Source organism: Colossoma macropomum, unplaced genomic scaffold (genome assembly GCF_904425465.1).
Source record: "Colossoma macropomum unplaced genomic scaffold, Colossoma_macropomum, whole genome shotgun sequence".
NCBI lineage: Eukaryota > Metazoa > Chordata > Actinopteri > Characiformes > Serrasalmidae > Colossoma > Colossoma macropomum.
The window spans coordinates 20,185,764-20,320,109 of record NW_023494785.1 but is presented as its reverse complement, the minus strand read 5'-3'; the positions used below and the strand labels follow the sequence as shown (position 1 = coordinate 20,320,109).

The 134,346-nt window shown below is 39.3% G+C and overlaps 10 protein-coding genes and 1 non-coding gene across 11 annotated transcripts; 8 read left to right on the top strand and 3 right to left on the bottom strand.

Annotated features, from left to right (window-relative positions):
- Nucleotides 1-12,758: 12,758 nt before the first annotated feature.
- Nucleotides 12,759-22,626, top strand: si:ch1073-284b18.2 (protein lin-28 homolog A). Its single transcript, XM_036579204.1, has 4 exons — nt 12,759-12,768; nt 13,830-14,005; nt 19,200-19,384; nt 22,261-22,626. The coding sequence occupies exons 1-4, from the start codon at nt 12,759-12,761 to the stop codon at nt 22,478-22,480; spliced, it is 591 nt and encodes a 196-aa protein (XP_036435097.1). The 3' UTR covers nt 22,481-22,626.
- Nucleotides 22,627-26,978: 4,352 nt separating this feature from the next.
- Nucleotides 26,979-31,932, top strand: mecr (mitochondrial trans-2-enoyl-CoA reductase). Its single transcript, XM_036586570.1, has 11 exons — nt 26,979-27,253; nt 27,340-27,437; nt 28,210-28,341; nt 28,427-28,570; nt 28,885-28,987; nt 29,368-29,470; nt 29,636-29,709; nt 29,855-29,915; nt 30,005-30,077; nt 30,207-30,402; nt 30,437-31,932. Exons 1-10 carry the CDS (start codon nt 27,081-27,083, stop codon nt 30,368-30,370), a joined length of 1,125 nt encoding a protein of 374 aa, XP_036442463.1. The 5' UTR covers nt 26,979-27,080; the 3' UTR covers nt 30,371-30,402; nt 30,437-31,932.
- smpdl3b (sphingomyelin phosphodiesterase acid like 3B) lies at nt 30,664-35,168 on the bottom strand. The gene is made up of 8 exons (XM_036586558.1): nt 34,768-35,168; nt 33,753-33,969; nt 33,127-33,224; nt 32,884-33,027; nt 32,558-32,727; nt 32,248-32,428; nt 31,953-32,086; nt 30,664-31,620 (listed from the first exon to the last, which is right to left on the bottom strand). Exons 1-8 carry the CDS (start codon nt 34,835-34,837, stop codon nt 31,258-31,260), a joined length of 1,377 nt encoding a protein of 458 aa, XP_036442451.1. The 5' UTR covers nt 34,838-35,168; the 3' UTR covers nt 30,664-31,257.
- A 1,517-nt stretch (nt 35,169-36,685) lies between these two features.
- Nucleotides 36,686-45,183, top strand: rpa2 (replication protein A2). The gene is made up of 9 exons (XM_036586545.1): nt 36,686-36,837; nt 38,004-38,098; nt 38,262-38,363; nt 38,588-38,701; nt 38,874-38,948; nt 41,545-41,661; nt 41,994-42,134; nt 42,404-42,498; nt 44,770-45,183. The coding sequence occupies exons 1-9, from the start codon at nt 36,825-36,827 to the stop codon at nt 44,855-44,857; spliced, it is 840 nt and encodes a 279-aa protein (XP_036442438.1). The 5' UTR covers nt 36,686-36,824; the 3' UTR covers nt 44,858-45,183.
- themis2 (thymocyte selection associated family member 2) lies at nt 45,088-55,011 on the bottom strand. Its single transcript, XM_036586534.1, has 6 exons — nt 54,762-55,011; nt 50,838-50,978; nt 48,341-48,766; nt 47,039-48,234; nt 45,602-45,716; nt 45,088-45,462 (listed from the first exon to the last, which is right to left on the bottom strand). The coding sequence occupies exons 1-6, from the start codon at nt 54,865-54,867 to the stop codon at nt 45,380-45,382; spliced, it is 2,067 nt and encodes a 688-aa protein (XP_036442427.1). The 5' UTR covers nt 54,868-55,011; the 3' UTR covers nt 45,088-45,379.
- A 5,116-nt stretch (nt 55,012-60,127) lies between these two features.
- ppp1r8b (protein phosphatase 1, regulatory subunit 8b) lies at nt 60,128-65,215 on the top strand. Its single transcript, XM_036586521.1, has 7 exons — nt 60,128-60,257; nt 61,717-61,777; nt 62,328-62,481; nt 63,576-63,790; nt 63,956-64,100; nt 64,210-64,274; nt 64,366-65,215. The coding sequence occupies exons 1-7, from the start codon at nt 60,208-60,210 to the stop codon at nt 64,711-64,713; spliced, it is 1,038 nt and encodes a 345-aa protein (XP_036442414.1). The 5' UTR covers nt 60,128-60,207; the 3' UTR covers nt 64,714-65,215.
- Nucleotides 61,895-62,056, top strand: LOC118825862. The gene has a single exon (XR_005008696.1).
- Nucleotides 65,216-65,638: 423 nt separating the features above from the next.
- LOC118818942 (cytochrome P450 4A25) lies at nt 65,639-75,086 on the bottom strand. Its single transcript, XM_036586511.1, has 13 exons — nt 75,072-75,086; nt 74,729-75,035; nt 73,910-74,054; nt 73,755-73,799; nt 73,326-73,453; nt 73,086-73,210; nt 72,847-73,001; nt 72,386-72,492; nt 71,828-72,018; nt 70,269-70,402; nt 68,079-68,143; nt 67,611-67,693; nt 65,639-66,404 (listed from the first exon to the last, which is right to left on the bottom strand). The coding sequence occupies exons 2-13, from the start codon at nt 74,927-74,929 to the stop codon at nt 66,227-66,229; spliced, it is 1,557 nt and encodes a 518-aa protein (XP_036442404.1). The 5' UTR covers nt 74,930-75,035; nt 75,072-75,086; the 3' UTR covers nt 65,639-66,226.
- A 3,472-nt stretch (nt 75,087-78,558) lies between these two features.
- Nucleotides 78,559-83,704, top strand: LOC118813708. The gene is made up of 8 exons (XM_036579191.1): nt 78,559-78,755; nt 78,938-79,040; nt 80,418-80,720; nt 80,818-81,090; nt 82,132-82,353; nt 82,504-82,638; nt 82,726-82,772; nt 82,898-83,704. The coding sequence occupies exons 2-8, from the start codon at nt 78,950-78,952 to the stop codon at nt 83,006-83,008; spliced, it is 1,182 nt and encodes a 393-aa protein (XP_036435084.1). The 5' UTR covers nt 78,559-78,755; nt 78,938-78,949; the 3' UTR covers nt 83,009-83,704.
- A 5,337-nt stretch (nt 83,705-89,041) lies between these two features.
- On the top strand, nt 89,042-90,763 carry med18 (mediator of RNA polymerase II transcription, subunit 18 homolog (yeast)). The gene is made up of 3 exons (XM_036586498.1): nt 89,042-89,126; nt 89,550-89,661; nt 89,762-90,763. The coding sequence occupies exons 2-3, from the start codon at nt 89,589-89,591 to the stop codon at nt 90,313-90,315; spliced, it is 627 nt and encodes a 208-aa protein (XP_036442391.1). The 5' UTR covers nt 89,042-89,126; nt 89,550-89,588; the 3' UTR covers nt 90,316-90,763.
- A 5,871-nt stretch (nt 90,764-96,634) lies between these two features.
- On the top strand, nt 96,635-130,417 carry foxo6a (forkhead box O6 a). Its single transcript, XM_036586482.1, has 2 exons — nt 96,635-97,717; nt 126,653-130,417. Exons 1-2 carry the CDS (start codon nt 97,316-97,318, stop codon nt 128,213-128,215), a joined length of 1,965 nt encoding a protein of 654 aa, XP_036442375.1. The 5' UTR covers nt 96,635-97,315; the 3' UTR covers nt 128,216-130,417.
- The last annotated feature ends 3,929 nt before the right edge of the window (nt 130,418-134,346 follow it).

The window sequence follows — 134,346 nt, the reverse complement described above, 5'->3', positions numbered from 1 at the left end:
AAGCAAAATTAATGCTAATTTGACCTTTTCAACCCTGCATACACGAGGACAGACTCTCCTGTGATTTGACAGTTCATTGTTCAGCACAAAACAGGCAGCAGCACAGTTAGGTGGCTTGATGCATTACAGTTCAGGTGCACGGCTGTGTTTTTCAATCATCATTCAGTGCACATGTTCCCAAATATTCCCTATTCCCTGTTCAAAGCTTCAAAACAGGTTTTGTTGAATCAAGGAAAAAAATAAAAATGCAAAACAGAGGTACATCAGAGTTAAGATTGGAAAATCAGTCTGGTCGTAAACTCTGCTCTAATTCAGACTTGGTTGAATGGTTAAACTTTTCTGTGAGCTACACACTGCTTATATAACCTAGTAACAATATGTCATTGGCCTATTTAAAAATAGAAGTGCCAAAAAGGCTTTTTTGGAGGGTGGCCACTGAAGAATCAATTTTGGTTCCGTTAGGACACCTTTCCATTGAGGGTTTGTTTTTTTTAAAGAACCATCAAACTAAAATCTTCTTTAAGGAGCCAAGAGTGTTTTTTCCTAAAGCATCGCTCCAAAGAATCTTTTTGCACGTATTCTTAACTCTGTTTTTAAGAGAGTACATTCAAATGGTCCAACATTCCAGTTCTACATCTTTTATTACTGGACTGTTCAAGCAGCTGTCACCACTGCTGTCATTCTCCTTAAGATTATACTATGTTGGAAATTTCGGCTGAAGCTCTTCTCATACTCACTTGAGCAGATGAAGGAGAAGCCTCCAGGGTCTGTCATCTCGATTCAGCATCCTCATCAGGGCCCGCAAAATTTGTTCGCCTGATCAGCGGGAGAAGTGTCAAGGGTCACACTAGGACACGGGAACTGGTCAAGCATGTAACAAGTGTAAAGTGTGACCTTTAACCATAGAGTGCTTGAAAAGAAACTGATGAGGAATAGACCTACATGTCACAGATGAACACTTCCATTAATTACATGCCAGTTTTCTTAGAGGACACAGCAGCTATATGAGAGAATGAAGGTCAGTGGTACAGCTGATCTGAATGCTGAATATATTAACATACAGTGCCTTTCAAATTTATTCAACCCTTTAAAAGTCATCAGTTTCGTCTGGATTACAAATGACACTTACACAGATTGTTCAAGACAATTTAGTTTTGCAAACCTCTAATGTAATTTTTCAATCATTATGTGTCACCTTTAAAACTAAATAAGTAAATAAAAACCAAAAAATACTGCTTGTATAAGTATTCAACCCTATCAGACTAGTACTTGGTAGAACGACCTTCTGCTGCAATAACAGCCTTATGTCCACTGGGATAAGTTTCTATCAGCTTTGGGAGAGATATTTACCAATATTTACCAATTCGTCCTGGCAGATTTGCTCCAGGTTGTTCACATTGGGTAAATGACACTTGTGTACTTGAGTTGTGGCTTTGATTTGGCAATTGTAAAACTTTTGTTTTTTAGCAGACTGAAGCAGATTGTCTTGCAGTATATGTATTTTGTGCCATACATTTGTCCTTCAGTTTTAACAAGATGCCCAGTCACCACTGACAACTGCACCCCCATACTTCACTGTTGGTAAAGCTCACATTTTTCCTCATCTGACCACAAAACCTTCTCTCACATTTTAGCTGTGTCACTCTGATGCTTTCTGACAAACTAGGGACAAGCTTTGATGTGATTTTTCTTCAGTAATGGCTTCTTTCTAGCCAACCTCCCATACAGGCTAGATGTATGCAGAGCTCTTGATATCATTAACTGGCGCATCGTCACTCTGGTCTTAGCCACTGAACTCTGTAGCTCCTTCAGGATGATTTTTGTTCTCTCTGTGGCTTACCTAACAAGTCCCCTTCTTGCTCTGATGCTGAGTTTTGAGGGGCAGCTTATCTAGGAAGTGTCTGTGTGGTTTTATGCAGCTCCCATTTCCACATAATTCATCCAACAGTGCTTACTGAGATATCCAAACACTTGCATATTATTTTGTAGGCTTCTCCTAACCTGTGCGTGTCAACAACTTTATTTCTATTTTCCTTAGAATAATCTGGTCTATGTTTCCACAGTTTTCATTCAGCTTCACTGGTTTGATCAGTGGTACTTGAAATAATGGGGTCATTTATCTTGAAAAGGTAAACTTTTTAAGTAATTTACAGGTAGAGGCTAATTGTGAGCCACCTGTGTCCTCGTCAGGGCAGTATCTTTCATCTGCATAAACTTGGCTTCCACAGCACAAGGGTTGAATACTTATGGAATTTTTCAATGAGTAATGTTTGTCAGAATATTTTCATACATAAAACCAATTTCACTTTAAATGTATTAATTTTAATTAACATGACACAGCACAAGAGAGCGAAGTGCCATTTTTGGTTTGTAAGGTAAATCTAATGACTTTTAAGGGGGTCAAATACTTTTGCAAGGCACTGTAATTACAGCTATAACTAAATTAAATACACAGGTGAGTAGTAACTAGTTACATGTATTCAATTACATGTACTCAAGTAACATTTTGATGGATATGCACTGTGTTTGTCATTAGTCACACCTCTTTAGGGTTTATCAAGAGTGAATCAGAAACAGAAAAACAGAGCCATGCAAACTTCAGCTTCTGTGCTGACTGATGTGGGATAGACCAAGAAGTTCCACCACAGTTCTAGAAGTTACTCAGCATTTCTGATTTTTTGGGGGGAAATATTCTTTTACTTGAGTCATTCTTTTACAGAATTAACAGTACTGAGTCAGTCACCAAGTCAGTTCAAGTCTATGTAGCATTGCCTGAATGATGCATCATTTAATTACTGAGCGACTTCATATCATAACATAAAGCATGGTTCACTTTCTCACTCAAGAATGCTTTTGAATTTGTCTTAAGCTTTGTTATTGCAAATTTAAAGAAAAAAATAATAGGGCTGCACATTAGACTGAGGTGGAAGTTACTGTATCAGAAGTGGTGCTTAGGGTTTAGGTCAAAGCTCTGTTTAACCTTTAGGTTAATGAATACTCTATCCTTGGTGAAAGTCCATTACATATGGAAGGTTTTCACTAATTTTAGTAAAGTGTTGGTCCTTTTACAATACCAGTACAGTCATCTGTCTCCAGTGTAGTCTAAAAAGGTGCAAACAGGTGACAAATTATAGGAAGTCCTGAATAACTGAGTGTAGAAACGTAACACGTGCAGATGCTTCAAACAGGGGTACTGCATGATATAAATAAGTTATCTTCAAGCTAACAGGCTCTGTAGCATGAATAAAAGTGCTGATTGGGCCCAGTTGACCTTGGTTCAAGACAACAAAAAGAAAAAATAAGGACAAAACAGAATAACTGTTACCTAGGTAACTGTGAACATAGGACATGATCAGACTGTGTCAGCAACAACAGTCCATCCACAACTACATAGAGAGGGATATTATAGTAGGGCTGCAGTGCACAAATCCCTCATTATGAAGATAAATGCACATTTGAGAGTTCAGTAGTGCAGAAACCACTAACACTAGTCTATAAAGATGTGAAATAAGTGATTCTCCACAAGTGGGCGAGTGCGTGTGCAGCGAGAATAGTACACACCTGTTTGGGCCCTTACAGTAAGGAGGTGAGGAGGTTCTGTTATGCTAGGGCCATCGTTTAGATCCATCTGTCCCCTTAGAGAGAAAGGGCACTACAAAGTTATTCCTTTATGCTATGATGAAACATTACTATACTGATAGGAGTGGTAATTTCTAGAATGTCAACACTCCCAACCACAGGGGTCAACGAATGATTTGATGAGTGTGAAAACGGTGTAAATCATATGTGATGGCATGTGCAATCACCAGATCTCAACCCACCTGAACACCTGTGGGAGATTCTGGACTGACATGTTAAACAGCACTCTCCACCACCATCATCAAAACACCAACAGAGAGAATGTCTTTTGGAAGAATATTGTTCTTTGCCTTCAGTACAGTTCCAGAGATTTGTAGAACATATGCCAAAGTGGTTTGAAACAAGTTCTGTCGGCTCAAGGTGCCCAACACCTTACTAAGACACTTTATGCTGATTTTTATTTTGTATGTCACCCATCTATATATGACACAGGTGAATGGAGTGTGTGTAATGCTGGTGCCAGCTTGTTTACGTCACACACAAATCTTGTCCTTCAAGCATTCAGGTTCATTTAACAAACACTTGCATTTTCATTTTCACAAATACATTTAACCTTTTTAAGCTTGTAAAAAATATAAATATCTTACATTTTAAGGTTTCAGCATATTTCAGTAGTTTTGATTTAAATACACCCTCTTTGTGGAATAAAAGTACAGCACTATAGAATTAAAAACCCTCTACCATATACTGTTGAATAAATGAAGCTAAAAACAAAAGTAAGAAGGAAAAGCTAAGAAAAACTGTGGTATGTATACTTTTATTGATAAACTTTTTTACACTTTTTTTTTCAATTCCAAACCGTGGTTTGTAAAAAAAAAGGCAGCAATTTTCATGCAGTGCATTAACAAATATGGCCACTAGAGTGCAGTGTTTAGTTTCACTCACACTGATGCTCATGGTAAAGTCACATGTTTGTATTAAAAACATTTTGCTCTAAATGTTTTGAACTGTGCTCCGTTTACTGCTACCAAGAATCATGACAAACATGACAACAACCAATGCTGTGCACACTTTTCCACACTGGCAAAGAATTTTGAAAACTCTCCCTCGCTCCCAAAATTTACACTTGCAGTTTTCTGTGTGTTCACATTCTGGTGAGGCTTCATGTACTGCACTGTAAAAAATATTTTGCCAGTTCAACCTAAAAAAATACTTTATGTGGTAACAAGCAATTTAACTAGTTTTATTCAGCTAAAAAAATACTTTGATCTAAAGAATCATTCATTCACAGTATTTATTTAAACTGAATAAAACTAATGTGATTGCTTGTTACCACATGAAGCATCTTGGGTTGAAATGACGAACCATTTTTTACAGTAAATGCACTGAACACTAAAAGCATCTTTTTCTCTATTTTTTCTGTATTGACTTGTCCTACACTCTCAGAAAAAAGGTAGTAAACTGTCACTGGGGCAGTACCCCTCTTGTCACTGGGGTGGTACCCTCAAAGGTACATCTCAGTACCTTTAGTCAGGGAACATAATTGTACCATAATCCATTGAAATTATATTTTCTAAGTTGTATTGATTCCACACACCCCGTCTCGTCTCCAGGCTTTTTATTTTAGTGTTCTGTTTTAAACCATTAGGTTTAAAGGTACAAATACACTTTTTTTACCTGGAAAAACTTATTTAAGGTCCACATTTGGACCTTAAAACCACTGTAGCACCTTTGAGGATACATGTACCTTGTTTGTACCTTGAACGAAAAATGTACCTGCACAGAACCTTTATTTTTAACAGTGCAAAGTCCACACTTGCGGTTTGTGTTTTGCTGTGTACACTCATATGACACATTTCTGTAATATGAAAAAGTGTGCAAGAACTTGTTCAGATCATGTGCTGATATGTGTCTTGCCTTTGTGGAGCAACTAGTCATGGATGTTCTTACACATCAAAAACAATGTAGAATGTCACCAACGTTGAGCTATTGAACTGTGGGATATATATACAGGGAAAAAGAGGGAAAATACCCCTTTAAGAACAAGGTCCATTATTGATTCAATGATTACTGTGGTTGCATTAACTGCATAATGATATTATATATAGCCATTTAGTGGTGTTATTATGATAATCATTGTTGTTTTTCTGAGTTGTAGTAGTAGTGGGATGGCATCAGTAATAGCAACAACTATTTAGACAAAACAATAGTGTTCAAAACAACTAGAAATGTAAGGCTAATGTTAGACAGCCAGGTCTCAGCTCACATTCAGCACAGATTTCCTGTTGAAAATCTAACTAATTAACATTTTGGGACAGCATTGTAAAGGGGGCTTTGCCCAAAACGTTTAACTTTACCCTTTCACCTCAAAAGAAAAAAAAATGTATGTTTTCTTATCAAAACCAAATATACTGCTCCCTGCACCAATATATGCTTAGCGAGCTACTGTTAACAACCTAATATAAATGCATAGATTGCTATTATCGAATGACACAGACCCCAAACATTTTCAGTGACAATAAATGCCAGGAATTCAGTGGATCCAGATGAATTTTTAATTTTTTAATGAATTAAATAGACAGCAACAGACAGCAATTCAGTAAATGTGTTAAGATTAGATTTGGCCCTACTATTTGATCAGGAGAAAAAAATCTTACCGTGGGAGGGCTTCTTCTTCCCTTATGCTACCCTACTTAGTTCAGTACTGCTTTGATGTGATATTGGCAAAGGTGTGTTAAGTGCACATTTAGTTTTGTCCTGCGCACTGTGCTTTTGCACGATTCAGAATGGGGCACACTTAGACACTTACTGGAAGGCACATTGACATACACATGGTCTTTGGGACAGTCAAGGTGTGGATTTTGGTTACAGGCCCCAGTTACCTTCCCTCAAAGACATGACACATATCTGCTCACTCAAGGTCTGAATGAGTGGTTGTGCACTTTTGCTAAATTCACAAATGGGTCACATTAGCTTTTACTTCAGTAAAATCTCAAACCACAAATGTGGATTTCAGTGCAGGCCATCCATTTCACTGATCACCATCTTAATTGGAAAATGATTCTAAACATGTTGTAGCTCACTGAAAACCAAAAACATGTTACTAAACTGTTGTTCAGTGTTTGTGTCACTCTCTTTGTGTGTGTGTGTGTGTGTGTATGTGTGTGATCGTTGGAGCTTATTGACTGGGTTCTGCCTCGTTGCATCACCTTGGAAACAATGACTTGATCAATTGGCATGCAGATTTAATATTGATTGTTTGGCTGAGTTTGGAGGGGGAAGGGCAACGTCTGCTTTCCTGCTTTACCTGTAGTTCAACATACACTGCACCTTCTAAATCTCTCCTGACTGAATTTGGAAACAGTGAAGGTAGTCAATGTCATCTTTTGTGTACAGTAATTTTATTCTGCGCTTGGTTTTACTCTTTTGTCTTTGAAAACACAAAAACACTTTTACTTTTTGCCATCTTTTTGTTCTTGTATCATGCAAAACATCTGTGTCCACTAAAGAAGAGAAAAGTGCATTTTCATGTGCAATGTCCTTCAAGTATCATCACTGTGAACAGACAGTCTTTGAGACATTATTTAATGATTTTATTATATTTTTAGACATATTATGAATCTTGGTTAAAGCTGTTTCAATAAAAAAAATACAGTTTGGACACTTTAAACATGTGTTTTGATAAATCCTTGACTCTGAGAAATACACTCTAATATGATGTTTATAGAGGCCTAACCATTCAGTAAATGGCTTTAGCAAATGTCATCTAAACTCTTACCACTATCATGAGATACGTACAGTATAATCATATTTAGACAATGTCTTTTAATTTAAATAGATGTATTAAACACCACTTAGAAAAACACCTTTAATACAAAAACTTGTTTGTGGTAGTTACTGACATTTCTTAATTTAGTGCTTTACACACACTCCAACACTTCATATCATATGATATTTGTGAACACATAGAGAGGGATATGAGAGTAATCCAACATGTGAAATATCACCAGGTATCAAGTCTATCACACTGTACAAAATGATTCAGTGTTTTAACTTGAAAAAGGAACATGGTTGCCTTAAAATATGGAGTTCATTGAATTTCTAACAGTAAGTTAACAGAATGTAAAACACAGATTATTGTTCTGTTAATTTACTGTTAGAAGTTCAATGAACTCCAAATTTTAAGGCAACCATGTTCCTTTTTTAAGTTAAAACACTGAATTATTTGAACTTGAATTAACTTTATTAACTGAATTTTAAGGAATCCTGGTTACTTACTAGTTTAAGTTAAAAGACACTGAATTATTTTTTATAGAGCACCCTCACTGAAGTACATATATATAAAAAAACAACAAAAACAGATCTCCCAAGGTACAAATAATGTAAATGTACCCTCAAGGTATAACATGGCCCCTAAGGTCCAATTGTGTATCTTAAAAACGTACACTACATTCACTTTCCAAAGGGTAAGGGGATATTTATACATTTTTATAACTTTAAATTTTTGAGTGGAAAATTAAATATAAAAAGCCTGGACTGAGGTGTTTAGAGCTAATGCAACATTAAAAGTTTAACTGCAGTGGAATGTGGTATCTACACTTGAGTGTTAGATCCCAGCATGTGTACACTGAAAGGTACATTTTTACTTTTCTAAGAGTGTGCCACCCATGAATAAAAGGAACTTAGCACAGCAATTTATATGTTTTATTGTTATGACAAATGTATACAGTTTGTAGTCAGTCAGAGCTTAGTTGGCTCTCTCTGGTGCACTGAAAATATTAATATATTAATATTAACACTGAACAAAAATGGTACTTTGGATTGACATGATTAAAATGTGTCAGGTGGTTACACATAAATAACATGTAGTACTGCAAGCATAAAGAAAGTAATTGTACTGATGTGACATATGTTCTTTGTGTACAACCTCTCAAAATCATGAACCTGTTTTATCAATGTACACGACTATGGAAAAAAAATCTTAATATCTGCTTTGAAATCTGAACAAATCAAAGTGAATAGTATCTCCATTAATTTATTAAAATATATAAATATATACACTTAGTTAGTACATATATATAAAGCATTAACAAAATGTTGTGCTCTTTATCAAGTGCACATCAACATCATACTATTTGAGGTAAAATATTAGTACGTAATTAGTCCATATAGATCAATGTTGATCTAAATAAACAAACAAACAACAAAGAACTACAGATTAGTTACGTTTGTTTCAAAATACATGCTCCTTTAAACATTTTAAACTTTTCTGTCAAAAAAACTGCCATCACGGGTAAAAATGAACAAAAAAATGTCTAAAAAATAGTTGTTTATTTTACCGAACTTATGTGAAAAAATACGAAGCTTCGATTGAAGTACGACTTCATAAAGAACAAAAGCTGTTCATTTTTCACCACAGAACCTCATGGACTGTGATGAGATTTTGATCCAAAACTGTGTGTAAACGATCCGATTCACACGTCCACATCTCCCTCCATCTCTAATTCAGGGCTTCATTGACAAGAACCCTGCATCTTTTTTCGTGTCTTTCTCTCTAAACGCCCTGAAAACGGAACAAACCCCTCCGGATTCCAGGGTGTAAATGTGCTTCCGTCCTTCACTTTTAACGCTGTGCTCAATCACACACTCTCTACAGGAGATCAGGTGGTCGGGTTGGTCTCATGTATATCTGTCCTGCAGCCCTAACTTTGGTAACCTGAGGTCAGGACCACTGTCCCTGTAGTGGGCTAACAGTCACTGTTTGCCTCCCGCAGTGTTGGAGAGGAGCTGGTCTGAGGACAGAAGGTGGTCTCCTCTTTTCCAGTCACGCGAGGAAAAGTAAACTGACGAGCCCGTGATCAAGTTTTCGTTTTTAATTTACAAATTAACTTTAATCGACCCTAATAAATAAAGTGTATTGAGCGAAATGAAATCGGGTTGAAGGAGACGGTCAGTTACACGCTGGTCATAAAGCTGACTCAGCAGGAGATAAGCTCGCTGACTGACAGCGCTATTGTTCTCTTCACTCCGCATTTGCTTTAGCAGATGGCCTTTCAGACATCAGCCTCACGTGTGATGGTATGAGAAATGGAGCGTGTTTTTAATCCAGCAGAGGCAACTGAAGCAAACAAACAAAACAAACAACAAAAAAGGACAACGGGTCTTCTTGTTGAGCTTGTTTTGTCTGTTTATTTCATGTATTTGTTAATTATTTATTTATTTTTCTGTTTTCTTCGTCTACAGATAAATTTATGGCATTGAAAAGTAACACTATATCTTCTGTTATTCATACTGTAGCGTCAGTGGAAAAGAAGATGCGGGAAACTTTGCGCGCCACAATATTATAATATTATAAATAACAATGTGATGCACTAATTATTGTCAAGATTTCACAATATTTATCACTGATTGTTCACTGTAAACATGTGAAATTAACTCATCTTCGGTTATTGTCTTTACAAACACAGCGATAACTGTGAGGCCGCTGTTGAGCAGTACCGCACAGCACTATGGGATATGACTATTAATTTGAATAGAAGCACTTTGTGTTTCAATTACAAATAAAAAGTGTTTCTATTCTGGTGATTCAGATACATTTTATACTGTTTTTTTCCTTTTTTTAAATACTGGAATGCTGGAATTTTTGATGACAAAAAATTTATTGTTTATTAATGTTGCCGGACATCAGTATAAGCAAAAATATGTCTATGAAATGTGTATTTGCATTTTAAAAGATATTTTGAAACAGAAATCCCAGTGTACAACATGCAAATTAAATTCATCATATGAAACTCATTATGAACATATTTCTAAATCTTTCAAAATTAAAAGTCATTTTTTAAATATGTAAATTTGCAGTAAATTACTAGATACTGAGCTACATTACGTTTATCGTTGTTATGTAAAAATACAGGAGATTACTGTATTTTATTTACAGATTATTACTGTTTATGCTGATTTTTTTTAGCTCATGCATTCGTTCTATTTCCCAAATAGCCCCAATAAATTATACACAATGATCTGTGCATAGAGAATTCCGTGTTACAGCAGCGACTGCGCCAGACTGAAATGTTTCAACGCGCTTCTGAGTATGAGAACTCTGTAGGAGCTCTTCTGGCGGTGGACAGAAGTGTTTGTTTGTTTACAGGTACCAGACCCTCTCAGCAAAGGGCGGGGTCACGTCCCAGCAGAAGAATCCCTCCACAAAAACCTCCCAGCGTCCCTCCACGCTTTCATAGCATTCTCTACGAGCGAGAGACTAAACTTCTCATTTGTGGGCTACAGCAGACCTATGGAGGACTGAACTGAGAGATCCACGTTTCTCCACCTTTTATACAACAAACTGTCCGCTCAACTTTAATGTACCTCTTCTTGTTCATCCCTCCATATTTTACATTCCAGGAAAGCTCACAGAGTACTTGTGTGTTTTTGTCAGAAAGAAGCCCAAAGACAGAGCTACAATAACAGTACAGGACCTGTAGGACTCTTATAGGAGTCTTTACTGTTAGAGTTTACCACGAGCTACTAAACAAGTATTATAGATTGCTATAATACGTAAAACAGCACTACGGGAATAATGAATGAACGTATTACCTAGCACTACAGATCGTACTACTGCAGTAAATTTTCTAAGGTTAAAATTAGGTCTATGAAGGAAAGACTTTGCCTTTGCACATCTACATACTTCTTTAGGGAACACAAATGTACCGCATTTATTACAGCTACATTTTTAAAGTTGCCTTGACTCAGTGCTTTTTATTTTATTATTCTATTTAAACAGTTAAGTTGTGAAAAGGTATAAAATGCCCCATACACTCTCAAAAAAACGGTCCACAATTAAACCTTAAAACCACTGCTGTACCTTTGAAGATATATTTACATTGTTTGTACCTTGATGAACAAAAAATGTACCTGCACAGAACCTTTATTTCTAGCAATGTACCCCTGGGACAGTGAATGTATGATGCGTCTTTAAAACTCGTTTAAGGTTCACAGTTGGACTATGCTAGACCTTTGATGGGACATTTACATTGATTGTGCTGTAGGACAATAAAATTGTGTAGACCATCATTTATGATCAAATACAGAGGATACAAATACAGCACACACACAGTCTTGTTGCTGTAATGTTGGCGGCTCTCAGCAGCTCTGCGCAATGCGACAGCAGCAGAATTACATGACTGATCACCTCCAGGCCATTGATCGGTTTCTGTAACACTCAGTCAATAATTTAACCCCCCAGATTCAGTCAAAACATCGCAGCATACATATGCACATATTCATAGTATTTAGAGACAAACAGGCTTAATGAGACTAACGGTTGAGACAGAGCAGATTTTCACTCAACAAGAGCTTATTCATTCGCACAATTCAGATTTCTCAAAATAACCTTATTTACATCCGCATTCAATTCAAGGATTATGACTGGTGAGGAATATATTGCAATGGGCGGCGCAATAAAACAGTCAATAAAAGAAAACGTGAATCATTTTAAACCGGTTTGTTCAGTACAGTGTGAAGGGAAGTGGCATGTGATGGTGATGTTTAGTATAGATTACAGAATAAGCTAATCTAAACAGAGAGCAGGAGCATTTTTTGAGCTCTTAAAAATATCTCTACACATACAAAATGACCGTAAACATTTCACCTACAAAAGACCACTTTAAGCGTTTTCTCTTCTTTTTATGATATATATTGTTGGTAGTGAGCTTTACACATACAACAAACATCAATGCTGATTAATAACACCTTTATTAGAGAAATATAAATGTAACTTTATTGCAGCTTGTCCGAATATTTTGATAAAGCTACGTGATAAACTAACGTCACTACATTTTCAGCTGCAATAAAAATGTTTTCGGGATGGTGGGAGGGGGTCCCACATGTGGTGGGTGGCTGAGAAAGAGGGAGAGAGAGCGCGGGGTGTCATTCCCCTGCGGAATGTGCTGTTTACCGGGAGCGCAGAGGAAGGGGCCAATCACGTGGACTTGACCCGAAACACACACACGTGGGGGGTCGGAGATGCAGAGCGGCAGCTCACAGTGACCACAGACCCTCAGAGGAATCACCTGGAGAGCACAGCCACACGAGCTTTACGAGGCAGCCCCCAAACCGTGCTGCAGTGTGAGGACCCCTGAGAGAAAAGCAGCTACACCTCCAGCTTAGAGCGGAGAAGAGCTATGGCAGAGGGTAAGTGTTCTTAAGGAGGTGTGTGTTAAGATGGGGGGGGGTCACAGAGGTAGCCTTTCTCAAGGTGTTAGTCCGCGGGGGGAGGATGGCTGGGGGGGTTGTGGCAGGTTTTAGGGTTCCTTCTCCAAATCTTTCCCTCTGACCCTCCCACTTTTTTACTGCTGAGGTCGAATAGCGTCGAGCCTCCCTTTGTTTTCTTCAGGATCGGGTCTGAGAGTGAATGTGTAGAAGGGCCACGTTTGGTCAAGAGAGAGGATACGCGCAAAATCACAGGCTTTTATTTCGCTGAAGATGGGCTCCATTTCACACCAGGACTTTCAAGGTGAAGTAGCAAAAAAGATCATAATGTGTGCCATGCGTCGACATTTGATTAGCTGCATTGATTAGTTCAAAGGGGGGAAACGTGTGAAGGTGAAAAAAATAGCAGGGGCCAAAAAGCCCTAGTTCAGGTTTGGAGAGCGAGTTTCCTCTCAAGAGCAACAACGTGCGATTTAACGACCCGAAACATTTGCGGGATTATAATACTTGAATGTGAAGTTGCCTCAATGCAAGCGATGTTTAACGTCCAAAATCTGACCTCTGACTGTGTGGAGCTGTTTTTTTTCCTTTTTGGGTTAAAACGCACATTTCCTCGTTTGGAAACGTCACACTCGGAACTACTGGGAAACGTTGCAATGTACATCGAAATTACACTTAGATTTGATTAAAATCTTTTTTTGATTGTTCAATCAGTAAAATTTGCGCTTAAATTGCCCAAACAGGACAGATAACCCCTCTCTTAGTCATGTGTTGGGTGCAGGCCTCCGTGCACTTTTACAAACAAGTCATGTTTCCTTTACCTTTTTCAGTCATAAACAATTTGTTCTATATAGATTTGTTGGACAGATAATTTCTTACACTTTTACAGAGGAACATATATCATTTGTTGGGCTAATTGTTGTACTGGTTTTTGATAATTGTTTTCTCAATGGGCTCGTGATGAACTGTAATAACCTGGGATAGACTCGGTGTTCTTACTTTGCCATGGACAGTCTTGTTAAAGGCTCCCGCCTGTTTTGCAGGAGGCTGCGCGAAAACAGAGGAGGAGGAGGGACAGAGCACCGAGGAAGACTCACAGTCCTACCATGGCGTTGGTGTATGCAAGTGGTTTAATGTGCGGATGGGGTTTGGGTTCCTCTCCATGAACACCCGGGAGGGCGAGCCTCTGGACCCTCCCGTCGATGTGTTTGTCCATCAGGTGTGTTTCCACCCAAAACTCTTCTCAACCACACACTTCAGCTCCATACTCTGCATTTTCTCCCATATTTTCATTTTTAGGCTTTTAGGTGTGTATTTCCCCTCAAAGACGTGCCTGCATATCCTGTGTTGTTTTTATCTGATGATTTTGTCTGTCTAAAAAAATAATGTAAAAAATGTTTTCATCTAAAAAAAGTTAATAACTGAGCTGACTTACTTTTCAGTTTATTGAACATTAAATAACACATTAACAGAATGGAAATGTTTTTACAGTGTAAAATATGACCTTAAAACAAAAAGCTGAGGAAGAGGTCAAACTGCCCAAACTAGATAGTGTGATAGCACTGATAGTTGGAATGATTAGGAAAGAGACAAGATAAAATGAGGCCAGCAAAACCAGCTTGTCCTTGAATGACCCACCCATGGTAATGCAGTAGGGTGGTTACCTTTTCTTTCCCATGTGAGTGTGAGACTCCACTGACTTCACCTCTGAGAAAATACAATGGTTTGGTTTCACATTTAGTGTACCTTTTCATCCTGGCCTCCTCAGTCCAGGTTCCTGCTATAAAGTAATTGAGGACTATCTGTGGTCTTTGCAAGGCCCATCCCCCTGCCCCTGGTGCTACAATATGCTAATTGCTAATAGACAGCAAGGAGACAGTGGTTTTATTTCTATCAATCCCTCTAAGATCCCCTGCTGTGAAGCCATTTTTCCTCAGGGAGCCAACATGACTGCTAGAGGCATTGATTTACTAAACATCTGAAGTATTTGTAATTTTAAAAGCATTTGCTTTTCTATAGTCTATATGATTGGTATATGTGTTTTTAAGGTTGTAACAAGATAATAAGTAATACTCTCGCATTAGAAAAAGTCTTATGGAGTTTCCAAAAAACATTAGCAGTTATTTCAGATGCAGAAACGACACACCATTTGATTAGTATTTGTGTTTATTATATTAAGTGTTTTTGTATTTTTAAGGTTAGTGATACTGGTAAAATAAGTACCTAAACATGTAGTTGAGAAGAATATTGGTTAAAAAAATTCTGAAAAGTACATTTGGCTAACACTTTCAAAAGAAAGCTTCGTAACTTTCTAAATTTATTATTGTGAGAATGCAAAAACAATTGTGTTGTGCATCCAGTAAAAGATTAGAGTATTGGAAAACATCTAAAGCACTTAGTTTCACTCAAAGTATTATTTGTACACCAAACACTACAAATCCCAGAAAAAACATCTTAAGTACCATAAATATGTACTCAGTTACTCTCTACCACTGACTGGGGGTCACTTGCTTTTGGTGGCAAGTCCAATGCTCTTGGTCATCACCAGCAAAAGGGTGGTCTGCATGCTGGACCTGCGGGAGCCGTAGTAGCAGGCCTCAGCCCTAAATTAGGAGCCGCATGTCAGAGAACATTAACTGCTGGGGTCCGCTGGCCTTTGTGCAGGCGGACAAAGGAAGACGCATCCCAATAAAGCGCTCCCCTCGGCCGTGACCAACCCCCGCTTTATCTGAGGAGCCATCCCTCCCATTGTCCTCTAAGCTTCTCATCTTCTGATGTCTTCCTCTACTTCCCCTCCTGTTTCTCAAAGTGTCTGTTTGTGCAGACCACACGACCCATGTAGACCGAAACGCATTATTACACTCTGTACAAAAGTGCTTTGAATTCTCCACATTTCCTCAAAACCTTTTCAAGTTGAAGTGCCCTGTCACTTTCAAGGTTCCTTATAGCTTTTCTTTTGCACCTTTCCTTTAACAAAGTCAAAAGAAAAAGACAAAAGTTAATAGTGTGATCCTATATGCCATTAAAGAAGTTTTAAGAGATTTGATGGACAGGCCTTTGCTGATCATTCAAAGAGCATAACTTATAAAACAAGTGAATTTGAAGGCTCGAGACTGATCTGAGCATGGTGCTAAATCTAAGACGTGGACTTCATCATTAGATAGTTATTTAAGTTCTTACAGACTAAATTTTGTCTCAAAAAGAAGACGTAACAATGTAGTTAGTTAATGGTAAAGGTGCACTGTTAAAAATGAATGTTCTGGTTCTTGTCTTGGATGAAAGTTCTAAGTTCTCTTACAGTTCTGAAACCTTTAATTGGTTTAGAACCTTCACATTATGTGAACATTCTTCAGACTTTCAAAAGATTCTTCAGAATCTTACATTTTATTTACAAAAGCAAGTCCTTAAAGAACCATCCACTGAAAGGTTCTCAAAGGATTCAAAAGTGGTTTTTCACTCTTTTTTGCACCTTTATTGTTGAGAGTGTAGTGTCTTTGTGGTGTCATACAGTCCATGAAAGAACTTTTAAGAGCTCAACAAAGGGGACTGATTTGGGACTTTTCACAAAGTTTGATGGTTGTGAGAATTGCTGACCTATTTAGATGTAATCACTTTTTTCTGTTGGCCATGAGAAGAGGATAATGTATTGATATCTTTGCTAATTCACATTATGAGTGTTTCTAAATAAGCCCCAAAGACTTCCAATGTGGCAGTGATTTTTAATTACTGAGTGTTTTTTGAGATGTTTTAAAGGAATCAATATCCTACAGTTTTCTTTTATTTTATTCTCAGAGGTCCACTTCTGATATTTATGTGGTTTAAGCAGCAGAATCAAAGTTCATTTTACATGACCATTTTCCAACCACTCAAAGTTCATTATATTGAAACAGGCTGTTTTTGTTACTGTGTCTTTAAGACTTGTATATGAAATTGATCTCTGTTCTGAATGGCTGCTCTGTATTGTACTTCATTTGGATTGGGTAGGAAACAGTATATTTTGAAAAAAAAAAAAACTTTTAACATACTACATTAAACTCATTCAAAAAAACAAGAAAATTTATCTTTCTGTTATATAAGTCTTTAATGTAAATGGACACTGAGGCTTTAAGCTAGAGAACTGTAACTCCTAATAGTGTGGGTTCCCTGGACTTTAAAAAAGCTATGGCTTTGGACTTGAGGCTCTAGTAAAAACCTTTACTTGGTATAGAACCTTTACATCTTATAGAGGTTCTTCTCTTAATCTAAGTAACCATTTAGTGAAATGTTCTGTAGGTAACCTAACGGTTCTTCTGTCATTTAAAGGCTGTATGAAAACACAGTAATAATGGGAATGTGTTGGAGAGAGTGTGAGGGCTAGGATTTGGGACTGCTTTGGAAATATGCATATTCCTTAATGATTTCATACAGGTGCTTTTAATGAAAGGGTTCACCTACTGAAAAAAACTGCTGCAATGTTTTACCTGAAGAGCTCAGAAAAGTATATGTCCTCATTTTGTGACTTGTGGCAAGGGCGGGAAGTGAGGGTTTGGTGGTGGTGGTGGTGGTGGTGGAGGGGGTTGTAGGATCACATGTGTTAGGGGAAATGGGTTAACGGTCACTGTGACTGACACACAATGGTTGCTCTTGAAAAGGGGACACTGCATCTGCCTAAATATTGTTGCAAAAAACCAACTGCGCTACCCTATCTTGCTTGAGGCAGCTTATTATTCACCAAAGCCAATGCAGCCTTTTTGTTGACCATGCTGTCCTTGATGGCTCTCTTGACAAAGATATAAATCATATAGACCTGTCTGTGTTCATGTCAAATACAGGAGGCAATTGATGCTGGGTTGGTGTGAGTACCTTTGGCTCTAGATTTAGCTGGAATCTAATGTCTTTTACAGGGTCTTCTGCCTCAATAAGACACTTTAACATGGAATACACATCCTTGTCTAAACACTTAGAGCCAGTTTCAGCACAGATAAGCTGATTCTTTGACTCTTGGTCAGTGTTGTAACCATGCCAGTCATGCTTCAATCTGCTGTGGAGACTGGACACATTACAAATGAGCACTTAAGACTTGGAAAGATAGAGACTTGAATGATTATGGCCTTCAGTTTGTTTACAGAAGATGATGTCTACAGCTATGGGAGGAATTTCTTTCTTCAGTTGAAGTGCTGACTTGACCCATGGCACACAACAGCTATAAAACATCTCATTGTCCTGAGCTCCTATTGAGTGTAACATTGATGTTGACACTCTCGTAACTTTGACTGAGTGATGTATTCAGTAAGCATAAAGGAGATAATGATTTTTAGTAGTAATATGTGGAACATTTTAGTCCCAAATGCTGTATATCCATTTGTAACTGTTTGGAATATGACAAGTTTTGGAGAAGAATAGCAACTGGCATGTAATGGAAAACACTTTTTTATTTTTCCAATAAATGTGGTATTAGTCATAGCATGTATATTTTATATATATAAGCCCACTCCTCACAATATTTATATATAAACATATAAACATTATTTTAGATGATGGAAAAAATCATCAAAAATATATATTATTTAGACTATAAATATTTAGACTATTTAGACCTCATATTTTTATTACTTACAAATTCTTCTGCATTCAGGATCAAATGTAATACTTTATTCTGTTGCTCTAGTTTGTTAAATGAAGTTTGTTAAACACAAAACTGACACTAAACTATTGCCATAGGAAGAAATATATCTTTTAATGCCCAGCTGATTCCTGCACATATGTGAAATAAAAGCTGTATGTGAACTCATTGGGTATGGGGCATGTCTTCTAGCTCACCTCAACGTCTCAGCATGCTTTCATGCTGAACAACCATTTAAGGAATGTCCCTGGACCCCCACCCCAAGCAAGGCGTCTAGTGTGTTGGTCAGTGTGTCAGTGAGTTAGGAATTAAGGGATCGGTGTGTGGTTTTGGGGGAGGGTATGTGCACATGAGACAGAGAGACAGAGAGAGAGAGAGAGAGAGAGTGTGTGTTTGCAACTGCTGTGTGTAATGCATACCTCAGACTGCATGAAAATAGGACATTGGGTTTAAACATGCCCTCCACCATCTTCTATCTTTCTAACTGTGCTCCCTCAGGGTTCTTTGGAGCAATATCCTGACTTTAGATCTTTGGATTTCAGAACTCACATTACAGCAAAAATCAGCACTGCTTCTTCTTTCAGCCTGAGAGCTGATGCACACATGATCCTACATGTGTGCAAGTGAATAAAAGCGAACTATTAAATGCTCATAAATCCTTTATAAAGGTGATAGCAAGAACAACACAAGTACAACACAACCCCAATTTTGCTTGGTTTCTGCTCTTTGAGTCTGAGTGAAACATTTGTACTAAAATAAGACTAAATATCATTCTGCAAAATCATGAATAATTTTGTTCTTTTGCTCTCAGAGTAAGCTGCACATGGAGGGTTTTCGGAGTCTGAAGGAAGGTGAAGCTGTAGAGTTCACCTTCAAGAAGTCCTCCAAGGGTCTGGAATCTGTGCGAGTGACGGGGCCTGGAGGAGTCCACTGTGTGGGCAGCGAGAAGAGACCCAAAGGCAAGAGCACCCAGAAAAGGCGCTCTAAAGGAGACAGGTGAGCAGACTTAACATAATCCATGTTAGAAGATGTTATAGAATTCTGATTCTGATTGACTAGAGGGCTCTGTTCTAATTACCAAACTAAAAAGTAGCTTAAATGTTTTCTCAAACTGGTTTCCATATTATGTGCTAAGCCTTTGTGTAAACAGAGGAACTCATGAAGAATTGTATCACGGCCCTCTTGATATGATAGTGTGTCTATGGACAGGTTTTTATTGCACTATAGGTAGGGAGCCTAGCCTCTTTCCTTAATCTTACGTCAAATACGGTTTGGTCAACTCTGTGCCCCCACTCATCCCATCCCCACCTCTGGTCATGGTTAGGGTCGCACGGACTGGCTTGACGTGACCTGGATCAATAACTGTTTAAAATTGCTGGCCACTAGTGCATTTATACTCAATGGATATGCCCAAATGTCCATCCCCCATCTCTGTGGCTGGCTTTTAGAGATTAGGGCATAGGAACTGCTTTGTATCTGAGAGCAGCCTCTGTTTATAATTGCACTGTTGTGGGGTTGTGATCATAGTGCTAATTTTATAAATTCTGTATAGGTAAAGAATTGACTCTTGAGTTACAGCTATAGGAGACTCCTAACCAAGAAGATAAGACACAGAAAGGAAGAAAGAAAGAAAGAAAGAAAGAAAGAAAGAAAGAAAGAAAGAAAAAGATAAAAGAAAGAATCCAGTCATAGCAGTATAGTACATAACATCGCCATCTGCAAAATGGTAACTTTACAAGAGAAGGAAAAAAACATAGCCAAGTAATTTTGGACTATTTGTTTATTTGTCACACATTGCAAAGAACAGTTGTCATTTTCAAATTATGTAAAAAAATTAAAACGGTAAAAATGGAGATACAAGGTTTTGTTCCCACTGCAACAGTATATTAGTTTTGGTTAACAATGTGAACCATTCATTCTTTTCTAAATGAGTGTGCTGTCTTATCATGTTTAGATGACATGATGGCTACTGGTGTGGACATCTCTTAGTTATCAATACTGATAGATGTTAGAAGTGTATCAGGTGGCCTGCTGGTCAGTCAGTTTTGGTTAAAGTGAAGGACAAAGTGTTGACAGAGTTCGAATAGGAATACGTTACAGCCTCAAAGAGTCTCAAGAGGCCTGTGTTCGATACAACTGCCCTGATCATGCTGGCTCTTAAAGAGGTCCCGCAGCTGCCTAACATGATTATTCATTCTTCTCAATTGCAAATTCTGCATTTTACCTAGCTGTTTTGTTCAAGCTGAATTGTTTGACCACAAGTAACTTCGTTTGTGATAATTCTGGACAATGTTTTAAGTTAGAGAGGTGAAAGATGTTCTCATCAGTGAGAAATAGGTCCAGTGAGTATACATAATAAGAAGTAAATGCTAGGACATGCTAAGAAATAAAGTATCAGAATAATGCGAAACCAAGGAGAGTTCTTTTGGTCTTCCCTGTCTTCTTTCTCTCTGTTTTCTCCTCCTGCTCTCTGTATCTGTCCGTGCCATGAGCTGCTATCCAAGCTCTAGGAAGCAGTAAGAGAGAGAGAGAGAAAAAAATACAACGACTCATTTAATTGATAACAGATGTAGGTGCCCGAGAGGGGTCAAGGGTCATTGTTGCCATGGAAACTGCATACGTTTAGGTTTTGGGGAGGGGTTTCGGGGGTTAAAGTAGCAAGAGGTCATAGTTCGTAGGTCGACACTGCAGCTTTTTGTGACAAAGGGCTCCACAGCCTTTCTCCACGCGCTCTCTGTGATTGATCCACGCCCCAAGCTGCTGTGATGGTGGACGCATGTGGACACTGCCCCAGTTCAGGCCCTATAAACCACCAGCAGCATCATCAGAGCCCCCAGTGTCCCCACACGACCTCATCTGCATGGACATCAATGCAGCAGTGACAGCGTCTGCCCACCACTCATCTGTCATTCAAATCTAATCTAACATTTCAATGGCCACACTCTCCCTGCTTTTAGCTTGGCTACAAATTGAAACATTTTGTTAGGTAGGATTTACCAGCTGTAATTTACTTGGAATTATTTGAGGCTTTAAGGTTAGACAGCTGGAAAATCTACAGGTATCATTATCATGATAAATTATATCACAATATGTTTTTCTGAGCATACCATCAACATTGGCAGTACTTCTAGATGACTGATCAAAGGCAGGATTCATTAAAAAGAGAGCATAATTAGTTCTGTTTAATTTCATTTAGTGCAGTGCAGGATGTAAAATGTTGAATAAAAATTATTTGTAAGTTTTGGATGGTATTTTTTTAATTGTGGTGCTACTGGTTCTTTTTTGTCTTTTCCAACTTTAAAAATGTCAGATAAAATAAACATCGTGACATATCATGTATTGCAAAAATTTGTTAAAGTATCGTGATAATACATTTTTTCATATCGCCCGTTTTGCATTAATCACTGGATAAGTCCAAGTGACAATAATATCTAAAGCTAAAATTAGGGTTCATTCCTCTATACAATAAATGTCACATCAGATTTATTTATTATTGATACTGCACAGCTTTGTGTCTTGGCTACAGGCTTGTAGGTAACATATTGCCCTCTTGTGGAGTTAAACTGATAATGCAAGATGTCATCACTTTATCTCAGGGGTGTCCAATCTTATCTGCAAAGGACTGATATGGTTTAAAGTTTTCATTCCAACAAAGCTGGATCACACATTATCGGTTGTTGAAGACCAAGACCAATTTCTTGAACAGCGGGAATCAGGTGTGCACATGTTTGGTTGGAATGAAAACCTGCATCCTCTGCAGATAAGATTGCACACGCCTGATTTATCTGCATGGGACAGTAGAAGGATATTAGCCTCTTCCAGTGTGCTGCTGTAGCTTCATTTAGGATTCATTTGTAATCTCTGTATCTCAGGTGTTACAACTGCGGAGGCTTGGACCACCATGCAAAAGAGTGCAAGCTGCCTCCTCAGCCGAAAAAGTGCCATTTCTGCCAGAGCGTTGCGCACATGGTTGCCAACTGCCCAATCAAAGCACAGCAGTCTTCATCCGGCTCTCAGGGAAAGCCTTCACCTCTGAAGGGGGAGGAAGAGGAGCAGAGCCATTTCCCCGCACCCAGCGAAACCACCGACTGAGACAGCAGTGCACACAAAGGAGGGCGGGATGTAGCTCGCAAGCCAATCATACCATTATACTGGGAAGACAAATATATGTTGCTATCAATGCTGCTCTTGGAACTACCTCAGGTATATAGGAGAGAAACAGAAGAAGAATGTATCACTTTTTGTCTTTAATGGTGTAACACTCAGGAATAGTTCTGCTTTGTACTCAGGAATTTTGACAATGTATTTATTGTAGGCTTTTCTCTATAAGAAATGACTGATTATTCACTACTCAACTATATCTACTATTTTTACGTAATTTTCTATATGTGTCATTTATAACAAGAAGCAAATTCCTGGTTGTTACATCTCAATGTCCGACAATAGGAGAGGCTGTGTAGACACTCCTCTGTAAAGAATGTTCCTCTATGTTTTTCAGGGAGTTTTAGGGTGAGGGGGGTTTTTAGAGTAAAATTGGGGTGGGGTTTTTGCAATCGACTGACCTGATCACCTGGGGCCAAATGAATGTTAAGCCATGGATCTGCTCTGCCAGCCAATGGTTCTTTTGTCATTTATCCCTGTTAATTTATAGATTACGTTTCCTCTGTTCAGTGGACAATAGATGTGCGATTACTTTTTAAAAAAAAAAGACAATTTTAAGGATTAATCAGATCGAGTGTTCTTTTTAGAATACAGTTTGCATTCAAAATGTGTGACTTGATGTTAACCACTATGTAACCACAGCTGTGCATCTGTGTTCTTGTGTGCTATAGCCTAATTGCCTTTTCTTTTGACAGTTTATTTGTCATTCACATCATTATTAGAGGAATCGCTTATTCAGTTGATGAAGTCCATTTCTAAGTCCTTGACTAGACACTGCCTCCATTCCCCAGTTGCCAGGCTTCTTTAAGAAGAGGAGGTGCATGTAGACCTAGCAAACTTGACAGCCTTTTACTCCAGTTTAACAGGAGAAGCTGGCAGACCTTCTTACACATTTTATACATACTGTATATGTAGACCTAATATGAAACCCTTTTCAAAATCACTAGTATTTATTTATAGTCATTCCAGGAGCTTCTTTTCAAAGACCCTTCCCTTTGCATTCTTTCATTAATATACCTCATCTCTCCACATTTGTCTTAAGATTCTCAGGAAAAAACAGAGCTTGCCATTTCTGTTGATGATCCTCATCGACATGCTAAACTGCAACAGCAGTGGCACAGGGCAATGTGTCTGTATTATTAACATGAAAGCTTTTTTAAAATGACTAGTATTTATTTGTAGCCATTACTACAAGGCCTTTCCTTTTGCATTCTATTAATTATATACCTCATCTCTTTGCATTTTATTTATGATTTGATAATCAATTGCTATTTGTTTTATGATTTAGAATTATATTATAGGTTTTGATGGTTTTGCTATGCACACTTTTTTGGGCAAATGAGCATTAGGAAATGTATCTATGCCAAATCAGTGCAATGTTAACTCTGCACCAATCATGCTGCAGATTAATTTTGCCTTCTTATGGTCTTCCTACATCTCATTTTACTGTTTCTGTTTGATGTTTTTCAGGACAGCATGTTCATGTTCTGTTATTACTGATTAATCTGTATAGAAGTGAACTACAGCGAGGTTTACTGTCAATGAAGCATGAATCTGAAAAATCTCAGGGAAAGCTTCAGATTATCATGTTGGTTAGATACTTTCAGGGAGAAATATAGTGATATATACTGAGAAAATAGAACATGTTCAATACCACATTAGTATTATTATAACAGAATAAACAAGCATAAACGTTTTTTGGTTTTGTGATTTTTGTGAATTCCATATTTGTACTTTTTTGTTTTAGCCTTGGGACATTTGCAAAGAATATATATATATATATATATATATCTATCTATATATATATATATATATATCTATATATGCTAACTAAATAATCATGGTCATATTTACAAACAAAATACAGAACAATTTTTATTTTACACACAAGTTATTTTTTAATGCAGAGATGTAATTATTTGAAATGAGAACACCAATTTAAAGGCATGAAACAGCCTGAGAAAATATATGTATTTGACCATAAGTTTAAACAAACATATTGAGCAGATGTTTTTTGATATTTACATTCACCAAGCACTTTATAAGGAACACTTCCTTGTTTCTACACTCATTGTCCATTTTATCAGCACCACTTATCATATAGGTGCACTTTGTAGTTCTACAACTACAGATTGTAGTCCATCTGTTTCTCTACATACTAAGTTTGCCCCCTTTCACCCTAGTCAGGACCACCACAAGACCAACAGAGTAGGTATTATTAGGGTGGTGGGTCATTCTCAGCACTGCAGTGACACTGATGTGGTGGAGGTGTGTTAGTGTGTGTTGTGGTGATATGGAAGTGGATCAGACACAGCAGTGCTGCTGGAGTTTTTAAACACTGTGTCCACTCACTGTCCACTCTATTAGACCTTGTTGCTCCACCTTGTAGATGTAAAGTCAGAGACAGTAGCTCATATGCTGCTGCACAGTTTGTGTTGGTCATCCTCAAATCCTTCTTCAGTGGTCACAGGATGCTGTTGGGTAGATATTTTTGGTTGATGGACTATACTCAGACCAGCAGTGACTCTGAGGTGTTTAAAAACTCCAGCAGCTCTGCTGTGTCTGATCCACTCGTACCAGCACAACACACACTATCTGTGCTGAGAATGATCCATCACCCTAAAAACACCTGCTCTGTGGTGGTCCTGTGGGGGTCCTGACCGTTGAAGAACAGGGTAAAAGGGGTCTAACAAAGTATGCAGAGAAACAGATGCACTACAGTCTGTAATTGTAGAACTACAAAGTGCACCTACATGGTAAGTGGAGCTGATAAAATGGACAGTGAGTGGAGAAACAAGGAGGTGCTCCAAATAAAGTGCTCAGTGAGTGTATATCTACTACTATCTCAGTAAAACCCAAAAGGAATAGCCCAATGAATATAATATAATATAATAATATAATATAATATAACATAATAAATGTATAAAAATACTATGCCTATGTTGTGTTAGTGCTTGGTCAGGACATATATTATGACATATATGTAATTTTAATCATAAGCATTTTATTTCTATTTGTGTTATGGTCATTTTTTCTGTCTATCTTCCTATTCTCTATTCCTATAGCTGTAAGCATTTTTTTATTTCAAATACCTAGTTTTATATTCTTCTGAAATATTTCTATTTTACACTTCAAATTTATCTTAAAATTCTCAGGTTAAAAAACACAGTGCTCATCCACCGTGACATATATCCAGCATGTAAAGCAGCGTCACACCCCAAATGTGTTTGTGTTCCTAGTTGTTGCAGTTGTAGTGACGAAACTTGCTCAGCATGGCCCTACATGAGCACACTGAGTCCTCTATTGTACTGATATTACTGAAGTGAAATTAAGTGAAACCCCTATTGTGTTTTAATCTCTAATTTAGAAGTCACTATGAAGCATGCATTGCAGGAAGGGTGAGTCTAGAGCTTTGCTTAATAAATTGTTTTCAAAGCCTTAATGCTGTCTGTTTTTGCATGTTGTTGAAAAAAAATTGAAAAAGACTCTTCCACAAAGAGTCAACATAATTAACACACTGGATTATTGAAATTAAAATGCAAGAAAAAAGTTAAAGGAACAGTCTGGCAAAAAAATCAAATGTACACAATTTTTCACTTATCCCTGGGTGTAGTCTTTCAGCTAAGATATGCTTGGTGTCCTAATTTTGCATCTTTAGTTTAGCACTTGAGCAATGATGCTAAAATAATCAACACTAGAAGTCAATATTCACCCAAATGATTTCCACAAATACATCCTCAAAACTTCTCTCAACCAGCTCAAGCCACATCCAGATCTTTTAAGGTCACACAGACTGTCAGTTTGGTTTAGGACACAGTATGATTTAGCCGACTGTGAACTATAAAAATGATTAAAACATCAATGCAGCAATCAGTCATTTTATACGATACAAAATGTATGAAAATGAAAATGTATGAAATAAATTGTTTAATGTACTTCAGTGTTTGTAATACAATTCTAAATGAAACAATGTATATATAATATATCTCACCTACATAAAAATGACAAAATACCTGCCCATATATTGTTTCTCCATTGTTACTAAATGAAGTAATTAGCCTAGTTACTATTAACAGTCATTTAAAAGGCCTAAAAACTAAATTGTGTTGCATTTTGTGATCATGTGTAAAACTGATAAAGCTGTTGAAATCCATAGCTGACTGTTTCACATTATTAAATGATAAAGTTAGTGTGGATTCCACCCAAAGGATAAATCCTCTTCCTAAAAACGACAGTTACTCGCTAAAGAGATCCCATCTTTGATATAGCATTTTATACACTTTAGCAAGTCTTATATTTTGGGTGTTTGTACTAACCGGACTAGGTGCTGAACACTACCTGAGGAAAAAATCCGCACGTCTATTCGTAAAAATCCGACTCAATACGCTGCATTTACCAGAGACTTTACGGTAATTTGAGACCGAATATGGCCGCTTCCTACACAGTGCTGTGTGGATAGTTGTGGTTTCTGATGAACTAAGTACAGAGTGAAGACATCACAAATGATATAAATACTGCACACTGCTTTAAGATGGGCGTTCTCCGTGTGACACAGATTGTGTCCAGGGCCCTGGTGGCCCAATCATTGAGGAGTAGACTGGCTCCGAGTTTCTCTTTTTCTCGCAGTTTCTCCGCGGAGCCGTTGGCCGGAGAGAGCACTGCGCTCCTATACACAACACACGGAGAGCCCTCAGAAGTCCTTAAGTAAGCACGGCGTAGTTCTCCTTCATAAACACTCTCCCAGCTCCAGACGCCTGACATCATTGCTGATATCTTTTGTGGTTAAACAGGTTGGGGACTCTGCAGCTCCCTTCTCTGGGAGACAAAAGCGTCCTTGTGAAAATGCTTGCAGCTCCCATCAACCCCTCGGATATAAACATGATCCAAGGCAAGCAGACTCGTCTTTTTCTTCCTGACTTCTTTTTGTACTCGTTTGGAGGTTCTTTAAAGTTTAAATGTGGGTTTTTTACACTCCCACGTCTCATTTACAAACAGATTTCCAAGAGCCACTCATGAAAAGGTTCTTCTCTGCTGAAAAAAAACAGCACAGACCAGCAAGTATTTCATCCTGTCCTGTGCTGGTGTTTGCTAGTTTATGCTGGTCTAGTGCTGGTCTGATTCTGGTTTAGCTGGTCACCCCAACCAACTACCCAAGCATGATCATGCTGGGTGACCAGCATACAAGCATCAAAACACAACATATGCTGATTTTGGTGGTGACCAGCCATGCTGGTCTATGCTGTCTAGCAGGGTTTAGAGAACTGAAAGTGGTTCTTGTATGTCATTGTTCCAAAGAACCCTTTTTTTAGCAGTTTATTTTTCAGAGTATGAGTTAACTCAGAGACTCCTGTATGTTTGCTTAGAGACAATGTTTAGTTTCTCTTGTAGTGATGATTCCTTTGTCATACATGCAACAAACCACAATCACCAAACAAATCAGAACTTAGTGGTAACTTGGACCACACTACAGACAAAGGTTAGCCTTATCATGTCAAAAGTATCCTATAAAAGAAGCACACTAAGCCATGAAGAGCAGCTGCATGTGACAGGATGCTGAGTGATTTCGATACCATCTCTGAGCTTCTATTTAAAGTGACTTTGTGTCACCGACAGCTATAATGTAAATAATTGCTATTTACAGTGTTTGCCCACTTGAATAGGCACCTACGCAATACTGCCTGATCTTCCAGCAGTGGGTGGCAATGAAGGAGTGGGCCAGGTTATAGAAGTGGGCAGCAAGGTGAAAACGGTCAAAGTGGGCGACTGGGTGATTCCAAGGGATGCTGGTCTAGGTGAGTTACTGTACCTTACTGTAGCTACACAGAGTTTATGCTCAACACACTGATTTTGTAAACATGATCCAAATGTTTTGTGCAGGCACATGGCGGGCATTGGCAGTTTTGAGTGCAGATGATTTGGTGACGCTGCCCAGTGACATCCCTCTCCTTTCAGCAGCCACTCTGGGAGTCAACCCTTGCACTGCACTCAGAATGCTCTCTGACTTTGAGGATCTAAAGCCAGGTTATTTCAGCTTTTGTATAGGTGGAAGGTTCAGTACACTGTTGGCTCCATACTAAAAACAGGGTTGCCACCTCAGGCCTGTAAATTAATGACCCAATTGACTTTTCATTAGAAATAAAAACATAACATATAACAATTCTCAGATTCCAGGACATTTTGTGTCCTGGAATGGAATTTGGAATAGACAACCAAAATCCAGGATGGTCCAAGACAATCATGCATGGATGGGAACCCTGACTAAAACAGAGTACTATCACTATAAACATTGACCGTGAGTATGTTTCACATACAGCTGTGATCACGTGTGATTTCAGGAGACACAGTAATTCAAAATGCAGCTAACAGTGGAGTCGGACAGGCTGTGATCCAGATAGCTGCAGCAAAGGGTGTTCATACTATCAACATAGTTAGAGACAGGTAAAACTCCTTAATTTTTGTCATAATCTGCTTTGTAAAACCTGCACTAACTAATGGCAGATGAACAAAATTAAATCACATCTTGTTCAAATGGATGCATTTTGTCTTAGGCTTGTGAAAAGGCTGAATCTGAAATACGTCCTGTGTTTTTGTTGATTTGGCATTTGTCTGTGAGGGTACTACTGTTATGTCTTGAGTCTCTATTCCTTGCACCCATAAATTGATTATCAGGTTACACTAACTTTTCATTTTTTCAATCTTTTTCTTGCATATCCTGCCTGTGTTACTGCACTTGAGTAAATTTTTATTTAGTTTTGTATTAAAAAATTTAAGTATGTAAATAAAGTGTAAATGAATATGAGTTTACTGTGCTCTTCTAGGCCAGACCTATCACAGCTGACTGACAGACTAAAAGCGATGGGGGCCACTCATGTGATTAAGGAGGAGACTCTCAGAAGGCCAGAAATGAAGGAACTCTTTAAGGTTGGTTTCCTAAAAGAAGCACCAGAATATTTTAATGTTCTTTAGTACTGATGTTTACAGTTTGAACAACACTACAGTATGTCAGGTGTTGAAATAAATGAATTACAAGTGTAAAAACTGGGTTAAAGATGCAGCATAATGATGCTTAGTGTTTATCTTGTGCAGTTTTGTCCTCGACCTAAGCTGGCCCTAAATGGAGTGGGAGGAAAGAGTGCCACAGAGTTGCTGCGCCATTTACAGTAAGTTAATTACTGTCAAAGCTGCAAAATGGCTTGTGTACATATGGACTGATGTTTATTATTGCACTGATAAGTGTTTTTTCAATTAAACCTTGAGAAGAGAACAGTTTTGCTGATATACTTTCAATGTTTTACTCCTCTGCAGAAGCGGAGGCACTATGGTGACCTATGGCGGAATGGCCAAGCAGCCAGTCACAGTGCCCGTGGTGAGCGTCAAGTAGCTAAATTGCATTTTGGACATGTTTGTGTACAATATGGTTGTTTTTTTTGTGGTTTACCTCTTTTTTTCCCTCAGAGTGCTCTAATCTTCAAGGATGTGAAAGTACGAGGCTTTTGGGTCACTCAGTGGAAAAGGGACCACAGGCATAGTAAGCATAAAAACTCACATGAAAGGCTGAGGGAGTACATTCTCTTTATCTGGGAAACAAAGATATATGATGTGACTTCATGTGGCAGCAGGTTTTTGGCTTTAACTGGTGTCTCTTCTGTTTTTTTAGATGATGAGGCCTTGTGTAGCATGCTGAATGAGCTTTGCACCCTAATCCGTGCTGGAAAATTGTCACCCCCACCCTGCACTGAAGTCAGCATAGAGGACTTCCACAAAGCTCTGGACAATACCATGAAGCCATACATTTCTACCAAACAGGTTTTGGTCATGTGATTCCAATTAAAATTATATGTATAATAACAATAATATAATATATTATATAATATATATAATATATATATATATATATTTTATGGCTCCTGTGATATTTGTCACAGCACAGTCACTTCAGACTTCAGGTACTACAAACACGTGTGCCGTAGCTTCATTTCTGACATCAAAGTCCAGTAAGTGTTATCAGTTTGAGTAAGAAGCCTAAAGAAGCCTACTTGTTCTTTGAACCTTCAGAAACTTTATTTAACATCAACATGCAACACCAGGTTTATGAACTGCTCAGAGACAGGATAAAAGGTTGAATCAGTTTTTATGATGGCTGTCCATAGATAAATTGTTATGTTAGTTCATAAAAACCCATAAAATATTATCATTAATTTTTTATCAATAGGTTCTGCCTGTCTGTTTTATCACAGCACTAAAGAAGAGGCAGTCATGATAATGGGTTTAAAAAATGTTTGGTCATAAAACTTACAATAATAAACACCATTATTGTGTTTGAAATATTTTTTAACACCATGAAACGGACATATTCTTATACCAGTGTCATGGTGTAACATGTTATTAACTTGTTTTATCGTATGTTTATATATATATTAGTGCATATTGTATAAACACTATGGTACATGGCTCTTAGGCTTAGGCACCACACAGCAAACCATGTAAATCAGAAGCTGTTTACCACATATCAATTTTGAGACCGAACTTGTCTAATTAAAACCATAATGAGCTCTCACTTTCTGGTATCCTTGCCTTCATCTCTTGATTTAAAGTAAAATAATAACTCACATTGAAGAAAAAATGAAGAGGGATACAATGAGAGCAATTTTGCAGAGGTACTTGAGTGAAGTGCAGCCTTTGTGGATGTAACAGTGGAAGCACTTATATTAGTAGCTGGCCCACATGCTGAAAGTTGCTGCTAGAGCCACAGTCAGCAGTGCGGGGGCAGCAGAGGATGCCCCCTCCTTTACCACACAGTGTTGATACTCCTCAACGTCCACCTCTCGTATAGCACACACGTGATCAATACGGCAGTCTGCATCACACACTGTCAGGTCATAATTCACTGAGTTGAACTCGTAGTACTTCTGCAGGTAACAGTTTTCTCCTGCTATCCGTTCCAAAACACGATGCATGGAGGCTGGAGAGGCATCTGGCACTCTGAACGCTTCAGTCATACGATACTCCTTCTCCCAACGTGCACGTGCAATGTTTGCATGCGTCAGGTTCAAGTAATAAGTCACCATGTCCTAGATGATAATGATACAGAGATTTGCTTTGTCATTTTCAATAGAACATGGGATTAATGTCTGAAGAAAAAGGTCCAACAGTTTGCATATCATTGCTGTCCAAAAAAAAAAGAAACCTCTCCAAAATGTTAACTTTATTTAGAAAAAAGCTAGCAACGTTCTTAATTTTTAATTCAAGTTAATGTAAAGAAATTTACATGTAAGGAGAAGTTGTGTTGGACCATTTCTATTGGTCTATCCATCATAAAATTTTCACATAATGTAAACAGAACAGCTGCTGTATTCAAAAGAATAAAAATCAGAATGCTTCAAGGTGTTTCAGCCTGTCATACCTTAACCAAAAGTGTTTTGTCATCATACTCAAAAACTCGAATGCCAGGGTTATTTGCCCCATCCTCTACTCCAGGCAGTGTTGTTTTCCAAGGTGTAACTCCTGGAGTCAGGAACATGGCACTAATTGGAACTCCTGTGAATATACTTTGCTTTAGTTTTTTGTGGTAAAAACAAAAATCCAAGCATTTTAAAAGTAGGTTTGATTTCCATTCAAATTCCCAGTGTGCTAAAACAGTTTGCATTATTGTTAACCATGATAGCCACTAAATTTGTTGGCTATTAATGGTGACACACCTGATGTATCGTAGAACATTCGAAAGCTGTCAGTGTGGTGATGACCAAAGAACTGTCCGATTATGATAGCATGGTACTTCTGTATAAGCTCCAAGTAGTTTTTATTGAACTCAGACCGAAACCACGGCTTGTGACGCTTCTTCTCAAAGAAGCCAGGGGGGACGTGGCCCACAATGTATACCTATTTAAGAGAGACATCCAGTTATATAGCAGTCAATAGCAGAAGCATGCTCCTTATACCGTAGAAACCAAAATAAAGGTACACATCAAAACAGTGTGGGGAGAATTAGAAATTAAACATAAATATGACCTTTTCCTTGTTTTTGGTTGCTTCAGAGAGCACTTGATCTGCCCATTTAAACTGGTCTGCTGGATCTTTGATGTTTTCTGTGACACTGTTCTGGTCATAATACAGATTAGTGTTGAGAACCAGAACTCTGAGGCCAGTTTGATTTAGCAGTTTCTCTGTGTAATATCCACCTGAAATGAAAGATGAAATGAACACAAATACTGATGAGAAAGTAATATCTTGACTAAAGATCAGATCTATGGCCAAATATGCTTATGAGTTGCAAAAACATGGGAGAATTGTCTGAATTTGTTGCTGCTCAGTGTGGTGGCCAGCTTCTCTTTTACCTCTTTTAAAGGTATCTCTTGATGAAGGATCCAGCCAGTCTTCCCATAGCTTTTGTATTTGTTCATAGATGTTGTTTTGCTGAGGTGGCAGCTGGCTCTTTGGATGGTAGTCATGATTGCCCAGAGCTGAGTAGACCTTGGTGGCTGAAAACAACAAAAGCAAGCCTTTAAAAATATGAAGGTCCATAGTACCAGATTATCCTTTTTCCTATGCATTTAATTCTTATTTTTGGCAGCACATACTAGGAAACAGCACTTTTATGATGTGGGTGAGATTTCCAATTATTCTCAGGACCGCTTCTTCTCCCAGATCCTCATTGGGCACATGAGGTGTATCATCTCTGTGGAACATGATTTAAATATTTTGCATAAAACTTCAAATAAAACATTTAATCTGTTTTTAAATTATCAACATAGATTAAAATAACAAATGGTTTTAGAATTGTACAGTATATCCCGTATGTATGGAACAGTGTTTCTCAACCCAGTCCTTGGGACCTACCAGACAGTTCTACATTTTTGCTCTAACCTAGTGTGTTGAGATCTGGGACAGAGCATAAATGTGTCAAGTCAACATTTATTTATATAGTGCTATTTATAACAGGTGTTGTCACAAAGCAGCTTTACAGAAAAATCTGGGTCCAAGCCCCCATGAGCAAGCCACTGGCGACAGTGGCAAGGAAAAACTCCCTAAGATCAAGAGGAAGAAACCTTGAGAGGAACCAAGACTCAAAAGGGGAACCCATCCTCCTCTGGTCGACACCGGATAGCAAAATAAAACAAGAGCAATAAATGTGGAACTGTCAGGCCAAGACCTGGTATAGAATTATACATTTAAGATAATACTTGGAAAGAAAGACAATGAATACCCTGTCCAAATGATGAAGTCTGGATTGGGCAGGATATCCCTCATGGCATGCATTGATGAATTAATGAGGTCCCACGGTGAATCACAGAGATAGTCTCCAAATTTACCCGCATCTGGGGTTGGACGGTTTCCACTCGAGCTACAAACTGATGCTGAGTTTCCATCTCCCAGACTGTAGGTTGGATCCCAGTGGAGGTCTGTGATGTGCCAGAAGCTACCTGATATGAACAAACATAAAAAATGGATCAATCTAGAAACAGTTTGTATTGATGCCTTTTGTCCATCATGTATATGTTGGCTTATCCCTACTGCCCATGTTCATATGTTTCTCAAAACATGAATGTATTATAATATCAGAATCAAATCATTACCGGCAGATAATTGTTTAAAAAATAATCTTTGGCATCGGACAGATGTTCAGATTTGACCAATATTTCAAACTAATATTTATTGTACAGAAGAGCAGAATGTTTAGGCTACACAGGACTACTACTCTAAAATGCATTTGTAACCATACAAAAATGAATGTTATAGTTTTCCCTAATGATAATCCAGGTAGATTATAGTCCATATTTCTACTTTTCATTTAAGTGCTTATGTATCGGAGTCAGCATCGGCAAATGTGTGCATGCAAAATATCTGATATCGGCATCTGCACACAATTCCCATATCGCTGCATCCTCAACACAGGGGACCTACAAAATGTGTCCAGCTGGGATTTCTTCACTGCTTAAAATGTCCATGATTTTGCTTTGCGCTCATGTTCACATTGTTTCCTACAGTCTGCCCCATGCCGCCCTCCTGCCCCCAGTGTCCTCTTTCTTGAAAAACAAAATCTTAATTTTATCTTTAAATATTTTATTTAGATATTAATTTTACAAGGTTATCCTTAATATTAAGTTCCAGGTATACTTCCTACTGTTATTAGTCCTCATTCTTAAACTTATAAACAGTATACTTATAGACAAGTCTTCACAATTTTTACAGTGTTTCGGACAAATAGTTTACAGACTCACCTGTCAATACTTTGCCTTGCCCACACACAGTTAAAACGCTGAGAAAAAGAACTTTCCAGATGAAGTCCATATTGAGACACCAAGCTGTAGTCAAGATAGTCAGTCTAGGTCTCTGGATTAATTGTTATCCAACTGGAAAGGCATGCAGTTGTCAGCTGATGGTAAGCTGAATGATAAGATAGGCCAGCTGGAGCGAGCGGAATGACTGAGATAAATATCTCACCACTGCCAGAGGACATATCAGAATGATTTCTAGTCAGTGAACACTGTTGATAAAGAAGAGTTTAAAGATTAAGAAACTCAAGAGCTTCATGTCAGTCTCCCAACCCAAAACTATTCACAGAATAACTTTTTTGTATCACTGGTCAAAAGCTGCAGTAGCCCCATTCATCTAACAGCCTGAAGGAAAATAAGATGAGGACTTTGGCCATGCTCTGGAGGTCTGAAGCGATTAGCTGCTATGTGTTATCTATGGTTATTTTTGGCTGTTTTGCCTGCCCAGAGCTAAACACATGATGTTTGAAGCTTTGGATACATACATTGAATAAATTAATTACAATGGCTCTATATATTAATAAATGAATTAATAAATCAATGAAAATGCTCAGTTGGCTATCCCACTGACTGTTTAATGCAGTTTCCGCTTTATCTATTGATTTTTAGGGGTATTTCATATTGGTTAGGTTATGTGTTAATGAACAGTAAGTCTACATCACACAAAGTCCATAGCCACACCATAGCCTTAACAAAACATCCAGTAGGTTGTTACCCACTGTCTTAAAAGTACAACCATGTTGTAATTTGTTACACATTGCACATTACACGTGTTTACACATTGTTCATACCTTCCTGCCTTGTTCTACAGTGCTGTGTCTTGATATATGCTGGTACAGCATTTGTAGCCATTGTTGAAGTCATAGTTTTAGGATTTATTCCATAGTCAAAAGTCATCTTTACTGTCGCATAACTTTGCATTAAAATGAAAATGAATTTGTTTTTGAACCACCTTGGGATCCATAATCTACATCAAATTAAGCATTCTTGTGTATTAGTTTTAGGGCAGTGATGTCTATTGAACTTTGCATTTAGTTTGTGACCAGTTCATTTTCAGAAAACAATAATAAGAAGAAGATGAATAAAATCTCATTCTACTGTAACATTTGTTTAGTGCCTGTAGAGGGAGATGTGGCCACGTGACAGTAACCGCCAAACCCCACACACTTAAATGAATAGTGCGTTAAATAACGTGTGAAAAGAGTTGGAAGGGTTTAGTTACTTTCAGTGAATACACTGCTTTGCTCATCCACCAGTTAAACTGTGGGCTGAACTTAAGGCTGCTGTAGCTGAACTGATTGCCACCGTGGATACACCACAGGTCAATAGGCAATGATCAAGAGTAGAATTGAGTAAAGCTTTTTTACCCTTATTTTAAAATCGTGGGTGCAGTCGAGGCCACTGAGGCTATTACACAGATTGTAACAGAGCACTCATGGTCCAGTGTCTGTTTGACAGGAAGATGATGACTTCCTTCCTGTATGCATTCTTGCTGTGAAGACAGTCTAAAATTGCGTCCAAAACCACACAAGACCACACACGCTACATACTATACTGAAGGTAAATGCCAGCAGTGATAGTGATCCCTGTCATGGTAGTGAACTGTTTTGCGTGTGCGGTTTTGGACGCGATATGGCATAACCAGAATCCAAAATTCATATTATGTTTTTCATTCTCAGTCCTTCAGTTCACAGAATATTTAAAATATTTCTTTAAACACTGGGTTTAGATTAAGGATTGAGAAACAGCGGTATGTTAACTAGATAAAAGAATTCTTTGTTTCTATTGTTGTCAGAAGTTGTAACACATTTGTGTCAATAAAGTTTTTTTAAGGCTGGATTTCGCGGGAATATTTTGTGACGCATGCGCGCGAGAAGTGAGTTTGTGCGCGCGGAGTCCAACTAAACAACAATATCAGAGCTGCGAGCGGTCTGTGTGTTAGTGCTGCTGCTTTCTGACCCAAATAATCTCCAACAAATCTCACTTTCCCACAGAGTCCGAACATGTGGAACCAAGGTAGGCAGCTCTGCTGACTCGGCGTTCAGTGTTAACGTCCTTTTCACAGCACTGAGTCTGTTAGCTAATCGGTTAGCAGCCGCCAATGCTGGTTGAACAGCTACAATGAGGTGTGAGTTAACGTACTGGGGTGTTACTCAGCTGTTTTAAACCGTTGAAACCTTGCGGAGTGCTAAAACCAGGTTTAACCTCGCTAGCTCTGCTTTTCCTGGTCTTTTACTGGCTAGCTAGCTAACTACAATGTTAGCGGTTATGCAGACCGGTGATGTTTTAATTATATTATGAGTTCAGTTCACTACAGAGGACTAACTTACATACACGTTTTCCGTTTGGAGCTCTTCCATTCATTCAGACCAAAAAGGCAGAAATATAGCTACAGCAGCGGGTTTGCTACGCCGTAGCTGCTTGGCCAGCCGTGCTGAGGTTGCCGTATCCTCGCTGTGAGTAGGTCACTCTATCAGAGAGACAGACCCGGTTGTGCCTGCACTTTGCTAGAAAGTTTGCCAGTTAAATTTAAGGACCTGCCAGGCTGCCCCCCCCCCTTCAGGGAAATAACAGATTTTTATAGGTAACCCAAGGAAACTGTCTCTTTTAAGAAGTCAGATGATGTGCTCACAGATCTTCTATGTGCGTTTTATTAAATAGCTTAATTTGAGGTTTGTGTGTTAATAATGTGTTTAGAGACTCAATAATAGCATTTAGATGAAATGTCTTTGTATATAATCTTGGACGAACAAGGCTAGATTTAACAGTAATGTAATTAATCTACTGCAAAAGCACTGGAAGTTCTAATCTCTATACGTTTACTGTACTTTAAATTGTGTAAGTAAACTCATCTGTGCAATTTTCTTCAGAGTTGGCAAGGTAACTATTAAGTAAATATCCATGGTTTGGCATTCAGGCACTCAGAAATTGTTTTTTAATTCAGATGCACAATTTAGTTGGACTGCCCCATAATCATATTTGGTGATGTGACAGGATGCAAGATATACTGTTTGAAGGGTACAGCCTTGATGCAGGATACTGAGACTTGCAGAGGCACTCCACTGTCAGTGTGTTGCTGACAGTGAACTGTATGGCTGCCTGATCCTAGTTTAGCTGGGTGTAAAATGTTATTGTTATTTTTTATTTATTTGTTCCCCCCCCCCACTCTCTCCTCCTCGTAGGATCATATGGAGAGGCCAGCATGGGTGGTGGTTACACACAGTCGCCAGGGGGATTTGGCTCACCTGCTGCCTCTCAAGGAGGAGACAAAAAAGGGGTCAGTCTTAACTTTTTTTTGTATTGTCTGAAGACTAGACCCAACACTGTAATTTACTGACACATTGTGATTGTTTAAGATGAGTGTCATGTGTAAGTTGTCAGTTTTAATAGACATACCTTTCATCATTTTATTTGTTTGTTTGTTGCTGTTTTTGTTGTAGAGGACACGCGCACAGCAGATAGTTCCCTGCACAGTGGCACAGCTCATGTCTGCATCCCAGGCAGAGGATGTATTCAGAGTAGGCGATGTTGAGGTTGCTCAGGTGCGTTTTTCAAGAAACGGTCTGATTCTCATATGCTTAGATTGTCTTTGTAACAGTGAATTGTCTTGCAAATAGTTACTTTTCATCAACAGTAAATATTTTTTGAATGTTAAGTTTTCTAAGGGCACGTTTATAACTGGAGAGATATTTTCTTTTCGTTAATATTGGCAGTTTTGTGTTTTTCTAAAGGGGAAGGATTTTTATAACGATTGCTCTTTCTGTAGGTCACTATTGTTGGAATCATCAGAAGCACAGATAAATCCATGACTAACATCCAGTACAAAGTGGATGACATGACAGGGGCCCCCATGGATGTGAAGCAGTGGGTTGACACAGAGGTAGGGAAAAAGAGGTGTTTAGATGACAAAGCATTTTTTTTCTTGAAAGTGTCTTTAAATGAAATGGTCTTTTGGCAAATGTCAGTTTTTGAACTTTAGATGACATAAAATCAATTATAAATAAATTTTAACTATGTGTTTACATTTGCTGGTGAAACTCCCTCATTCTTAGGATCCCAGTGTGGACAGTTCAGTCATCCCTCCTAACACATACGTCAAGGTCTCTGGCAACCTACGATCTTTTCAGGTCAGGATCTCTACATTTATGTCTGATCTGTCACTTATATTAGTCCTTACATTTCCTTACACTTATATTAGTCCTTCTACATTTCCTGATTAGGACATCTAAATGTAGAAACAATGCCACAGTGAAATGCAAATGAAAAAATGTCATGCAGTGGAGGAAGTTCATCATACACTTGCTGATGTTGTTCTGCATGTTGTAGTGTTTTCCCTGCTCTGACGCACCCAGTTTACCTTAGGAAAAACTTGTTAATTAGTTAGGTGCAGGAGAAATGTGTAAGGCAGTGATACTTTAAGACCAAGTTTGTGCACTGCTGACCTACAACCTCTGGCAAACATTATGGAATCATCACACTTGGAGGGTGTTCACCCAACTTTTTTTCTTCACAGCCAATAAACAGATCACAGATATGACATAAATCTACTTTTGTTTAACAGCTGGGTTCATGAAACATACCTCAAACAAGTAAAGTTAAACTTTTTTTAATTAATGGCATGTCTTTTAAGATCAGGCAGAGGAAAATATTATGGTATCTCCCAGTGTTGAGGAAAAAAATATGTATGGGATTATTAACAAAAAAAAAGCATATTTAGTACTTTGCTGCACCTCTGCGGGCTTCTATAAGGCATGGGCTCCATTAATAAGAAGTAATAATCTACATCAAGCTGGTTCCAACTTTCCTGAATAGCAGCTGAAAGATCAGCTTTGCAAGGATGGAGCCTTCTCATTCACCATTTTCCGCCGGACTGTTGGCCTTTTCATTGAGTTCATACATCTTTCCTGAAGAAAAGCTTTAACTGTTTTTGCTCTCTGGCAAGAAAAATGACCACCACCAAGCCTATTTTATGTAGATGGAATAAATAGTGTCCAAAATTTCAGTGTCACCTGTGCATTGACTGTTGAGGTAATGATTGCCACCTCCCCTGGTCCTTTACCTGACACCCATACCCATATCGTAATTGAGTGGGGAAATGTGTTCTGTTTAGGTTTTTTATAAAGCAGGTTCTTTTTGGTTTTTCTTTATGTAAACCCCATTTCATTCAGCCTATTTCTTACAGTTCTTACAGAAATCAAGGCATATTGCTTTTAGTTTGCTATCCTGATGCTTTGACGTCTTGCTTGGTCTACCTGTACGTTTTTCTTTTATAATCTTCCCATTTTGTTTAAACATGCACCAAATTTTAGACACAGCCAACTGGGAACAACCAACATCTTTTTCCACACTCTGTATTAGATTTTCTTTTAGTTGGAGCCATGTTTTCTTTCGATTAGCCAAATTCACCAGCTCGTTAAAAGCACTCCCTTTAAACTGCAGAGTGATTTGCATTTTTAGACTTGTGCCGGTAATTTTTTTAGAAATGCAAATTAGGTGAGTCCATTTTTTTCCTCAACATTGATTCCATCATTTTTTCCTCTACTTGATCTCAGAAAAATATATGCCATTAATTCAAATAATTTTATTTAATTTGTTTGAGGTTTGTTTCACAAAGCCAGAATGTTAAGCTATTAAACACAAAACATTGTGAATAATTCCATAATTTGTTCATTTGCTTTGAAGTAAAGAAAAGCTGGATGAATATCCTCTAAATGTGGTGATTCCATAATTTTTCCAGGGGTTGTCAGAGATGTTTACTTTTTTTTTTTGTTTGTTTGTTTATTTATTTTTATTTTTATTTTTACCCGATTTTCTCCCCAATTTAGTCGTCTCCAATTCCACCCGCTAGTTAGGACTCCCCCAATCACACGATGCTATCAACGCTAGGAGGGTAAAGGCTAACACAGGCTTCCTCCGAGACCTGTGAAGCCAACCACCGCTTCTTTTCGAACTGCCGCTCACGCAACGTCACTGGACGGCCGAACGCGCTCGGAGGAAAGCGCCAACAGCCAGATCTGTTACGTCAGCTAACAGACGCCTGCGCTGACTAGCATCGCGCTGAGTGATGGGGGGAGAAGGAAGGGCCATCCCACCCACCCAGAGAGAGCGAGGCCAATTGTGCTCTCTCGGACTCCCGGCTACGGATAGCTGTAGCATCACCAGGGATCGAACTTGCGATCTCCTGATGATAGGGCCAACGCTTAGACGGTTGCGCCACTCGGGAGCCCTACTTTTTTATTTTTGAATCATAGCTACCAAATTAATGTAGCTAACAAATAATGGAAGCTCAAAGCGACTAGGTTAACATTGTGCAAGCTGCATGCCTAAATTGTGCCTCAGACTGTGTTGAGTTGTTAAGTAATCCCATTTTACAAAATACATTGTGTTATTGGAACTACTTATTTGTATTTTACTGTACTTTTGTATTTTTTACGTAGATAATGGCATACCGATTCAGTGTCATAAACATAAGCAAGTGTGTGTGAGATTTTAGTAGTGTCCTGTATAAAATTAAATAAGCAAACTTGAGACACTAAACGTGTCTTGGTCGATTGCCATCCATTTGAAGTGGCTGTTAGTGTACAACAATACACGCTTTTCAATCAAGCAGATTAATTCAGCTCACTTTGTGTCTCTTTAATACACTGCAGTTTTCAGGGATGCAGTTTTGTGGTTTAACCAAAAGCCAGTGTACTGAAACCTGAAATTGAATTTGTCTCATAGAATAACAGGTCCTTGGTGGCATTCAGTGTTCGGCCTTTAGAAGACATGAATGAGATCACTTCGCATATGCTGGAGGTGGTGCAGGCTCATATGCTTCTCAGCAAACCACAGGCCATGGTGAGAAATACTCCGCACCCTCACAAACCCGTAAAGCTTCCTGTGCGTGTATAGAGCAGAGCAGAGCTGAGCTGACCAGTAGGCTGTTGTATTCATTTGCCATGTCTGTTCTTATTGTTGACTATAGTGACAATGGCATTATTGTGTACAGTGAACATACTGCACTTTACATCACTGTGAAACATGCTGCATGAAAGGGACAGAATGAGTGGATCAGTTAACAGTTGGCCAAATGTCCTGTCTTAACATAAACTCACAGAGCCACAGCACACCAGGTGGACCGAACAATGTTGTTTTAGAATTACATCTGTTTTTTTTTTTCCTTTTCCCAGGCAGGGGGAGGAGGAATGAACAGTAGCATCATGCCCATGTCCCGCCCTGGCATGGGTGGCATGGGTAGTATGGGCATGACTGGTGGCTATTCTGGTGCTAATGCTATGGCCAATAACGGACTGAGCCCTAATCAAAACCAGGTGAAAACTTGTTTGATTTGTAATATGAATGCTTAAGCATCAAAGCACATTATTAGCAGAATAGAAAAATCACTTGTTTTCCTGACACACACAGCTTAAGTGAGTGATTCTTTAGAAGGAGGTTATTGGTGACAGGATAATGTTGATATTCAGTGTATTTCCCATTGTTAAGGAAAAAATAACTGTCTGGCATCATACTGTGCAGAAAAGATGGTGAAAAGAATGGCTAAAATTACAGCTAGTGCATGATTGTGCTCTCTGCTGTGCAGGTTTTATCTCTGATAAAGAGCTGCCCAGAGCCTCAGGGCATCAGCATACAGGAGCTGAAGCAGAGACTAAGTGGCATGAGCGTGACTGTTATCAGGTACCTGTGTTTTCTTTGGAGACCTTCTATACGCCCACCAACATATACACACTGTCAGGATCATCTAAGGAAAAATGTTTGGCATTATAGTCCCATGTTGAATTGATACAAGCACTTGTGTCATTTTTTTTTTTTCTATTGCTGCAATCTCTGTAGTTCAGCTATCAGAGTGGTGCTACTGGAGTTCCTCTTAAAATACTTCCTCTTTTTGGTTTTTATAAGAAAGCAAGATTTTCAAAACTTGCTTCAGGGTGTTTGCCTATGTGACATTTTCACGGTACAATAACTAGGTGAAAGAATATCACTGTTTCACTGGTATCATGGTGTTAAGCAATGTATTTATTGTACTTTGGAGGAGCAGATTTTTTAGCCGATTCTGAGCTACTGTGGTAAAATGCAAACTTAGTTGTTTTTTTGTTTTGTTTTTTTTTGTTGGTTCTGGGATGGTTGCAGATAAGGGTCTCATCTTGAAGTTCTGTTGTCATAGTTTTGAGAGTGATTCAGCCAAAAAAAAAAGGTCTGTAACTGGTGACCTGGGGCAGTGTCCACTGCATATGTAGTTAGCCAAGCAGCAAACTTCATTATATTATGGGCCACTTTCACAGACATGGGTTAAGCCTAGTGTTGGAAAGTGAGGTGAGGCATTTTGTCTCTGTTGTGTGTGATAGTCTCCATGTAAAGAAATGTGAAGAAGGCTGTATTGTTTCAGCAGGAGTCAAGAACAAGGGGGGCACAGCTTAATTTTCCAATATATTTTAAAGTATATTTACCAGCAATCAACAAAACATGTTTATCATCTAGGTGAACCAGTTTCCATCCATTTTTTTAGTGATATTCTCTTAGAACTCATCTTGGGGACTGACAGATATGATACTATGCTAATCACAGTCTATTTTTATAATTTAGACCTAGCTGGAGAACTAATTATTTCTTCGTGATTTTTTTCATAACATGGCAGTAGATGCAGCATGTCATAATTATGGAATGGATTATCAAACAAATCCTTGGAGGACATGGATTTATCTGTGGATCAGAGAACTCCTAGTGAGCCTTAAACTTCTCTGACCACTCTGACTGGCTTATACAATTGTGTGGTATAATACCTCTCACAGCACTGCTATCATTATAAAAGTCTTGTATAATGGTATTGCTTAAATAAGCTAACTTAATTTACTTGAACAATTAGTGAATGTTGTATTATTATTATTATTATTATTATTATTATTAATTATTATTATTATAGTGATATGACGCTGAAGTCAAGGTAGCTTGGTGAATAAATAACTTTATAAAATGACAAGTCTTTAAAAAAGCGATCGACACACCAAAATCCTGTCCTGCATCCCTATCCTATATCCTGACACTACTATCATAGACACTTGTGTGACAAATCCTATATATATATATATATATATATATATAATGTATGGTTTTCTTTGAGGAGCTTTGTTTCTGTGATTACAACACTGAAATGGTCTGGTGATAGTGATAGCACTTTAAAGGAATGGTTTTTGCAAAAAAATCTAATTTACCCAATTTTCCCACTTACACCAGATTTTGTGAATCAGCCAAGGCATGTTTGGTGTCCAAATTTTACTTTTTTACTTTAGAACTGGAGCTACAATAAAACTAGAACTCAGTAGTCACCTAAAATAGCCCAAATTGTTTCTGTAAAAATACATCCCCAAAACTTCTTTCTGCTGGCTTAAACTGCATCCAGCTCTTTGTTAAGGTCACACAGACCCATTCGTATGGTTTAGAACACGGTATGACTGTCTGTGAACTATAAAAATGAACAAAACAGACAACACCAGAGCTGATATTCACAAAGCAGAGCTGATCTTGGAATAGATTTCTCTGTATTTGTGATGTCACAACCACTGATTCTAGACCTGCACTCCAGCTCTTGTGGTGGTTTGCGAATACAGACCCTGTTGTTAATTTTTATAGCTCACAGTAAGTCAAACTGTGGCCTGAACCACATCGACAAATCTGCACAACCTTAATAAAGACCTGAACATGAGAGATGTTTTGGTGATGTATTTTTTTTTTTTCCAGATACATTTGGACTGTTTGGGTCACTATTGAGTTGTAGTGGTAGCAAAGTTAGCCTCACTGCTCCAGCACAGTGCTCTGTGCATGTCTTAGCGAATCGATCACATCTAGGGTAAGTGGAAAATTGTGTAAATCTGATTTTTGGCCAAACCATTCCTTTAAAGCACTGAGTTTTTTTTCCTTGAGTGGGATTTTCATTTTCCATTTTATATACAGACAGGTTGTGGACTTTCTCAGCAACGAAGGACACATTTTCTCAACTATCGACGAGGACCACTTCAGATCAACGGATCAAGAGGCTTAATGGCTATCTAGCACCTTTTGTTGCGAAAGAAGTGTTATGGCATACCATCTCTGTTGGCTCACTAGTTATACAAACAGATGTCCTTCACACGTTGTATTTACTGCAAATGCTCATAAAATGGTGAAGTCAGGAAGTGGTGAGTTCACTTTTAGCAGAACTACATTTGGTGTGAATGTAGGCATGTTAACTGTTCATAAAGTTTGTTTAAAAAGGAGTAAGCATTTACAAAGTTGTTGATAAACAATTTTAATATAAAAGTACACAATATCTGTTCTTTAAACATTTTCTGTTTAAAATAAATGGTTTTGTAATAGTCTTTGTTTTCATCTCTGGAGTTTGCTGTCTCTTAATTTTGCTACATGCTAATAAAATTAAAAACAGAACCCCTTATGTTCCCTGTTAGATTAAATATTTTCCAGAATAACACACATTCGCTCTCATGCAGCTCAATATGCAAACCTGTCGATTTAAAAAAAAAAACAAACAAAAAAAAACATATTGCTACCTCTTCCCAGATCTCATTTAGTAAAACATGATACTGTCATGGACCTGTATCACATCATCCACAGTTTCGTAGTCATGATCGCTGCCTGAGGATGTCCTTTCTGTTCGGGGAAAAGAGGTACAGAAATGTTGATTCAAAAGCAGAATATCTCTTCAAATGAGCTTTTAATATGGTAGCATTGAGGCTTTTTTATGGATAATGGCAATAAAGGATTAAAACTTTATCAGTTGAGAACCGACCTGTGTGGTGCTGCTTTTTCTGCTGTTTCCTTGGGGTCTGCACATATGTATTGGGTGTAGTCAAATTCTCTGAGACAGACTTTCTAGGTATCACTGGAGGAGGTTCTTCTGCAGACTGATTTGCACAAAGAAATGAAAACCATGCAGTTTGCAAGTTGGAGACTTATCAAGCTATTTCATTTGGAGTAAAGGGGATTTTTGGTCTTTAGAAAGTAACAATAATAACTTCAAAGGCCACAACATACTGTTCACCATAAATGTTATTTTGAAAGCATTAAAATTTGAATTTTGAAGCGGAGAAGTAATAACAGCCAGCACCCTGGTTTGAGTCAGAGGCTTGATTTCAATTACAAACCTCAACTGCATTAAAACTGGCCTGCTTCTGTGATGAATATCACCACATGAGCTCAGGAACACTGACAAATTGTTGTCAGTAAACTGTGTTGCTGCATCCACAAATGCAAATTAAGAATATATTATGTACAACAGAAGCCATTTGTCAACAAAATCTACAAAGATTGCTGACCTCTCTGGGCTTAAGCTCCTTTAAATGTACAACGGTACAGTGGAATAGATTGTAGGGTGACGAGTCAGCCTTGCAGAATGCTTATAGAAATAATGGACATTGTGTTCTCAAGGCCAAAGAAGAAAAGGACCATCAAGATTGCTACCACTCTAAAGTTGAAAAGCCAAGGTATGTCATGGGATGGGGGTGTATTAGAGTCCATTGCACGGGTAACTTGCACATTTGTCAAGGCACCAATAACACAAAGATGTATACACATTTATGCTGTTATCTAAACCCTTAGGCCTCATTCACCAACCATTCTTAAGAAGATTTTTTCTTAAAACCCACAGTTTTCACAGAGATTCTGACATTCACTAATGTTTTCTTATTTGGGATTTGTTCTTGGGTAAGAACAGAAGTCACACACAACAGCACAAAGGTGCAAACAATTCTGAAGTTTAAGAATGTCATGAGTCTGACGTGGACTTTTTCTTTGGCCATTTCTCAAGAACATATTTAGGAAAAAACCTAGAAAGATAGTGGTGAATGAGGCCCATTGTTCCCAACCCTGACTGTTTTAAAACTAGATCAATTGGTGTGTTCAGCCCCCAAATAATTATTCAGTGCTAAAAGGAAAGCTGAAAAAACACAGTGGTAAACATGGTCCTGCCCTGAACTTTTTTTGGGAAGTGTGACAGGCATCAAATTTGGAATGAGCATATATTTATATTAAAAAAAAAGATCATGAAGTAAAACATTTATACATCTTTACATTTACATTTGTTTTTTTTTTTTGTTTGTTTGCTTGCTTTATTGTTTTCAGTTCAATTTCGTTCAAACAGCTTTTTGTTTTTATTAGCATTTCACATACATTAAGGTTTACAAATGCAAATTTAAGACTTCAAGATGAAGTTTAAGAAAATGCTTACTTCAAGTGGTGGTGGAGGTGGTGGACTGCGCTTGCTTAGGGCGGGCTTTGTGTGGTCCAGAGACAGATTGTCCAGTTTTTCAGGGAGAGTGCTACTTTTTTTGTTTGCACGAGCTTTAGGCTTACCACGCGTTTTCTGGGGTTCTGAGGATGATGGCTTGCGCTTTGGAGGACGTGGAGGTGGAGCCATATCTGTCTGTGTAAGCCTGTGATATTCATGATAGAAATGGTCTGTTACCTCAGTGACAGTCTCTAGGTGAAGCTCAGGGGTCTGGCCTTCAGCCCAGGGCAAGGGGTCTGAGGTGAAGCACAGAGACATTTGCAACCAACGGGTTGGCAAAGCAAAGCACTGCTCCGGACTGTCAGGCAGGCTTGCAAGCACTGTGGTCTCCTCTAGAGCCTCTTCCAGTACCACTGCCGTTAACCCTACCAATGGGTCTTTTTCCAGAACTTTATCACGACTTACTACTTTGACTTCAAGAGGCAAGGAAAAGTTCTTTGCTATACCTGTTAAGCAATACTTCTTCTTGTCTGAAAGCTTCTCTACAAAGTGGGCCTCAGTAAACAAAGGCAGGCAGATCTCTTCACTTTCTTCCTGATTCTCATCTTCTTCATCATCATCTTCATCCTCCTCTATGATCCTTTTGCAGATCAAGCTTTCCAGCTTCTGTGCAGGTCCCAAGTCACCTCCTGATACCTCCACTGTCTGTAACTTCAAAACCTCCAGTAGTTCACCAACACTAAGAGCAGGCACCCCTTCCTCTTCCACTGCCTCACAGTGTCTTGTCACACTTACTTTCAAGCCAGGACAGCGAGAGAATGCTACATACAACTCGTACACTGAGCTAAACTCCCTTGGTCTTCTCCGCATTTGGCCACCATAGCCATGTGAAATCAGGAAGTATTGTTGGGCTTTCCTCCCCCTTGGGGTGCATGCTAACACCATTGCTGTATTGTCCCACTTGTGCAACACAAGGTGTTTGCCTTTTTGCAGCTCTTTGAACCAACTGCAGCAAAAGAACCGATTGGCCTCGGGGCCTTCCAGAATCTCTGCCATGGTAGGAAAGGCCGTTTTTGGCTGAGTGACTACCTCAGCCATCGATAGTGGAGTTACAAATGTTAAATCTTTACTTTGTTCAGTCACGTCAATAACATCCACTTCCAAGCTGGAGGGGAACTTCACTATGTTCTTTCTCACTGTGAAAAAAGCAAAAATGTCCATGCATTAAATGGTGAAGCTTATTGCACACAAAGAGTAATGATTAAAAGAAGCTATTAGGTGAGACAGACTGGTAATACGCACTGTGCATGATGCCTTGGATTTGATAGATCGGAGCAAAAAGCAATGGACCACCACATTTCTTTGATTTTATTTTGCGGAAGCGTCTCCTGCACAGCCTGTCTGACATCATAATCTCTTGCAGAGAGTAGCCACGATCATTCTCACACTCATAGAACTCTCCGTGGTAGGAAAAGGGAATAAGCATATCTGCAGAGGCTCCCTGCTGCCCCATTAGCTGACAACGGGCACATCTCTCCCCATCTTCAGTGACCTCCACAGACAACAACGTTATCTCTTTTCCAGCTGGCACCGTGAAGTTGTCTATGATCAGCTCATTTCTACTGATGAAGGTGAAGGAGCCGCAGGCATCCACACCGACAGGTTGCAGGCCTACTACTTCTTCTATTGTACTGTAGGGTAGGTCTTCAGGAACCAGTTTGAAGAGACCTATTCACACCCATGATAGTATTAACAGTGGAAATTCAAAATAAGGCATTTCAATACCTCTTTTGCTGTTCACATTTTGTCAGCCACCCTCTACCACATCCATCAATGGGCTGCCACCGAACCACCATTGACATAACAATATTTGTGTTGTGCAATGTTCTTAGCACAGCAGTTATACCAACATGGTAGTGGCATGTTAGTGGGTGATGCACTGGTGTGAGCTTGGCTTTTAAACATGCTTTATTAGACACATCTATCCTTGCAGGTATACAGTTAGCTTATCTTTTTCAGTGCACAGTTTATGTTAGTCATCCTCTAGCCATTCTCTGGTAGTCTGTCTGCAGAACTACTGTAGGGTGGACATTTTTGGTTGGCAGACTATTTCAGTAACAATGAGATGTGTAAACATACCAGCAACACTGTTGTGCCTGACATCCTTGTGCTAGCACAATACACACTAACATACGACTACAATGTTCGTGCCATTGCTGTGCTGAAAATGATCCATCACCCAAATAATATTTGGTCAGCAGTGACCCTGTGGTCATTTCTCCATTGATGGACAAGGTAGAGGGTAGTTCATAAACTGTGCATAGCAACAGGTGGACTGCAGTCCATAATTATAATAATTGTACTGTCAATAGAGGCATCTTCAGAGCAGATGTACATGATAAATTGGTCAGTGCATGTAGGTACAAGGTAGTTGTCCTAATAAACTAGCAACTCATATTTCATTTTTATTGCGTGTACTACTGGAAATTAATCAAAGAAGCAAGGTGTTCTAACACAGAATGATAAACGAATTAGATAACTTTTTTTGTGACGGGCAAAAAGTATGAAATGCTACAAAATATATTGGTCCTCTGCTATATTCAGATATTTTAAACAAAATTTAATACAAGACAGCCTGAGTACACACAAAGTCTTTAAATGACCATTTCATTTGTTGAAGGAAAAAAAGTTATCCACCACCAACTACAAAGTAATTGCCACATGGTAATTAAAAGTAATTACCCCCTCAATCAACCAACTGACCAAATTTACTTGATAACTGAGGTTAATTAAACTAGACACACACAGGCTTGATTATTGCCAGCCCTGTTGAATCTAAACAACACCTCAACACTGTACCGCAATTAGTCTGAAAAGGGTTACAAAATAATTTCTAAAGCTCTGAGATTCCAGCGAACTACACTGAGAGCCATGACTTACAAATGGACAATAACATTGCTGAATCTTCCTTGAAGTGTCTGGCCCACCAAAATTCCAAAAAAGGAGCACAGCGATGACTCATCCAGGAAGTCATAAAAAAAAACCCAGATGAACATTTGAGGAACTTTTGAATGGCTTAAAAGAAACAAAATTCAGGTTTTGGAGTTGCCTAGTTGAAGTCCTTGACTTGAACCCCATAGAAGTGCTGTCGCAGGACCTTAAATGGGCAGCTCTTGCTCGAAAGCCCTCCAATAGGCCCAAATTAAAGCAATTCTATAATGAGTGGGCCAAAGTTCCTCAAAAGTGATGTGAAAGGTCTCCAGTTATAGAAGCATTTGGTTGCAGTTCTTGCTGCCAAAGGTGATACAAGAAGTTATTATATATTTTTTTTTTTTTGGAGGGGGGGTAGATTTCACATGGGTGTTTTTCTTCAATAAATGAAATTATCATTGAAATTATCTGAACATTGTTTTTTGTGTTTCCTCAAGTTCGCCTTGTCTGAGGATCTGAAACCATTTAGTGTGACAAATATGCAAAAATATAGTTGATTGGAGGGGGGGGGTACTTTTTAACAGCCCTGTAAATCAGTATCCCCAGTATCCCTAATTATTTTACAATTTTTAATAATTTAAACATTTATGGCCTTTTTAACTTTGGAAATTACCGTTCTGCATCACTACATGTGAAAGCCAAGATATGACTCATCACAGACAAACTGAGAACTTACTGTCAGTGCTCTCATGCTCTACATGCTTTCATTATAGCTTTTTTCAGTATTTTCAAAGGTCTTTGCAATTACCATTAAATGTGAGTTAAAATGTGTTTAATCTTTGTGTTTATTTGCTACGTCAGTACACACCTGAATGTTCTAGAGGCAGTTCGAATGTGGTGTTGGTGCTAATGTCTTCACAACAGATGGACAGGAGTTCCAAACCAGTGACCTTCACCAAGTCTCCAGTAGACAGGCACACCTCGCTCCCGGACAGCTCATACACTGAGCCTGATAACAATAATGGTGTCAATGCATTATTTCACACAGCAGAGATGTAGTAAAACTTTGACTAGAAAACATAATATGGTAACTGTGTGACGTCTCCAGTGACCACTGTTTGAAAAAGACTGAATTCGTAATAAATTACCCTCACAGTGGGTGATTCTATTGTGAATCTGTAGTAGCACTTGTGAAGTCAACTGAAGCCGATGCCTCTGATACTTTCTATTGTAGTGTCATTACTGTGTTCACAAACTTAGGTTAATTAAAGATTAAATAATTTCTGAAATTTGCTTTAATGTTTACATGCCATGTTCCTAGGGAAAAACAGACTTTAATCCATTTTGTTAATTTCAAATATTATGTTTCATTCACACCGTCTTTCTGTGTGCAGTAATCAAGAAAATGCCTCAAAGACTAGCTGGTATAATGTTGTGATTGTGAACACCTGTTCTTTTTGCAGTGACAGGGCCAGTAATCTTAAGTTATTACCCACTTAGCTGAACAAAATAGAAAGGCCAAACAATAGAGCACTGTGCAAAAGTCCACTCTTCATTTATTTAATTTTCAGTAAAAATGACCATTAAATACAAGTTATTCATTTTCAGGAGATTTCTGAGGAAAATAGAAGTAGGATAACACACTTGCATGAGGGAGGTGAAAATCAAAGGAAAATAAGTGAAAAAAAGTAAAAGTTTCCAAATCTAGAGTTTTTAAAAGAAAAAGAGTAAATGAGATTCCTAACGACCATGTATTAAAACTGTTAACATCAGGAAAACAATAATTAAAGCTTTTTAATTTTTCTTTGAGAGATAGGAGAAAATTAAGCTCCACTCTCGCTTTAAATCTAAAAATATCCAGTTGTTTCTGCATGAAAGGATGTGTAGGTGTCAGGAAGCTGTTTTCTGAGAACAGAAAACAAAAGGTAATGGACTGGTCACCTCAAACTCCTGACCTCAACATCACTGAATGAGTTTAGGATTATTTGGATCATCAGAAGCAGAAAATGCAGCCAACTTCTAAGACTGAACTTTGGAGCTATAAAAATATCCCTGCAGATTTCTTTGAACAACTGAAAGTGAGGCTCTTATAAAGAACAGAAACTGTAATAAAGGTAAAGTGTGTACCCACTAAATACCGAAAAAACAATAATAAAACATGTATTTTATACATACATATTTAGTCATTTAGTCATTGAGGCTTCTGTGTATTTTTTTGTGAACTATGCTTTTGGCTTTTGTCCCTGACCCTGAGAAATAATTAATTTCAAAATGTCTTTCTGCCTTTAACACAGCACTGTATATTGGCAATTGTGGTCTTTAAAAACCAGCCAGTTAAAGTTTAGCCAATAGTAAATTTAACCAAATGAAAGGGCCCTGTCATGCACAACCAGCTCTCTGGATTCCTAATAAAATACATCACAGGGTGATGGTGGTCCTGGAGGCCCACTGCCCTGTACTTTATTGTTTTCCCTGCTCCTAAACAGCTGATCCAAATATTCAGCTCCTCAACAGCCCATTATCGAGTTAAAGTGGGTGTGTTAGGCCCTCTTCACACATAGCCTATTGCTTCTGCGTGGCCTGAGCGTAGCAGCAGCGTGACTGCTACAGCTCTCAGGCGCTGACTGTTCCTACGTACGGCAGTGCTGCGGAGCGGTGCCGCAAGAAAGCTACACCAACATCCCTTTTTACAGATACATAAATGGTCTAATTTGTCACTCTGCTCTATAAGAACATAATTTGTAAAAGATTGGGTACGTTTGTTTATCCTAACAAGCATTCTGACTTGTGACTGGGCCCAGGACATTTGTGTGCAGCACAGAATGTATAACCAGCATTTCCTGTGATAAAGTTCGTGAATGAAACTAAATGAAGGAATTTGCTTTTTTTTAAAAGTTTGTATTTAGGTTTCTGCAGGGCCTTGTGTGTGTGTGTGGGCTCGTGTGAAAGCAGAGCTGAGAAACACTGGTGTAGTGAATATTGAGGAAAAAATAAGAGGACAAAATAAGACTTTTGAACACTGAACTGAAATAGTACATTTCAGCCTTTCATACAAAATAGCCTGGACCTCTTCCAGCACACTCACCATCCTACAGAGCTGATTTATCACCCTAATCCCAACCTAACCTATGGAAAGAAATTTGTGCCAAATTGAAAAGTAATCACTAAAGTGGAAAAATGTGAAATGACATTGCTTACACACACATGACATTACTTTTCTGAAATGCTGATTTTTTGTCAGAATTTAATATAATCTGCCTTGAAATATGTTGAAAGAATGACTATATTGTTTTCCACCATGCAGCACTTAAAACAACTTTAAATCAACTGAATGGATCTTGTACTTTTCATTTTGGCACATTTTCCTCATGTCACTGTTTAAATGCAATCTTGTGTGCATTGCATTTCACTGTTTTGGGTGCATTTCAATGAGGCAAACACATTTGAAGTACGAAAAGAGGTCAAGCAACAAGAAAACATTGTACTCAAGGTATTGTTTTTGCACTTATTCCGCATGTCACGTGTGGAACAGTAATGTGTGCATTGTGTTTCACTGTTTTCACTGTTAGGAGGAAAACCAGTTTAAAGTACTGTACGGTGAAAAGCAGCGCAAGTGTGCCTTCTTTACATGTTAAACTGGACTGTATTGGAATCAGTATGGAAATTTGGACTGTATTGGAATCAATATGGAAATTTATGTGTGCATTGAATTTCACATTGTTACACTGGATGATAGCTGTTCTATTTGGCACGAATTCCTCTCTATACTAACTTACTTCCAGATACGGGCTGAAACTAGTCACTGGTTTTTCACTCTGTTACATTTACATTTACATTTGTACTTCCCTGAGTATTTTTTGCTGATAAGGATGTTTATGAGGAAATCAATGTACTTTTTACTCGGTTCCATTTTAATCATAAACGTAATAAAATTTTATAAACTAATTTCTGTTTTATTTTTTAATTTTCATTCTGTTTTCTTGGTGACAGAATCTACAGCCCTTCTGAGGTTGGTCACACCTCTGGTTTTGGAGCGTTAGCGTTTTATTTCAGATCAAAAAGAGAAGAAAAGCTTAAGATCTGATATTCAATACTTAAACAGTTCTGGACCTGCAATGTTTGAACTTCTGTTTTTAAGTTGGTTTGTGGAAAGATATTCCTGCTCTGACTCGAGTCTTTATTTTACCAGAGTAACACTATCTGTGCGTCAGAGTGAGTTCAGTCTCGTCTGCACGCCTGCAAAGTGTTGATGAGCATCTGAATGCTGGATCCAGGAATGTACTTCCCTGAGTATTTTTTGCTGATAAGGATGTTTATGAGGAAATCAATGTACTTTTTACTCGGTTCCATTTTAATCATAAATGTAATAAAAGTTTATAAACTAATTTCTGTTTTATATTTTAATTTTCAATCTGTTTTCTTGGTGACAGAATCTACAGCCCTTCTGAGGTTGGTCACACCTCTGGTTTTGGAGCTTTAGCATTTTATTTCAGATCAAAAAGAGAAGAAAAGCTTTAGATCTGATATTCAATATTTAAACAGTTCTGGACCTGAAATGTTTGAACTTCTGTTTTTAAGTTGGTTTGTGGAAAGATATTCCTGCTCTGACTTGAGTCTTTATTTTACCAGAGTAACACTATCTGTGCGTCAGAGTGAGTTCAGTCTCGTCTGCACGCCTGCAAAGTGTTGATGAGCATCTGAATGCTGGATCCAGGAATGTCAGAAACACTGAGCCGAACTGTACTAGGCAGTGAAAGTCAGGGTGACAGTCTTGTCGCTGATGGTCGCCTACCTTGAAAGTAAACTCCGGAGCAGACCTGCAGGATCCGAGGTAAGGATGACCGGTCCAGATTGCTGATGTATTCCCGCAGGTCCAGCACCACTCCGGGTTCACCCATCCCTCAGCAAGTGTACAAACGCACGTTTATGTCGCAGAAATCGCTTGAAAGTCCAAGCCGCCTCGCCTGTTTCCGCTTCTGGATAAGAAAAAAGCTCCGCGTGAGAACTTCCTACTCAGGCAAGTTCATTTAACGCTGCTTGCACAACAGTCAGCCTGCAGACCAGCGGCAGCTTATTTCAGCCAGCGCGCAGCTCCAGACTAACCCATCAAACCCGCTGCTTTCATCACGTGATCCAGGGGAAACTTCAATATGCGGCGTATTGCTGAAGCAGAGGTGAGCAGCTGAAAGTTGTTCACTGTATAAAGAGCTCTACATTAAACTGGCCCATAGGTGGCCACAAACCATGTAAATGAAATACATTTAATAAATGAATAAAGTCGCAGGATGGTTGTCCACATATATATATATATATATATATATATATATATATATATATATATATATATATATATATATATGTGTGTGTGTGTATATATATATATATATATATATATATATATATATATATATATCTCAATTGCTAAAGAGCTGTTGGATATCAGTTATTATACATCTGTCAATTACAGTTTAAAACTCTAAGTAACCCCAAAATAGGCCCCCCTTACTTCTGCAAATCTGCAAACTTGCTCCCAGCTAAAGTTTTTAAAAGGCATACTGGTCCATAATTTTGTGCTTGCAACAAAAAAAGTCCTTTTGTCTTCAATTTCATCTGAGACCATGGAGAAGTTAAAAGCAACTTGTAAGAGAATCTTAAAGCTCTAGAGGGGAAGAGGAGGTCAGATCGCAACTGACTGTCAAACACTTGGGCAGAATCATGAAGAACAGCAACATTTTTGCATGAGTTTTTATATTATATGATAGTGTCTAAATTAAGACATGGGAAATTTTTTGTCGTCAGATAAGACCAAGATAGAACTTGTGGTCAGTTGATATGAAAATGTACAACCCCTACAGTAAAGTATGATGGAAGCAGGGTCACACATTTCAGGAACCAGGAACCAGCACTGGAATGGCTCAAAAACACAACAGTGAATGTCCTACTGTGGCCCAGTCAAAATTTTGACCTTAATTCCACTGAGAATTTGTGGCAGTTTTGGAAAATTGCAGTCTAAAAGCATTATCCAATCAACGTGAACAACCTGCTGTAAATTTGCCATGGCAAATTGGGAAAAATCACCCCTGAACAATGTACAACGTTTGTACGCACTAAAAGACTATAAGTTACAAATTAATAAATGTGGGGCTTTTTTAAAACAACATTTGCAACATTGATTGCAGAAATATGCATATCAGTATTTGTGTATCATATCATCCATCATGTCCCACTCAAACTCCTTCTGGCATCCAGTATTTTTCACACATTCAGCATATCTTTAATAGGAAGTCTCTTGGATCTTTTTGTTTTAATCCTGAACATTTGTTGTGTACTTGGATAACTTTTTCCATACACTAGTACAAAGTGCATGATAGTTCACAGTGGTGGACAGTAACAAAGTAAATGTAATTTGTTACTGTACTTAAGTATTTTTTTGTGTGTTTACTTTACTGAAGTATTTCCATTTTGGATGACTTTTTTCTTTCACTCCACAACATTTCAAAGTCAAATATCTTACTTTTTACTCCACTGTATTATGCGAAATCTGTCATTCCTTTTGGCTTATGTGTGTATCAAAACATAACATGTCAAAATGGAAGAAGCATGGAGCAAGAACACCAATCAGGGTACAGCGTGCACTTTGTTTTGAGCATGTTTTGACCTGTTGGACATACCGACCCAGGGCTAGCATACAGTTCAACGTCAGTCAAATTTTGGGAGTGCCTATGCCAACATAAATGATGGAACAAACCTAACTTTGTGTAAATAGACCATAATATAGAAATATGTACACATATGCAGTTGTGACTGGCATCTGAATTCATACAAACACTTTCATTTTATAGTAAATTTGTTTTTGCTAGTTTATGTTTATGAACAGAGACCTACAGATGCAGTATAGTAAAGGAAAACACCTTTGTGAACCTGTGTTTAAAGCAAGTTTTTATTAAACTTAAACTTGTAACTAAGTTGCAAATAAATCTTAAACTAAAACTTTGCTTGTTCGCAAAAAGTTATTTCAGAGCCACTTGGTTCTACCTAATGGAAATTGTTTTCCTTCAGTGTTTTGTGCTTATGATAATTTTAATAGACATCAGTGACAGACTAATAAATGACATTCTATTAAAAGTTTGGTTTACCAAGAGTGTCACTAGAGTATTTTTACCTAAAATAAGTTACTGAAGCAAGATTCTTGTTACAAAAATGGTAATAGGACATTAAAGTCATAATTAATCTTTTAGTACTTTTACTGTCGATACTTAAGTACATTTGAAGGTAAATACTTTTGTACTTTTACTCAAGTGGAGGTCTAAAGGGAGGACTTCTACTTTTACTGGAGTAATATTTTACCTTGGGTATCTCTAATTTAACTCAAGTACATGATTTGTGTACTTCGTCCACCATTGATAGTTCATAGGATACAGCCTGGAGCACTGGAGGGAAGCCTAGTCCACTTCCAGCATGCTCATCATCCTGCACAGCTGATTTATAACCCTAATCCCAACTTAACCAACAACCAGTGGTGGGTAGAGACCAGTTATTCACCCTGTTACATTTAGTCAGGTAAAAGGTTGGATTTGCACTTTCCTGAGTATTTTCAAACTTTCACTCATAATGATATTTATGAGGAAATAGTTGTGCTTTTTACTCAGTTTCATTTCAATCATAAACATTTAGTTACTAATTTCTGTTCTAGATTTATTTTACTCTGTTCTCTTGGTGACAGCATCTACAGCCCTTTTGAGGTTGGTCACACTTATGGTTTTGGAATTTTGGCATTTTATTTTAGACCTAAATGATCCCAAAAAAAGAAGAAATGCTTAAGTTCTATTACTCAGTACTTAAATAGTTTTGCGTCCGCAATTTTCCAAAAGTCTGTTTAAGTTGGTTTGTGGTAAGATATTTTTACTTTTCAGTCATTCAGTCATTATTTTTTGGTAGGAATATTTGTATTTCAGGAAGTGCTTATTGCTTATTGAAGAGAGAAGAAATAGCTCTTGAGTCTAAGGTTTATGGTATTAATATGCAAGCATGTTTTATTTCTCCCTATAAAATAAGTATACATATTAATTTGTTTAAATTCTGACATTTTTCTTTGTGAACTGAAAAAAACTGAAGGGACAACTGAGAAACGTATTTTGGGAATATTGCTAAACTCCATACAGTTTTCTTTGTTGTGATGTCAGTGTTCAATAGCACACAAACATTTCAGATTTAATTCACCTTTGGGCCAAAAGATTTTCAACATATGCTTTTAATTTGGCAAAAAAAGCTGTCAGATAATTTAGGCCAAAGTCATTTAGGCAAATTAACTCCTCATACAAAGGAATACACTTTGATGCACATGAAGATGAGTGTTTCTAAATACACTCTCAAAACTGATGTGTTAAATCCAACACATGCTGTCCTTAACTAGATCGCTCTGCCCATTTAAAGGGGAATTCCACCAATTTTAAAAAAATGTATGTATCCTTAAATCTTTTAGATGTAATAAAGTCATTCAGAGTGGTTTGAAGTGAAATGATTCATTGTAGAGAACATTACCAACTCAGATTCCTTTACAGTGGTGGTGATAGGAACCAGGAGCTGCAATGTCTGCAACACATACATGTCTTCTGAGTTTTTATGTGTAATGTTGATGACGGTAAAAATATGTTTAATAATGATAAAAAAGTAAATAAAATAGGTTTTCTTTGGAGACATTCTGTCTTACAACACCCTGCATGTACCTCTCCAGCATGAATGGATATAAAAATATATGTTTTAGGCCGAAATCTTCTTAAAACTACTGCAAAACAATGTTTCAAATATCAGGTGGTTTGCCACTGTGAATAATTCTGACTTGGTAGGTTTCTCTAGGACAGAGCATTAAACAACAAACCACTCTGAATGACCCTTTTTATATCTGTATGATGTCATTATGCATTGATTTGGAAAAAAAGAAGAAACGGTGGAATTCCTCTTTAAGCAAATTTGTTTTAACAGAATATCAGAAAATCGGTTTACAAAACATCAAAGTGATCTTTCTTACCGATTTGAAAGTAGCAGTGAAAATGAAACATAACATTTGTAAAAGAAAACAAAGTGCATGAAAACTGCCTCAGCTTTTGAAAGGCACTGTGTTCACACATCAGACCATCCGGCCTCGCCTCGGGGGATGGCGGCTTCCCCATTTGAGTCTTGGTTCCTCTCAGCGCTTCTTCCTCATGCTTTTCCCTAAACTGCGTCTCACCCTGGTCAAGCACATTTCCTGTCAATTATACATGCAACTGCTGCAAACCCTTAATGTACACTATGCACTATTTGATTGTTTAAAAATATGCTAATACTTGTGTAAACACAGTAAACACATTTCCTAATGTGCTTCTTCACATTTGTCACTGCTTCACCACATGTGAAACAGAGCAGAAACTTAATACAGTTTTATGGTGAGAAAAAAGTGACTATGGACTCTGAGTGCACATATAGACACAACAATCAGCCATAACATCCTTGTTTCTACACTCATTGTCCATTTTATCAGCTCCCCTTACCATATAGGTGCACTTCGTAGTTCTACTATTACAGACAATTACTTTGTTAGCCCCCTTTTACCCTATTCTTCAGTGGTCAGGACTATCTCAGAGCAGGTATTATTAGGGTGGTGGATCATTCTCAGCACCGCAGTGACACTGATGGTGTATTAGTGTGTGTTGTGCTGGTACGAGTGGATCAGACCCAGCAGTGCTGCTGGAGTTTTTAAACACTGTGTCCACTCACTGTCCACTCTATTAGACACTCCTACCTTGTCAGTCCACCTTGTAGATGTAAACACGCCACCACCACATCACATGTTTGTTATTATTATTATTTAATACACATTTTGTACAGCTTCATTCACACAACTATTCAGAACAGTTACAACATAATTCACTACAATGGGTAAGTAAGTAAATTAATGAAATAAATTAATTAAATAAATAAATAAAACTAGAATTTCAATAATAATAATAATAATAATAATGCAAATATTTAGCATTAATACTCCACATGACTGAAGAATGTACTGGTGTTACCTTTCAACACAGACAGTTATTTATTTACTTACTGCTCCATTGCTGTGCTGCTGTACTCAGCCAGTGCTGCAGGTGGCGCTGTATGATGGCTGTGTTAGTGAGTGAGCGGCAGTAGAAGAGCAGAGGCCGAGTTTCTCGGTGTTGTGTAGTTTAATGAATGGAGAATGTAGTTAACGTTACGGCACGATGGCAAAACCTGCACCTGCAAATGCTCCAAAATTTGACTGTCCCTCTTGGTAAGAACTTTACGGTTCTGTGTCTCTGGATTTGCGTTCGGTAACTCGACCATGTAGCGAACTGTTGGGTAGTTTTGTGTGGAGCTTCATTAGCATATTTGTCGAAAAGGCTGCTTTAGCATGTAAGCTCATTAGCTGGTTAGCTAGGTTGCTCATCCAGTCAGTAGATCGATCTTAGTGTAGTTACTTATTCGGAGGTAGGGCTGTGTTTTAGAAGGCGTAACGTTACTTTTATTTCCCACATTGCAAACGCAACGTTTCCCGATCAGAGTGATTTTACCGCTGTAGGTTAGATAGGAGGCTGACTGCTCGGTCTGTTTGCTAAGTTAGCTAACTGGGATCATTTTGTTCTGCCTAACGTGTGAACCTACAAAGAAACAAATCTGCAGCCGATATACGAGGATGAAGCTGCTTTCCTATTCGCAGCTAATATGAACTGTAACGGATCATTGGATGTATGAATAAACTCAACATTTCACCGGTAGTTTAATGTAACGTGTCACAGCAAAGGCTGCGTTTGGACGGTCACTTCTCTTCTGCAGGATCACTGGCGTTCAGTTTAAGGAGAAATCCAACCATTTGTGCATAATTAAATGTTTTATGTAAAGGTTTAGATGTAAACAAAGTTTGCATCTAAAGTAAAATGATGTAAGAGAAAACGTTGACCTAAAATGTATTTTTTTATTCCATTCATGGCGCAAATGTACATGCTGGTACATGCACGGAATAGTGCCCAATGAAAGCTTTTCTCAGCTTTACTAGTATTTAACCGTTATCAGCATTACATATAAAAACTCAGAAGACACGTGTAGGATCTCAGGTAGTTTTGAATAATAAATAAAATGGCTATATTTGAGTTGTAGACATTGCAACTGCTGGTTCCTGTTACAACCATGAAAAGAAATCAGATTCTGTAAGTTTCAAACTACTCTGAATGACTTTCTTTACATCCCAACTACTGAGATACAGAAATGTGGAAATATTGGTGGAATTTTCCTTCATCAATGATACATGACTCTGTATGTTAAAGCATTTATCATACACTCTGTTTCTGAATGATTCAATCTAACTGTAGTGTTTAACCACATTTTAGTACCTTTTGAATGCTAGAATAACATCTTTATCAAAAAAGGTAAAATATGGTCACATTCCCTAACTATACTTTATTAGGATTGAAACTAAAGTCTAAAAGATGACAGTTTTCCAGAAACAGCTGGATGTGGTCAAGTAGCCAGAGCATCCTAAATTCAGCAGTAAATCCCCTAATGACTTTTGGGAGACTAAATAGAGGAGTGAAAAATCACACTGGTCATGTGATTTCTATATAAATAATAATCAGTGTTCATCAGTGATTGTGTGTGATCCCCTTTGGTTAAGGCATGTAAGCTACACCATGAATATTGTGTTTCTTTACAGTTTTGTATGTAGGAGTTCACAGTTTATTATTTGTTGTTTTTAGGGCAGGGAAGCCTCCACCAGGACTACATTTGGATGTGGTGAAAGGAGACAAGCTGGTTGAGGTGGGTGATATTATTGTACTTGTCACAAGAATAAATTAATCTGCACGTCTTTCATGGAAGACTTTATTGTATGGCTTCTGTATATTGTTGCAGTTTCTCAAAGGCAATAACAGAGAAATGCACTAGATACTAACCTGACTGTCTGCTGCCCAGTCCTTTTTTGTACTGGTGCACATCCATGGCTGTTGGGTCCAGAATGGTGCTATAGAGACAGGCCCTGAGATTTAAGCTCTGAGTGCAAAGTCATTCTCTCAGGAGTTATGACTCAGGGATACATCACATGTGCGAGTGCAAGTGTGCTTTCTTTAATTTTGACAAGTTTATTTTGTCTCTAGTCAACAATGTCTCAGAAGCCATTGAATAGTTCAAGTCTGTAAGAAACAAATACCTTTTTTGTGTAGTTTTAATACATCATCCTTATGTTACTAAATATACTGAACTTACTGTATTACATGTTTATTATCATATTTCATATATTATAACATTCAACTCTAATCACAATCCAAATGCACATAAACCTACTGCCTAGTGACGTGCTGTCTCTGTGCAGAAACTGATTATTGATGAAAAGAAGTATTACCTGTTTGGGAGGAACCCAGACCTCTGTGATTTCACCATTGATCATCAGTCATGTTCTCGAGTCCACGCTGCCCTTGTCTACCATAAACACTTAAAGAGGCTTTTCCTCATCGACCTCAACAGTAGTAAGTCATTCAAGGTTAAAGAAGTAAGAAGGACAGTGTCATGAAAACATATTTGCCCTCTCCAAATTTCTGCCACTTTTGCATATTTGCCACACTTATTTTTTTTTATTTTTTATTTTTTCACACTTGAAACAAAATAATATAAGACAAAGACAACCTGAGTACATGCAAAGTACAGTTTTTAAATGATCATTTATTGAAGGAAAAAGTTATCCAATACCAACCAGTCCTGTGTGAAATAATTCCTGCCCCCTTAGTCACTCAGTCCACCATTTAGCCAAATTTAATTGATAATTGGGGTCAGTTAAGCTAGACATACCCAGGTTTGATTAATTGCCGGCCCTATTGAATCTTAACATCCCTTAAATAGAACCTTTCCAGCAATGTGAAGGAAGCTAACAGGTGTTAACAAGCAGCCACGCTCAAAATGAATTCCAGATAAAATGAGAAAGAAAGTATTAGTCTAAAAAGAGTTACAGAGTCATTTTTAATGATCTAGCACTCCAGCGAACTACAGTAAGAGCTATTTTCTCCAAATGGAGAAAACTTTGGAACAGTGCTGAATCATCCCCGAAGTGGCTGGCGTACCAAAATGCCTCCAAAAGCACAGCAACGACTTATCCTGGAAGTCACAAAAGAATCCAGATGAGCATCTGAGGAACTGGAGGCCTTGCTCGCCTCAGATATGGCTCCAAAGTGTCTGCGTTAAAGCAGTTCTGCAAGGAACAGTTGGCCAAAAGCAATGTGAAAGACTGATCTCCAGTTATAGGAGGCATTTGATTGCTCTTGTTGCTACTAAAGGTTGCGCAACCACTGGGGCCAGTTTCTTTTGCACATGGGTGATGTAGGTGTCGCTAAACTTTTTTCCTTTAATAAATTAAATGACTTGTTTGTGTTTGTGGTTTGTGTTTTCTCATGATCTTGTCTTATATTACATTTTACTTGAAGAACGAAATAGGATGTCAAATACGCAAAAGTAGTGAAAATCAGGAGTAAATACTTTTTCATGCGACTGTACATTAAAACATGGCATGTCCTACTATAGCAGTGTAATAGGAGCTAGTGCTATGAGTCTTTGTGTACACTCCTGACAGCACATGGCACCTTCCTTGGACACATTCGCCTGGAGCCCCACAAGCCTCAGCAGGTTCCTATTGACTCCACTATGTCTTTTGGTGCCTCCACACGTGTCTACACCATACGTGAGAAACCTCAGAGCCAGGCTAATGTGGGAACAGGGGACAAAGGTGGAGACGATGAGGAACTGAAGGGACTGCTGGGTCTTCCTGAAGAGGAGACTGAGCTGGAGGTATGTGAATCCTGAAATCTTTTGTTTTTCCACCTTTTATTTTAACATTTTTTTGTTTTGTCCTTGTTCAAATGGTTTGCATCAATGTGATCATTAACAGCATTTCAGCTTAAGAAAACTCTTTTTGTGTTTTCTTGTCTTCTGTACTTTTCTGGAACATTGAAGAACCTGACCGAGTTCAACACTGCACACAACAAACGCATCTCTGTTCTGACCATAGAGGAGGGCAATCTGGATATTCAGAGACCCAAAAGGAGAAGGAAAAGTTCTAGAGTGAGCTTTAGTGAAGAAGAGGAGATTATCAACCCAGGTTAGCTTAACTGCCCCATGCCACTATTAACACATTATTTCTCTTATTTCTGTACTCACAAAATGTTTCATTTTGTTTGTTACACTATATTCTTGTTTGACCCTTACAGAGGATGTTGACCCCTCTGTTGGACGCTTCAGGAACATGGTACAGACTGCTGTGGTTCCTATGAAGGTAGCTTTTTGTTACATCTTATATTGCATGTTGTGGTTTATGTGCTAATTATTAGAAACCCACTGTGAGCCTTTTTCATTTTCACTGACAGAAAAAGAAAGTAGAGAGTAGTAACGTTTTGGGAATAGAGGACTCTGCCATGCGACATTCGCACAGTTTCGCCTTGAGAGGAGGGCTGTATGGGGATCTTCCACCCACTAGCCATGAGGCTCATCCCACAGGTGCACCTGGTGGAACCACACTCCTTGGAGGACTCCCACTACCAAACCCTGCCCCAGAAGTGAACTTGGCCCCAGAGCCTCCTCTGCCCCCTGTTACCCTGAATCCCACACCTGTAACAGGCCCCTATGTTCCAGAGGGCCTGAGCGAGCCCCGCAAGAAGAAGTATGCCAAAGAGGCATGGCCTGGCAAAAAGCCCACACCATCTTTACTTCTCTAGCTGTGGAACTAATGAACATTATGGATGTGTTGTGATTTTTACATATTTTTCTTCTGCATCAGTGAGTTACAAGACATTCCAGGAATCTAGGAACTGAGAGAGCTAAAATTGGGTTTAAGTTTGGTGCCACCACGCAAAAGAACCTGTTCAGAATAACGACAATTGCTAGTGATTTTATGCAAGCGCATCACAAATGTGTATTTCAGGAAAAAAGGCAGTTATGTTGGCGAGTATAAGAAAGCAGAAATTATTGTTTGTTGCTTGTAATGCTTGACCTCAGTCACTAGATGGCAGTAGATCCATATGATTGAGTCCATTATACTTCTTAGATTCTTCACAGTACATTTCCCTCCCCCAAAAGTGTTTTAAAAAAAAAAAAAAAACACTTTTATAAGAACTTTGTCAGAAATGTTCCTTTTTGTATCCAGATGTTTTCTTTTGATCTGTCTTTTGCTTTTGTATTATGAAATACACTGACAATAAACCTCAAAAGTAAGTTTTATTTTTGGTGCCCCTTTTTGTCTCATGTTATTTATTTTATGTGGTTTACCACAGCAAATGTTTACAGCCACATATAAACATAACAGCAGCATGTTTCCTTTTTTGCGACTGACATATGTCCTCTATCTTCTGTTAAACAACTTTGACCTCTGAACGACTGAACAATTAACCTGCGTGTTATGCTAAACAAGAGGCTCGCTGTAGGACAGAGGTGTTTGGGACGAGACCTCATATTCTATTAATGATTGACTCAGGCATTCATGTGGTTTATGCTCCATACTAAATGCACGGATTTGTGTAGAGTTTGTGCATTATACCATAAGAATGGTTTAACAAGGTTTTAAAGTTCTGCAAATGAGTAAACAAGAAAAAAAATATATGAAATGGTAAACATCAAGTGCTCTGTGGAAAAAAGTACTGCAAGTACAGAGAGGAAACATTTTATTATGAAACTGCTGGGTCAGTTCATTTACACCATAATCCAACATAGGCAAGTACTTATGCAATGCATACTGCCAACAACCAGACTTCATATCCTTACAAATCATGATTAAGAAAAGGATCAAATTATGAGCCAATTATTGTTATTTACTATTTAAAAAAACACTTCTGCTTTTGTGTATGTCTTATGTACTCATGTACTCTAACATATGAGTACATAGAGGAAAAAAGTTATTAATGTTCATTGCATTCAAAAAATCCAGTGATGGATGTATAACACATTTCTTCACAGTTTAAAAATTAACTCTTCTCAAATCTGTTATCAAAGTTCATTCAATATTTAACAGCTTAAACAGCTTAAAGCCCCAGTCCTGAACATCAGTGACAATGCTACTTGTCGCTAACGTATTGCAACACCAGACGCAAGCAGACGCATGGTAATGAATAGTAAAGAAAGCCCATGCTACAAACACCACTATGTGTCAGGCTTCTTCTTAGTAAATTTAGAGGTAATCCTTGTTTTAATGATTTCTGATTGAGATTTTAAGATAATAATCAGGATTTTATCTTTCTAAGGCTCATTTTCAATAAATCTGATCTTAATGTTTACTCCATTGATAGATCTAAGCACTAATCGAGGGATCATCTTTGGGGTATGATCTGGGTCCTTGATGAGAATGTACTTCTTCAGTGTCAGGGCCACCACCACTTTCATCTCGTTCATAGCAAAGTTCTGTCCGATGCAGTTCCTACATTAAATGCAAAAGGTAATATGAATTAGGAATGTAAATTCAGGAAGTATGTAAACAGTATGTAATTAACTGCAATGAAGGCTTTCTTGCAATTATGTACTTATCATCAGTAAACTAAGCCAAATATTCGATGGTTGTGTCACTGAAACATATAGTACAGCACACCCTTAATTTATTAATTCTTAGTCAAAATGACTATTACGTACATTTTTCAGGAGATATTAAAGATAATACACTTGTACATGGAACTGGAAAGTCAAAGAAAAAATTGAAAAAACAACTTTCCAAATCTGGAGATCAAAAATTATTAAAAGATAAAGAGTAAATGGGGCTCCTAACAACCATGCAAGACCTGGTAGACCACCAAAACTGTCACTATCAGATAAACAGCGCTTAAAGCTTCCATCTTCGAGAGAGAAAATCAAGCTCCACTCTTGCTTCAGATCTGAAAAATCCACAGGTGTTTCTGTCCATCCTTCCAGCTCAACAACAACTCAATACTACGTTTGAGACAATGTGAAGCCTTTACTGAGAAAAAAAATAGATAAAACAGAGGAACATTTGCTGCTGTTGTTCTCAGAACAATGAACTAACCACCCCAGAGTCCAGACCTCAACATGCAACCAACTTCTGAGACTAAACTTTGCAAGTGTGAAAAGGTGTAACTGCAAAAACTGAAACCAAGCCTCCTGAAAATAGTGGAAGCTGTGATAAAAGCAAAGGATGGACAAACTAAATCCTGAAAAAACCGAAATTACATTTAGTTTTTGGGGTTTCTGTGTAATTTTTTAAGTATGGGTTTTCTGTTTTTTGTACTTTTGTACTTAATCACCATTTGACTGGAAATTAAATAAATGAAGCACAAGTTTCTGACTCCTTCACAGTACTAGAATTATTTATATGACTTTTACCACAGAGCACAATACTGACTATCATATAGCAAACAGCTAGAGAGACACTCTCTTTAGGGTAATTCCAGTTCAGACAGTTGTGCAATCATCAGGTGTGTTATATGTTGCTACATAGAGAGCTGCAGCCTTCTTGTACAGTGCTAAACACAGGCGCAAGATGAGGGTATAGGCACAAAGGCTTCAAAGTCCATTCAGACAAACAAGAAATGTTTTTTTTCTGGGTGTGGTTTAGGTCAAACTGCCTGCCTCTTTACCAGTGGCTGCTTTACATGGTCTTCATGTAGCTACAAACCTTGATCCAGCAGAGAAGGGAACAAAAGCATGAGGTGATCTCTGAGCTGTGTTCTCTGGCAGAAATCTTAATGGGTCGAACACCTAGGGAAATAACATAACACTATTTGGTACTAAGTGGTAAACAATTAACCCTCTACACTCTAAAGTGTTTCAGTAACAACATGGAAAACAACACAAACTGTCTTATTTAATAATAATAATAACTATATTACTTAAGAATAACTGAGTTTTTCTTAAGTTATAGAAGAGAGGAATGGAAACACTGACCTGCCCGCAGGTCCTGGTCATTTCAAAGGTTAAACACTAAAACAGTTTAGCTATGAGGGTTATCCATGGCAAGCCCTAAACCAATGGTAAGTGTTTAAGCAAAATTTCATTTCTAGAAGCAAAAACATCAGGCAGTAATGGTCATGAGTCTCAGCGTTCTAATAAAACAGCTAGAGTTATGTTCATAATATGTTCACACATGTGGATTCTCCCAGACGGTGGCGTTCCGGTGGATTCCATACACACTGGTCCCAACAATACAACCTATGAAAAAAAACAGAGCAGACCAGCTTTATAGCTTAGCTTGTACCTTGTTGAGGAAGATATTCTTAACTAGTTTCTGCTGTATTCTGAAACGTATTTTCAAAAAGTTACAGAAAAACAAACAGGCTGGTTAATGTTTCAACAGATTTCCTCTGAGACAAAGGTCATATTAAAATAAACAGTAGACAGTGATGCCCTATTGCTTAGATAAAGTCTAAATAAAAGAGTCGTATTATAGGTCAGCTGGATTAAAAGACCAAGGAGTAACAGATAACACATAATAATATCTTAAAGTATTAGTTATTTCATATATATCATATGCAAAAGTTTGAGCACCACTGGTCAAATGACGTTTTGTTGACTTTCTAAATGAAAATAAGTTAAATAGAAACTATACACTAAAATTTGTATGTTTTGTTCCCAGTACAGGATGTTATATATTATACACTACACAGAGAAAAGCATGTTGACACCCATTCAAACTGGCCATTTCAGCTATTTCAACCACAACCACTGCGAACATATGCATGAAACCAAGCATACAGCCATGCACATCTCCACGGACAAATGCTGGCATCAGAACAGGTTTTATCCAAGAGCTCAGTGACTTTTAACATGGCTCTTTCAGAGGATGCCACCTTTCCAAATAGTCAGTTTGTTTAATTGAACGCTACCTGCTTGAATGCATAGTGCAGATTTTGGTGGAGGAGGAATAATGGTTTGGGCTGTTTTTCAGGGTTTGGGCTGGGTCTCTAAGTTCCACTGAAAGGGAATTGTTAATGCTACAGCATAAAATGACTTTCTAGAGAACTTTGTGACAATGTTCATAAAGAAACGGTTTACCGAGTTTAGTCTGGGAGAATGTCTATTATTAATGTTAATAATAATGATGGAGTGGCGACAGGCCGATAGAAACCCTGATGTTTCCAAAAAACTTAGGATGCTGTGCAAAATGTAAATAAAAACAAAATGCTATGATGTGCAGATCATTTAAACCCTATATTTAATTAAAAATAGTACAAAGACAACATATCAAATGTTGAAACTGAGAAATGTTATTGTTTTTTTGAAAAAATATATGCCCATTTTGAATTTGATGCCAACAACACGTTCCAAAAAAGTTGGGACGGGGGCATGTTTACTACTGTGTTGCATCACCTCTTCTTTTAACAACACTCTGTAAGTGTTTGGGAACTGAGGAGACCAACTGCTGTAGTTTTGAAAGTTAAATGTTTTCCCATTCTTCTTTGACATACAATTTCAGCTGCTCAACAGTCCGGGGTCTCCTTTTTCGTATTTTTCATTTCAAAATGTGGCAAATGTTATCAGAGGGTGACAGGTCTGGACTGCAGGCAGGTCAGTTTAGCACCCGGACTCTTTTAATACAGAGCAATGCTATTGTAATACATGCAGAATGTGGTTTGACATTGTCTTGCTGAAATAAGCAAGGCCGTCCCTGAAAAAGATGTCATCTGGATGGCAGCATATGTTGCCAAAACTACAGAATCATGTCTGTTTTTATTGCAATGCTGCCTGAGTCCCCAAAGATCATGGCCAGCAAATACTGTTGTTTGGCCTTGTCCCTTGCATACAAAGATTTCTCCAGACTCTCTGAATCTTTTAATGATATTATGTACCGTAGATGATGAAAAGCAAACGTTCTTTGCTATTTTATGTTGGTAAACATTATTATCAAATTGTTGCACTATTTGATCGTGCAGTCTGTCACAGAGTGGTGAACCCCTCCTCATCTTTACTACTGAAAGACTCAGTCTCTCTGAGATGCTTTTTTATACCCAATGTTTGCCAATTAACCACCAGGTGTTTTAGCATTACACAACTTTACGAGCCTTTTGTTGCCCCCGTCTCAACTTTTTTAGGATGTGTTGTTGGCATCAAATTTAAAATGGGCAAATATTTTTGTAAAAAACAATAAAATTTATCAGTTTCAACATTTGACATGTTGCCTTTGTACTATTTTCAATTAAATATAGGGTTTAAATGATTTGTACATCATAGCATTTTGTTTTTACTTACATTTTGCACAGCGTCCCAACTTTTTTGGAAATGGGGTTGTAATTGTTAAGTTATTAAAAACCACTTTAATTGAGAAGAGAAGCCTTACCCCCAGGCACTGTTCTTCCATCAAAAAACGTCATGGGTTTGGTCACTTTCCGTGACATTCCTGGTACAGGTGGATAGAGACGCAGGGATTCCTTAATGCACATCGTGGTGTATGGTATTTTATTGATGTCCTCCCTGAAATACAGACGGAAGGTTAGAGACTCAAAGAGGCATATAGATAGGAATACAGGCAAAAGGGCTGTCACCTCTTACAGCTTATTTCTCACAGTTTCTCTTTGCTGCAGGGTCATGAACAGGAATGTAATTTTACATTTTTTTGAACAAACAAACAAAAAAGTTTCACAGAATGCTGGCATGCTGCCAAATGTCATCACAGCCAACATGGGGCTCAGCTACATATGGGCTGAACCACCAGCAGTATTGACCTGTACGTCCCCCATAAATTAAAGCCTGCAGACCCATAAATTAGCTGCTACAAGTGCTAAGCAAGTTCATATAGCAGCTACACTCAAAATCTAGAAAAACAATGACAACATTTATTCCCAAATAAAGCATGCAGTCAGTTGTATTGAGAAGTCAAAACTTGGGAAACGATAAGTGCTTTGTAAAGTGTGTATGTGTGGATGTGTTGGACGTGTTTGACAGTAAAATACTTAAAGGGGAATTCTGCATAATTAAATCGTTATGATGTAAATAAAGTTATTTAGCGTCTGATGTCAAATCGTGTAGTGTGCGGGAACTTACCAAGTCACAATTCTGTTCTATTAATTCTCTGATAATGAGTTAAAAAAAATGTTTTAGGCCAAAACCTGATCTCAAAGCATGTATAAACATTTCATGTGGGGATGCACAATGACAGCGGTATTGGCAGAAATTTGCTTAAAAATATCAGCATTGGACAGATGTTGAAATTTGACTGATATTTCAAACTGATATTAGATGACATATTTATTGTACTCTAGAAGAGCAGTATGTTCGGGTGATGATGGACTACTGTGCTAAAATGTCTATATTTTATTTTACTGCATTTGTAACTGAATAGAAATGTAACTACATCTGTAATGCTTACTGATGTAGATGTAGTCCCCATTTCTACGTTTTATAAGTATTTCTGTATCAGCAATGATATGTTCATGAAAAATATCAAATATCAGCATCTGCCCATAATTCCCATATTGGTGCATCCCTAATTTCAGGTATCATATTTCTATAAGGTAGCGTTTAGAGGCATTAAACACTTTAGGCATCTGGTTCCTATGACCAGCAATGTGAACAGATTCTGAATCGGATTAGATTTCTCTAGATATCCCATCAAACTAATCTGAATGAATGAAACATCTTAATCACTGAACTATGCAGACATTTTGAAAAATCGGTGGAATTCCCCTTTAAGAGTGGAAAGCAGGTTTAGACTGACAGGTAAGTAATAGGTTCCCAGTGCATTCACTGAAGACTTCCCATGTATCTTTGGAGGACTGTGTTAGGAGCTACTGTTCTATGTAAACTGCATGATGTATAATTACAAGCCTTTTTACTTCTAATTCCATATAGTCTGTAATGTGTAATTAATAATACAGCAATATTATAGAAGCTATGTACCAGTCTATACTGTCCTTTCCCTTTAGCACTTGCTGGATCTCGTTTCTACACTTTTTCTGGTGCTCAGGGTTGTTGGCCAAAGCATACAGGATCCACGCAAGGCCGCTAGCTGTAGTGTCGTGTCCCTCAAACATAAAAGTGTCCACCTCTGCTCGAATGTCTTCATCCGATAAGCCTTGCTGCTGCTCATCCTGCAAATCAGAACATAAGGCTCTACATAAGGCAGGTGTGTCTGATTCTTCATTGTATTTATATAGTTTAACAGGATCAATGACAGGAAATGTATAACTTTGTTCTTTCATAATTCAGGTTGACGATTTTAGGTGATCCAAAGGCAAGGTAAGGATTAGGTTGGATTTTTCTCCCAATGATAAATTATTAAAAACTTTTTGAACCTCTATACTACCTGTAGTTGCATAAAAATGAGACAGAAAAAAGAAAAAAAAGACAGCAGAAACCTCAAAGGTTGAGCTTCAAATGGATATTAATATGGTAAATTGCCTTTTCTATAGATGACAGTGACTTTTTAACATTATTAATAACAAAGAAGGAACATACTCGAGCACAAAGAAGAATATCCAGAAAGTCTAAATTTCTCTTCTTCTGAGAAAATTGCTGCTCCTTTTCATTAGTTAATGCTTCTTTCCTCTTTCTTATGACTTCCTCTACAAAAGAAAAAAGATCAGATTCTTATGTTAGGTCGATGGTAAACTGGTATTAAGATGGTACTTGTCCATAGAATATAAACCTTTAGTGTTTCTCTCTACCTATGTTAGTTTCAGGCAAACACTGGCAAACTTATAAAAGAGTGGCGAAAACATTATAAGACATGTCATAAATAATATCTTTTTACTTGATTAATTTACTGATAAATGAATCACGTTCGGTTTCTCACTTCTCGCCAGTGTAAGATCAAGCTGATTTCATTGCCATTTTGTTCAACTTCTCCAAAGGTACCATCCATTTTGGAGGGCACCGTATGTGTGAAACTGTCTGAGATCGAATGCATTCAGTCATACCTGTATGGTTGTGTGCAATTGTGCATGCCCTCCTATATCTGTAGCCATGTGGACTGAGATGAAAGATGATATCACTGTGATAAGGAAGCATTCGGAACCGGATGTTTATCAGGTCACACAGCTCATACACTGCCTGTATATATTTGTTGGATCCACTGAAAGTACAATGGAAAAATTATTGTTTTTAAAAGTAAAGTATGATGTAAAATTGACGGGCTTTTGTTTTTCTTTTAACCCACCTCTCTGTTTGACAGTTGCTGTGGCAGCTAAAGGCACATTTCAATATGCTATCCAGTGTCATAAGACTAACATGCTGAAAAAGTTCAAAGGACTCCTCTGTTTTTGCATAGGCTTCCCACTTGTCCTAAGAGAGAGAGGTAGATTTTTATAATCTCACAGATACACATAATTCAAGCATATAGATGATTAACTGGTTACAAATTAACTGACTGCTATAAAAGTATGAAATATTAACTCACCAACATAACCTTGGCAGAATCTGCCATTAGTTTCACATAAGGCTTCAAGATATCATAATGGAAGCCAGGTGTGAGGAGTCTTCTGTGGCGAAACCATCTCTGTCCTGCAGACACAAGCAAACCTTCTCCTGCAAAGACAATGCAGCAAACATATGGATTAACTAAAGATAACAGATTTTTATACCTGATCATTTACAACAGTTTACTGCCAGTCTTGGAGAGTTGGTGTCCAGCACAGTTTGGTGCTCAGCCTGGCATTTTACAGGTAAGTTGAACCAGGAATGTTTGAGCAGGAAAATCACCGAACTGTGCTGGACATTAGCTCTCCAGGACTAGGAGAGAATACTCATGATTTACAAGAAAACAACTTGAGATGTCATCTTTGTGAGGATATATCTTCAGTCTCTTTCACTTATTATTTCAGGTTACCTATCCACGGTGTGAGAAATCTATATCCAAAGTCATCCTTCGGTTCTGTGAAATAATAAAGCAAAACACAGGATCTGCATAAACAATAAATTCATCAAATAGCAAAAAATCTAAATTAAAGCAACCATCTGACAGACAGTCAAACAGATTTGCACCTGTTGATGCCAGAATGGTCTTCACATAAGCTGGATGGTGGATATTTAAAATTGTAAGGGTAGGGCCAAACCACAAGGGGAAGGCATAGGGATACTTTTCTCCCCACGTGGTTATCCTCTCCAAATCAGTTCCATCCTGCAGAAACTGTAACACAAAACAATATGGCACAAATGTTTTTGATATCGTGGTGTGTGAACCAGTGGCTCCATACAACCCTAGTGCATTCTTAAGGCTGCACCATGCTATTTCAACAATGCCAAAGTCATGTGTCCAATCTATCACTCTACAATATGCTTCTATTGCAGCCTACCCATTTAAATGCTAGCTAAACTTAATAAACCCAGATAGATTTAGGGTCAGATATGCAATCGCTTTGTCGTGCTCTCTGCACATGTTTTCTGCACTAACATGCAAGAGAACAGTGCTCTAAGTTGCTTCTGACATTGACATAACTATGCTTAATAATAAAGGTACTAGAAGGGTTTTTGGAGCGATGCAAATGCTGGTTCCTTACAGAACCTGCCAATAAGCTTTTCTGCAGTTCTTTTCTAAGTTCTGTGACCAGTTAAAGGTTTCCCCAAAGAACCGTGTATCCAAGCCAACAACCATTTAGGAACCTTCATCATTTAAGGGTGTAGAGCACAATTTGGACTTTTGTATCCCTATATTCACCTTGTCTAATATTATTACAGTTTATCTGAACTTTGATTGTTGACATAATTTAACAGCTGTCTAGATATAAACTCTGCACGCTCTGCAGGTCCATGCGCTTCTATTTTACGAGTAGCGAAAATCAGGCCAAGTGCTCTGAAACTTACGTCGTTGACGTTTCCAAACAGCCAGTGTGCGGGTGGTCCTGGAAACTGCTCGAATTCACGCATCAACCTCTTTCTTTTTAGAGCCACTCTTGTCAGTGTGATCGCAATGTAGATTATACATACGAACCCAAAAACGTGATAGAAGCGAAATGGCTCGAGGTATCTTTTCGTTACATCCTCCAAATAATCGAAAACCTCCATGACTCGCTGTTTCAGCGTCGAGTGGTTGCCAAGAACTGTGAATGGGAGGGAATAGGAGAGGGACAAAACAGAGAACGAGAGAGAGAGAGAGAGAGAGAGAGAGAGAGAGAGAGAGAGAGAGAGAGAGAGAGAGAGAGAGAGAAGGACTGTGAATGGGAGAGAACAGGAGAGAGAAGAAGAACTGAATGGGAGGGAACAGGAGGGACACGAGAGAGAGAGAGGAGAGAGAGAGAGAGAGAGAGGAGAAGAACTGTGAAAGGGAGGGAATGGGAGGGAGACAAAACGGAGAGAGAGAGAGAAACTGAGAAAGAGCAAACCTCTGCTGAAGCTTAATGACTAAGCAAATATCTGTATGTTCCTAAATAGTACATGAAATTGTATGTGGGAAAGTTTAAGGGGACAAAAGGTGAGCTGGCACTGGAGCTTTTTAGCCCACTCAAGTAACAGCAGATGGATCTGAGAGAGCTTACAATGTGCACAGTTATCTAAAGAGTGTGCTAAAAAGCTGGCTTCTCAGTTTTCTTTGAGAATGCTTCTGTTTTGTATGCACCAGCTCACCTTTTGTGCCTTCAGAAGGACTAATGCCTCAGTTGCTTCTGAAAAGAAACTAAGGTTGTGACAAAGAAAAGGTTTGATCCTCATGGAATTATCTGGATTTTTGTATGTGTTGCACATAAAAGGCCCATATGATGGCATGACCAGACTGTTTTGAATTCATTGTTTTTGTCATGTCACGAAAGCCAACACATTTACATTCAGTATATCCACCTCTTCAGTCTGTAGTCCTGTAGCCCCACCCACTAATTTTGAGGTTATAAGGAGTGTCGCTTTTTCAAATGAAGCACACTACAGGACAGAGTCGGAATAATAAAGAAAAAGTCTGAACACATACCTAGAATAAGGAGAGGTTGAAGGAGAGGTCATGTAAAAAAGAATTATGACTATTTTTTGGTACATAAACCTACACAAATGTTAGCAGTTGACCTCAGAAACAAAAATACAAAGCAAGATAAGTCTAGGATATGGGCCCTTTAAAATGTTATCCATCATAACAATCAATAAAAACAGTCTTGTGTAACAAATGGTATGCAAACAATTTTGCAGTGACATATCTTTAAGGACCAAAAGGATAAATAATGATGATAAACTGAAAATCATGTAAAAAATATATGAATGTTTATTATAATTATTATAATTATAATTATATGAATTATATGAATATGGACAGCATGAGCAGCATTTTTGGTTTGGAGGAGTTTTTCTAACTATCACCTGCCTTTTTGCTACTCTGTGATCATGTACACAGTATGCTCATATTTCTCATTTTGATATTTTATTTTGAAAATCTTTTAAAGGCCTGCTCTAGGTCACTTTGAATAATCAAATGAAAGTACACTGAACACAGAATCAGCAGAAATTGCACTGGACCAAATCATTGCCATTTTATTTTCTGTTCATTTTCTGTTCATTCAGTTCATTTTATTTTCAGGTTCTTTGAAGTGTTCAGAAGGCTCCATTAAGACGTGAAAACTGTAGTCTCATTTCACGTCCCATCTGAGAAAATCCCACAGCCTTTGTCAATGTCACGTGTGAGATGACTCACAGTAGGTAAAACTTGAGAACTGTTATTTGGTTTTCAGCTGCTTAAATGCAAAGGCACTCATGCTTTCATTTCACTCTAAATGGGTCAAGAGATGAAAAAAAACATCATAGCATAGTTAACCCTTTATATTGCCAGGAACTGTCAGCAGCATATTGGTTCGTAGGATGTAATTAGCCTGCCAGTTTTACTGTTTATGATGTACAGCAGGCTCAAATAATTTTTGTTACCACCCTCCTATCTCTCCGTTTCACCCTCAGTGGAAACTGATGTGGCTTTTGATAGAAAAAAAAGGTTTAAGTGGGCTGTATGTAGTCACTGCTCCTAGAGCATTCATTCTTCAGCTCTTACAACCAAACAAGAAGTTCATAAAGAAAACATGGACCTTGAGGGTACACGGGAATATCAAATGTAAGCCTTTTTTGTGATTCACACTGAGTAATATGTGGGTCTACTGATAGATCTTTGTCTCAAAGGTAAGCCGATGTTAATAGTGACTGCAGACGCCTACACTGTTTCTATGCATTCAGCGAATTTGAGAATAGTCATTTGTGAAGGGCATGTGGATGATGTATTAGTTTACTGTACTGTACTGAACACTGTAAGTTTTACTATTGTTACATTTTGTATTCTTCTTCTTCTTCTTATTATTATTATACTATTATTATTATTCTAAATAAAAGTGTGACTAAATGTGTGCCCTTGTTGACACTTAAATTTGCCACTGCCTCTTGTCAAAACTGTACACTCATTCACAAGCCACTTTGGATAAAAGCATGTGCCAAATGAATAAATGTAAAAGTACTGTACATATAATAAGTGGCCTAACTACTGGAAGGGCCAAAGCATTATTTTCAGTACACTTTGGCCTTCAGAAGCATAGAACATATGCAAAGGAATGATTTTATATTTATTGCTCAATCATATTGGCTTAAGTGTTAAAAGTTTAGAGGAATTCAGCACAACAATAAAACACCTCAGTAATGTGTCTGAATGCTGAGTGATATAATCCCCCCTTACTGAAATATTTTACAGATCTCATGCTCTAAAATAATAACACCTTATTTCTAATACCATGAGTTTGTGTTCCATACTCTCTGCACTGCAATGAGGGCAGCATCAGTTCTGACAAAAGATTCAACAAATTGAAATAATAAATCTATGAATAAAAAAAAACTATCTGCATGTTAATCTGTAGATATTTATTTAAGAAGATGTAAAAATAATAATAACAATAATAGTAACAATATTTACATAATATTAATAATAATATTTTACAGAGCACCTTTCATGAAGTTCCTATACAAACAAGTGATGAAATTCTATTATGATAATCACAAAGTAAAATAATAAAATAAAATGAAAATCTGAAGTGTTAATTAAAGTAAACAGAGAGGATAGCATCAAAAAGATATAGCACTCCAACTGGTGTTGCACAGTTTAGAAGCATAAAAATGTGATGTGATCTATTCCAGACCCATATAAGACATTTCACTAAATATAAAATGACATAAATTACTTTCAATGCCGTTTAGTTAAGTGTTTAAATGTTGTAGTTTGTAGCTTTTTATTCGTATTTGTTTCTCTTTCATGTTTTACGTCTACACTGTAAAATAAAACAATTTTTTAATTTTAAAGATCTTTCAAATTTTATTTTGACTTTGGCTGCTCAGTCAAAAATATATTTAACTTTACTAGCCTGCTTTTCATATCATTTAATGTAGTTGCTTAAAGAGCTGCAAAATATAATAATAATAGTTTTCTCACTTAAAAAATGAAAGTAGGTAGTGATAGAAAAGTAGATAAGTGATTTTGCGTGTTTCCAAAAGTGTTCAGGTGTCCTGGCCTCAACAGCTCATATATTGACGATCTCACTAGCCAATTTCAGCAGCAGCCCTAAGCAAATATTCAGTGTATTTTGACAGTGTTATTGATGCTTTATGGAGACTCAAAAGCTGAAGTCCTTATAAGGGGACATTTATAACTGTCTTTGCATCACTTTTTTTGTATAACTTGTAGGTGGTTAGTAAGTCACACCAAACGTGAGCTGTAACCGTGCACGCGAGCCGCGTCTCACTCTGTGGTTGTTATGCCTGGTGCTACACCAACAAACATTAGTCACACATGGGCGTTTGAAGTAGAAGTCTGCATTGTCTACACTGAACTGACCTTTGAGTAACGCACCTCAAAAAGTGTTCAGAGCTGCACTTACATTCACTGCAAAAAGTAAGACCAACTGTCTTTTTACGTCGGCATAAATGTGATTTAATTAACCATGTTTAGCCTGTTAGAAAGTAGTCTGTTTATTTTGTATTCTAAACCCTAAACTAACACATTCTAATAGTTCTAATTCAGATTATTTTTGTTTGCCTGCTTTGTCTATTTCTTTGCTTTGTCTTTGATGTCAGGTGTGTTTGTATATGAAGCAGACTGCTTTCAACATGAGGAGAGTCCTCTGCATTATCTTACTCCTGCCTACTATTAAAACATATTCACTTAACTCCGTACATGGTAAGTACAATTCATTTATTTATTGTGATTTATGGGTAGATAGATAGAAGGGAAAAAATTAGAACAGATTAATAGCCATTGTTGCAACATTTGTATATTTGAATTAAATCATTTTGTACAATAGCCTTTTTTGGCCAGCAAAAGTGAAATGTTTTGAGCTAACGTGAAGGTGACGGAGCTATAATCTTTTAATAAACAAAGACAATGATTCCTGTTGATAGGGATCTTAAGTAGATCAGGTAATATAGATTATATAGAATTTGCTAAGCTCACTGCAGTAAGCATTTATAAAGTTTGCTTTTAAAAACCAAAGACCCTCTTTAAATGACTTCTGTTTTATTGATGTTATTGCTGTTATAAACAGACTGATAACTTAGTAATGCGCATTAACATAAAACAAAACTAAAGATAATGAATACGATATTACCTTTTACTTTTAGATATTTCTTACATCATTACATCGTACACTATTTCATTCTACTAACAAAACTATGGGTTAACAACTTTAAAATATTTGCCTATGTCAGCTTATCCACTTATAACAAAGCAAAAAATGTAAAACTAGGCAGTTCTAATTACAAGAATAGATCACAGATATAGATAACCGAGATGTACATATGATTGGAAGGTCTGCAATAATTGCTTTTGAATGTAGAAGTTTGTGTTAAGGCAGACTGACTAATATGCACGTACCCATTAACTGATGCTGTATATTTTGATGATAGACGTACTGTGACTTTTAAAGGCTAAAACAATCAAATACTTCAATCAATACTACATTCGTATTGAATTTGGCAAGCTGAAAATTGCCCTTTCTGTGAAATTATTAATAATATTATAAAATAACCACCAGTAACACTTTATTTGGACAGTCCACTTTAGAGGCTTTGTAGATACTTAATTTAGTTTCAAGTTACAGTCAACTAAATATCTACTAAATTAACCATAACTTTCTTTAACTCTAAATCTGGCTCTGATCCTAAGCCAACCTTTACCTCAACCTAAAACCTAAACCCAATCCTCACCTGGTCCCAGCCCTAACCCTGGCTCTAATCCTAACCCTAACCCCACCACTGTTTAGATTCAACTGAGTTTCAACAGATAGTTTGTTAATAGTTTGAACATCTGTAGATAATCTATAGGGGACTATAGCAGACTATCCAAATAAAGTGAGACCTAACCAACTCAATTTCTTTAAAATGTAAAAGATACTGTTTTTTAAATTGTTGAAATGTTTTATCTCTTTCTTCTTTTTTTCTTTTTATTTTAAAGTGAAGCATACATTTTTAGACAGAAAAATACTTTTTGTCCTACCATTTTCTTCAAGAAAATGTATTTTTTTCTTATTCTCTGCTCTGTTTCTGAATTGTCGCATAGCCTCTGTCCAGTTTGTGCCAGCAGGAAGCACAGTTAACATACCATGTGACGGTTATGGTGATCACACCACTGCTAGGTGGTTGTATAGAGGAAAAAACAAGAACTTTCAGATTATTGTTCATGAAAGTAAAGGCCTGATTTTAAAGAACAAGACAATGTTGTCCAGGAAAAAGATTCTGAAGAATTTTGATTTAGAAATCAGTCCTTTCACTGAACTGGATGAAGGGATATATGCTTGTCAAGTCTGCACACACACAAATGGATGTACTGATGGTGAACAGATCTCCTTATTACTTCAGTATGGTGAGTAAAAATCTGTTCCTCGTTTTTCTAAGTTCTAAACGGACAAATGAAAAATGAATGCTTCAAAAAACACTGATAACTCTCTTTCTATTTGCAGAAACACCTTCTACATCATCAAGGACACATTTTATCATTGAAGGTGGCAGACTGAGTTATAGTTGTCTGCATAATCTCACTCTGAAGGTTGGCTGGACATTTCAGGCACATGGAGAAAACGCTGTCACTCATTTAAACAGTGAATCGACAGATAAAACTTTACTGATCATTCCAGATGTTCAGCCATCTCATGCGGGCAAGTACAGCTGTTGGAGAGAAACATTGACTGGAAAATGGCATACAGTTTATTCGGTGACTCTGTGTGTACTTACAGGTGAGTACAATCAGCATCAGTTTTACTAAGAACTCTTAAATAAGAAGTCTTAAATATCACATTAAGTAGCCTACATTAATAATGGATATAAATGCAAGTAGTGTAAGTATGAATTGCTTTATGAAAGATGTCCATGATTCTTTTTTACAACAGACAGAAATATGTCAGTGTTGTTGTATAGACAATTTAACAGTTAATAAACTTTAATAAACTAAATAATTAATGTCTTTTCTGAAATATTCAAAGTTACTTATGTATAGCCTACGGCCAAGATACAATAAGGCTGTTTTTCATATTATTCATAAACAACAGTAATAGTGCACCTTCTCTCAATCAAATTAGTACATTCCAATAATCTTTGGACAAAATATTAAATACTTTATACCATTTGTAGTTGATTCGTATCACTATATACTCACTATAAGCTTTAATTAGTTGACTTTACTTAAGTAGTTAGGTTAACTTAAATCAAACACACAACCCCAGTGCAGTGTATTGGTATCAGCTGAAACAACTTCTTCATTATTTTAAATGGACTATTTAATACAGTAACAAACAAAGAGCTTAGATAAGACAAAAGTCACCCATTTCTAGGGACTCAAATGGCTTCATGCATCAGAAGCTGCTCATGGGCTGCTATTTAGCACCTAATAGCATTTGTGGCTCCAGGCTTATAACTTATAAACCTGAACACAAAACACCACCATGGTGAAAATAACAAAAGCATGTAAAATGCATGAAGAAGAAGAAGAAGAAGAAGAAGAAGAAGAAGAATGTTGCATGATGATAAGATGTGTGTATGGCAAATACAAGATGATGTAATCAAGTGACTCTGTGGCCCAAATGTATATGAAGATCCAGTTCTGTAATAATCTATCCATACAGCTGAATATCAGTCTATATGGAATTGTAAAATATGTTTTTATAGCTGTGACACAGATTCTATAGGTTCTTTATAAAGCCAACTGTAACAGTATAAACAAACATTTATCAGACTCAATACAATACATGTGCAATTCATAATTTTAACCACACTCACAGTTACAGCAGTGGAGTCGACTGATTCTCCTCAAAACTGCACCCTGTACTGTGATGTGGATGTCGGTGCAGAGGGAAATCCAGTCACTGTGGTGTCAGATAAATGGAATATCTCAATTACTGGGATCATAAAGAAGCCGAAGAGTTCTGTGATCTGCAGGCTGCACAGTAGCAGCGTAGAGACAGACAGATTGCATCTTGCTGATGAAGCCACAACTCAATCAGGTGAATATTGTTGAAGCTATTAAAAGCTTTATAGACATTTGCACAACTAAATGTAATCAAAATACCTGATGCTGATAGAACCCTAAATATTCCTAACTGTTTGAATGAATCTGGTCTAGACATGTAAAATTGTGTTGTACTGCATTTCAGATGCCACTGCATACATTACTGTGGGCAGCAACCCTTCACAAGCAGTTACATTAATAAGCACATGCACTGCAGCTCCTCTCATCATTGTAGCTCTTGCCATAATTTTGTGTGTTTTGAGACGGCAAGTGAATACAGGTGCGAAAAAAAAATGCATTTGAAACATGAATTAGTTTGTTTTTGTTTGTGTTTATCTTTAATTTTGCATGACTGAATCTTTTTCAGGCAGAAACTCTACCAGAGGTGGTCAAACCATGACCAGGAGCTCAGGGGTAAGTGTGTTATAAAAATGGGTTTTTGTATGCAAAAGTACAACATAAAAGTATGACAAGTATAATCATTTCATAATTTCTTAGCTGTAATCAAAACATCATTTTTTTTTGTTCCATCTCTCCAGGATGAAGATGAGACTCAGGTGGTTTATTCTATGCTGGAAGTTGGCAGATATCAACAGCAGAGTGTCATCACATCTGTTAATGAGTGTGTGTACAGCCAAATTAAAGTGTAATAAGAACAGCGGGTCATCTGGCCTGACGTGAGCAAACACATCCCTGATGCAATATCAGTACTACCAGTAATGTAAGCAGTGGAGGACGCCTTCAGCAGACTACACTGAACAACGCTCACAGGAGAACTATACGGATAAACCAAGCGAACAGCCAACTCTGTTGCGATATGAGAACGAGAGGACTACAGTCATGGGATGCTGAAACATGCAGACACTGCTGCTCTCACTGGATGTTGGTGATGAAAATTGGAAATGATGCACATGATTTTCAAGCTCATGTGTGGCCTGTGATCACACAATGAAAATAATGTTGTTGAATCATTGAAAGTGATAAATACACACTGATGAAAATGATTTTGTTCACACATATAGTTATAATAAAATGCAATTTTTATTTAAATAGTAATCTTTCCTTAGAGACAAATTTGAGCAAATAAGACAAATGTGATGAATCACAGTTCATTAATCACAGTTAATTATTTTAATTGTTTGACAGTCCTACTTTTTTGGGGTCATATTTAAGTTTGATCTAAGCAACTTAAGATTCACTTCATTGTTTCTTTTTGCTTTTAGTAATGTTTGAAGATGGTTTCACTCAGTTGTACTTTTTGAAACTGAGCGCAGTAACAGACTGCATGAATTTCAGCTACTGAACATGCATGCATTTTTCTAGTATTCAGCTAGTGTGAAGTTCAAGGCCAGTTATAAGCCAATTTAGCATATCATAGACTGCCCTGGCTTCAAACCTGCTGCTTCTACTGTGACAAATCATAATAGCTTTAATCATGATTTGCTTGTTAATTTGTTTTTGCAAAAGCAAAGAAAAAATGGTGATATTTTAACCCGTCTTCTTGTTTTATGTGTCTTGTGTACAATACCCACACCGTGAGCACGGCCTTTTTATTTTTCATTTGAATCATTTTCCACATTTAAGGATAATAGTGACATTAAAACTACTAAAATAACACTTAGAATTATGTAGTGATGAATAAATAAATACATTTTATAGTGTGGATTCTTATATATTTTTTATGTATTATACAAACCTCCCTTAAATAAGCCTCCTTTTGCCTAAAGGAGCAGTCAATTTGTTCTATAGGCTAATACTCTGGCTCTGAATTAACTCTGTCCTCCAAATTTTAGTGTTTTCCTGCTCAAACATCCTCATGTCAGCTTAGAGCTTGATAATTAGGTGTTTAATATAGGAAAACACAAAAATACAGCATGTAGGACAGTGACCATCAGGACCACAGTGTTTGCCTATAGAACATAAACAATGAATAATACATACGTTCTTCTAGCTAGCATTAGTGGTGAATAGCTTGACTAGTCCTTTTTCAAAGACATTATTTAGTTGTAGAATGTCTGCAGTGTGCAGTGTACCCATTTATGTGAAATGTGATGAGAATGTAAAGTACGTAATGGTTAGAACAGATACTGAAACACTGTGCCTATCAAATACATAAGTCTTTGTTCTACCACTGAGCTGCTTGGAGACTCAAGTCTTATGTACAATATCCACCTAGAAATCACTGCCTTTGGAGTTTCACTAATTAAGCAGTCTTTCACAGAAAGGGAACGTGCACCCAATTACTAGTTTGGCTGACTAGTTATCCTTTGTTTGTATTGCATTTGTTGATAGATGTTAAAAGCATTCTGCCCTGTGGTCAAAATCAGGTCACTCACCAAAGAGGCCGATAAAGGCTGACACCACTTACACAATGGCAGCTATAGAGTAGGTGAAGCTGAAAATGTGCACTTTTTTAGCTTCACCTACTCTATAGCTGCCATTGTGTAAGTGGTGCGAGCCTATGCAGGATTATAGGTGTACATATTACATATATATCCATAAATAAATGTTGAGAGTAATATCACCCTTATGTAATTAATCACAACGCCTTCAGTCATGACACTGCACACGATGGGTTATTTTACAGTGAGGAGGGGACTGATATTATTCACACGTTCCACACTTTGCACTTAGCAGCGCACTTCAAAGAGGCTCTATGCACAAGGCTTTATGCATGAGAACATTGTGTTGATAATTTCACTTCTACTGGCAACAGTGACGTTGAAAATGGAAGCAAAAACCTCTTACTCATTTTACTCTTACGTATATAACTACTTTATGTGATTTGGGTGTTTTCCCCTTTGGACCATGTATTGTTTTTTGACATGTTTATGATCCATTTGTTAGCCAAGGTGTGATTGTAAGCATTTGAGATGATGTAGCCACTTTCCCCCCCTGTCGTTTTTGACCCTCGCTCTGTATAACCACGCATTAGTCACATGAGGTGGCATGGAAAAGAAAGTTCAGCCAAGCATCATAACACAAATTACATTGGAAAGTTTCCAAAATTCAGTAAAACTAACAATGTTCTTTTGATGATGCTAATTGGACTTTTGGCATGAAATATTGTGTGTGTTTATTATTCAAACCTAAAATTATATCAGTGTTAATATCCAGTTAGTTGGTCAGTTTTATGGGTTAATATCTAGTGGATTATAGGTAAGCCATTGGTTGATTTGATAGTAGTAATTTGTATAATTCTTTGACATAAATTTCTTCCAGTACAAGACAATCCTCTATATTATTTTGATGTGTGATAACATTTAGAACCACCTGAACTCATGGTAGCCCTAGTATTGTTGTTACTGTCTTTAAAGTCTTTATGAATTAAGATTTGTCATGATTTCAGCCAGAATTTTTAAGGTCCTTTGGGCAATTTATTTAACTTATCCTATAATCAGCCTTTTTATCAGTGTGCATTTTTAAAATAATAAACATTGCTGTGTTTATTGACAAGGACTACACATTGACTATTTTGACAAGGGCTACTTTGCACTAGGCAAATGTTGCCACATAAGGCCCCCATAAGCCAAGGGGCCCATGAAAATATTGTAGCCCTCTGCTACTGGCTGGCACCTGTGCCTGAGACTTTGGAGGCATGGCTATGCAGATGACCACAAGCAAAGGCTTATGGTATCCAGTCCTCCTAAAAAAGGACTATTTAAGTTGGTTATGTTGTTGTCTGTTAGTTTAACTTCACTTTAATGTTGTGTATACATGTTATTAGTGTTATTTAGTAATGGGGACTGTGGGTTGTGTGTGTGAGGGGTGAAGTACGTGGCCAGAGGTGACCTCCCCCGTGAGTTCGGTATTCTGTTTGTGCGCCTTTCTGTTGTGTTCAATAAGGAGTACTTCTTGTAGTAGATCATGGCTACTCCTCTGTCTTTTCTGCTGATGTTACAATAAAAGTTATATATACTATGCAACTGTTTAATAATCAATCATGAAATATTGTAGCATGTTCAAGAAATGTTTTGTATGTTGGTTTTAAGTTAGTTCCTCAGCATTTATAGACCACTGTGGTCATGTGACATTCTGTAATTCGCGTTCTCCCAAATATCACTGGATCCTCTGAATTATGAAGTCATTAAATAAGTCTTAATAACAATATTGCTACATGTGAGCTAAAGCTACTGTGCATCAATCTGATGTCACTAAGCTACACAAAACTAAGGCAGTCTGTCCTCAGAAAATGTTACCAGCATTAAATTAATAACTGGGATATTCTGATAGCCTAAATAAGCATATTAGTGAGTCAGCAGTAATATTAAACTCAGTCTGTATTAAACTAGCCTGAGTGCAGGAGAGTTTGTAGAGCTATGTACAGAACAGAAAGATCTATTGTGTTTCAGTGAGTACCAGATGAAGAACAGAAGGATCCAGTGAAATTCAGGAAAAAAATGTTCATAGGACAAAATGTATCAGCTTTGGAACATTTCTGATTATCACAGGATGTGCAAGAGGCAATTTTCAAAAACTCCATTCATTCTTCTCATAGAGAATTGTGTTGGACCTGGAGTTCCTTATATCGGCATAAGAGCATGGCATCAACTACAAAATGATGACATGACTACAGTGGTCTATTCAATGGGTTATTTTGCTGTTAGAACTGTTATTGTGAAGGGCAGGGGGTTGTGTGCATGAGCATGAGCTGAAAGAGAGGAGAAGACATGAGCTTGGTACCAAATGAGATGTTAGAAAAAAGAAAACTCTGCTTATGTACGGCGTAGCTGTGGCCAACAACAGCTGGATAATAAAGCACCATGACGTGTGCCAAAACTGTATATCTTTTAATGGTGGTGAATGCTGCAATATATATTTCTGCTACTGGCTTGTTCGACTGTGGATGCACAGAGACGTGGCTCTTGCATAGCGATGATGCACAAAGCACCGCTGGAGCGCAGGATTCACTGTAAGAGAGACTTTAAACTATACATAAATTGTTGTTGTGGATGTTACTAGTGCAGCTATGTTGTTTTGGTCTGTGCTCGGTTTGGGTAGTTGGTGTGGTCTGTGTATCTGCCATGAATGTGGGGTGCATGGGTAAAAGTGACCTGCTTGCTATCTTGATCATTTCAGGTAGTGCTGAGGAGCAATTTGCTTTTTGATTAATTTTGTGTGTTTCCTGTGCCATTTTATTTGCTGGCACCACAATATATGTTCAGAAAAAAGCTGTTATTTTTGATTGTAGTGATTCTTTTCAGTAAGTTCAATGTATCCTAGCCCCTTGGTTATAATGGACTATTGCATGTTGTTGATGCAATTGCGTAAAGACAGACTGGTATGTGGTACTTCATGTGTCTTAAGTGTCAGGATTATATTTGGATAAGGCCAAGCCACATAAAAATGCAAGTGTAGACGCACCCAAGACGCATTTAAAACATTCATTTGACTACCAAGTGTAAACATGTGTGGCTATCAGAACCTGAATCCAGTTACTAGTCATGAAGTGACCCGATGTAAACAGGGTCTATGATGGAGAAGAGCTTCTTTGGTGTGATTCTTTTGGGTATTAAGAGCAAAAGGTTTGTTGCTGCACTCGAAGCGCTAACTTAGTTTTTTCAGTCAGAGCAGAGCGCTGCACAGGCTCAGCAGACTGTACATAATGCTGGTCTTAATGTTAGTAAAGACAGCTGCAGTGCTGGGATAATTACAAGTTACTAATTACTTGTCTTAAAACAGAATGGGATTATGTTATTACTTGCTGAAAAAAGAAAAAGTGATTTCATTATACATTAGTTTACATCTGTGTTACTCTGTGCCAAAATTATGTCACTCTATTGGCAGATCATTTTACTTGTTTTAAGCATATTTAAACAAGCAATATGGTCCCTCAATGCAGTGAGATAATTTCACTTAATAAAATTACTTGAGTAAAAATGTCTAGAAATAAGCTAATCTTTTATAATGTTCTTGCATCAATCTCAACATTATGTATCTGCAAGATTCAAGATGATTTCAAGTACTAAGATATATTTTTTTTTGTAGTGTAGACAGCAACTAATTTAAAATGTGCATGCAGGGGGTCCCATTCCCGTCTTTTACCAAGAGCCCCAGAATCACTAAGCCCGCCCTGCTTGTTGACAAGACTGTTCCTCAAAAACCGAGATTGTCGTTGCTGCAGAACCAAAAGTCCAGGGGGTACGGCTGGATCTGATCCAACTCCTCCTAAGGCGTGTTTTAATTGGTCTGAACTAAATCAGACAACACCCCGCCCCGCTATACTTGCCCGTCAGAAAAAAGCTGCTGTGTGTTCAGGGCAAGTTGGTAGAGAATGAACACTTAGCGCCATCTGTATGTTAGAACTTCTCAATCATCATTCATCTCTCATGAGTTCTGAATGTGCGGCCAGAGCACAATCCTATCTAAAAGCACACATTCATCCACATTTTAACGTAATTAATTAAAGAGAAAGAGATTTCAAAAGAGAGGGAGAGTCTCAGAAGAGTCTGTGTTAGTTTGCTAATTTAATGATAATTTATTAATTCGAATGCCAACCTATGTCTCCTCTTTCTGGCTACATCTGCACTCCACTTGCCAGCTTCACCATGAAAAAACTTGGTGTGGTTTTACTAAGGTTTCAGTAAAACGTCTATTCAATGAAATCGGAGCAGCTGGAATAAAACACAGCAACAGAACATTGTTCGAGTTGAATTTCAAAGGGCCTGGCAACCCGGACGCCGACTGAGCATGCGTAGTAGCCGCGGCTGCTGAATGAAAAAGCTAGCAGCTTAGCCGACTGAGGAGCGGAAAAGCCGTGTAGAGTCGGTGAGTTAGCGAAGTAACTGCAAGTTTATGGACTTCTACACACTCATCCCTCTCTTTGTTATATACTCAGCGTGGCGTTTTGTAGTGTTGCCATGTAACAGTTAGTCGCTCACTTGTTTTATATATTTACTTGTTGGAAACTAAGTGAGAGTCTCGGTGCGGCCTTGTCATCCATAAACACGGTGTTGAAGTTTTCAGCCTCTGTGGTGCAGACTGGTCCATACAGACACAAAACAACGACTGTTTTAAATCTCTGGAACACAAAGATGAGCATTTTAGTTTTGTAGAATAATATTAACCAGCTTACTATAGTCGTCATTATCAGGCTAGCTGAGTTAAACTACAGACACCCTGTGGTAGCTAAGGCCTACTTTAGAGCAACGTTATTCTCTCGTTTACTGTTGTGTTTCACTTTTCACACAGTTTTTGTAAGTTACAGTATTGTTTTTCCACTGGAGAGCAATGGAAGCTCCACCAGTCACCGTCATGCCCGTTACGGGGGGCACGATAAACATGATGGAGTATTTGCTGCAAGGTAAATTATTTATCTGTTAATCTGCATGGAAATATATAAGAGAACCTAATTACTGTGTTATGTGTTTAGAAACAGTAATACTCTGCACTTCTTGCTACAGGCAGTGTACTGGACCAGTCCTTGGACAGTCTCCTCCATCGTCTAAGAGGTCTGTGTGACAACATGGAACCGGAGAGCTTTGCTGACCATGAACTAGTCTACCTTCTCAAAGGTCAGCAGGGAAACCCGTTCATCTTCCGAGCCAGGCGTTCTCTTGCTCACCCCACCGCGCCCTGGCACCTGCGTTACCTTGGCCAGCCGGAGGTGGGAGACAAGAGTCGCCATGCACTGGTACGGAACTGTGTGGATGTTGCTGCGTCTCACAGCCTGCCAGACTTCCTCAACGAAATGGGCTTTCGAATGGACCATGAGTTTGTGGCCAAAGGGCATATTTTCCGCAAAGGTGCGCTCAAAGTGGTTGTGAGTAAACTGTCCCGGGTGCTTGTGCCTGGCAACACAGACAACACTGAACCGCTGTCTCTATCCTACTTAGTGGAACTTAGTGTGTTAGCGCCAGCAGGACAGGACACAGTGTCTGAGGACATGCGCAGCTTTGCAGAGCAGCTCAAGCCCCTTGTACACCTGGAGAAGATTGACCCCAAAAGGCTCATGTAGGTGCTATGAGCCATCCTGACTGAATCTACCTAAACCAGATTTAATCAGTGCTAGACAGTATACAGACCTGTTGCAGTTTGCATATGGATAAATCCCAAATTGCCAAACCTAATGATGTCTTCATATCTTTGATAGCGAGTCGTAGTAATAGATCCACCTCCTCAACCTGGACGCTCGGAATCATTGGGAATAAAGAAATGAGATCACTGGAAAATGTCATGCTGTAATAGTGGAGTGGATTATATTGCACTTAATATTTCTTTTGTAATGTAATAATTTACACATCTTTGCCAAACTGGAACACACGTTTGATAACAGTTCACTTTCTGTACATGAACAGTAAACTGGGGCTGATATAATCTTGCCATTTTGTCTTGGCAGTTGTTACAAGAGGATGTAAGAGTATTTGGAAACATGCTTATTTTCTAAATAAATGGTTCTTACCTCAGTTACCTATGCATCAATTCAGTAGGTGATTCTGTGAAATGTAATTATGCTTTCTGTTTAGTTATAATTGTCTGGAGGCATTTAGATTGCCACAGTTTTGTTTATAAGCATTATGCCACTTCTGTATTACAGGTTTGTTGCACTAGGTGGCTCTCTTACTCTGTTTCAAGGTTTGTCTGCTCCAGTACAGGGTGGCATTCTTTTGCAGACCTCATATGAGAGATGCAGTTGCTATGGCAATAATTAGGTGCGAGATCTCCACCCCCTCACCCCCACCACCACTAGCTCTAATTAGCTTTCTCAATTGCTTAATGATACATGGACCTGTGAAAGCTCTCCTTTCTTCCCTGTCAGAAAAGTGCAGATATTTTTTTTCCCCTATCCGCTCTCATCTCCACTATTAACTCATGAGAGATGACACCAGAGATGGCAGCTAGAGATGAGGCCATTACTCTTCCAGTGCTCCAACTGCGATCTCACTATTTAAAATGTATGAGAGAATTTACCATTAATTTTTGTTTTAGGACATACACAGTCATTTGAATGGAGATAGAAATTACTGGAGTGTTCATGTTTGCCTCAGATGAAGTAGTTGGATGTTGGTATTGCCTCCCCATCATGAGAATGAAAATACTGTGTTTGTGAAGCTTTTCTACATAAAGCATGTTTAAATGCTATAAGAGCCATGTATTCTACAGTTTTTTGATAATTTTAAGGGGGCTTTCTGCTGGTTTTCTAGTGTTTTGCTGCTTGGTACTCTCCTATAAAATTGTCATATGAATGACCATAAGATGACAGTTTTATTTCCTTTTAGGGCAAATGAAAGTTACAAGTTTTGATCTGCCTTGTTGATGCACAGTTATAGCTAATTTCTAAATTAAATGTGTTGGTCATTAGAACTGACCAAAAAAAGGCAAAGATATAAATACTCTGTCTTGGATTATTCAGATATTTTTTTTTCCCTAATTTTAAAGGTGCAGGGGTTTTAAAGTGTTCTTCCTTCTATTCTTTTTCATTCTTCCCTTCATCATTCCTTCCTTCCATCCTTTTTTTTTTCATTTATTCCTTTTTACGGTGGAAACATGCTCAATCACAACGTTCCTTGGACATAAGAGCTATATATCTACAAACATACCATCTTTCTCTTTAAAACCTAGTTCCAGATGTAATACCTGTTGCCTTTAACTGAAAGATAATACTGCATTCTTTCTTCCTTTAATAGTGAATTTTATGTCAGTGGGCTAGTCCATTTTTCCCTCTATGCCTCTGTGACCTTATCACTTTAATTTGAAGTGTACTGCACATGGAACACGTATTAAGTTGTCCTGACTGCCGCTATGACAAGGCTCAGGCTTAGTTGGACGGATGCCTCTGGAGAGCATGTTTCCTAATGCCGTATATTTGTCCTTTATTCTAATGTCAGATTGAAAATTAATCTTATAGCTGGACTCTCAAAAGTAATCCTTGACTCTCTTGCACCACTAGACAGAAAATAGTGTCACTCTGTATTCCTCTCTCTCTTGGGGCTTTATCCTTGTGCTAGTGTTTCATTTGTGAACAGGATTAGAGGTATGTGACAGATCACATTAGTTAAAACTCTTTCAGTGTCTTCTGTGTGTGAAAGAGAGCTGTTACCTGCACGCTTAGCTGTTTTTAAACTCATAGCCCTGTCTTAATTGAGGCCCTCGAGCCTACCTCTGACAGCCTTGCATCTCTGAACATTCTGTGCATTTTCGGGAGAAATCAGTGCCAAGATCTTTGGCATGATAAGATGACTGTTGCCAGAGGCAGGATGTATTAAAGACAGGCCAATCTGGGCCAATGCCACAAAAAGGTTAAATCGGGTCTCACCTACTCTCTGGAACATTCCTGATATCTGACACAGTGCCTTTGTCATTGACCTTTACCACTCAGGATGGACCTTATTAAGACTTAAGATGATGTTGATCTTTCTGGGGTTGTTGGTCCCATCGCTAGAGTGAAAGTATACAATTATTTGCCTTTTGGTTAGGTACCTCTACCTTGTAATTACACTTATTAGACATTTTATCAGGTACATATACCATATATGTGCCTTGAATATGATTGACATAGCAGATAGCAGACAAGCTACAGTCAATAACTGCATACTTACAAATATATATGTGGATGCACCTGATAGAGTGGTAGGGGAACCTCATGAACTGACAGCTCTGTATAGAGAAGCTTTATATAACATTGTATATGCTGTAGGTAGGTCTAATTAAAAGTTGATGCAGTTTATTGGTTTTGTGTGAGAAGTCTTAATAATCAGGCTTCAATGAAATTCCACAGTCCATTTTTGTCTCTCTGAGCACAAACTAGAATTGCCCTCCTCTCGCTGGTGAGTTAGTGGCTGTAGTGGTCCGTTGAGTTTGACACACTGTTCTGGGATCAGCACCCATAGCCAACCCTCCTGCCTCTGGAATGTCTGGTATGGAGTGTGTGAAGCACCCTGCCTAGTGCTGCTCAGATGCTCACACACACTTGCCACAACCTCCGCTGAGGTTGCGCCATGCCCACCTTCTCACCCCTAGTCCTCTTGGCTTTGGCAGAGAGTCTTTCAGTTTGTATGTCTTTTTTTTTTTTGTATTTTGTTTCTAAAGAGCATTCCAACTCAGAACTCCATTTCGGATTGTTGGACTCTTCTCCCTGGTTCTAATGAGCCTTTGATTTCCTTGTGTTAATAGCTGTTCTGCATGTCCCTTAACCATTTCTGATCAGCAGCACTGAAGCCCTTTGGTTTGCGTTTTTGGAGATGCCCGAAGATGTCCCGTGTAGACTGTGGTGTGCAGAATCTTGGTACCTAAATACCAGGAGACTGTTTGTGAAATACCAGGTTTGTTGCACATGACTCATCAGAACACCTCATATGTGCACTATGTTTAGCTTCTGCAATAACACAATTGTAATTCTACAATAAATGGCACCACACATGTTGAAGTTCAAGTGGGTGTATTGTGTAACATCTGAGTGTGCCCAACTAGTGGGTGTGCTGGGTGGAGACAGGGGAAAGAATTCATGCTTGTATATGGACGTGTTTTGTGGATTTGGATTGTGGTAACTTATGTCACTCCTGGAATGTCTAAGTGCATTGTGCCTTTCGTCAGCCTTATCCTCAAAAGACATCCCATGAAGGAATCTTTCATTGTATCTCAGTGAAAGGCATAATTTAAAATAGAATCATGTCTGAAAAAAGATTGAATATTAAGGTTTGTAAATAAAAGGCTAGTTTTCTCCCAGCACAAAATGTTTTTGCAGTGGAGACACAGGTGAAATGTAGGGGAGACACTAAATGCACCCACTGGGCATTCATGCCCACAGTGCTCTGTGCAAACGGTCAGAGCTGTGTTGAGCTGAGGTGCCAAATGGAACGGTCATCAGTGGGGCGCTCAGACAGTTTTAGCGAACTGCAGTCAGTGAACGTGAGCTAGCACATTGTGAAGGGGTTGGGGTGACTTCATTTTGCAATGTTGAAGTTTACATTTTATGGAATTCCTTTGTTTTCTGAAAGATTAATAAAGATTAATAAACATAAGTAAATTGGTAATAAAGTGGTTCAAAAGGCTTTCAGAACTTTTTTATTTTTGTGCAAACCTGGCTAATTGCTTGTTTGTAATTTAACATTAGCCAGGTAGCCAACATGGGTGAGCTACTATTAGCAATGGTTTGCTTACAACTTTACAATGAGAAAATGTACTGAAGGAAACAGGAATGACTCAAGCTCTTCACTGGTGTCACTTGTCTTGACTATGACTGAATGCTGCAGTTTTTTTTCTGTCCTAATGATAATATTATATTGACACTAAATGTCAGTGTGTTCAGCTGTACTTCATCAGGAGCATTAATGGCATTCTGTTCATTGTACCATAGCATTTGGTATCCTGTCAAATACCTGTATTTCCAGATCAATCTAAATAATAATTTTAATTAACTTTGGCATATGATTGCAAAATTGCCTGACAGACTGAAATTGCTACTTCTCTAGAGGGCATCATCAGTGGTCAGTTTCTAAACACAGAGCCACTCTTGGCTGGATATTTGTGTGTGATGAACCACTCTCAACCTAGCAGTGAAGCCCACAACTTTTCTTTGTGATTGCTGTATTAAGAATGGTCTACCACCCAAATAATGTCTCAACAGTGTCCTTTGGTCAGAAACTGGCCAATGATGAATGGGCTAGAGAATGGCTAACATTGCAGCAAGTTAAATAAAATCAAATAAAATTCTTGAAGCATTTAAAGGGGCATTCCAGCCTAAAACTAGAGTTTACCTCAGCAGGAAGCAAGTAAGCATATTTACAACAGATTTTTTTATTATTTTAGCTGGGGTGTCCTTGAAGTAAAATGTATAACCAGTAGTTTTGTTCATTTGCTTGGGTTAGTCAAATACCCCTACTTTTTGTTGTATATGAAGGATAAAAAAGCTGTTCGGCCTGTCAGTTGTCAAGAGAACTTTCACCATTGAGAAGTTAGTAGCGTGCGTGAACAGCGAGTTGCCTAGCAGTCATCGACAACAGTGAAATTACAGTCTCTGTACCTGAACACTCAGAGCACGCTGGGCTTGTCGAGCGCACTCTGAACACGCAAGAATGGAGAGTGAAATGGTGTGTCACGGTTTGTTTGCCCCTTGAAAGGAAACCTGTTTCAGTGTGTACAGCTGTACAGCTCTGACAGCGTTGTCTCGGTTCATCCAGAGGAGGCGCCATGGCGCAAAACGCATGCGGATTCCCCGCTGTAAAGCGCTGTGAGACCCTCCACAGGAACCATGCTTTCAGCACACGGTGTATCAGCAGTTACTGATGTTTAATAAGGTCCTTTGTTTCATTAGGGACGGGTCGCTGAATTGCGTCATCCTGAACATCTCAAAACTTAGAGTGGAATAATTCATCATATTTTAGGACACTGTGGAGAGCTGAGCTCTTGCAGAAAGGCGAAGAAGACTGATACGCTGTATCCAACATTTCTTCTGAAATAAACGGTATTAGTGAGGAGTTTGTTCCCTCTTTGTTGCAGAACTTCTCTTCTGGGAAGGCTTTACACAACACTGAGGCATTGTTGTGAGGATTCGGTTGCATTCAGCCACAAGAAGGTTAGTAAGGTTAGGTACTGATTGTTGGATGGTCAGTTCTGGATCACAAACGCCACTCCAACTCAACCCAAATGTATTGTAGCTCCATCACTCCAGAGAACGCAGCCTCACTGCTTCACAGCTCAGTGCTGGTGGCTTTATACCCTTTTGGTTACTGGCCATGATGTCCTCATGTGCAGCTGCTCCAAAGTGTCTCACTCTATTGGCAATGCTTTTCTATGGAGACAGGCTATCTGTGCGCATGTGTAATGGCTGCACATTTCAGTAGCTGAATTGACTAATTAGAAGGGGTGTCTGGATACTTTTGGAGACAGTGTATACTAAAGGGCATCAGAAAGGTACTGTTACCCAGAACTTGATGGTTCTAAAGCTTTGGGCGCTTCGCTCAGTCTCGAGACTGGAATAGCTTACTCTGAAGTCCTCGCACAGGAGACACAAGTGCTCTTCTAGTGCACAGTCATGAGGATCATGACCGAAATCACTGTTAAACGCCTGGTTTCCATCCAGTGCTCATTTCTCACACCCAGGCGAGCAGCACCGGTGGAAAGAGCTCCGTTATTGAGAGCGAAAGCGGCTGGGTCGAGGTTCTCCATCGCAGAAGAGCCTCAGCATGCCCTCATTGAGCTCGAGCTGAAGTGAATCCCTTTCTCGTCTCGGACCAATCACGTGCGAGCTGCGTTTCTCCAGCCCGCGTCATCACGTTACAACCGGCGAGAGGGCCGAGCGTAGCGGAGCATGAAAAAGGAGCTCAGCGAGAGAGAGAGAGGAGCCGGGCATGCTGCAGGTGGAGATGGATCAAATACACTATAGACTGTGAGAAAGGTGTGAAGGACGCGTTTGGGGCGGATTTCTATTGACTCCAGCTGCTGAAGCTGTCACCATAAATCAGCAGGCTGGTAATGACCGAGTGACTGTGTGCTCTGCTCTCCAGACTTCAAGCTTCTTTTTCTTCTAAAGAGGGATTTCGCGCCGTTTTCATGGACGTATAACACGCTTCAGTGAGGAGTTTTTTTCACCACTTTTGCCGTTTTCCATTGCAAAGATGGGAGTTTTCCGAGCGCAGGCAGTGCACGGCATGCTGGGTGGTTGAGATATCATCTGTTGCTGCAGCCGGCTTCATCAAAAGCGCGATCAGTCAAAAGCCCGCTTCATTTGGACCCAGCATGCTTGGGAGATGTCTTTAACGGTTCCTAAAGCGCGTTTGATCTGAGCAGAAATGGATTGTCCAACATTGTCATTGGAGGCAGCGATCGTTTTTCCACGTTGGATTGTGAAGACCCTCAGCTCTGCGTGTTCAGCATGATCTGCTGCACTCCTCCTGCTTAAAAGCACACATTGCTCGGTCAGGTAAGGCTTTTTTTTTCTTCTGAGAGCACCTCCACCATCACCTCCCGGAATCACGCCGACTTCTCGCCCAGCACGCCCCTTTCTTCTTGAAGCGCAGATGATGATGATGGAGGACGACGAGCTGGAGGCGCATCAGGTTGACGCTGACCCGGACCTGGAGCCCCAGAGCCGGCCTCGCTCCTGCACATGGCCGCTGCCCCGTCCAGATGCCTTCCCCGAAGGAGCGGAGCTGCTGGTCAAGGCGGAGCCGGACAGCGCGTCTTCGTGCCGCGAAGCGCTGCCCTGTGCGCCCGGACTGGACGTGGCCGGACAGCTGCGCAAAGCCAAGTCGTCCCGGCGCAACGCGTGGGGTAACCTGTCGTACGCGGACCTGATCACACGCGCCATCGAGAGCACGCCCGAAAAAAGACTCACCCTGTCTCAGATCTACGACTGGATGGTCCGCTACGTCCCTTATTTCAAGGATAAAGGAGACAGCAACAGCTCGGCCGGCTGGAAGGTAGCGCGCACGTGCACACATGCTTCACTTTAGTCTTTGGAAGACTTGGATTATTAGCGCATTAACTGGTTTTCCAATGCAATCCGCATCTATTCTTATGCTGAAGGCTTGGGTTTGGATTTGTCCTGCATGGCCATCATATATGATGGTGCTGCATTTGATAGCCATCATTGCAGCCCATTAGAGTCCACTGACAGGATCATATCTTATATTGACGCCTCACGCATGATAATACGCTGAGGGAAGTTTAGAAATGGGATGTGTCCACATTATTTGCCAAAACTAAAAAAGTGAAATGGGTTTTATAAAGACAGTGTACACAAATGATTCAGGGAGAGTTTAAACAGTAGATTGTCAGTGTGTTTGAGACTGGCTAGAGTAAGCTTAAACTAAGCACGAATGAGTAGTTTTCAGGCTGTTTAGAGGTGCTGCAGTGGACCAGTCTTTTCTACAGATCTAATTCCACAACTAAAACTCAGCTGACTGATTGTTCAAATCCCTTGTAGATCAGCCCCCTGTTTGCAGACATCACTATAGATTACTGCTCATTTTCTTAATTGTAAAGCAAATGTTCTCCACCTGTTGAAGTACATCAAACTGCCATCCCTATAGTCCACTTCCTTAGGGTTTTTATAAGTGCTTTGCCTGTTCTTGGTTACTTTTTATAAAATTGTACTTGATATGATGTTGCAGTGTTTCTTTCACTTATTACGAATTATCACATAAACTGAAGTTCCTGATCTCATCTTTACATTAAGAACTCACTCACTAGAACACCTGAGTATTCCACATGTCTGGTCCACACTCTTGTGCTTTATCCTTAGGGTGGGCCAGGATCACACACATATGGACTTGCTCTGTCTTGCAGCTCAGTCATGCTGATGAGGTTCTGTCTGTTCAGCATTTAGGATTTCTGAAAATGAGCGTTTGGTGGAAAGCTTGAAGGGTTCTGCTGTCAGGGCACTGTTTTGGGTTGTTACGTGTAGACATATTTAGCTATTCCGTTACTGAGTAAGAGACGGTGATACAAGGCCAGACTTACACACTGTCTCTTTTTACTCAATGTCAGTATTGTTGGTTAGACTGTTCTGAAAATGTCCACTGATGGGAGACAAATGCACATTGAAGACCCCACCATGACCACAGCACTGCGGCTCACCACTTTGTGGGCTGTGGAAAGAAGGGCAGAGCATAAAAACAAGCCCATAAGTGCTCAATAGAGCCTCAGTTTCCCCAGGCCTAGTCACTTGGACCTGGTGTAAGGCCGCCTCATTTAAGCAAGCGCTGCTGAGGTGTGTCTACAGGTGTCTGAGCTCCATTATCCCTTCACTGTGACAAGATACTGTGCTGCTCAACCACAGGATGGCTCCCATATCTTTAGCACAAGTGTCCCAGTTCAGGCTTACGTAAGGGCAAATTAAGGGGTTTGACACGAGCACTCCTAGTCTAGTAGTGCAGCAGTTATTTTCAGAGCCTGTCCAGACACAGCCTTAACCCAGGTAATGAAGGTGATTAGGCATGCTTTTAAAAGCACGCTCATGCTCGGTTATAGCTCTGACCCTGTTTCCGGCAGACACAATATAAACACACACCCTGTCGTCTCAAAAACATACGCTGGGCTCAGTCATATAGGCTGCAGACTGCAGAAGCCATGCAAACTGACCTTAAAGAGGATATGTTATAAGAATGTCCAGGCATTTGAATGTTGTACTTTAGTGTGGTTTCAGTTGGGTAAGGTCTCAGGACATGTCAGTGGTCTTGACTGACACACTCCCTGTAGCAAGGCTTGCTGGATGAATAGCTTGTTGGTGACTCATCAGTGATTATCCATCTTGCTTAATAACCAGCAAATTAGTCCTTGGACTCCCTCTATTGCCAGTCAGATTTGGTTAGCACTGGAGATGGTTGTGTGAGAGGCCGCAAGGCTTTATTGTTTACTTACATTACTATAAATGCAACAAATAAATGATAAAATCAAGTGCAATTTCAGTTTGGTTTTGAGAGGGTCATAAGTTCAAAGAGGAATGCTAAAAAAGGCAGCCTGTAAATAGCAGCACAGTAATCTCTTCTGAGAGCAGGTAGTCTATTAAGCTTCTGGATTATTCTATTAGATGGAGTGGGCTCTCCCGCAGTCTTAGACAGCAGCAGTAAGTAGTAAGTAGCTATTAATACCTATTTGTTTCTAAGAACTGTGAAAACCCAGAGAGTTGGCCAGAGTGTTAACAAATAAATAAATAACACACACACACACACACACACACACACACACACACACACACACACAAGTAACAGCAGCTTCCTGGGTTTGTTTTTGTTGACAAAATTGTTATAACAACAAAAATTATAGTATATGTAAATAGTATATGAAAAACGCAAAATTAAATGTAAAATTAATAACATTTTGGGAAGTACACCCACTTTAAGAGATTTTAGACATATATCCTTTTGCATCATATATATTCTAATGTTTCAGTGTAACTGCATTATCAGGAAATGCTTTCATCAGTAATAGTAATATTCACATATGGATCCACTATGCTAAGTTTAGGATAGCTAGTTCTTCTTTTTATGCTGTTGTCTCTCAGGTTGAGCTAGTTTACTAAAACACACCATCATGTCATTATGAACATTCAGTAACATTAGCAAACTTTTGAATACATTTTGTTTTTAATTAAAGAAGCTAATTTTCATTAAAGGAGCTAAAATAAATGCTTTGCCTTTTAATTTTGTAAAGTAGCTAGCTATTGGAAACTACTGTACTATTACAAGCTAATGTCAAGAAAACAACAACCTAGGTAACATTTGTGTTTATTACACAGATCACTAGCTCACTATGTGTTCTATAATAATATAATATAATAATGTAAATGGTTCCTGTAGATTCAAATTATCTAAGCTAGCTACAATTTTACACTTCCAGATGAATATTCCTTTATTTACTGTTATTTATGTTTATCTTGTAGCTTAAATTGTTCTTTGTTTCACTTTCTCTTCTCTGCTCCTGATAGATTTTTTTGTTTTGTTTTTTTTCCCCCAGTATTGTGCTGTCGCTGCACCTAAATCATGTCATTAGCTGGCACTGAAGCCTTTTTGATCTGAATTAGTTGTGTTAGCACAAGAAAACACTAAACTGAGTGGACAACTGGACTGCAGTTGGGAAAGGCTAATCTTTTTTGATAACTGTTTTGCAGGCTGCCCCCTGGTGGCAACATGGCCCTGTGCAGATGCTTAAGGAGGAGATTGTTAGGAATGTGCTAATCTGTAGATGTGTGTGTAGGAGGACACTGATCAGTGTGACAGTACTGAAATCCGGTCCCAAAAAGATCGTTCTCTTTCTTAATCATACTAATAAGCACTGACACTTATAAAAATGCTGCTCAAGTTTGGTATTTTGAACAAAAATATATTGCAAATTTAAATTTGTTTTTGGTTGTCTGGCATATTGAAAACAAAGCTGTGATGTCCATGGATAAGCGTAAAATTGTAGTAAAGCCACAGTCCCCCTGTCATTTTAATGTGCTATCTGATCTGCTCCTTATGACACACAGAGCAGTGAGAGAGCATCTGAACAGGCCTGCACTTTTCAAAACAATGTGATAACAGTGCAAATTATGATAATGGACAACTCAAACCTTTTTAAATGAAACATAACAGATCTGTCAAGGAAACTGCAGTTTTTGATCGAAATGGCTCTCCATTACTAACTGTCACTGTCTCTTCATCATCACCATCCACGAAGAAAAACAGTAATTACTTTTTCCAGGTAGGATATACCAGTGCCAGTTAACTAGCGTTCCCATGATTCCAGGAAACTCTGGGTTTTATAACTTTCTAGTGCTTCAGAAGCTCTTCAGTTTGTTCTGGTTAGAACAAAGGCATTATCTTGCCATCCGTAGTCATAGTGTTTCTCAAAATCCATTTTTTTTTTCAGAAATATGAGATTTTTTGGGATGTTTAGTAATTAGTAGTAATTTTTTTATGTGTGACAATTTTTTTTTGCCTCTTTGAAATTTACAAGAAATTGACCTATCCATGCTTTGCTCACAAATAAGTACTTCCATAGCCATGGTTGCAAGGTTGGAAAAGCTTTACAGATTGTTGGCTAAAATCAAATTCAACCTAACGAGAAATTGTCCCACACAGCTTTGACAGTTTTTTTTGTGAAAATATGTACATTTTATTCATTTTAAATGATTTCATTTTGTATGTGTCACTTTTAAAGATCACATCGTTAAAACAGACTGGGTGCAGTATTTTTGTCATTTAATCAAGGTTATATCTGATTAATAGAAGTTTGTCATCAGCTGTTTTAACATGGCAAGCTAGCTAACAGTCTACACCACAAGCTAGTGTAGACATTATGCCAACAACATTTCCCAGCTGTATTATTTTTATGTACTGACATTTTTGACAGTGTTCTGTAAGCTTTTCCAGCTTTGCAGCGGTAAATATAAAATAATGTATTTCTACATAGAGCATGGAGAGGTCTGCTAAATTTCTTTTAGTGTTGTTTTATTGTCACCAGAAAATGAAGTCCTGGTCCTTTTTTCTTCACATTTAATCCAGTTAATTAAAAGGCTAAAGTAGATGTACATGAGAAATGCTCTATATTAGGTTGTTAAAATTACATCATTCATTCATTTATTTATTTATTTTAGGATGGAAGATGAGCATCAAATCAGATGATGACTTTGCTGTAGTGGGCAATATTCTCATTCCTTTTTCACATATCTGAAATTATTTCCTTATGACTATTGTGGCTCTATGTGGATCTTAAAGAGTGAAGGGTGTGTGTATGTTTGTGTGTGTGGGAGGGAGAGCGAGTGAGAGATGGAGTGCGTGAGTGTGTGACCGCTGGTGCTCTGATGCCAGGGGATTGCGAGGCAGGTCAGAGCGGGTGCCAGGCAGTCAGTCAGACGCTCTAATCTGAAGTGACGAGAGCGTTATTTATAACGTGTCTTTAGGTAAGAGTACAGGCCAGCAGGGCAAAGGGTCAGCCGCCTGCCACTGCATGCAGGCCATCGAAATGAGAGTGAGAAAGGCAGAGAGGGAAAGAGAGAAAGTCAAAGAGAGGGAAGTGCTAAAAGGGAACACAGGCATGGAACAAGAGAGACATAAATACAATGTGGTCCCGAAAGCCTTAAATCTTATGGAACACAGTTTAAAAAATGCTAAATCTTCCCAATCCGACATATAGCTATGTCATTGATGTTTAGGTAGATGTTTTTTTTCTGTTTCTGTATGCCACATCCTGACGTTCTTGAATTCAAGGTGTAGCACTTACAAAAACTCTTATAAAGAGTCCTTGTGAATGGGCTCATTTGGCACTTTGAAGTGGTTACACGGTGTGTGTGTGAGTGAATCTGTGAGCACTAGAAAGAGCTCTTTTAAGGACAGGAGATAGGAAGTCACCCGAGGCCTTGTGTGATTCATATTTTATCGTTACTAGCGAGGGCTTGTGAGCTCGGAAAGTGAGGCAACGCAGAGAGAAACACAAATACCTTTTCTGCTAAGTGTAAGTACATACATTGTGTCACCCGCTGGGTCTCAAGTCAGCACCAGTTTCTTCCCTCATGCCTTTTGCCTGGACTGCTTGTGCCTTTCACTAGACCATATATCCAGCGTGATCTTTGCTGCTTTAGATTTCACATCTTCCATATAATCTAGCTCAGCTGGGGCTTTGGGGAGGGCTCTGGAGGTTAAGCACCTTGCTCAAGGAGCAACAGCATTGGACTTGTCCGAGCCACTGGTCACACACCACATGGCTTCACGTTTCCTCCTCTCTAGCTTTCAAAGCCACACATGCTCCACAGATTACACAGGATGTTGCTTAGCCATGATTATTGCAGTACTGCTCCAGCCAGAGGTGGAATCTGCTCAAATCAAATTCGGACAGAAATCCTTGTTCTTTACGGTGATAGATTTGCCTGATATTTGAGTTGCTCGTGTATATTTGATCTGACTGATTTGACTAGATCTGTGGTTCTTGAAAAGGTCCTCTGGACATTATCATTCACATTTTTGCCCTTTTTTATCTGTTGTCTTTTGTGTTAGGTTGGAGCAAAATGTGGACCATTTGGAGGGCACTCAGGACTGTTTTCAGAGTTTGTTCTTGCCTACTTGAAAGAGTTTATCTCTGTCTGAAGTTGATTTCACAGTCTCGATGTGTCAATTATAACTTTTACTCTTAAATGTTTGTCTGCCTGGTGGAGATTGATTGAGCACGGATTTGAGGGAACAAATCTTTCTGCAAAATTTGTGAAGAAAAATGATTTGCAAAGCACAAATTCCTTTAGAATGCAGGAGAGGGCAGTTTTTGTCTTCTGCTGCTAGCTTGGTGCCTCATGCCACTGCATGGATCAGTTGCGAGGGTGGAATGTTCTACTGCTTCCTCCTTCATTCTTGCATAGATCCCATAGCACATCTTTTCCTGCCAGCACCGTCTCAGGTTCTGTGAACCCCCCCCCAAAAAAAGACATGCCTACACTGGAGTCTTAGCCTGTGCCACTGATCATGTCCCTTTAGAACAGTCTGTTCTAGATCTATGTCATCTTTTGCTCTTGTTTTCTCATAGACCAGACTGTTCTGCTTTTTTTTTTTCTTCTGTCGTTCTGAAGCTTGACTCACATATTGGCTCCAGGCGGGGGTGTGTCATGGTGTTTTGGTGTGTGTCCTCAGCTTTGGTGCTCTTTTTCTGGCTCTTTGGATGGGACTTGGTGTGCCAGGAGTTTATGAGCACATAGTGGGAGGAGTAGTAGATGTCCATGCCAAGGCTACAGAGCATCCATGCTAACAGCAAGAGGGAGAAGCTGAAATGGAGCAGAAATGCAAAGTGATCTAAACCAGCGTTGGGAGAGGGTGCTGATGGTGGAATGGGTATTGTTGTCTTTGCAGCATATGAAGTGTTGTAATGTGTGAGGAGGAGCACTCCATTGTGTGTAAATTCCAAGAGACCAACAAATAGAAGAATGTGGTGGAGCAAGCCAACCAGATGGTTCTAAGCAAGCCCTTGAGGTGCGCTGGACCCGCAGAGCCATAAGTGTAGGCCTCGGGTGCAGCTTGCCTCTCAGCGCTTAACGCTATTTTTCCGAAGCTGTGCCTGTGTCCTCTGCTCACACACAGACGGGTTTTTGTTTACACGGATCACTCGAGCGGGATGCGCAGTCACAGAGGGGACAGGGAGGAAATTCCGTGGCGGTTTAGAGCGGTTTGGAGAGATCTGCCTAAAGTTATCCAGACCATCAATCAAAGCACCATGATTCCAAATGCCTGAATGAGCCTGATTTCGTAAGAGGTGGCCGTGTCCTTGGAATAGATCTCTCTTAACCTTCTGACCATCAGTAAACCGGGCCCTCTAAAAAGCCTCTACAGGCAGGCATCATAATGGTGCTCAGGAAATGTATTCAACTGGACCAGCACCAAGGACAGACTGTTCTGTCTCTGAAGGTCCTCAAAATTATGCTCCACTCAATAAAGGCTTTATATACTCCTCAGACTGCTGGGTGCTACTTTTAAACTTTGTGAGTCACCGCATTTTTATGAAATATGTGTGCATGAATCTACACAACATAGAGAGAGTGCTTTTTCTAAGGAGCCATGAAAAATTGCATGTGAAAGACAAATAAGAGGGCTGCAAAGCCAGCAGCCTACATGAAGGATGTGTGGGTACTTTTTACTGGGTTTGTCTTTCCATTGTAGTATATTTTTTTAAACACAAGGTCACACTGCATGTATTACCTTCTGATTGTATGTGGAGTTGACAGTTATGTGTAAGAGTCTCTGTGGATCACTGAAATGGGTTTGGTTAGAGCTCATTCTTAGCTCTTTCCTTTTGTTCGCACATGCTTTTGTCTTCAAAATGGCCAAAAACTGGTCTCTGATTTGTTTATGCCCTTCTATTCGGTGGGTCCTGAAGGTTTCTTTTTGTGTGCTTGTGTACACGTTTGTGCACTTGTATTCTGCGGAGGGTTTTGTGTTTTGAATGTGTGTGTATATTTGTGAGTCCATTGGTTGTGCTAGTGTGCATGCCTGTGTGTTTGTGAGACAGAGGCACGGCACGGTGTGTGTGTGTATGTGTGTGTGTGTGTGTGTGTGTGTGTGTGTGTTGATGGGCTCAGTGGGAGACTGGGTCCTGGGGGAATAACTCTCGTTAATAATTCAGACGAGGCTCATTATCAAGGCAGTGCAGATTTCTCCCTGATTTCACCTTAATTGCAGGCAGCCTGCTCCACTCAGGCAGTCTGTAGTCACGCTGTGCTCCCTCGCTCTCCCCCCTCCCACTTTTTCTCTTTCTGTCTATCTCTCTCTCCCACTTTCTCTCTCTCTCATCCATATATATACACATACATATGCAGTGCAATCCATAAGTAATTGGACAGCTTGACAGTCTTTGTGGCTTTGGCCTGTACGTGTACATTGGGTGAACCATTTTATGCATAGACCCTGATTTCAGGGGACCATAAGTAATGGGACAATGTACAAAATTCCTATATTTACTACCTTTTTTGAAATTCCTTTGCCAGGTGTCTTCCTGTCGCTGTCTATAATAAAGCCTTTTTTTTTGTCTTTTTCCAGTCTTGTCCTCAGTAAGGCCTGAAAAACATCGGTTTAGTAGTGTGTGTCCTTGTCTTGGTACCTTCTGAGTTTTAAGAAATTTGGTTATATCTAAGCAGTTTTGATGCTTCTGTACATTTCAGAATTTACTGTAACGCTTACATCACATTATTAATAAAGGCAAGTAAGCCACATAGTTTTATTGAGTTATACATGCCCATTTTACTACTCTTCTTTATCTTCACACCCTCTTCACATCTTATCTGTCCATAAGACTTTGCACCAGAACTATACGGGCATTTTAAATACCTTTTAGCTAACTATAACACTGTGGACTTTCTGTTCTTGGTGTTCACCAGAGATTTGCTTCTTGTAGTAAGACCTTTACATATCCTTGCGTACATGCTAGAGAGTGATTTCTTGATCTGTGGAGTATTTTTTCTTCATGGTTGAAAGTATTCTTCTGTCAGCCTCTATTGTTTACCAGACTGTTTGGCATGGCTGATCTCAGTGATGCATTCTTGTTCTTAACAGTGTTCCAAACTGCTGATTTTGAACAAGTATTTGGGCTGTGTCTCTGATTATTCTGATTTTTTAGACTCACAGTGACCCTTTCTTTGGTCCTCATGTTGAGAGACAACAGCACTCAAGTTGCAAATTGCATATTTAGAATTTAGACCTTTTGTTGGCTCTTTTGTGCATGACCTAAAGATGCAGTGACACACAGCTGGCCAAGAAGTCAATTGTCCAATTATTTATGGTCCCTGAAATGGGGTTTATGTAAATGTGATTCTTATGTGGTTCACCCAGTCTTGATATACATATCATTGACATTCTGCACTTTATTTTATAATATGTTGTTATAAATAGAATGAGTTAGAGAACGAAGATGACAACTGTTCATATCTAATTACTTACAGCATTGTATGTGAATCCCTGACATGTTCTCATACATGTGTCACAAAATAGTTCACGTGGAAACCATAGGAAACTGCCTTGGCACCATGGAGAATGCTCACTCCAGCATGGCGCTCCCTGTCTCACAGCTCAGGCTTGCACATGTAACATGCAGTATATTTCTGAATATCTGTCATAAGTTTGTGTTTCAGTTCGAGTATTTGAAGTAATCACAGCTTCTTTCTGGACTTGTCTCCCTGCAGAGATGAAATGATGAAATGACTCCATTCTTCTTTTCCCAAGCTCCCACAAGACGCTAATCAGTCCAACGACTCACGTGAGCTTGTGCAATTACATGCCATGGAAATCCATAATCTTTTTTTCCTCCACTGCATTCTTCTGCCTCAGACATTGTGCAACTGCCACTAAATGCCACCACTAAACCCAAGGGCATTCCAAGTTCAATCATAATGGTTGGGATTGTACCATAAGTCAGATTCCACACAGCAGAAAATTATTGTGCTTCCCTGTGCGCGTCGCCAATTAGGTTCTGGCTAATTATCACCATGATAATGCTTGCATGAACTCTAGTGTGTCAGTGAAAGAATGTGGAAATCCTAGAATGGGGGAGCAGATCGTAGCAGCTCGACGGCACGCTTTCAGGAGCGTGCTGAGATGTGTGTGGATTGATTCGGAGGCAGAGACACAGCTTTCGCTCGTAGGCTGCTGGTGAGTGCTGATTGATGGCTGGTAATGTGTCTTGTGAGGGGCCTGAGGTGATGTATGCCTCGGAGAGTGCCGTATCTCATGCTGCTCTCCATTCTCTCGTGCCAGCTGACACACACTGACAGGCTTGGGAGGGCTAGGCAGACTCTAGGGTTATGTGAGGTGCAGCTCTGGGCCTGTATTCATAAAGAAATCCCAGAGCACAAGTGCCTATCCAGGGTCATTTTTGACTGTGCTTCTGCTGGCTTCAGTCATCATATGCTCTACAGCCTAACTGACCCAGGAACAGTGCTTGTGCTGAGACCCTGGGCTGCAGGTGCAGGAGTGGGAGAGGAATATGAAGTGTGACATCTCAATGTCAGGCTCTACAGTAGAGAAGAGGCCAAGAGAGAACATTTTGGCTGTGGTTCTTATGAGAACTGCTTTAACTCATGCTATACTGTATCTTACTATATCTTTATCTCATTCTTGGGCTGGAGATATAGCGTGAATTTAGTATTTTGCAGGACAAATAGTAATAAAGGTATAGGAGAATTCCTGGCTAATCCTAGATTGTTATAGCTCAGATACTTCTGTCTTTTAAAATATTTGATGCCCGTATCAGTACCGATACCTTGACTACAACACTAATTCCTGAACAATACTTTTTTTGCCGACACGTTCTTTTGAATTACAGACTGAAAGTGAGTGTGCATTAAACCTGAAATGAGTGTGAGTTGGAGGAAGCGGGTATATTTACAGACCGCAATGGAACATTAGTAACACATACACAGAATATAATTTTGACAGCAAATCTAAAATCCATCAGTTTAGATTTTGGAACATGCCTGTTTTTTGTTCTAGTGACTGCTTAGATATTGAAGTTTGGTACTGAATGTCATGGAATAACATCAGTAGTATTAATTATAATTATCATTAGGTGGGTACTATAAAAATATTGACCCAAATTTTTACACCAAGCCCTACTTCTGTCTTTAACAAAAATAATACATGTGCTTTCTCTCATGGTGTATAGATACAAAGACCTTACAGCTTAGGAAAATTTGAAAATGCTAACTGCCCTTCATGTCTTTGAACAACAGAATTGGTTCAAAAGTACATGGATAGCATTCATTGCATTAAAGTACATCTCATTGCATTAAAGTTAAGAACATTTGTACATTTGAGATTAAAGGTTATACTATGATAGTAACAATTGGATGAAAACCCAAAACTAGGTGGTGAGGAACACGTGAAGAACTGCAGATTCACACTGACTAGAGAAGAGTTCTGGTCCTGGATTGTCTTTTTCACAACCTGTTCTCTGTTCTGCCTGAGCCAAGCATTGGCTGAACATTCAGTTTTCTATCATGGTTGCTCATCAGAGTATATATGTAAAAAAAAAATTCCAAAAACGTCTATACTAAGATGTGCTATTTTGGTGACTAGCATTCCCTAAAAAATTGTCCTTGTCCTTAAATGAGATAGTTCCAAATCTTATTTCCTAAGCTACCTATTATCAGTATACTGTGGGTTACTTTGTTGCACAGATGTGCTGGAGGAGCAATATTTAGCTAAACTGTGGTTTGATGATGTGGCATGTGGTCAGTATTTGGTAAGGGCTTTACATGAATATGATAGGAGTCAGTGTGGGAGCGAGGCAACTTTTGGAAGAGGAGGTGTAATACAATGGAATTACCTAGGTTTCGGTATTTTGCAGGGTTTGGCACAATAAGGTTTTAATGGGGTCACTATTTGGCAGGAGCATGTTGCTCAGACAGTAGATCAGTTTGGGCCAGGGTGACGGCAGGGGTGCTGGGGGAGATGGCGGTGACTCGGATGGGTGAGATGTGGCAGTCCTAAGTGGATTTGTGTGTCAGCTTGATTAAAGTAGGTCAGGACTAGAGCCTGTGTGTTTAGTATTCCGTCCATGCGAGCGCTGAACTCCGCGCCGGCAGATAGCCCCACATGAACCCAGCCTGTCTGTCTCTACCTCTATTCATCTCCCTACTCTCTCTTTCTCCTGCTTGCAATTCTCCTGTGCTTTTTCTCCCCCCTCACACTTCTTTTCAGCCTCCAAATATTCCTCTCTCTCTTTCACTCCCTCACCCTCTCTCATTCAGCATTCACCTCGCTATGTCTGCACACTTGGAGAATCTATAAATCCCTGACTCATCCATCTTTCTCTCTCTCTTTCTCTCTTGCTCTCTTTCTCTGACTCGCTCTCTCTCCATCATTGCATGCTGCTTAGTGCACTAGCTCTCTCAACCCCTGAACCTAGTAGCGCAGCTACTGTCTCGCTGTGCTAACACCTCTCTCCATGAGTGACGTTTACGGACAGCAACACTCAGTTTGGCACGTTTACGGCTCCTGACAAGGAGTGTGGAGTCTTCCACTCTCTCCCTCTCTGTCTCTCTCTCTCTTTCTTTCTATACCCCAGAGACTCGCCCCAGTTGATGTCTTGATCCGGGGTGTTGGTGGCACGGGCGGAGCAGTGTGTGACAGTGAGGAGCAGTGTGTGCTGCAGGCTGAGGGAGGCTGGCTGATCTCTGCTGCTGTCCTGTGGCTCTCTGAGCTTGACAAAAGGTCAGAGCTGGTGGCCATCTCTGCTGCTCGGCCTCCATCTCCGCTCTGCCCAGAGGGGACTATGGTAGCAGAGCAGGGTGCTGGCCTGGGCGGCGACTGATCCCACCAAATTTTTTTATAGTTGTTGTGAGAGAGGAGGATTGTGGAGAAGAAGGAGAGAGTCTAAAAATGTCCAAATGCCCTTCCTAATTAATCAGTTTAGCTGTTTAATGTGCACCCATTGCTTGGATGCTCTGGAGCACCTGCACGCAAGCCTAAGGTCACCATTTGCCATGCCAAACATCAGATAGAGGTGTAAAACTCCACAACATTGGACAATAGAGCTGTGAAATTATTTTATGTATTAGCCCAGTAGCTAGGTTTCCCCCATCACATCATGCTACCAACAACGTCATTGGAGCTCTCGTGGCTCAGTGCAATTAAGTCATTACAGCAATGCTCCGACATCTACTTTAAAGCCTTCCCTGAAGAGTAGAGGCTGGGATAAACTCCTTATTCATACCTTTGATTTCAGAAACAAACAAACAAAAAAAAACATTGGATGAGCAGGTATCCACAAACTATTGGGCACAAAATATATGAAGAAAAAGGTAGAAAAAGAGGCAGGGAGGGAGGAATATGGAGAAGGAGGACTGAAGACTCAGTTGCACCTCAGCTACTCTCTACACTTCAAATCAAGTGTGTGTCCATTAGTGCACTCCCACTCTGCGCACGCACACACACTCTCTCACATCTACAGAGTTGCTCACATGCAACCTCCCCCCCCCCCGATGCTCACCCACTGACTGATACATGCTCGGTTTTCCACCAGATTGTTCAGCTTCCGGACTAAATAAATAATTAGATGAATGCAGTAGCAGCTTCTGAAAAAAAGGCCTTCTCGATTAAGCGCAAAATGGGTGACTGGGGTGAAGTGGTTGGGTCTAGGGGGAAGAGAAGGTATTTTGGAAATGAATGCTCTCCATTACGCAAGGAAGACCGCGACCCAAAAAGGGCAGCGTGCAGTTGCTCAATGTTAATTTGTTTCCCTCCCCTCAGCAATCAGCTTAGTGAAGTCATTCTCCAAGGCTTGCAACTGATTTAGAGAGAAAGGCCAAGTGGAGGTGGGAGGGGAATAAAACAAAACAAAAAAAACTTCAGAAAAAAGGAATTAGGAGGGAGTCTGTAAATTTGGAATGGGCTTGAAGTAGTGAACTCATTTGTCTAATTGCATGCTTTGAGTGTTTGTGTGGATGTGTCCATGTGTGTGTGTTGTGTGCATGTGTGTGTGAGAGCGAGGCAGTTGGTGTATGGCATGGGGGGGCATGGGGGCAGGAAGTGGGTCAGGGTTGGTGTTGTGTGGGCAGGATCTGGTGCATGTTTGGACAGCTATAGGCTGAGAGGTCAGTAAGTGTATTGGGCCCTTAAGTGAACTCTTCAGGTGTGCAGATTTGCCAGGAAATGTGCAGCTTAGACACAGAAAGTCGACAGGGTCAACTGAAAGGTGTGCCAGTGTGTAAATGTGTATGTTTGGATATGAAGAATGAAGCCATGTCCATCATTGCCCCTGTGTTGCTGTTGCACCTGTTGGGTCACATGGTGCTGGCCAAGCTGAAAAGGAATCTGGCTGTACTAGTTATTTTCTTTTCCTTTCTGATCACTCATCATCTGAGCCCTCAGTCTGTTTTTAAAACACTGCTGGCAGAGTGCCATATTACATCACTTTAAAAAAGGCAAAGCTCCAAAACTGCAGAAATGACCATTAATATGTCAGTTCCATATATTTTGAAGCTTGAGGATGAAGTTAAGTTTATAGAAGCTCTGTATTAAAACCAGAAATGCTTTCTTTTACAGTCCCCCAAGTTCTATTACCAGGTAAGTGTGAGCTAAAAACTACACAGTAATAGGTAATTATTTTGGGTAACATAATGTTAAGGTTCTAAGACAGTTTAATTAAATTGCTTATCAGATTCTAGATATGAACTGGCCAAGTGTGCGATACAAACTACAAAGTACTGTATAATTATTTTGTGTAAAATAATAGTAAGTAATCAGTAATCAGTTAAACTAAATTACATTGCAATACCAAACAGGTTCTAGCTATTAAACCGATGAGACATAGTACAATATTTAATAATTTAATAAATATTTGAAACAACAGGGTGGTACGTACAAATAAACTTGCAATAAATTTTGCTGTAATGTCACATGCCTAAGAAGGAAAATAAATTAGAGTCTTATACACTATGTAAACTTCTCAGAAGTCATATTTTCAAAACAGTTAACACACAATGCTAAACAGAGACTTGCTGACCAAAGTAACACAGTCAAACTTTCACAAAATACTTAACACATGACACAAAAACAGAAATTCCTTCAATCACTCAAAAAACACTGACTAAAAAAATGTCTCACAGGTTTCAGCCTTCATTGGTGCTGTATGTCAGTGCTTTACTATCCGCTCATACTGTACCTCAGTTAGATTTAGAAAAATTATTTTATCCAAAATATTTAGAAATAAATATATTCAATCTTTTTTCTTTCTGTACTCTTGAAACAAAGGCAAGAGTGGTGGAGGGCAACAAACCCTATGCCTGAGTATACATCAGTCAAGGGTTAGACTGCATCTGAGGTGCACAAAGAAGGCCTTACATACAGACCATACCGAGTTGAAATATTCAGGGAATGTCAGACAAACAAGTTATAAACAAGATCGTCAGTCATGATCTTGTCCATGACAGAATGAGGAAGAAAGGTCCAACCTGTCAACACACTGTAGTAACAATCATCAAAAACCTCAATAAGTAAGTCCAAAAGTAGTCCAATCTATTACACATCCTTATATATAGTATAGTACAGTTCATAGTCTATCTGGTAGAATCGATTGTCTGGATGTTTCACAATCTCAGTAGGTATGTCTGTCATTGTGTAAATCAGTTTTATGTAATGGCAGTCCTACCTATTTCTCATCTGATATACACTTGTCTAAAAACTCTTTTATCGATGCTTACATCAGCGACTGATGATGACTGATTTCTGAGTTAGCAATTTTACACTATGCAGTTCACAGGGGTGCTGCAGGTATTTATAACTATGAGAGTAAATGCTTACCTTTTGTTTTGCACAGTTCTTCAACAAACTTTTATGCTTTGCATGCGATCTGTGTTAATTGTTCTGTAAAAGTGTATGACGAATGACTAAAAACAATGAGAATGTGGTAACAGATTTGCAAAAGGACAATTCTACTTTGCTAATAATGTTACAATGAAGATTAAGTTGACTCAGGTTTAATTAAATGTTTTTAGCGGTCAAGAAAAACTGTAACACCTAGAACTTAAGGGACTTCCCTTATAACCTCAGCATACAGAGTTATTTTCTTTGAAATGAGACTGGTAAATACCTTGTTTGGTTAATGTCTATGCTCTCTGTCCCCCAGACTGCTTTGATTGAATTTGACCACTGGTCAGCTTGGGCCATTCTGTATTCACTTTCCAGTTTGCTGATGTAAGGCAATGTTGCCATTATGTTTGTAAATGTCAGATATGTTGATTTTGGTATTTAGCATAGACTCTTCATGCAGCATGGCCAGCCTGTGGAGGAGGAAACAGATCAGAGATGTTGGTGTAGAAGTCATGAAGAGGTGAGGGCGGGAAAGGTTGCTCAGCTGTATGTATATCTTCACAGTGCCATATGTCTGCGAGAAGAACAGAGCACGTGTAGAGAAAGGGAGAGGAAAAAAAGGGAAACATAAGAGAGAGAGAGAGAAAGACAGACAAGAAGGAAAAGACTGTTGCAAGAAGCTGTGATTTGGCACAGGCTGGAGATGACAATATATGAAGGATAAAGGGATGAAGAGAGATAGGTGGTGGAGACGGGAGAAAAATGGAAGGAGGAGAGCGATGATTGCGTGACTGAGAGGAAAGTGCACTGCTGTGTGTGTAATGCTCTCAAGACGGATATTAAGAAGAGCTGGCCTCCTCTCCAAGCTTGCTCCTCTCTCTCTCTCTCTCTCTCTCTCTCTCTCTCTCTCTCTTTCTCTGCTCCCTCTCTATCTGCACTAATGATCCTCGCGCCCTGCCACACGGCCAGGCTGAGTGATGCCCACTGACAGTACCACTCAGGCGGAAACATTGCAGCCCCCGCCCAGGAGACGTCATACGCAAACACACACACACACACACACACATACACAAACACACAGGTTTGTTTTTTACAATGTAAGAATATATATATATATATATATATATATATATATAGTCAAAACAAAACCTCCAAAAATCTAACTTTGTAGAAGAAAGAAAAACCTTCTTCACTTTTAATGTAAATTAATGTACCAAGATTTTATTCTAAGCTATTTTGGACCATTTTAATTGGTCTGTTCATCAAGAAATTGACACAGCAGCTGGTGTTTTCAAGTTATGTCAAAAAATAACCAGTGACAAAATTGGAGATACAAATTTTGCTTTGAAAGAGACAATATATTACTACTTACATGTAATAAGAATTTTCTATGTCTAACCTAAACATAACCTTAATCTCAGTAACCAAATATAAATAGTTTTCCCTTTTAAGTTTTAAACAATGAAACATGCAACCATTGCAAGTTATCCCTGTCTTTCTGTGTTCTGCTTTGAGCTGAAAGGTTGAACCACCAAAGCCAGGACTTTGTCGCAGGACTTTGTCACAGGACTTTGTCACAGGAAACAGAAGGTAGAGTTGGGAAATTTACAGATTATAGACTGGAAGGAGGTGGGGCTTCAGGCATGGTCATTCTCACAAACTTCAGTCATTTCATAACTACATTAAAAGTAATCCAGCTAGGTGTAGTACCATATACCTTCTTATGAATATGTTATAAATGCTTTACAATTGTTCCACATTTCATAAATGTTTATGTTTACATGGCATCAGGATTTGTAGATATACATGAAATTCTAAAAACATCCCTACATTTAACTGTGCATATACCTCAACTCATCTGTGCAAATATTCTGTGTCTCTCTCTGTTCACTGATGCCCAGTAGTATTGATAATCAGTTGCCATGTTTATTAATGCACGCTGCGTTTTTATCCAAAGAGTGCTAAAGATCATGGCCCCCACCTGTTCTCACTCTGTTGCCCTGCTGAACTGCCTTCCCTGCAGTAATCCTCAGTTGAGGAGGTGAGCAGAAGGTTAGGATTTAGGTCATGGCAGCCCACTCCTCCAGAGAGAAAGAGTGATTGTGTGTGTGTGGATGACGCAGTGGGCCCTGCGTCCGTACGCCACTCTCTCCTAATCCTGCCTCGGCCTGTATGCTAATGGAGAGACGTTGGAAAGATGGAATAACCCACATTCCCATGCTTCTGTCATTAATCCAGAGCCATCCATCCTCAACACATGGCCGAGCTCTACTGCTGCCCTCATCGGCACAGTTCAGGACCATATGGGTCAGAGACCTCCTATATGCACGGCTCAGTTACCTTCTGGGAAATAGGAAGGGTGTTATTCTTTATTGAGTTTCTTTTAGGCTTTCTCTACAGGGCCATCTGCCATACTGTATCATACATGCTTAGGTGAGCATCACATACCAAAAATCATATGCAGGATACAAACTTGTATCCCCCAAATGTAAGCCTTATAAGAGAAACAAAAAAAGAATGTACCTTAATGTAAAAAGATTTTATTCTAAGTAAGTTTGGACCATTTCTATGAGTCCATTCATTATGTAACGTTCATATAATGTAAATGGCAGTGGATTCAATCAATCAATCAGTCAATGAATGAATGAATACATTTTTTCTAACTATCTTATTGGTTTTCCTCATTTTTGGTTTAACTTAATTAGCAAATTTTTGGCCATGTGACTAACATACATGTTTTGACACTTCCTTTAAAATGCCTACTGTGCAATTACTTTTGGTTCCTTAAAGAACATTTTGAGAAAGAAGGAGAAACAGAGAATGGTTCTCTAAAACACCATTTTTGTAAATGAAATGTATGAGTGTGAAGATCCTTTTTCAAATTTAAAGACCCCTCACATAATGTAAATGTTCTATACCGATTAAAGCTTGTTACCTAGAGCAGTTTATCCAAGCCATGAATTACCTAGAATCCTTTTAAGAGAGTGGCAGTAAACAGAGATGGTTTAACCTCAGATGTGTTCTGTATGTTCTCTTTACCATTTTGTTGATAAACTGATGAAGTCCATGAAGTACTGTAAAGCACAGACATTTTAGCCAGGTAGAGTGGACATAAATAGAGCGCTCTTTCTTGAATCCCAAGAAACTCTGGACCACCTTAATAAGATCTAAAATCAAACAGTACACCTTTGATAGGTGAGCTAATTAGTGTCTGCAGTCAGACTCAGACTAATTCTGCTGCAAAGTGAAGAACTGGAGACTATTTTTAACTATTGTTTTCACTGTATTCATTGCCTTTCTTTTTCCAGTAATTAAAGAATTGTTTCAAGGACAGTTTATGAACTCCATGTAATGTGTTCACAACTTTTTTACTGTGTATTCCTGTTGTGATAAGCCACAAAGCTAACTTGCTTCCAAAAAGTTAAGGCATTTTTACATATTGTTCTTGTTTCTTGTGTTATCAGAACAGAGTATTCCAAGTTTAAATACTCTTTAATACCTCCTTACTGATGTTAGTTATGTTATGTTCAGGAAATGTGTAAGAATAACAGATGTACATTCAGATGCCCCTCTGTCCATATCCATTGTGGTTACTGTGACACAAGTAGTCAAAACTGGTTCAGAACCAACACTTTTATATTGTCACTGTCATCGCAGAACCTCGTAACTCAGTATTTTCATTACATGGTTTGCACCTTTTGAAAACTCCCAGCTTTACAGTGTTTGAACATTTAATGACAAATGGACCAATTGAAAGGTCCAAAATTATTCAGAATAAAATCTTGCTACATTAACGTATCACAGCCATAAAATTCCTATAAAGTTTCAGAGATACATGATTTTGTTATGACAGTGACAATATTCTGGCTCCAGGAATGTAGTGTGTGGTTGTTTGGGTTTATGAGAGGGGCAGGAGATGAAGGGTCAGGGGAGGAGATGAGTCAGTCTATAGCGTGCTCGTACACTGATAGGACTTGGGCTGCTCTTATTAAGTTTTCAGGAGTTTGTAAAAGGTCAGAACGTGCCCCAACATCCATCTCCCGCCCTCTGAGAACACCTCCCAAATCTTCTTTACCTCCCCATCAGGCGCTCCTGTGGGGCCATTAGCCATTCACGCTCGCTCTCATTAGAGGCTGAGTTTTACTTAAGCCATTGGACTCAGCAGTCTGTGGCCGCAACATGTTTTAATATTTTAGTAGCTCCCGTCGAGGAGCTGAGAGCCAGTTGCCCCTTTTGGAGTGTAAAGCTTTCTCTTTCTCTCTCCGTCTCTCTCTCTCTCTCTCTCTCTCTCTCTCTCTCTCTCTCTCTCTCTCTTTCTCTGTCCCTCTCTTTTCTTTCCTATCTTCCACCTCCTTTTTCTATCTCAGACAGCCCCCTTTTTACTGCTCCCACACTCTTTTGCCCCTCTTTCCCTTTTGCCCGCTCCCTCACTCACTTTCCTCTCTTGTGTACTCCCACCACTAGACCCTAACTCAAAGTGACTTAATTGGGCTCTTTTTGTTTCGGGAAATGGCTAAGGGGGTGGAATGGGGGGTCCTCTTCATTTTCCCGCTTTATCTTCCCTAACTCTAACTGTATAAAGGGAGGGGTTCTCTCTCTCTCTCTCTCTCTCTCTCTCTCTCCTCCCTCCCTCCCTCTCCCAATCTCTACTTTTATACCTATCTTCCAGCTAATCCTGATAGCTGGCTGGATGAAATCTGAGATTTGATCAAAGCACTTAGACTTAACAGCCAGGCCTAGCATTGTAATCACAAGCTGATTAGACTTTGCTTATTGAGTTTTTGAGAATGTGAGAACATCAGTGAGACAAAAATGTCAAAATGACAGGGGCATTGTATGAGAAGGGCAGAGTAAATTGACAACTGCCCGCAATCAGTGTATAAGCCTGATAAGAGCGCGATAGTGAGAGGTTATCCAGAAATATTTTAGATTCTTACATAATTCTTTCTTCTGATAGTCTTTTTTCATGTGGAGAAAAAGGATTTCGAACCTCTCGCAGCAGTGTCACATCACATTTCAGTTTAACTGGGTTTTATTTGTGCTAAGCTTTTACAGTGTCATTGTCATAGAGCACTTAGAGAAATCCTGTCTCTAAGGCATGAGGAACAGGGATGTGGAGAACAACAAGTGTTATGCTCTGAATACTGCTGAGCTGAGAGAGGATCAACTCAGGCTGCTTCTTAGCAGCATCAGTGTGTAGACTGAGGACATGATGCATGTTGGTGAGTGAAAGAAACTGTGAGAATATCCCATGTTTCTAATTAAAACATGTCTGTGATATTGACAGGAGGATGACAGAAGTTAGGTTTTTAATAACTTCATTTTATTTGCCTTATTATAACAACTTCCATACATATTGAATTAATAAATAAAATACATAACTTTCTATGTATTATAGAACTTCACTGTAACTAAAATATACAGTCAGGTCATAAGTATTTGGACAGTGATACAATTTTTGTAATTTTGTCTCTGTACATCACCACAATGGGCTTGAAATTAAGCAGTCAAGAATGAATTGGAGTGTAGACTTTCAGCTTTAATTCAAGGGGTTAAACAAAACATTACCTTAACGTTTTAGGAATTAAAGCCTTTTTTAAGGCTTTTTTTACATAGTCCCTCCATTATCACAGGCTCAAAAGTAATTGGACAAACTAAGATAATTATAAGTACATGGATTATTTTTAATACTTGGATGCAAATCCTTTGCAGTCAGTGAAGTCTGAAACCCATGGACATCACCAAATGCTGAGTTTAATCCCTTGAGATGCTTTGATAGGCCTTTACTGCAGCCGTCTTCTGCCTTCAGTTTTGTCTTCAGTAAGTGAAAAGCATGCCCAATTGGGCTGAGGTCAAATGACTGACTCGGCTGTTTAAGAACATTCCATTCCTTTGCCTAAAGAAGCTCTTGAGTTGCTTTCACAGTGTGTTTTGGGTCATTATCCATCTGTACTTTGAAGCTCTGTTCTGTCTGTTTTGCAGCATTTGACTGTATCTGAGCAGAAAGTAAAGCTCTACACATTTCAGAATTCATCTTGGTACTTCTATCAGCAGTCACCTAAGTAAAAATCAGTAAATCACCAATCACCCAGCTCTATTGGCAGCCATACATGCCCATGCCATAACACTGCCTCCACCATGTTTGACAGATGATGTGGTATGCTTCGGCTCATTAGCGCTTTCTTCCCTTCTCCATACTCTCCTCTTCCCATCATTCTGTTGCCATCAACCAGTTTTGGCTTCATCTATCCAAAGAATCTTGTTCCAGAACTGGGCAGGCTTTTTTAGATGTTCTCTAGCAAGTCAAATCTCGCCTTTCTGTTCTTGAATATTACCAGTGGCCTGCATCTTGAGGTAAACCCTCTATATTTACATTCATGCAGGAGTCTGTCGATTGTAGACTTTCACAATGATAAACCAACAATCTCTTGAATGTCCTTGACTTGACTACATGTTGTAAAGGGGTTTTTCTTCACCACAGAAAGAATTCTGCGATCAGCTACTTTACTTTCCTTCTGTGGTCTTCCAGGCTTTTTGGTGTTGCTGAGCTCACCAGTGCACAAAATTGTTGATTTGGCCACTTCTAAAGTTTCCACTATCTCTCTGATAGGTTTGTTTTGTTTTTTTTTTCAGCCTAATATGGACCGCATATTGAGATGCAATTTTTTTGGTCAACCCCTTGAACTAAAGCTGAATCACATCCTAACTGCTTCATTTCAAATCCGTTGTGGTGGTGTACAGAGGCAAAATGATTATATATTGTGTCACTGTCCAAACTCTTATTAACCTGACTGTAGCTGCTACAGATGAAGCTGTGCGTTATTCTGTGCAGATAGGGTATGGTCTGGAATGTTTCTGTATTTTTCAAAATGTTGTCACAGATTGGGATTTCATCATGCAGTTTCGTAATCTATATACTCTTTCTTTCGTTCTCTCTCTCCTTTACTTCAGTAAACTCCCCCAGTCTACCTCCCTCCCTCTCCCCCAAACTCCCCCATGTCACTCCCTTGGGGAGGGATCGTTGGCTGGGAGAGAACAGGTTGCTATGGCAACAAGAGCCCTCCCTTTCCCTTGGGTCTCCTTAGCAACTGGTCGCTTGGTACCGCTGTTCTGAGAGTGCCCAGTGTGCCAGGCATTTGTGCGCGTGTGTTGCGTGACTTAGTCATGGCATACATGTGTGGGCATGCCTGTGTGTGCTGCTTCTCCAGCATTCTGGGCTCAAGTGATTTATAGGGTTTGAACTTTGAACTGAGCCAGCGCTCTCTGACCATAGGGAAGGGTCCATTGGTTTATCTAGCTAGCTGTGTCTTTGAGTATAGAGTGAGCGTGGCATATGTTTGCTGTGTATGAGTGAAAGGCGGTGGGTTCATATGCCTGATTGCAACAGTGTTACCCCCAGCTCTGAAACTGAAACAATTAAAGCAATGATTGTATGAATTTTGCATGCTGAACACACGCCTCGCGAATGAGTTTCCTGCTCGGGTGAAATTAAATTAAACCCTGAGAATGATCTGTATTAAAGTCTGATCAGAGGTGTGCGCTGACCTTTAGAATGTGGGAAATGAGATTCTTATTACTATGAATGAGATTATGGTGAGAGAGAAGGAAAAAAAGCACTGGCTGCATTTGTTTCATTGTTGCTTGTCCGTCTTTTTTTGTGTATGGCAGATGGATTTTGCAATATAATCAAATCCACTTCACACTGCTGTGGGCTATTAAATAGACCAACTTTACTTTCTTTCTCTCTCTCTCTTCTTACACACACACACAGACACAGCCTTCCCTTATAAAAAACCCACAGTTAAAACCTGTTCAAAAACGTGCATGACTTAACAAAGTGTATGGCAAGCGCTGTGGAAAATGTGAGTCGAGTTCGCAAAGAAGGTGCATGTGTGTGTGTGTGTGTGTGGTTGGAGCAATCAGGAGCTCCCACAGGTGTACCACTCCTGCACCTGTTGTGTGAATGCTCCCTGGGGGGTGGAGGGAAGGGCTGGAGTGATCTGGCAGGCCGGCGTCGGAAAAGCTGTCCCCGTGCCGCACTCGTGACGTGCTCCCAGCAGCTTTTGAGTGGGCTGGAAGATGTGAGGATCCCAGGCCACTCCCTGCCCCATTCTGCACAGAAGGCAGTGGCCACTCTTGGGCTGGGTGGTGGATTTTCCGATCCCCTGTCCGGCACTCAGATGCTCGGCTAATCTGGTGTCGCTATTTTTATCTCCTTGGCCCATACGGGCCCGCTTCCACACCCAGCCACCCGCCATCCACCCGGCCTGCAGGAAGCACAGCCTGGGCGCTGCAATTAGCACACAGCCAGGCAGGAATCACCCACCAACCCCATTACACTCTCAGCAGAGCGGCTCAGTTTCTGGCCACAGAGTCGTAGAGAAGACATGAGCCGCTCTTTCTTATCTTCTGATTTTAATGCTGTAGCACTCCACCAGGGAATAACATGCGTTATGTGTTATTGCCTGATGATATGATCATACGTAGGCTACACTATTCCCTCCTCCTACACTGAAAAAAATGATGCATTGAATTTACTTTATTCAAATGCATACATCATCGCTGCATTAATAAAATGTTACATCAACATAGTTATTGCCAAAGGTAAGTAAACCATAAGACAAAAATGTCTTGTAGTATATTTTATTCATGTGGAAATCATGTACACGTTTACATCAAGTAAATTCAGCACATTGCTGTTATCTTGGTGTATCTGAAAAAAATCATTAGATGACTATATAGGTCCCACTTTTTTGGATGGCCCCTTTATAGGTTATCCACAGATGTTCAAATTATTAACAAAGTATCTGGTGAGAATCAACTGAATCTCAACCACACTAAAGTTAGGTTTAGGTAAGTATGAAGTGTTTTTAGGTTTTACTTTTGGATTGAAGTTACATTTATGGTTAGGACTTGGCTGTGGTTTGGGAAAATTAGGGTGAATTTAATAAATATTTAGTTACTTGCAAGGTAAGCATTAAAAAAGCATCTGCAATGGGCTATCCAAATAAAGTATCACCCCACATTATTTGCTTTACCTCTATCAACTAAAGTAAATCTCACTTTTCTCTTGATGATTACGACTGTGATTTACATTGTCATTTTGCCCATCTGTTATGTTATAGCCTCCATAACTGAAAAGAGACTGCTGTTACTGTGCTAACTGCATGTGCAAGATTCTGTATTTCTGTGCTTTAAGCAGTACCTCTTGCCAGAATCCCCCCTCCCTGTGAGAACTGTGTGAACACACCTACCCCCAGTTTCCATTAATCTGCGCGCCTCTGCATTCTTTATTTCCCTTCAAAGGGACAAGCCCAGCCGTGACATCAATCACAGGATGCGAATATTTATCCGCTGCTAATTTCCATCAATAGCCTGGAGACAGGCTTAGCTGACAAAACTCATTCCCGTGCCGAACAAAACCTCTTCCATCGAGTTGCTCCCCCCTCCCCACCTCTGCCTGTTAAAAGAAAACGTTTCACAATAAATGCAGTTAACGTTACCCTCACCCCATCCCCCCAAACACACACACACTTGGTGCTTATCAAATTAATGTGGTGTATAAAGAGATACTCATTGACGATATATAATGGCTGCTGACTGCCTGGAATGGCTTAATAATGACGGGTTGAGGATTGCTGGTCTTGTGTGGCAGATGCTTCTCTGTGTGGTACGGTACAGCATCCGTCTTTTGTGTAGTAAAGTTATTTGAATTGGGTGAGTGGTCTCTTCCCTTTGTTCCACGGTTCTGTCTCGCTCTCATCAGGCAGTTTTTTCTGTAGTGATTATGCACCCAGCAAGTTGGGCCTAAATAGTTTGACCTGTTTCCTCTGCTCTCTTGTGAGCAGCCTCTTGAGTTAGCTGTGGGGGGTAGTTTTTTTGTGAGGGGTGGGCGTAGTTGTGGAAGTGAACTCCTTTGTGTTGTTTAGATGGTTCTCACAGTTGAGCCCCCACATGTACCCCCACATTCCCATCCCTTCCCCCAGCCAGACAGCCAGCTGCCCCATGCCAGTCTGTAGAGCCCACGCTCAACCATGGCTTCTGGGACACCACACCTCCCCCAAGAGCCAACTGCAGAATGCCCGCCTGAGAGTGATGGCAGAGGGGCAACTGGCTCACAGCCAAGCTTGTGCACTAGGCAGTGTCACGGAGCTCACGCAGAGCTTCACTCTGTCTGTCAGAGTAGATGAGGCTATCACTAGAAGAGCCATCTTGGCTTTGGTTGAGTGCAAGCAAGGGGCAGTAAAGACAGGGTTTCCTTTACATAATAAGCAGTCCATATTCTTAGTGATGATGTTATCTGCTGACTATACGGTGTTGATCTAAAGCTCCCCACAAACTTGTTTTCTTTATCAAATTGGTTGAATCGATTCTCAATGTTGACTTACACTCTCTGAATTTAAGATGAAACCAGGTAGGAGTAAGGCTTGGAATCGATTTGAATAGGGGGCACGAAATAGCTGAAAACAGGGACAAGAGAAAAGTAGGGTGAAATGAATTCTCTATTGTGATAATAGGTACAAAGCAAGGCTGCTTAAAACAGGAAGTCTGGGCCCTCTGGCTCCAAACATATGCATGCTCTTGGAAAAGTCCATTCAGTGCCAAGGCCACCTGTGTATTGGAAAAAAAGCACAAACTTGTCAGGCTGGGGGGTTAGTAGGTCTTAAGCTCTTAATCTTGGGACAAAGAAGACTTGGGTGAGGAGGCATGGAGGTGGAAGCTGGATCCCTAACAGAACTATCGGGCTGCAGTCCCTAATGAGAGCTGAGTTCAAAAACTTTGACAGAAGGGCCACTGGGATGTGGAACTCTCCTCCGTTGAGCAGGAGCTCTTCTCCAGTCTCTTTGTTTCCTGTTCACTTGATTGTGTTGTCAGACCTTGATGTAAGCAGAGTGGTGTGTTCTGTGTTTGTGTGTGTGTGTGTGTGTGTGTGTGTGCATGTAGTTAATTAAAAGTGTCTGGAAATGTTTTAGTGGTGGGAAAGGAGGGGAGCCTGATTTTACGGCATTTGACACAGGCTCTGAGCTCTGTTCTAATAGGAGCAGGCAACGTCGTTGCTAGTTAGCTTAGCCTCCAGCTGCTCCCTAGGGGATAGGAATGGGGGTGTAGGGGGTTATGGAAGCCCTTGGCCAGAGACTGAGTGATGTTCTTGATTCAGCTCCTGCTATACCCACTAAAACTGATGAATAAGATGTAGTAGATTTAGTAAGATAAATGGTAGACTAATTGGTTTCCTTTTATTGTTTTGCAAACCAGATGAGAACAACACTGGATCATTCTTTCGACTTCATTACAGGTGCTTCCCCACAATATGCTGTTGCCACAAAGGTAGTGGGACACGCACAAACTCCATCCCTGCTCTAACAATGGGATCCACCCGGCTGGGAGTGCCCATGAATCAACTAGGATTAGCCTTGGATTGTCTGGGATTATGTGGAATGGAGCAAGGATTAGTGCTGATTGCCAGTTTCTGGGGGTGTGAGGGGCATAGGCAGTCCGTATAGCCCCTGACTCATCCTCTGATTCAGGTCCGTTCAAACAAGCACATGTGGAGAAAATAGCAGAGAGAATTAGAAGATTGTAAAGCAAGAATACCAGACAGGTGAAAGGTGTCATTGCCCAGGTGTCATGTCTGAGAAGTATAACAGTCTCAGTTCATAAACTAGTCCTATGGCAAAGAAAATTTTGATGGAGTAATAGGTATTACAGGTCCTAACACATACACTGCAATGGAATCAGTTTACAAAAGAAGACATACAAATATGAGAATGTTACCAGCATAGTATAGACAGAATCTTAGATTGTGATCTGTTGTGATACAGGAAGTACATATTTTATTGAGTCTCATGAGGCTGGTTTTCTGAGCATCCCCAGCAAGTTGAACCCCAGGCCTAGTGGCTTGATGAAAGGCTGTGGGGAGTTCAGCTGCAGCTTCAAAAAGCAGCTCTCCCCTCCTCCCTCCTCACAAGCAAACCCCACAACAGATTCCTGCTTTATTTTGCCTTCACGTTTACCCTGTTGCCATGGTTACTCCCCTCACATTGGAGGTGCTACCTTGAGGAGCCATTCTTCGATCACCTGACTGGAGATGCTGACAGTTTTTTGTTTTCATTCAACATCTTAATAGTTGTACATTCTGTATAAGCACACATCTGCTGTAAGGCTGGTGACTTTTGATCACATATGGGAACCTAGTGGGCATAACAGGTTTTTAATATTTTCATCTTTTTATTATCCCCTAGACAGAAGCAACCACTTTTTCACAAAGTCACTTATCTTTTAATATACCAATATTAATATGTATTTGAGCAGGCTGAATGAAATTAGTAGTGCCTGAAGAGAAAGAATGATGGATTGAGTATGCTCCTCTGAAATTGAGTGGCCAAGAGATAAAATGAACAATAATGTTAGCATCTTCATCTTTTTCATTTGATTTGTCTCTGGATATAGAAGTAATGAAATACAGTATAGTCATGCAAGAGTAAAGGGAAAACAAGGCTCTCTAGGGCGAGTAGAGGTTAGAAGGGAAAAGAGAGGGTGAGACATGGAATATAGAACGACTGTGAGTGGGAGGCAGATTCGTCTGACTCCATTATCTGCGCTTACTCCTGGCTCAATCACTCGATATGTTTCCTCTCTCAGAATGGGAGAGAAGGCTGGCGAGAGGCCAGGCTGGCACAGGCTTCAAACACAGCCCAAGCCAAGCACATTGAACCAGGGATTAGCCGACATCCACACCAGGCTGAAGGAGGGATCCCCCAGCCTCAAAAAAAAAAAGAGCAAGATTTTTTAGCTCGTGCCAGCCTTCTCTCATATCAGTCAGAATGCCAAGTTGCAAAAATCACTCCATCTTCAATGTTTATGTGATGTGCATGATGAATTAGAACTTATTTTTTAGCCTTTGATGTCAAAAATTTTGGTGGACATCATGCATGCATTGCATGCCAGCCAGTCAAAACCAGTTATTCTACAAGAAAATCTACGAGGATTGCTTGTGCATGGCTGCTCCTTTAAAAATAAATGGGAAATTTGAGTAAATCATCTCATAAGTTGTTAATAGTCTGTCCTCTCTTTTCTTTTTCTGTTCATCTACAGAACTCCATACGCCACAATCTGTCACTCCACACTCGTTTCATCCGTGTGCAGAATGAAGGTACGGGGAAGAGCTCCTGGTGGATGCTGAACCCTGAAGGAGGCAAGGCAGGGAAAGCACCCCGGCGACGGGCTGTCTCTATGGACAACAGCACCAAGTACCTGAAGAGCAAAGGCCGGGTGAACCGCAAGAAAATGGTTGGAAGAGCAGGATTGGGCTCGGTGGCCCGGGTGGCATTCCATGGCTCCCCAGAGCAGACCAGCCCAACAGGAAAGCCTGGGACAGGAGCAACAAGTGTAGGGGAAGAGTTTGAGACATGGACAGACCTCCACTCTCGGGCCAGCTCGGCAGCTTCCACACTTAGTGGACGTCTGTCACCTATTATGGCAGAAGGGGAGCTGGAGAACCCAGAGGAGGGGCGGCTATCCTGCTCCGCATCGCCACGTCTCTACCCTAGTCCCTCCAGCACCCGCTCCCCGGCGGCACACTGCCCTCCTGTGGAGCTGCCACAGCTAGCAGATCTCACTGGGGCCATCAGCCTGGAAGAAGGGTACCATCACCAGCCACCACGCCACAAGCGCCCTGCCTACCACTACAGCAGTGGGTCAAAGGCCCAGGGATCCTACTGCAGCCCCATATATGGTCAACCAGGTGTTGGCATGCTGCGCCATCATTCGCCCTTGCAGACCATCCAGGAGAACAAGGCCTCCAGCTTCTCTGGCAACTTGCAGACCTACTCAGGCACAAATGCCTTGCAGAGTCTACTTACTGGAGGCCCACAATACTGTGCTAAGGACTTGATGCTTGGCCAGGAGCATGATGCCATGATGGTTCCTCCTAGTAATGGAACCCACAGCCACCATCATGGCCACAACAGCCACAATGGCACACACAATCACAATCCTGCTCATAGCCACAATGGTACCCACAGTCATAACCAGCCACACATCTCTGCTTCGAATGCAGCAGCCAATCCTGCTCACAGCATGAATCACAGCCTGGGCCAGAACCATCGGCCTCATGGCCCTGCCACCCTTAGCCGACCCAGCGCTGGCCACATGCAACCCTACAACCATAAAGCTCCATACCTGTACAGTCCTCCAGCTCATGCACACCTCCCTGCCTCCACCACACTGCCCCCAAACCCTGCAGGCATGCAGGGTGTCCCTCAGGACTCCTGCCATTTGGCCACTGCCCCACACCCTCGCCACAACACTTTTCCAGGCCCACACCAGCAAGCCATGGCCGATGGTCCGTACCATCAAGCTCAGGGCATGGGGGGAGGAGGTAGTGGTTACCAAGGCTACCACCACCCCCACCACCCTTACCCCCACGAGCGGCTGCCAGCAGACCTGGATGTGGATGTCTTCCATGGCAGCCTGGACTGTGATGTGGAGTCTGTCCTCCTCCATGACATCATGGACTCAGGAGAGGAGATGGACTTTAACTTTGATTGCTCCCTGGCACAGGGCATGGGCATCGGGATGGGTATGGGCATGGGCGTAAGCATGGGCCTTGCAGGCCCACAGCAGAACCACAGCAACCAGAGCTGGGTGCCTGGCTGAAACCCCCACACCTGCCCTGCCATGAACATTCTCAGAGACCAAACTTTCTGCAGGCCTCCTTAGAGGGGAGATGCACTGTGCTTGATTCACACATTCCTCAAATAAAGGACAAGAATCCAGAAGACATTCCTTAGTTTCACTTTCTGAGTTTCTGTCTTACTTTGCCTGCTCATCTATCTGTGTGCTGTTCTGAAACGTGTGTCCCCCTTTTATCCAGTACACACATCTGTTACACCCCGCTTAACGTCAACCACTTTTGCTCTTGCTGACAGAACGTGATGACAATCTCGACTGTGTTGCCCAACATTGCCTTCTTCTCCAGTCAAAACTAAACTCTTGAGCACTTTAACTGCGTAAAACAAATCCGTATCTCACTCTCACAATGGGGAGCTGGCTCCCGGGCGGCAGGAGCTGTAGCTGGCATGTTGTTTGCTGCACAAGTGGGAAAATCTCACACCCATAGGGGGCCTGTATGCAGAAAAAAATGAAACAGATTTCTCTGTTTAGAGAGGAGTTTCAGAGGTTTAGTTCTCAGAGGTAGTTCAGCTTGCTTATTGACAGAGTAGCCTCCACTACTTTTATTTTCATTAATTAAATCCCACATTGTTTGAGAACTAGGCATTTGCCCTGTTTGGTTAACCTTTGCTTAATCAAAATCTGATTTTGATTGCATAACTTATGATAACTGATAACCATACATTTTTTCAATAATCTAATTTTAAATCTCAGTAAGCTAGTTTGTAACCTAGTCCCTTATTTTTAACAATCTGATTCTGTCTGATAGTTGCACTTCTTTTAATGAGCCTTCGGACAACTCTACTTTAATTGAAATAAAGATAAGCAGAAAATTTCCTTGTTTTCTTGTTCTCTGTCTGTGTTAGAGCTCACCTCTTCTCCACGGCGATAGCTTCAGCTCCCCTGCCAGCCCAGACCGGCCCATCATCCTTCACTGGCCCATTAACGGTGGCTTGATTGAAATTCAGCGTCTTGTTTTTAATCTCCAAAGTGATGCTGCAGTGATGCATCATTATTGCAGATTGAATACAGCCCCCCCCACTAGGCCTCTCCTCCCTCTCTCACATAATGTGTTGAGTGATGGGCATGATTAACACACAGTCATCCCGCACTCAGGGAGTCAGTAGCATTGTCCGTCTGTCCAGAATAGGACACGCAAGCACGGAGAAAATATGATGTGACAAAAGAGCAAGGCTTTAGTTTCCCATTCTTTTAAGCTAAAACTGTTTTGATTCTACAAGACAGTTTGGTCTCTCCTCTGTGTGGCTGAATTGGGAAGTGTTGTGTTGTGTAGTATCGCCATGTCTGCTTCCCTTTTATGGGTTTCTTTTTGAGGTGCTATACGTCAGGCATACTTTTGACCAGGTGTGATTTTTAAGTCTGTAATCAGAGACCATGAAAACATCTGTCAAAATTTTGATCTGTTTTCTTTGTTGTCCTCTGTTTGTAAAAGAAAAAAAAGGCAAACAAAGTTGAAAAGGGCTTGAACAGGGAATGGTTTGTTATAGTGGTTAGATCAGCGAAAGAACCCTTGCCTCTTCCATGCCTTCTCTCATCCTAGCTGTGTGCGTGTATGTGTGTGGTCTCTATAGCTACAGCACCACACTCCCCCTGAGCCCCTGTCCCTCTCCCCCTTAAGCACGGCTCTGCTCCATAAAGCAGGCGGGAGGGAAATGGGGCGCGTCATTATGGCAAAAGGTCAAGGATAGCTCACTCCATCAAAACTCTCACTCAGATAAACGCTACTCAGCCGGCCCGGGTTTTGTGATGCTAATCTGTGACGCAGTGGGAGATCCCACATACAATTTTCGATGTCATTATTTAATATTTGTCCTAGTCTTCTGATATGTCAGACCACACACTGCGTCCCCTGCTTTGCCTGTTAACCACAGCCCTGTGTGAGCTCCATCACTGCAGTACCTGCCACTCTGACTGACTCATCGGACGTAGTGCTTAAAAGAAGACGTGTCAATGCTGATATCAGAATAGTAAGCTCTAATATTAAATATTTAATATATAACAAACGACTTATAATGTTATTGTATGGAAGCGAGGACTGACTTATGTGTGTCCCAACTCCCTCCTTCCTCTTGTGTGATCACTCTTTCTTTATTGTTCCATGACCTTTTATTTTGTACAAAAATCTATATATTGAGAATATTGTATTATAGTTTTTAAGATGGAAAAAAAGAATATCACTTTCATTGTTTCTTTTTTTAAGAGAATGTATCTCATCATTTGGTGACTGATAAATAAATGAAAAGAAAATGCTAACCATTCTGTACATGCCTAGTATGTGATTTATATTTTGATGTTACATTGCATAATGTCACTTTATAGCCAGTTTTGCTGTTTATATGTGGAAGATCACAGAAGATATTAGGAACAGCTTTGTAGCTTAGTTGCTCAGAGTACTGAACAATGCTATCATATTAAAGTGATTATTGCATTATATTAATAAAAGGTCAGGAGTTATTTTTATATTATTTATAATGGTATTACATACAAGTGATCCTAGGACTCAGGTGTAGCTCTGCAAGCTTATTCACATATGAACTACAGAACGTCTGATAGAAATTAGGTCTGTGTGTACGGCACAGGTAACATTCATGTGTATTTGGGGGGTGTGGTGTACAGTGTGCATGTGAGAGTGAGAGAGAGTTTGGGGGTGGGGTGGTGAGTATCTAATAAGGCTTGTTATCGCCTCTGAAGCTGTAGGTTGGTCACAGCTGTCATAGTCCCATCTGAGGCGTTTTCACAGAGGGAGAGTGCCTCTCTGCACAGCCATACTGTCTGCCCCCCAGGGAGCCTCCCTCCTCCCACTCCGGCTGAGATGTACGCATTTAATTGACTCAACTCTGCCAGAGCCTCACTAGAGAGAGAGAGAGAGAAAGCAGAAATGTGCAGAAGAACATACTACAGATTTCATGATTGAAGGAAAATAGAAACAATTGGTGGGAGAAAGGTAGATGATAACTATTCCTGCCTTCCTGCTGCTCCACCCTCTGATCAAAACCTGATAACTCTTTTATTTTTTCTAATTTATTATTTTCTTCACAATATGTGAAAAGGCCAACTGCCCTTTACAATGTATGAACATTTCATGGCGAATGGACTACACTGTATCTGTACAAAAGCAGAAAATGTACTGGCAAAAAATGATCTGTACTTTTTCCAAAAAATTAACAAATTCTTTTAAATTACAGTACTTCATATACAGAACATTTTGTAATTTTACAGTTGTGTTTATAAAAACTCACGTTTCCCTCGACTCAAAAGTGAAAAATATTCTGTATCCTTAACTAGAACCCAACCAATATATTAGTTGGCTGATATCAGCCATTATTGACAACATGCATATTTAGCAGTATAAATAAACATATCGTTGATGATGTGTCAATAATCTGTGACTTTTTGTTGGGCTTCAACCCATAGATTTAGCAGTATCAACTAAAATATCATTGAAAATGAGCCAATAATCAGTGACCTTTTTTTCTTGTGGATTCAACCGTGATATCCTGACAATGGGGAAAAATCTTACAAGGCTGCCTACTGAGAACCCAGTTCTAGCGACTGCTAAGGTTAAAGTCACCACCTGTTTTCTTTTATCACAGCTAAACAAGCTGTACTGGTAAATTCAAACCAAAAACACTATTTTGGTGAAGAGAACTGATGAAAAATAATAAAATAAGAGAAACTAAATGCTCAAAAAATTCTGGGTAACTCTGCTCTCCATATATATATCATATACATTCATCACCTTGGTGAAAAAGTAGAGAGGGACTCGTGATGAAGGTCCCATCCTATTTGACTGGCATGCTCTCAGCTGCAGCTATTAACAGTAGGGTGACAGGTGTACTACCTAGCATGCAACATGCGCTTATGGAATATGGAAAAGTGACAGTGAAATGCAGAAATGGAAAAATTCTGTTTCAACTGTCCAGAGGAACAATCCATAAAAAGACAGATTTTTTACACTGATATAGAAATGGTACAAAATGAAGTCTCTTTACATAATGCACATAAACATTATCTCATTTTATCTCGTTCCCAGCTTTGAAAAAACATGAATTTTACTCCTTGGACAGCCCCATGACATGATTTGTATGCCTTTTCAGAAAACGTAAAAAGTACTGTTTTTTTGTTCTCAGTGGAACCGGTGGGAAACTATGCAGAGTCAAAAGTTGCATCAGTTAATCAGTACAATCTTACTGAAGTAAGTCTTATTAAAATATCAATAATATCCCCTTCAAAGATTACACATACCAGTGTGATAGTTGTAGATGTTTTATACCATGATTTTCCTACTTCCTTTTGTAGAATGCAGACATCATCTTTCTTAAATGTATATTTGAAGTAAATGGTCATGTGACTAATTATGCCAGATACATTAAAAAATTCATATGAAATCAAGATAACATAATTCAATTTGATTTGTAATTTTTAGTTTACTGTTCAGTGGAAAGCATATTCATGACATAAATATCATACTAAGAATATAAAGTATATTGGGGATATTATCCATCAAAAGAGATTTGTACACTCAGATGTCAGTTTATTAGGTACATGTAGGAGCATGTAGGTATAAAGTGCTAAAACTAGAGGTCCCTCAATCCAGTTTCTTTGTCCCTGATCTGAATAACTTGATGTTGAGTATTTGATCCAATCAGATCTAATATTTGTGTTTTAATAATAATCCAGCCACACAATTTAGGTAAGATATGTAAGTTTACTCTGACAGACTCAAAGAGGAATAGCTGCATGCTCACATTTTATGTGTCAGCATTTAGAAGAAAGGAGGCTAGTTCACACACAGCAGAAACACCAGGACTGAAGATATTAAAAGCTTTTTTCCACTTAAATAACAGTTCCACACTGCTGATACTTTAAACAGCTTTGTTAACATCTGAAACATGCCTCACTGCTGACATTTGTGAAAAGTTTCTGTTTATAGTATCTCTATAACCTTATAGAGTGCAATATAAGAAACAAAAGATCAGTGGTTTGGGCTTAATATAGCCAATTCCCAGTCTGCTAAAATATGCCTGAATCAGTTCTAATCCACTGGATCAGATCAAATCAGGATATACCTGTATAGACCTATTGCTCACCTGTTGCTAGGCAAAATTGCTCAGGCACCCTCTGCTCTACCCCATTCATCAGTGGGAAGGAACAACCATAGGACCACTGCTTAGTCATACTGTATACCTTTGTCAGTGGTCATTTTTTTAACCACAGGACCACTGGATGATTTTGGTTGAAAGAATATCCTTAACTCAGCAGTGACACTGAAGTGTTTAAAAGCTCCAGCAGTGCTGCAGCCTGAAATACTCAGCAGCATGCCCTACCGTGTCAGTATCACTGCTGTGCTAAGAATGGTCTACCATATAATGGTGCCAAATAAAATCTGGTCAGTGGTGGTCCTATGATATTTCCTTTCCATTGACTGACATGCTAAAGGGGACTGTCCATAATTGCGCACAGCAACAGACTGAGCTACAGACAGTAATTGCTTGCATACAAAGTGCACCTATATGGTAGATGTAGCTATAAAAATGGCCAATGAGTGTAGCTACAAGGTGTGCAATGTTTGAAGAAGAGTTTGGTATTGTTAGAGATTTTATCTATTAACAAAAAAATACATTTGAGGCCAAAAATGATCGTTTCATGGATGGTTAACTGTGAGCTCAGCTGAATGTTTATTCCCCTTGCTGTTAAACATTCACTGACATGTTGGAATGGGCAACACCTCAGAGAGTGCGTGTGCCATCTCCAAACGGCGGCTGTGGTGAGACAAGGTGAGAACACGTTGTTAATGCTGTTTGGTGTTGCTCTCGTGTTCACAACCCCCCCTTAATCTCTCCCTCACTCCTCCCTGCTTCACTCTGGAGTCTTTAATCTCAACATCTCACGTCAGGCCATGGATCTCTCTGACTAACACACACACACACACACACACACACAGAGGCTTGTTAATTCATGGCAGTCCGACTGGCACTCTTAATTACTGGCTGATAGTAAAGAGTAATTAGTGAGCAGGGCTAATGGCGGGAGCTTGAGAACATTCTGGATCGGGGGGAGATAGCATCGTGGCAACAGGACTCCAGGGATGGCCA

What these genes read in the sequence shown, in the direction of transcription:
- si:ch1073-284b18.2 (XM_036579204.1), top strand. An exon ending in TCGATGTGTTTGTCCATCAG is followed by an intron (nt 14,006 to 19,199) that starts GTGTGTTTCCAC and finishes TTTTGCTCTCAG; the next exon opens with AGTAAGCTGCACATGGAGGG. An exon ending in AGGCGCTCTAAAGGAGACAG is followed by an intron (nt 19,385 to 22,260) that starts GTGAGCAGACTT and finishes TCTGTATCTCAG; the next exon opens with GTGTTACAACTGCGGAGGCT.
- mecr (XM_036586570.1), top strand. Translation starts at nt 27,081, where the DNA reads ATGGGCGTTCTCCGTGTGACACAGATTGTGTCCAGGGCCCTGGTGGCC. An exon ending in GGATATAAACATGATCCAAG is followed by an intron (nt 27,438 to 28,209) that starts GCAAGCAGACTC and finishes CCACTTGAATAG; the next exon opens with GCACCTACGCAATACTGCCT. An exon ending in ATCAACATAGTTAGAGACAG is followed by an intron (nt 28,988 to 29,367) that starts GTAAAACTCCTT and finishes GTGCTCTTCTAG; the next exon opens with GCCAGACCTATCACAGCTGA.
- smpdl3b (XM_036586558.1), bottom strand. Translation starts at nt 34,837, where the DNA reads ATGGACTTCATCTGGAAAGTTCTTTTTCTCAGCGTTTTAACTGTGTGT. An exon ending in CAACCAAAAACAAGGAAAAG is followed by an intron (nt 32,429 to 32,557) that starts GTCATATTTATG and finishes TCTCTTAAATAG; the next exon opens with GTATACATTGTGGGCCACGT. An exon ending in AATGTTCTACGATACATCAG is followed by an intron (nt 32,087 to 32,247) that starts GTGTGTCACCAT and finishes GTATATTCACAG; the next exon opens with GAGTTCCAATTAGTGCCATG.
- rpa2 (XM_036586545.1), top strand. An exon ending in GCGATGTTGAGGTTGCTCAG is followed by an intron (nt 38,364 to 38,587) that starts GTGCGTTTTTCA and finishes CTCTTTCTGTAG; the next exon opens with GTCACTATTGTTGGAATCAT. An exon ending in TGAGCCCTAATCAAAACCAG is followed by an intron (nt 42,135 to 42,403) that starts GTGAAAACTTGT and finishes TCTGCTGTGCAG; the next exon opens with GTTTTATCTCTGATAAAGAG.
- themis2 (XM_036586534.1), bottom strand. Translation starts at nt 54,867, where the DNA reads ATGGGTGAACCCGGAGTGGTGCTGGACCTGCGGGAATACATCAGCAAT. An exon ending in CACCTCCACCACCACTTGAA is followed by an intron (nt 45,717 to 47,038) that starts GTAAGCATTTTC and finishes TGTGCAAATCAG; the next exon opens with TCTGCAGAAGAACCTCCTCC. An exon ending in GAAAAAGCAGCACCACACAG is followed by an intron (nt 45,463 to 45,601) that starts GTCGGTTCTCAA and finishes TTCCCCGAACAG; the next exon opens with AAAGGACATCCTCAGGCAGC.
- ppp1r8b (XM_036586521.1), top strand. Translation starts at nt 60,208, where the DNA reads ATGGCAAAACCTGCACCTGCAAATGCTCCAAAATTTGACTGTCCCTCT. An exon ending in AAGGAGACAAGCTGGTTGAG is followed by an intron (nt 61,778 to 62,327) that starts GTGGGTGATATT and finishes GTCTCTGTGCAG; the next exon opens with AAACTGATTATTGATGAAAA. An exon ending in AGAGGAGATTATCAACCCAG is followed by an intron (nt 64,101 to 64,209) that starts GTTAGCTTAACT and finishes TGACCCTTACAG; the next exon opens with AGGATGTTGACCCCTCTGTT.
- LOC118818942 (XM_036586511.1), bottom strand. Translation starts at nt 74,929, where the DNA reads ATGGAGGTTTTCGATTATTTGGAGGATGTAACGAAAAGATACCTCGAG. An exon ending in TGTTTGGAAACGTCAACGAC is followed by an intron (nt 74,055 to 74,728) that starts GTAAGTTTCAGA and finishes TTTGTGTTACAG; the next exon opens with TTTCTGCAGGATGGAACTGA. An exon ending in AGCAACTGTCAAACAGAGAG is followed by an intron (nt 73,002 to 73,085) that starts GTGGGTTAAAAG and finishes TTGTACTTTCAG; the next exon opens with TGGATCCAACAAATATATAC.
- LOC118813708 (XM_036579191.1), top strand. Translation starts at nt 78,950, where the DNA reads ATGAAGCAGACTGCTTTCAACATGAGGAGAGTCCTCTGCATTATCTTA. An exon ending in CTCCTTATTACTTCAGTATG is followed by an intron (nt 80,721 to 80,817) that starts GTGAGTAAAAAT and finishes TTCTATTTGCAG; the next exon opens with AAACACCTTCTACATCATCA. An exon ending in GACTCTGTGTGTACTTACAG is followed by an intron (nt 81,091 to 82,131) that starts GTGAGTACAATC and finishes CCACACTCACAG; the next exon opens with TTACAGCAGTGGAGTCGACT.
- med18 (XM_036586498.1), top strand. Translation starts at nt 89,589, where the DNA reads ATGGAAGCTCCACCAGTCACCGTCATGCCCGTTACGGGGGGCACGATA. An exon ending in GATGGAGTATTTGCTGCAAG is followed by an intron (nt 89,662 to 89,761) that starts GTAAATTATTTA and finishes TTCTTGCTACAG; the next exon opens with GCAGTGTACTGGACCAGTCC.
- foxo6a (XM_036586482.1), top strand. Translation starts at nt 97,316, where the DNA reads ATGATGATGATGGAGGACGACGAGCTGGAGGCGCATCAGGTTGACGCT. An exon ending in ACAGCTCGGCCGGCTGGAAG is followed by an intron (nt 97,718 to 126,652) that starts GTAGCGCGCACG and finishes GTTCATCTACAG; the next exon opens with AACTCCATACGCCACAATCT.